The following is a 144179-nucleotide window of genomic DNA, read 5'->3' as shown; positions in this document are numbered from 1 at the left end:
TTTAGCTTTATTATTGGAGATGGGACAAAATATTTCTAACAGTCAAGGATGCCATCAACAAAAGTAACAGCTGGTGTATTTGTTGATGACTTACCACAGAAACCACAGGACCAGACATAGGCATCTCTGCTCCAGCTAAACTAGGCTAAATGGTGTAACAGATCAGTCAGAGGTTCATATGAGCAGCAACATGCTAACAACGTAGCACTATTAACAGTACTTCACACTGAGCTCCTTCCTGAAGCTGTTTTAAAATACAGATAAAACTCATAAAATTAAAGTAGATCTGGAGGTCAAAATAAAAATTATAAGGTCAAGTAGACCTGCTGTGTTTTAAATGTCGAAGGCAGAATTTCCAGATATCCTAAAAGCTTGGGAGTTTACAACAGCAGGAAAACAGTTAGATATGATTTACTTTAAGTGCAAGTAGAAGCTCTGATATTTTTTTCAGGTAAAGACTAAACATGGTTTTTTTAAAAAATAAATCAAATCCTCAGTCTTGACTATTTCTAAAACAAGATATGGACAATACAATCTATTAGTCATGGGGTATGGAAGTGTATTACCCTAGTGGCACCTGTAAAACTAAGTATGGATCCAAAATCTAGTGTTTTTTCACAACTGTAGAGGCAGAAACATTAGTATTTTGTTCTTCAAAAGAAATCAGGGCTCTATTGCTTTGAATTTCTCAGAAGATTTTGGTTCAGACCTTGTGCAACTTACAGGCAATAGACTGACTTCTCATGACTGCAAAAGGTAGGGAGAGGGGGTGACTTTGTTGTCTTACTTATCAAAGCTTTTTTTGGTTTGTCCTCAGCTGTGGGAATTGCACACAATTTGCACTTGTTGAAACTTCTGAACGAATAGGGAGCTGAAGCTACTTTGCCTGGTTCCTGGCTTAGTGCAAGCCTTCCCTTGAGTGCTCATCACTTCATGCAGCCCACTCTGTGCAATGATATCATTCCTCCTTTGAAGCACAAAGACATTTTGCACAAGTTCATGAGACTTTTACTGATAGTATGACATTGCTTTTCTGACATTGGATTTGATTTTTACCAGCACCAAGCTAGTACCTGGGCTGAAATGAGTAGCAATCTCCACCAGTTCCTAATCTCACAGTACTCAGACTGTGTCCTTACTGAGAGTTTTCCTTTTCCCTCATCTTTAGGGAGCCTTGTCATGCACTCTCTCTCTTCCAGGGGTTTGGGAAGATGTGGCAGATTCAATCCCAGTGAAGTCAGATATACTAATGTGTAAGGAGTAGGGGGCCAGGGGTAGGGTGGGGGGGAAGGAGTAGCCTGAGTGGCCTTCAGGGCTCTGATCATGCTGCAGCACAGAAAAGCGTTCCCAATATCAGCCCTCAGGATATAAAATCTGTCAGTTAAGGCCTCCTAGGAGACATGACTCTCCTAATACGCAATGCCATGGAAACAGAAAAGCTTACCAACTCTCACACTTTTATGTCATGCATGTCACTATCCTCAATAATTCTGCTCATTGTATTGTCCACCAATAAAGTAACTTCCAGGGATCTGGGAGGAATACATATATTATCATATACTGAGAGGCGAAGCATTCTCCAGAAAGTACATACAACCGTGAACATTTGGAAAAGCTAACTTTTCCTGGGAGAGTTTTTTGGAAGTATCTATCAAGGAATGCTTGGTTTGCCTTACACAACAAAATGAAGTCTCAGGAAAAGCATGTTTTGCAGTAAACATGCTGGGAAATATGCAGAGGAGAAAGTGCTGTTCAACCCAAACAACACACCACCAGTAAAATAGGTGCACGCTATCCAAGGATATAGAAAGGGTGACAGTGGAAAGGGTTCTGGTCTCGGATGAAAGAACATGGTGGCAGGTGCGAGGATCAGATGTTTCTGCACTGTTAAGATGGGACTTGATCTGTCAATAAGCAAGCATGCCACATGTTAGTCTGCAAAACAAGGTGCTGGAGTTCTATCCTAGATATCCTGCTAATCTCCTTTCCTGTGTTGACCGAGTGATTCGGTACATGGAATGTCTTTGTTGTGAACAAAAATAGTGCCTGGAGCACTGAAAGCAATGAAAACCTAAGGCTTGTTCAGTATGAGTATCTTGAAAACATTGCTGCAGTCCATACAGCTGTGCAAGTTTCCTGATGCAAATGTTATTTCATTTGCATTAAATACCTCAGAAAAGAAGGTAAAAAAAAAATACCAGGCAGTGCTCGAATGGCTTAGCAGCACAGTGTGAAATGTGGGGCATTTTTTTGTGAAAATTATTTTGCTAAAGTGAAAATTGGATGGCAGTCCCAGTGCACTGGTAAACTGTCAGATCTGTGGTGTCACTCAGCCTAGCTGGCAGAGACTGGTAAGGATCACAGAATCACACTAGGGTGCTCATCAGACTGCTGCTGAAGCTGTGACCTGCAGACATGCACACCACTCCTTCCCTCCACCTCTCCTTTTTGACTTAGGGCAGGTGATTAGATGAGGTGCAGGCCTACAACCTAATGCAGTCTATTAAATACACCACAAGTCATACCTCTGCAAGTACATGTATGTATCAGATACATCAGAAGACTCAGACACATCAAAATTCAGGTCTTTTAGGCCAAATATATCAGTTTCACACTCAAGGTTAAGGATACATATCTGGCCAACCCATAGTGATTTAAGTCCTGTCCTGTGCACTTCTGGAGTTTCCACTCTTCCTGAGGATGTTTTGGTCCATTTCTTCTTCATTTATTAAGTCAATTTATCATAGCATACTGAGATGCAAGATATGCCTGAGGAAGTCTATGGACTGATTCCATGGAAACGTCAACATTCTTCATGTTAGTGTGATTTCTTGTCTTTCTAAATAGTGATGGCTGTATGTCACAGAGCACATAGTGACAATACTTTGGAAATTAGAAGGACACCACTGAGGACAAACAAGAAGAGCAATGCCATCTGTCTTTCTTCTTTTTCCCGAGTCTTGGTAGTAGGTAGATTACAATACCACCTGTATTATACCACAGGATAAGATCTTTTGGTAGGTCACCACAGCACTGCTGCAATCAGTTCATAAAAGTCTTTTTCTGAGTATCCATCCATTCTAGGCAATTAGTCCCAAGTTGAGCAAGGCTGGCCTGAAAGTTCATAAAACTGCAGAGACTTCTTGGACTTCTGAAATCTCCTTGGACATCTGCTTCCACACATTCTGAATTCCTGCTGGGAACACTGACAGGGAATACCTGCTTGCCCTTTCATCTTGAATTTTACCTTACATTGTAAAGTGAATGTCTTCAACAGATCTACCTGCTCTAGCTGAAAATTCCACTTCATCAGAACTAAGCAATTGTAATGAAGTTCACTGGGAAGAAAGGGAAAGAAAAAGAGATAAATTAAAAATAAATAAATGAAGTTGAAAATGTGATCTAGTGAAATGTTTCAACCGAAAATCCATATCCTCTAAAATGACTTTTTGTGCATCAAGGTTCATTAGGTATGTCGGTATAAGATTGGCTCTTCCAGAAATGGGAATTAAAGAAATCAGTTTCTGAGTTTAACTGAAAAACTTAACCACTGCTACACTTCTACTTTCACCTGCAAGCAAATAAGCAGTGTAAACCCAGTTTAATGCAACACAAGGAAAAATTAGCATTATTAGGAACTTCAGTGTTATCAGGGAACTGGATAACTGAACTGAAAAGCACTCAAACTTGAACTGAAGAACAGTGGTCAGAATACCAGCTCTACATCTCTAGTCCTATTGCAGAAAAAGAGCTGCAAATGTATTTTCTCTGTGCTGAGCAGTGAAAAAATGTCACTTGATTTTGTTTGTCATACCAGGACTTAGTATTTACCTGATTTCATTCCTGCCTGCAGCTTGATATCTTTGCTTAAACAAGAGCTCACACTTTTCTGGGCCTCCCTAATGACTGTGATATCTGTTCTCCATTGAAACTGCACCACATATCTGGTTCAAATTTATCTCAATTCAGCTTGCACTGCCCAAGAGACCTCTATGTCTATACTACTGCCAGCTCAGAGACCCTGCTATGATCATATTTCCCATGGATGCATTTTGAGCCTGTTGATCAATGTCTCCCTCCCTTTATGCCCCAGGAGTCTCTTATGTTAATGCTTCTTAATTTCTAATTGTTCTGAGATTCCTTGCTAGAAGTCTCTGCAGCTAAATGCCATTCTTCTGGAAATGCTGCTTCCTGAATTTGTTCCCTTTTCACTTGTTCACTGTTTCCTTTTACACTTCTTAAGAGAGACTGTGGGTTCTTTTTGCACAAGACTGGAAAAGCAGCATGAATATTTTAAGTGTTTCCGTGAGGAAGACTGCCTCTGGAAATCAAGATTTTTTTTTTTTTTTTACTACTATACTGTGAATATTTTTTTTGGGGGGGTGGGGGTTGGGGGTGGGGAAAGGGACACCTTTGGCAAATCTTATTTTATCTCTTCCTTTGCCAGATGGGAAATAATCTTCCCCTCAGAGAAGAGATTATACTCCATGCACAACTATTTCTTTTGCAAATAATCCCCCCTATAAATGCAGAAAAAGTAATATTCCCTAAGATGTAACTTCTCCACAGTGCATCTGTCATTGAGGATGGTGAAAAGATTTGACTAGTAGTCATGTCTCCTGACCAAAAATCGTGCCTGTAGCTGTAACTTTAATGGCAGCACTTTCTCCTGGGACCGAAGCTGTAATAAATTCCAGAAATCCACAACTCCTGCTTGTTGAGTAACATTGTCTGAGTCTACATGCCTCAAACTTGTGAACACACTACTCAGCTCTTAGGAAAATACGGTTTTCACATGCCAGTCTTTTCCATGCAGCAAGTAACTTTTCTAGAGCATCCATGAATTTTCAACTTTGTTGACATGACTGATATAATAGAGAATCACAAAGAAGTTGTGGATGTCCCATACCTGTCAGAATTCCCTGCCAGAGGCCAGACTGGATGGGGCTTCGAGAAGCCTGGTCTAGTGGAGAGTGTCCCTGCTCATGGTGGGGCAGTTTGAAACAAGATGATCTTTAAGGCCCTGACCAAGCCAAGCCATTCTATGACTCTGTGAAAATTCACTTTCTGTACCAAAAGGTGGTGAGTTGTCCCAGTTATTTGGAGCTCTATTCTTTCCTGCCTCAAGGCCATGCCTCCCATACCTGGCCCTTGTGATAAGCTGCCTTCAGAGATAAACCTTTTTTCTGTCACTAGTTTCATGCATGGTTGTCTTGCAGATTAATTCCCACCTTCAGAGTCTTTGTATATCTAGTACTTCTCTGTGTGCCAGGCCCTCTCACTGCATTGCTGACACCAACAGAAACATACACACAAAAGTTGTATTCAGGCATTTTGCTGTGGTGCCCAGAGACAGGACAAGAGACAGCACTGAAACATGGGAGGTTTCTTCTGAACATCAGGAAACCCTTTTCCACTGTGAGGGTGACCAGGCTCTGTACAGACTGGTCAGACAGAGGGTGGAGTTTCCCTCCTTGCAGGTACTCAAAAGTTATCTACACATTGTCCTGGGCAAGAGGCCCTTGATGCTCATGCTAGAGCAGTGGTGTTGAACCAGATGGTCTCCAGGGGTCCCTTCCAATTTCAGCTGGACTGTGATTCTGGATGATTTAGTGTCACTGAAATCAGCATTTCTTTTCTGGAAATATTTACCTTTTGATAACTATGTTACAATTATGCTACAGAAAAGTTCTGCCTGAAAGGTTCAGACCGCTGTATTATGAGCACACCACACACGGAACATTGCTTTGAAGTACATGCTGAATGTCATACCAAGTAGGGGACAGCACAAAAATTACTCTTGGAATCTCATGCTATGAATATATTAATGAAGTAATACTACTGTCCTGAAAATAGATAGAGAAGAACACTTAGCCATTGCCAATATCTCTAAAAGTTGTCTTTAGCAAAAAGTTACCATTTTCTAGCATTAAATATTCATAGGCATATGGGAATACCAGTACTGTCCATCATCAAGATGTCTTTGAAATAAGTTATTTGAGATGGCAAATCTATATGACAGGAGTCAGGAAAATGAAATAACTAAATGAGGTGAAGCACATTTAAAAGCATAAGAAAGAATTTACTGCAGCATGTAACGGAGCTGTCAGGTAGTCTAGATTCCTCTCTTGTTGTTACTGTTGCTTCACTGCACTTTCATATGACAAAGCTCTTCTTTCTCTAAGGAGACTGACTGCTGCGTTCTGACTGTGTTGAATTGTGTAACAAACATCCTTGCCCCAGTGCAAGAAGCAGCTGGGTAGTGGCAGGAATAGTCTGCATCTCTGTTAACTTGAGGGACCTGTCAGAAATGGATGTAACAGTTTAAATGATCCTATCAATGTAGTATTCTCATCTACTGCAACAAGATGATGGAACAGGCTCCTGGTGCAATAGGAGGTTGGGCTCTTATTTAATACACGTGTGTCTTCAGGGTTTGGTAATGTGTTGAGTTTTTTTAACTGTCCAGGGCTGTTGGAATGATGCACAGAACATAAGTTGTCAGTCACCAAATACCATCCAAATCACCATTTCTACTTGTAGCCATTTGGACTAACCTACAAAGACTCCCAGACCATAGGGCATGGAAGAAACAGATTCAGGTCAGCCAGCAGCTCTTGTAAACAAAATCAGTAAACGGTTGGGCTAGTAACCAAATGACAGAGCCACAGCAGGCAGCCATTCACAGTGCATAGACTTTTCTGGTTCTGCAGGACTTGATGACGGTGCTGCTATCCCATCTGGAGATTCATCTATCAGGATTAAATATATGGAAGCAAAGTGTACTCTTGTAACAATGGCATTTTTCACTGTTGACAGATCTTGTCACAGAATGAACTTTCTCATAGTGTAAAGCAGTTGGATACAATGGGGCCAAGCATAGTGTAAATGCCAAGACAGATTACAGCAATCGAGAAAATTTATAAAGGGCTGGACCTTGGCCAGACACTGTAAAGCTGTGATAAGAAGCAGCTGGGGAGACCCATAGCTCCTGACTCTTCTCACACCCATCAGTGCCCCAGGGTAGGGTGCAGCCAACTGAGTGCACCCCTCCCCAGCGGAATTGCTGTGCTTTGCCTTTGCAGTGGTCTTCCACGTGAGTGTACTGGCCCTGCTCCCCAGGGGCAATGTTGCATGTAGCTTGGTTCAGCCTTTCCCACACAATTCAGCATGGAGCCAAGCACTCAGACCTGTCTCTGCAGAAACTGCCTGACAGTTGATGCAGGAAGCAAGGCAGCAGTCAAATTTTTCATTCCATTAAGAATTCACACTTTTTTCCCCTGTCTTGCTGTTGTTGTCTCTAAACATGACAGACAATAATCAGAAAACAAAAGCATTTACATTCTCTCCACTGCAAAGCAGTACATTCACAACCAACATCAAAGGTGGGTTTAGCGATCATTAGTGCAATAGTGCACTTCAACATGATCAAAGCAATCAGTGCCCAAACACAATAAAGAAAATAGAGCTCTGATTCAGCTCTTCCATAAAAGGCAACGTTAAAGTGATCTGGGGAGAAGGTGAAAGCACATAAGTATATGAGGGCAGGCGGCTGAGATATTCTTCGACATCAAACAATTTCTCATTTCATATCCAATTATACCTCTGAGCTGTTCAGACCAACATTTCTGTCATCTCTGGCTTTCAATTGACATTGCAAATTGAGGAGTAGAAAAAAATACAATAAAGCATGTCAGCTGAAATTCGTCCTGAACTGTGTCACTGCAAATGGATAACTGTTTGAGAGTGGGGATACTTGTGCCAGTCTTACTGATGCTGCCAGCCAGCTTCAGTCATATTTGGTCTTACCACCTAGTCAATGAAAAAAGAATTTTTGCTTTACTGTCTAAATCAAAGAATCATAGACTGTTCTAGGTTGGAAGGGACCTTAAAGACTGCCTATTTCCAACCCCCCTGCCATGGACAGTGACACCTTTCAATATACCACATTGCTCAGAGCCTCATCCAACCTGGCCTTACACAATTCCAGGGATGGGGCACCCACAGTTTCTCTGGGCAACCTGTTCCTGTGCCTCATTACACAAGAAAGAATCTTTTCCTAATATCTAATCTAAACCTACTGTCTCTCAGTTTGAAGACATTCCCCTTTGTTCCTGTCCATCTTTCTTGTAGGCTCCCTTCTCTGTATGAGAGAGGCATAATTTCAATGCCTTGCCACAGCAGTTATGTATTTTCCCTGAATCCATGGTAAAAATTACTGAGGGAGGCTGGGGGAAGGCTGTGAGAGCTTGTGGTTCGGAGCTCAGGGGTAGGAAGGGCTTTGTAGGGGGCAGGTTGGACTAACAAGACCTCAGATCCACGAGTCTGGTCCCTGAGTATATTGCCTGTGGCTGCATATGAGCCACTCTGTCTTCTCTTGAGTGATCTAAACTACAAGAGCTTCTCAAGCCTTTTTCTGGAAGATGGATTTTCCAACAGTCAGAATGCCTTGTAAGGAAGATGCTTTAAAGACATATGTCAGGGGAACATTACAAACAAAAGACCCAGGAAAAATAAAGGCATTCAGTGATACTTAGCAAGGCATGGCAGTGGTTTGGAAGTGGCAAAGCATCAAGGATTATTAGCATGTTGTGTTGACAGCAAATTAAGCCAGTAAGAAAGGGAAGCAACTAAGTCATGTGTGTTCGGAGAAGGAACCATGGCAAGTCACAGTAGATACAGGATACAACTCAGTAACACAGCAGGGATGTTTTGCAGGGGGCGGAGGCTATTTTGCTTTGAAGGATAAGATGAGTAATAAAGTTTGAGGCAAAGAGGTGCTCAGCTGTGCTGGCAGTGTGTTTAAAACTGATGCTGTTGCACTCAATCTCACAAAGCTTCATCAGTACACTCAAGTGAGCTCTTTGCATCATGAAATGGCTTCAACTGGATAGTGTTCCCATTTTTGCTTTATAAATACTCACTGTCTCTTGAGTAACAGCAGCATAAACATATCTTCTACCTAGCAGAACAATTTAAAATTAGCCTACCTCCTCTTTCAGAAGTAAAATAAGTTTTCTTTATCAAAAGCTTCAAGGTCATAAAATGTGGGGGCATAGTGACCTCTGGCTCTTCAGCACTGATTCAAACATGCATGTAATTCTTGAAAAGAGCACAATATGCAGGTATGGAAACTTTGGGGGCTGCCCTGCAGAGCAGAGGGTGTAAACCAGAAAGCAGAGAGCACAAACAGCAAACGAAGACCACTGGGGAGAAGTACAATCTGACATGAAAGATACCTGGGAACTTCTTGCTGCCCTGGATTTCTACTGTGTGTGGGATGCTGGCTGAGCACCATCTTTGTCCATTACTTACTGCTCATTCCTATTCCTGCTCTTCCCATAAGGAGCTCATGTGTTTGGTGTGCACCTGGGGGAGGGAAGTGAAGAATTTTGATCTAAGGGGCATAGAATTGATGTTTCAAGTTGTTCTAGTTTTTCATTAAAAGTCTCTTCTTTCCAGACTTTCCTTCAGAAAAGTGACTCTCCCCTGGGAATCTTGCCTGCCAGTGCTGGGGAAGCAGGCTGCAGATCAGGTAGTGTGTCCTTCCAGAAAATACTCTGCTCACATTATTCACTAGGAATTGTCTGCTTAATTCTGTTACTGTCTGCAGGAAATACTCAGTTAATTCTTAAATTACCATCTATGATAACCCCTCCACTTTTGTAGCATGGTGGGATTGTGCCTAGGACTTGATTTCTGTGGAAAACAGTAATATGCCCCCACCTTGATCAGCCCCCCCACCTTCTGTGCTCAGATCCCACATCTAGGCAAAGGTTGTATAGGGAAGATGCCTGTCTCCTTGCTGCAAGTGGGGAGGAAGAGATGAAGCACTGGCATAGAGAGTGGCTCGGCTCCTCTTTCTCTTCCTGAACTGTCAGAGTAGCAGAGGCCAAGTGCATTGGATTTTTGCTGCAGAACATTGAAGCAATACAACAGACAAGAAAGGATCAGCAATTACTGATTTTCCAAGAAGTGGCTGTTTACCAGCTGTTGTCTGTTTGTGAATATACCTAAAGCTACCTTCAAATTCAGACTTTCTGGGTGTAGTCTGTTCTGTGCCCAGAAGAAATACAGAAAGCTTCCCTTTCTGCCACACATTTTTGTGAATCTAACCACCATATGAAAAGAGCTGAAATAGCTATGGGAGAGATCACCTTTGGAAAGTCTGTATATTCAGAAGAAACATTAGGTATGGTCCTACAAATGCCATAAAGGAGAATGTAGCTCAGGGCTTAGCTCACACATGATTCCATGTTTCTTGTGTTGTGATTACAAATTGGTCCTGCCCATCAACAGCAAGGGAATTTGAACAGTACAGGCAGTTTTACACAGCAAGGGTGTGCAGAGCTTCAGGCTTATATTTTTTAATACTTGAGGCAGTGTGACTGCTGCTGTTAGAGATCTGAGACAGAGTGTGAAACCTTGAGGGAGCCCATTCCAGCCTACACACTTTCCCAAGCAGATTTGCACATCCTCTTGAGCACCAGGTAATCTAAATACACTGTTGCTTATTTACACTGACAAACAGAGGTATAATGCACCCAAAACCATCTCAACACAGGCTGAATCTCTGTCCTGAGAGCACCCTCATGAGCAGAGCTGACACTGTAACTGAGTTCCAAGTACATGGCTGTATATACTGTTGAAAAAAAGGCAGGTCCTGTGCCATCTCTGGCTTTCCCATTTGCCTTTCTGATCTCCCTCAGCTAGGGAGACTCCAATCTGACAGAGGAAGTATGTCTGCCTGTCTTCTGATGAACAGCTGGAGGAGGCAGCCTGGCCTTTGCACACAGGGCTAGAGTGTGGATGTGCTCAGCTGTCATCTCTGTGTGGATAATGGGGAGAAGGCCACTTGGAAATGTGGGTGGGTGGGGTGCCAAGCACACCCACGTGCCAAACGACCCTACTACAAGGGGAAGATATGCATAAGCAGCACTGGTTCTGCTGGAGAAGAGGAGTGCTTCCCCCACAGAAGAAACAGGCACCAGCTGGGAGTTGCTGGGAGGCAGATGCACCATGATGGAAGGGTGACACCACCAACAGCAATTGTGCATTATCTTTCAGAGCAGTGGTTTATTTGAAACCTCTTTCCAACTGACCTGACAAATTCATTTCCAAAGCAACAACAGATGGCAGTAGACAGATGGCTGAATAATTTAAAAAGCCTCTCCAGAGAAAGGAAGTGTCACTATAAGCCTGCACTATCTTAACATTAAGAAAGAATGGGATCTTAACCACTGCATTGGCTGAAAATAGTGTGAGGATATATGTTGTAGGCTGGATTTTTGAAGTTTTTCTCATGGTTTCCATTGGCATAGCTCCACAGTTCTCAAAACTTCTCCTTATCTCAAAATGGCATTTTAAGCCAACATTGAAATGATTTTTTTATGACTATAAACGTATTCCCTGCATCATCTTGGACCAACCGCATAGTTCCTTGATGCTTAGTCTCTTGTCTGCAAAATACAGATAAAAATCCCATACTGATCCTGTGCTTTTAGACAGCAAACTCCTTGACAGAGTGTTTTTCCGTATTTCCCTATGTTCCTTCTTTTTCTTCTTTGCTGGTGCTGGACTTTCCTTTGCTAGAACCTTGCCCCTGCAAGAAACAGTGGTAAGAGGGCTGTATTCCTTTGCTAACAATCAACTGATGAGTAAGGGAGCATCCATTTTGACTTTTTTTAAATTTTATTTCATTTTTGTTTTTGTTTTTTTTTTAATTTATGCTACAGGTTTGCTTTTCTTTGTTGCAATTTTGCTGCTGCCTGTCCCATCCCAAAACTTAACTCTTTTTCTTTTTTTCTTTTTTTTTTTTAATTTTCCTCTTTCCTTAAACATTTTACTTCTGCAATTTTTGGAAAGAATTAAGTTTTCCCTCTTTTCTGTATCCCCATCACATGACAGAAGGCCCATTAAATGCTAGAACCAATAATTAAAGCATTAGAAGTGACCTCTCCTTTCTGAAGCCAAGTTTCCTACACTCTCAGCTCTGACCTGTCCTCCAGAGTACACATAACTTCCTCATCTTCTGAGAAGGTAATCAAACATAATCAAAAGAAATCAGGGGGATGAGTCTGTCTTGCCATCTGGTGCATACCCATGAAGCAGAATCAGGAGACAGGAGGCTTATGGCACAGCATAATTGATCTTTGGAGAAATGAAGTCACAAGTGTGGGTAAGACTCTTATTTCTCTCACTTGAGACAATTCACAGCTCAACCCAGTGGAGTTACATCCTTATGAAGTCTGTATAACTGAAATAAGCATCAGACCTGTTTGCCTTGTTGCAGGAAGCCTAGTCCCTCTGTACTATTGTGGCTGTTCTTCAGGGGTTACAAGGTCATTGGCTGTCCTGAATTTTCCTTTCTCCTTTGCTAGTGAGAGCAGGTTTGCTCACTTAGACCTGTTGGAGTTACAGAGAAGGTAAGGTTTTGCCTGGTGATGATGGGGCTACATCAAGCTCAAGCCCAGAACTCCATGAGGGTTTAAAAAGTAGGAAGGGTAGAAGTAAGAGTGTGTGTGCACTGTTCAGTCAGAAGGAAAGGCGTAAAGTGTACAGATTAAATGGACATGGAAAGATGCTCAATGTCATCAAATAGAAGATGACAATGGACACAGATGGAAAAAGGTCTTGAAAGAAGATGTAAATGAGGAAGGAAAGAGCCAGTCCTTGGTATGAAGCCCATGAGTAGTGACATAATCTCAGCAAAGCAAGGAATAAGCTGAGGAGCAAAAAATGGCAATGCCTGTTGAAGCTAGCATGCAAATGAACTTCATTCTGCACCTACCACAGGGCTCTTTGCTGTTAGACAGCCCTTGGTTAGGTGTTGCAATACAGGCTTCCTGGACAAAAAAGGACAAATCACCCCAAAATGGGCACAGCTAATGAAGATTGGTCTGGCATAGCTGTGACACAAAGGGGCAGAGGTGCATTAGGATGGAAATTACAGGCCACTGCAGGCCTCTCATAATGTGTGAGGGGTTATACCTGCCTCTTGAGACACACAGGTCTGGGAAAACTCTGGGTCTGCTAGCTGCTGCAGAGAGGGCATACAAGCTTAGAAGACAGAAGATGCTGGGAACAATGTCATTTCATTTCCAGCTTTTACTAAAATATTCTTACCATCCTCTTGCCTCTCATTTTTTCTTATCAGCTGAGTCAGTAAGAGCTATCCTGTTTACAGAATGTACCCTAAGATCAAACAGGATCTGGGGACTGACTATGTTCCTCTAGCAGAGGGCTCAGGCCTATGATTGCTCATCCGAGTAAAAATTTTGATGCTCAGCTGGTAGCTAGATGAGATGTGTGGATTTCCACTAGAGAGCAATGATGTGTCCTGTAGAAAGGAGTCTGCCTTGCCAGTTGAAGAAAGAACATTTTAAAAAGCATATGAGTAACCATGGGGTTACAGCAGCACCAGCTGCTGTGAATAGAAAAGACACTAGTCTACTCAGACACTAGTCTATCCAAACCTAAAAGTACAAGGACTAGTTCCCTGTTTCTGGACCAGGAGAAAGCAGGGAGAAAAGTACAGCAGTCTGACTTTCTGTGAAGCCAGCCCTGCATGAATTGCAGTCTCAGCTCCAGCAAACATTCATCTGTCTCCACACAAGCTGTGAAAATAGAGAATTAGCTGCTGGGTCCATCAGAAGGATTCTGAGTAAAACAGAGACATCTGCAAATATTCAATAAACCCAAACGTGGACTGTTGATCCAAATATAGCTTCCACCATTAGAAACAAAGTCGGGGGGGGGGGGGGGGGGGGTTGGGGCAGGGGGGTGCCCAGTCACTGCTCCAAGGACTTCAGCAAAAATGATGGAAACGAAGCCAGGTTATTTTTCAAAAAGTATGTTGTTGACTTGTTTCCTGAAAATTACATTTCTGCCTCCAGAAATCTTCCTCCAGTCAGGTTTCTTTCCTCAGCAGACAGGAAGCAGATACTGGTCTCAGTAGGCATCTGGCTGTGAGGATAATTGAATAGTGCACCAGAGCAGGTTTGGGACTCATCAACTCTCAGGGGGTTTAAAGTGAGATTGCACAGTTCTTTAAATAAATCAGCTGTACTCTAGCCTCTAAGAAAAATGCTATTGTGTGATGAAACTCTTCTGGGTTTTTATAGCAATAAAATAGAGCAAAATGTTGTCTCTGCCGCCCAATGTGGTATTCACCAGTCTTGACCATGTGCTTGGAGGTCTTGTTATCACCACAGGTGAGAAAGGGAGCTAATATATGTCAAGTGACAGTCATGTTCTCCTGCTAAAGCCTCCTAAGAGAGGCTTTAAAGTTTCCAGATACGAGAAAGTCAGACAAGAGCTGGACTTGACAAGATACTTTTCCGTATTTGCAGAAGTTATCAGTTGTTCTGCTCACACCCAAATGAGACATGAATTATTTCCAGTCAGTTAAGGTGACTTTTTGGTCATAAAATGTGTGCTTTACATGTTTGTCCAGAACTTGGCGTAAGTCTTGCTGCCCTTTATTTCTGATAACCCAGGATTGCATAACTCACTGGAAAATGAATTTGCATGGTAGATGATGGGGAATTTTTAAAGTACATATTGAAGTAAATTAAACATGAATTTCTAATTAAATATCAAATAAAAGGTTAATGAACAGTACCCTGAGCAGAATCCTGGAGTAACAAGAGGTTCTACATAGGTTCTGCAAAGTTGCATCACAAGTACACTTTTTATATGCACTTGCAGCAGGACTGATCCCAAGAACGGATGCATGGGACATCTCAGCCCAGCTGTGAGTCTATTCCCCAGCCCAGTTCTGCTGCCCTGAGCTTGGGTTCCTCTCAGGTGTTCCCTTAGCTTGGGTTCCTCTTGGATCCCATTCCAGGATGGCTACAAAACAGCGCTGAGGCTGTTGATTATCTCATCACCAAGGGAAACTTCCTGCTTCCAGTCAGATTAACACCTCCTTCCAGGTGGGCCTTCTTGCCCACCAGGCCACATCATACTTGGGTCACAAATTCCCACTACAGAGCAGGTACAATTAGATTTTCCCCTTCATAGATCAAACTGGTTGATGAAGGGAGGTTTTTATTCTCTTAAAAAATAACCCTGAGGGGCATTTTAGGTAGGGGGACAGAGACTTGACCTGGATTTTGTGTCAAGAGAAGACCCAATGTGTACTTACTTTGCCCAGTACTGTTAAGGAGATGGTCTCCAGGCCTTCACAATTTTAGGCCCGCTAAGAAAAGGGAAGCTGAAGCCAGGCTCTTGGAATTGCTTGGGAGGCACTAGACACAGCGTATGGGAATCAGCTCATGCACAGACAGGCTGTGACATGCCATGCACCCCCACCTCTGACCCCTGTCGTGTAAAATGGCAAGTGTGTCTGAGCTGAAAATGGTGCCCTAGTCCTTTGGGACGCCACACCCCTACAGTACCAGCCATCCTGCCATCCTTAGCCTGGCTTTTCTCTGATTAAACAGTAATGCATGTTCCCATTCCCCTACAATTAATTAGCAAGAAATAATTTATTGTCTGAGACAAAAAAAAAGGAGCCTTCTTTCTCAGCCTGCTGTGTGTTTAGAGTACTATAAATCTCTTGAATAAGTTGATATAATAACTATGTTGAACTTCTAAATCCTTATGGAAAATAACCATTGCAGTTTTTATGTGTGCAACTACCAACACAACCCCTCCTCAGGGAAGATGGGAGGTGACAGCTCTGAATGGGCACTGGAGTTCCAGGCAGTGAGAAACAGGGCTTGCAAGTGCCTTGCTGGCATCACTCATCTCTCCACCACCTTGCAGGAGACGTGATGCCGTAATCTCATCCCCTGACAGGCAGGGGGGGATGCAGCCCACGGGGCGATGCCCCGGGCAAGGAGCAGATCCGGGAAGCAGTGGGTTTGGAGGGCACACACAGGGCAGAGCCCTGCCCGTGCAGCGGTCCCCGGGCACACGGGGCACAGCGACATCGCGCGCTGTCACCTTCTCCCCAGCCCTGCTATCCCAAAGCTGCTTCATGCTGTCAGCGCTGTGCTGTCCCTGTGTTACACGGGTGTGCTGTGCTCTCACGTTGGATTCTGGGACCACCGAACTGCGGTCTGCGGGTCCGGAGTCTGCCGCACGAACCGGGAGAAAGGCAGCAGTGAAACGCGTGATGCCATCTACTGGGAATCGACATTTTTACAGACAAGACCGAGGACTGATCTGATGCAATCAGTTAGATTCTCTCCAGGCCTTTCCCGACACTTTTGCAGCAAGATGTTTATGGAGGGCCCACTGGCACCGCTGAAACTCAGATTCCAAATCCGTCTGTTTAGAAATTTCTATGGGGCACCTCCTTCCCACAACTTAGCAGCATAAGAGCACACGAAGAACTTCTCCTGTCTTTTGAACGCGGGAGGAGAATACGTTCATGCTGCTGTGGTAAAATGGAAAATAAATGCCCTGCAGCTGTGACAGATAGATGTGGGTTGTTTTGGGGGTCTCATAGGAGAGGATAGTGTTGAACTTTCAGAAGAGTTTTGGAGAGATTCACTCTTCTGCTTTTGCCAAAGTTGTTTCCCAAAAGTTTTGATAGAACACCCTTATAAAACAGAGTATGATTTTGTTACTAACCTTTGGCTCAGTACCTAAAGTATCCAAGAACCAGAGATCTCTGGGGCCTGGGGAGACACCTTTTGCCTAGAAAAGACCTTTTCTAGACACCTGTATTGCTGGATTTGGCTATAGTTTTGGTAATGAAATAGAATGGGGTTCATACTGCTCAGCAGTTCCTGTGTCATTTGGAACAGCAATTTCTCTTTGCTGTTCAATAAAACTACTTTTTGTTCACAGTACTCATAGCCAAACACTTAGTCAGGCTTTGCTGCAGTGTGCTGTCATTTTGTCATTTTGATCTCAAAAGTAGAGAGAAGCCATCAATAAGCCATTTGCTGCTGGCCTAGGACTGTCCATATTTGATTCAGTGGGTGTTTAATCTCTGATTTCTGTGGGGAAATTATCATGAATATCTTAGAAAAATCCCATCTGAACTGCAAATTTCTCTCCTTTTAATGTTTGAAGCCTCCCTCCCTGACCCCATTTATTGCTAACATATATTGTCTAACAAGCAAAAGCCAATAAATTACTAATATTTTAAATGCTTTCTCCAGCAGTTATTTTAGATGAGCTATTTGCTGTATTAGAGCTGCAGGCCCCTGTTTAGCTTTCTAAAATAAGTCACAAATTCATCATGTTGGCCTAATAACTGAAATTCATCAGTGTTTTAATCCCCTGAGAAATAGACCTGAAACATTTTCAGAGCAACAGATCAACACGTGGTTTGGATCCTGACTTCGACCTGCAAGGCAGATACAGCATGGATGCATGAAGGTTTGCTCCAAATCCTAATATAGCAAATTCCTCTTTAAGGGAAACACATTTAATGGAGGGACTTCAGAGCAGCCCTTTCCAATGTGCTCTGCTGTGAGATAGGATGGGCAGGCTTTGCCATAACAGGACTTTGAAATGGACTTTCCTCACTGATGGGCTGCTGTTTAGAGATGGTTCATTCACCGTTCTCCTCTCTGTTTTGCAGGGTTTTGCTAGGCTTTTTTTTTTTTAATCAAACTGCTCTGTCCTCAATGGTCTAATGTGTGTCTAGAATAGGGGCTGTCTTGTATTTGAGTAGAAAATAATAAAAAAAACAAGACTAAACTCCAAGAGATCTTAATTCTATCTGAGACAAACCAAGATAAAAACCAAGCAGCCCCCTGCTCTGTAAATCTTTCAGTGTTGTGACTTTTTAATGTGTAGGTGAGGGAAAAGCCCTTTTGAAAGCTCTGACCTTAAAATCCCAGCCTGAACTACTAATGCTCCTGGGAGAAGCCAAAAGCATCTGTAGGGAAATTGCCTTGGGCTCTCTTGTGCTACTGATTGATGTAAGGGGCAATATTCTCCCAGTTCCTGTGCTGCAAGGGTGTTCTGAGACCTCCAAAGGTTTTTACACCTGAGACTGGTTTTCCTCAAATCCTGAAAGGGAAACTAGTAGCCTCCCTCTTGGAAGTACCCGAATGCATAATCCCACTTGGAGAAACACCCTTAATGTTCTCCATTTCTTAATCCTTGACTTTGAGAGGGTTTCCGTGTTTCTTTAAAAGAAAGAGACAGGAAAAATCTTTATTTGGGAAAGGAATTCTACCAGTCTTAGGAAGTGGAAATATAATGGTCTTCTGAAAATCATGTGTAATAGGGAGAAGGAACAGGGGTGAGTGAAAGCTAACAGGTTAAGAAGGCTGGGAAGGACAAGTGATGTTAATCTGTATGTCACAAATCCTCTTTAGATGGACTTTTAAGTGAAAACATGTCTGAATAATATATATGCTTTCTTTCAAGAGGAGAAGTAGTCTCAGAAAAAAAAAGAAAAAAAGGTTGGTTTTATTTATCTGCTAGAAGTGGTTTATTTTGAGGCCTGGTGCCATTCTTGCTTATGCTTCTTTCACATCCATAAAGATGGTTTCACTGGCTCTAACAGCTTTGCTCCTGATTTGCACTCATGTCCAGCATTTTAGCCAAATAATAGTAAAAGGATTTCGAGGGGAGGAGCAGGAGTAAACACAGTAGTGAACAAGAATGTCCCCACAAACTTCAGAGCCAGAGCTTAAAGCAATGTAAAGCATATGTCACATCCCTTGCCCTGTAAGCCAGTGACCTCCAAAACGCCAGTTTATACACCTTCACCCTTAATTTGCTAAAAGGAAAGGGAAAAGATTGTCATGGTACATTAACGTGAAGGTTATTTGTGTGAGAGGCTCAAGGGAGATTTATAACCTCTAAGCTTTCTTTACAAATAGTCCTTGAAATAGTTGTTTGGGAGGGGGGAAGTCAAACTTTCCTCTAGTACCAGATTGAATAAGCAGCTTAGATTTTTTTTTCTCTTCTTTTCATGATCCAAGGAGAGTAGAGCTGGTCTTGTCTGAGCTGCCTCACAGAGGCAGTGGTAATATTGACACTGATTTGTTGCTATACATCCCTGGAGTATTTGCTGGGGAGTGGGGGGGGGGGGATGTTGTCTCCTCCTTGCCTGTTGTCTGTGAGGAACAACTTCTGCTAAAAGTTGCTAGCAGAGAGTGGATCTGCTCTGAAAAAAAAACATGGTATGGGGTATTAAGAACAAAGAAGAGACTTCTACCACTTTCAAGTGCTTTTGGAACAAGATAATCCAGCCCAGTTCAGGCTGAATTGTGCATGTGTGCTGAAGTCCTGCCAGCATGGCTGGCAGCACTGCTTTTCAGCAGCAGCCTGGTTATCAGTATGTGCTAACAAAGACCTTGTGCCCTGACTGCAGTGAATGATTAACTCTGTCTCTGGTGGCCATGTGGGCCATATGCCTTTGCTGGCTAGTGCTGCCTGCTCTGGGAGCACAGTATTCATTTCCCTTACCTCTCCTGACTCTGCCTGAGATGTGACTTTTGTTCTGCTTTCAAGAAGGCTTTTGTTAAAGGTGGCCTTGTTGAAGAGTGAGGTGTGCTCCAACATGCATGGGAGTCACCAAGAGCCACAGAAGCCTTCATATTTGGTGACACAAGTGCTATCGAGTGGAGAGCTGAGTGAGTGCATGACCCTCTATTTCAACAATGAGCTTTGCCATGGCAAATGTCACAGGGTGCACACAATCCCTCCTGCTTATGACTTTGAGTGGCACCTGTACCGCCTTTGACAGACAAGGCTTTTCTGGAACAGGCTGACTGCTGGCAAAGCTTTGGGGAACACATGATTAAGAGAGAGTACAACAACAACAACAGCAACAACACGAATGCTATATTTGAGTCATGCAGGACTTGAGTGATCACAGGAGCAGTAACATAATACACACCTCGGAAGTAGTCCTTTTTCAGTGGGTGAGTAACTGCACTGGGTATGGCACAACAGAGGGGAAGAGAGGCTGCTGACATATATCTGATTTCCTTCCCCAAGTATGCTTTCCAGCACCATTCAGCAAGCCTATGTGAAGCTAGTAATATTTCCATGCTGTATCTGAAAGTTATGCTTTGACTTCTAGTACCTTTGTACAGTAAATAGTTGCATAATATAAAGGAAAGTGGGGAGATCCCAGCCTAAAACCTTCCCTGCCCCTTCTTCTGCATCTGATATGTTTTGGTGCAGCCACACATAGTCCTTCCATTCCCCAGATGGCCATGCCCAGAGTACTCTAGAGACAATGAGATGTGATTTCTGGTAGGACTCAGTGAGTTAGCCACCTTGGGAACTGGAATGCAGGTTAGCACCACTGTAAGACACATTTATGAATATTGTATTTAAGTGACAAAGCATGTTTCAAATGCAGTGGCTTATAGTCTCCTTCAGCTGTGAAGATGCTCAGTTATGAAACTCAACGTTCCTGTGAAGCCTCTCATCTTCCACTGGGTTCTTGGTCCTGGTAGCTCTCCCCATGCACCAATGTCTCTGCCACTTCCCTCATCTTCAGGCCAGCTGGTGGTCCTCCATGCCCTCCAGTGTCACTGGGGGAAAGAGACACAGCTAGAAGAATGAAATAACTGCCTTTCATAACTGCTAAATGGATTCCAAGGATCTCTCCCATCCTCTTTCTTTGGAGGTGAGAGCAGCCTGTGTCTGCACACCCAGACCTTGCCAATGTGTTGATTGCACTGTGAAGGGCCCAGGACCCTGACGTACCCCATGCTTCCTTCCTGCAGCTATTACCACCTGCCACCACCTCCATTTTCTGGGAAAGAGTTTCCCTGTGTGCAGTATCTCTTAAACATGGCAAAACAGATGCCTGGCCTTGTTCCCTTGCTCTCCCAATGGAGTTTAGGTTGGTTGTAGGAGTCCTGAGCAATCCAGTAATGTCACTGCAGTATGATAGGGCCAGGTTCCCAGCTCTGTCTCAACAGAGCACTGGCACCCATGTCTAGATTTGCAGCATGTGAAAACTCTTGTTGGCTACTCTACATATTTAAGGACTGCAGGGAATGAGGGCTGAGGCCAGGTAAAGCCAAAAGGATTATCTCTACTTTTACAGAATGATGGATAAAGAGTGTCCATTTCCCTTTCTGGGATGGCAGTGACATGCCATCAGCTTTTTGCTACCAGGTACAACTTGGAGATGGGTTTATTTTAACTCTTACTGTGGAGGTAACACTCCTCAGACACTACCACCTACCATGTGAATTCTGTAGAGGTCTGTAGAAGTGGCATAAAACGGAGGAACCTGGAGGGGATAATACTGCAGGGATGCATTGTCATGAGGTTTGTCAAGCCGAGAGCACCACACAGTACACACATGACTTTGGTGTTTTCATCTCCTGCTCTGACATCCTAGGTGTGTATGGAAACCACTGGAAGCAAGAAATCTCTCATTAAATCCCTGTCTATTTCAATCTGCTCTCAGGTGCCTTCACTTCCTCATGTACTTTCTGTGATCCTTATCCCTGTGTGTACATTGTCACAGCCAGGACTTGAGGAACATGTCCAAGGGACTTTGTAGTGAAGGTGCAGCTACACTCAAGACTGAGATGTACCATCAGCCTGGCAGCTGGGGCACCTCTAAATAGAAATCACTGAGCAGGAATTGCATGTAAGGGAGCAAGTGTTGGAGGCCTTGCTGCATGTCACCATGATTGTGTTTTCTAAGGAAGGAATTTGAGTACTTTAGCTTGTTGTCTGCAACATCTCTGTGATGAACAGGTGATTTCTGATGACCAGAAAGTGTTCAAATACTATTAAGAATTTCAGGAAAAAGACATCAGATGACTTGGTCCCCGATGAAAGTTCTCTGCAATATTTAATGGCAGCATGAATGTAGGTTGTACAGGGCATAAGTTCTATCAGTGGTGGCCTTTGGCTATGCCTGGTTTTGTCAGGAAGGACACGTTTGTCTTAGATATTTGTCTAAAATCAATATGCTGCAGGTTTGAAGGAAAAAGGGCAAGACAGACCACTTCTGTGAGTAACATACTGGCCACCACAGTGAAGACTAACGCTGTCTGCTTTTGACCGTTATTAGTCAGGAAGGGCAGGAGCTGAATTTGCATCTTCTGGTTCTGCTATGGGAGTGCTGTGGGTGTGGGGAAGGCCATAAGCCTACCACTTGGATATTGCAGGTGATGTAGGACACTTGCTCTTTGAGGCTTCTGAGGCAGTCAGCTGTATTATCACAGTTGCCTGCCACAACCAAATAGTTTTGATAAATAGGTTTTTATTTCTGTCTTAACATTTTTTTTTTGGTGCAGCATTTACCCATGAGTAAATGAGTAGCAGGTAAAAAGGCCAGAATTCTTGATGACAACCAGTTTTGATAGAGAAGGTCCTAATAAGAGCTGTGATCATGAAGAAAAATGTGAAAACTTGATTCATCAAGTACTCAAAAACATAGAAAACAAATTCCACCTGTATTAATTTTCGATTTGACATTTTCAGGTCTACTTCATGATTTTTCAGGAACCAGAATGATGGCACAGATATTTTTAATGCTAAGCTAAAGACTTCAGCACTGCCAGGCTGATGGTTTTGTCACACCCCAGCTACAGCCCTGACTGTAGCTGTAACTTGCCCACATAGCCCCGCAGACATGCTCCTCAACAGGGTGGCTGAACCTCCCCACTGAAAGAGCAAGCCAGTTAAGCAGCTGTGACTTTAATTTCAAACACAGCATTGGCTGATAGTCGAAAGTGCCTTATGAACAGCTAAAACAGTTTCACATGCTTAAGCAACGGCTTTAAGGATCCTCCTTTCATAAGTACAACACCTAAAGCAGCCAACTGCAAAATCTCACCATCCTAGATGAGAGTCCAACTTTGGTTTTCATAAGAGACTGCTGCTCTGGCTGACCAAAAGTAAAATGCATAAATTTATAAATTTATTTACTGCAGATGGAGGTATTTCATTCTTTTCTGCAACATCTGTGAATGATCAGCATCAGGATTCTGTCTGATTGCTGGATAGCTAGCAAATCCAAGTTGAAACATCTGTGCATCAGATATGCATCATTGCTGATCCATCTGCAAAACACATCAGATGTCAGTTGATTGGTTTGAAATTGATAGGGCTAGATAACCAAGCAGTAGGAAAAGAGAAACTACATGGCACAGTGAGAGTTGTTCCCCCTGCCCCTCCTTCTTTTCAGCTCTATACAGTTCCACTGTTTATGTTTTGGCATTTGTTTTTCTAATATGGTGCAGTTAATGGGTTGGATATGGATAGAAGAATGAAAGCCCACATCTCAAAAATGTGGGAACACATCCATTTTGGCAAAAAAACCCCTTTATCTGTGACTGACATCACCAAAACCATAAATGAAATATATCATGAAATCTTCCAGGACGTGCTTTGGGATCTCAGTGGGAATACGGGGAATGGCATTCAAGTTCTGTAACAGGGATTTTAAAATTTTTGAGTATCTTCTCTTTTAGATTTTAAATCATATTTATTCAAATGTAGTTATGACACTAGAGATTGTTATTTGAAGCTGAAGTCTTATTTCCTGTCTTCCTAGTCCCTGATTGCATTTACACTGTGCAGATATTGCTCTTCTGTCTGCTTCTTTATTGACTTCTGGAAGTACAGACATGCATGATGATGATTGAAAAGACTCTAATTTTTAGTTTTTTAATGTGGTGTGCAAGGGGATGTGGCCTGACTTATGACTGTGTATCTGTTGCAGCAACTACAATATCCCTCGGTGCTGCAAAATCAGCCTAGATCTGAGGCTTGTAATTCCCTTCTGCCAATTAGTGAAGGATTCAGCAATTATCACTTGAGTAGCAGGTCTCCAAATAGTGCCCAAGAGGAGAAAATTAAAATCTGCCTCACTTAGCCCTACATTGCATCATCATGGGAAGTAATATCAGCATGTTGCTGTGAGATTTTCAGGCAGATGTGACCACCCAGACATAATACAGGCATCAGATACAAAGTTAGAAAGTGACACCTTTATACATACTTTAGACAACTTTCTGATTCTAACCGCTGTTGATGTGCCACAGCTGGATAGGCAGCAACCAAATCCTCTGCTGAGATCATGTCATGCTCTATTTTTTTTATGCTGCTCTGAGAGCAGTGAGTGCAGAGTGTTTCTGTGCAGGCAGTACTGGTAAAACCCTGTTTCTGAGACAGGGAGAGATGAAGGCTTGCTTTAGCAGCCTTATGGGACTCTGTGACTATTATGGCTGACAGAGGGATTCTGCCACACAATTTAAAACCACAGCCATCAGCCAGCCTGTTAAATGATCTTCCCCCTGCAATTCAAAGGTAGCTTGTTAGCACAGTAGTTCAAACTTCCCAGTATGATTGTGATGTCTGGGCAAGTGCTTTGCAGACTGTATTTTATTCCTGGTAGGAGCAGAGCCGTCACAGAGCTGCTGGCTGGCCTATTAGATGAATCCCCTCTTCTGTAGGCATCCCCGTCTGTGAGATTACAGATGTCTACATGAGAAAGGAAATCTTCTCCTTGAAGGCTGTGTCTCAGGTATTATGCATGAGCTGTTTTATTTGTATCGTGCCATCTGAAGGAAAGGTCTTTCTGCATCAAAAGAAACCAGCAGAAAACCACAAACAGGGAGAAGAGTGTGGATCTCATAACTGTGTATAAATACATGAAGAAAATGTGAAAATATGTTTGAGCTAGTCTCTCTTCAGTGAAGCTGACTAATGGGGCCAGAGGCAATGGGCACAGATTGAGACACAGGAGGTTATCTCTGAACACCAGGAAACAATTTTTTACTGTGAGGGTGACCAAGCAATGGTGCAGATTGGCCAGAGAAGGGATAGATCTGTCCCTGGAGATATTCAAAAGTCATCTACACTCAGTCCTGGGCAACTGAATCTAAACTGGCTTTGCTGGACCTTGGGAGTGATTGTATGACATTGAATCTCTTCAGACCAGTCTAATGTGAGCATGGTCTTCACCCAGGTAATGGGAGTCCACCAGCTCAGTGGCACATGGCAGTGAAAGGGCTTAGCCAGGATCATCTGTTAGTAGCAGTGCTTCCTCTTGTGCATCTTCTCTCTGTTGCAGACACAGAAGCACATTAACAAGGACGCACATTTCACAACCATGGGAAAATGAGGCCCTGGAAAGATGATATGGGGTAATTTAGGTGTAAGACAGTTCCAGAGGCCAACGCACTAGGCAATACCACTTAGTGTGTGAGGTGGTTATGCAAGGTTGTCCTAGGGAATAAAAGAAGCAACACATTCCAGGTTTTTCTTGTACAAGAACTCTGTGACATTTGCTTTTCCTTCTGTCCCTTATGCCTGGGGGCAATTTAACTGGTAACTGACAAAAATGAGATTGCTGCAAGCATGCCCTGGTCAGATCTAATAAATCACATAAAAGTAGAAAAGGAAAAGACCTGGAAACTCTCTGAATAATCAGCAGATAAAAAACATTTTACAATCTACTAAACTTGAAACACAGGTAAAGAATTGGTCCCTTTTTTTTTTCCAGAACTAAATAATTCTGTGGTATAAATTAGATAAAAAGCCAGCAAGAATATTTCTCTTCCACTGTATGGGGGAAATATGCTCCAGATACTTAGAGTCTGTTGGTAACAAGCAGCAGTGTGATGGACTGGATAGATTTTGAAATTATGCCTCTAACTGATCTAAAGAAAAAATAATGATCAAATATTCACCAACTGGCTAGGTGGAAATAACAAATGAAATGCTGTAACCCAGACCTCAGAGATGCCTCTTAATGTGCTTCATTGGGGGCAACTTTCAGAGACAAGACCTAAAACCAGCCCTAATTTTGTGTGGTCTATTCTCTCAAGGTAGACGTAGGGAAAATTTTCCACTGACTGCCTGGTCTAAGACCTAAACCATGATTCTGAGCATGCTGTACTGAAAACGCAGAAGAGCAACATTACTGCTGAGACAGTCTGCTTTCTGTGGAAATCAACCTTGACTCTGAGAGCTTTTGGGATCTTTGCCACAGCAATAATCTGCTCCTGAGGAAGAACACAGGCACTGGGAAAAGCAGTGTTAAACGTCTAAGACATGAAATTTCTGAAGCTGATACAAAAGGGAATTTTGTCTCAGAGCACCAGCTACATGAGATATCAATGCCATTTTGCAGGGGGCTTCACCCTTCTGATGTTACAGCAGAGTTAGTCTGGAATTGTGCTGCCAGGATCAACCTAGCCTGTGCGTAAGCAGTGGCATAGTAAGACCCTGGGATCCTGTATTCTCACTGGTTTTTCCTCACATAGTACCTTTAGGATAACTGTGTCCAGAGTTAGCAGAGGTTTTATGGCTAGAAGACAAGCAAATCTGCACATGGATCAGTGTGGTGACTTTGAAGAAAAGCCCTCTTACTGCTCAGCAGACTACTCCAGCATGGCTATCCTGCTTCTCCAGCGGCTTCTGCGGCAATTGACTTCTGCCACTCATCTGTGCTATTCACACTTGCAAAGGTGCAACCACAGTTTTCTTGTGAGTTTGAAAACTTTTTTGTACTACAGTTATGATGTATAACTACATGTTAGAGTTATATAGTTATCTAATCAGCCATCTTTTCTATTAAAAAATCTAATTTCTAAACTCTTGGTTTTGCTTACACCAGCACTAGATAATGATTGTGACAGTGGTGGCTGCCACAGATATATCCAGATGCTTGACTACAGTGCTTCCCTTTGAGACACTTTTCATCCTTCCTCAGGATGGCTCCAGGACCCTGTCCACCACAACACGTGGTGGACACATCATACAACCTGGCCCCTGCATATGCTGCTGTATGGAGCTGTGCCCTACAAGCCTTTGAACTAGCTTTGTTACCTCAGCACAACACTACTTCTTTATTTGACATTAATCCCACTGTCTGTTAAGGACTTCTGACCCCAGTATACTTCCAAGCAAACTTGCACACCTGGATGTTGAACTGTATTCCTCAACTTTTTGGGAAACACAAACTGCAAAAATATGATCTATTCTTTCACAGGGTGTCTTCTACTGTTAGAGTGAGGGGACCAATCCCAAGAGCTGGTAAGACTCTTCTGACATAGCAGGGAGTTTGCAAATATGAATTCTCCCAACTTTTTACTATATGCAGCAAGATCTGCCTATTGCAGGTGTGTGAGAACAGGCAGGAAAAATTATCGTGAAAAAGTTCCTGGAGTCCAGACCCTGTTCTGGGGTGACAAGTACTGCCTTCAAATTAGACAACAAAGGGCAAACCCGCCAATCCCTCCAATCAAAATTTTCTTGAATGGAATCAGAGAGAGAAATCCCATGGAAATCTGCTGGAGTCTGTCAATAAACTGACTTCTTGGTAGGTGCTGGTGAGCAAAAAGTGTGCATTAAAGCCAGAACAATTTAAATCCCAGGCAAGGAGTGAAGAGGTTTCATTGTGTCCCCAGGAGTGACAGAGAGAATCCCAGGAAGTGGGGTGTAAATTATCTGGTCTCTTCCACTGGGGTCTAGCCAAGAATTTAACACCCTTGTTTGCTTAGGAGAGGTCCTGCAGTGCTTTTAGTGTCTGTAAGGGCCCCCATACTGCTGCTGTCTCATGCAAATGTGCTGAAAGAGTACTTCTGAGAAGTGTCATGAATCAACACTGGCCCAGGCTCCCCAGGAAAAAATAGTCCTCCAGTCTTTACTGGGGGTCCCTCTGTAATTTATGGATGCCTGGATGTATACTTCTTGAGGAGGTGCAATCTCCTCCTTTCATATAAAGTTACAGCCTGAAGGCCATTTTTAGAACTGACAGGGATGTGTCCTGTGCCAGCACAGAAAGAACATATCCTGGCACAATGCATCTCATCGTGGTCTCCACTACAGGCATATTAGCTGGTCCTGATGAGCAACTGGAGGGAGTTCTCTTGCAGGATATTTTGCACAGCCACAGAATTGCCACCACAGAGGTCTAATCTTTAAGTGATGATTTTTTGAAGTCATTATCTTAGGTGGAAAGACTTAATGTAAGCTTAATGTAAGGAAAATCCCTTTCATATATAACTGATGCTCTGGTATCCATTTTCATTTAGTCAGCCTGCAGCTAAGCCCTATCAGCCCATAGTCACTTCAGGGAGCCCCATTCCTGGGACTAGTGAATCTGTGGTGTGTTCAAGGCACTGAGCCCAAAATCACAAGCCCTGCCAAGTCTGAGGCGTCATTCTGGCAGCAGTGCCAAGCAGAATGGAGGAGCAAGAGGTTGGGAAAAAGAAATCCCTACTAGCAGAACATCTTGAGGATGTACTAAGTGCAAACAGGCAGAAAACTTCTCCTTTTCTAGACAGGGCCAGGAAAGTAATCTTGTGGGTGATGCAAAAGATAAAAAGGCAATACAAAGACTGAAGGAACAGCAGATGCAGCAAGGCTGCTGAGCTGTTGTGCAGTGTTTAGGGGGTAGAACAGTTGGTGAACAACGACAGGCAGGCTCTGGCACCACAGGTTTTGTGACACGTAGAAAAATTCTTGCATCCTAGTTCCAAAATACAGAATGAGTATGCTGGGCTCTTTCCCCACCAGAGGAAACAGAGATGCTGCCAGAATGGATTTGGCTGAATTCTCATCCAGGCAAAAGCCATATACAGGCTGGAGGAGGGAGCCATCAAAGCTGGTTTCCTACTCCAGCCTTGTATATAGCTCTTAGAGGCCCAGCCTAGCAATAATGAAAATTTTGTTCAGTTTTAACAATTAATTCACTGTCAAACATTTGGAGAAACAACACAACCTCTTCCTGCCTTAACTTCTTTGCCTACCCGTTCTGACTTGACAATGACCAGGATATATCCTACAAGATATGGTATTCATCCAACACAGCTTTAATAAACTTCTAGACAAGAAATGCTGTTGTCCTTGATACCACTTCTCCCCCAGATTTTCATATCTTTAGGACACAGTCTCTGTATTGTTGATGTTAAAACATTTTCTGTCCACTTCAGTTGTATGACTGTCACTTCGTCTCCTTGCTGCACCTGCACAGAGAGAGACTGACACATTTAGATACTGATTATTCTTGTTTTGTTGTCCTATTGCTTGATAATAGAAGGAGGCACAATCAAGAAAACAGCATAAGCATGAAACATTCTTTAACTGGATTTAAAATTATCAAATAGGACCAGGAAGTTAGAGTCCAGAAAAAAATAGTGCCTCCCTTATTTTTTGTAGTAGAACCAAGTCAGGATAGTTTCCTGTGCTGAATCTAGCTGATTTTACTTGAGCATATGGTCCTCTTGGCTTCTGTGCAGAGCTGTGAGATATGGTTTGTAATGACACTGGATGCTTGGTACTAGTCTGCACTCTTTGTGTGGAGTCTAGAGATTGCCCTACTGTTGGGCTGTGATGCTGTCAACAATTGAGCAGACGGAGCCAGAGGCAGATGGTTCATAATGCCTAAGAGACATTGAAGCCTTCAACAGTGGGAATAATCTCATGAAGATGGATAAGGGAAGATGGGAAGGAGACCATCCTGGGAAAAGTACAGGGCTATGCTTTAGGATGTGCTTTAGAAATCATAAGGCCATCTTCTAGTCAGAGTGTCTTTATGGATCAGAAGAGGAGAAGGAAACAACAGTACATCCCAAATACCTTTATCTGCAGAGAAAGAAGACTGGAGTCGCTGTTGAGTGCTGTTCAGAACCTCGTCTGCACAGCATCTTGTGCAGATCCCATCTGTGCATGGATGTGCACTTGAGCTGCAGTCTGGGCTGGGAAAGTAGCCCAGGCCCTTTGAGTGAAGATTCAAGAAAGCAGATGAGATGAGTGTATAAGCTTCTGTTACTGATAAAAGCTGACCCCATGGCCTGGGGAGAGCAAAGGTGTAGCAGCTAGTTTGGCAGCTTCTCAGGTGTGGAGATGAAGTGACATGAGAGACTCATAAAAGTCCTACTTTGGATCTTGCATTTTATAGCAATGGTTTAAATGTCCCTGTCTGTATGAAAAAAGGCTACAGGTCTCATGAAATGTCAAAGTTGATTCTAGCAAATGCATCTGAAGCTTAAAAAATGAGGCCTTGGTTTAAAATAGTTGCAGACAGTCATGGTAATTAAGTAGGAGTGTTGTCCACCACTGGAAGGCAAATAAACAGGGTGAAGTACCTTCAGTGCATGTGCTTCAGATCAGGGAAAGAATGGGTTGTCTTGCTAATGGCTTGGCACATATGGCTCAGTACCAGGTCTTTAATCTTCACATGGTGAGCAGATATCATTAAGAAAGAACTGTCTCCCCAGGAACTTTCTTCCTAAATGTTTTTATGTGTATTCAGTATGGAGGCTTACACACAGACTGATGGAGGGTTCTGTTTCCTTTGATTGTTCTGGTTTGGGTTTGTTTTTTGCACAACAGAGCGTTAGACCAGATTTCAGCCTCAAGTGGAGAACTGTGGTACTGTCCATCTGCTTCAAGTTAAGTTAAGCATGCTTCCAAGAACCCTCCTGGTTTGGAGGAACATGGTCCTGCTGCTTTCATGTCCCTGGCAAATCACTCACTTGAAAGACACCACAATGATGAAAAAAATTTGTTTTATGTCATCTCAGTGGGTGCAGAGGAGGTAATTTGGCCTGTTTTTGTAGTTCATCTTTAACACGGGATTTAGGGAGTAATCCTGTGGTCACTGAAGTCCTGGACAGAGCTGTCAGTGGAGACAGTGCAAATCAGATCCAGACTGGTTAAGAAAGTTACACAGTATTTCCAGGAGAAATGCTCATGGTGCCTAATAAAGGTTTGGACAGTGTTTCCGCTCTTTAAGATCACCTGCTTGGCAAAGTGAGGTGCAGCAGCTGTGACTAAAGGCAGTAGTTAATCCCCTCCCCATCCAAAAATGCTGTATCAGCAAATAAATTCAGCCTTTAGAATTGTCAGCTAGAGTAGTGCCATTTCTTGGAATAAGTAGAAAGCACATTTATTGGCTCTTTTAAATTTATCTTCTTTAATCCTGATGAAGAAGTGTAGGCATTTTCTTCAGTGTTTAGTGGGGAGAAAAAAATCCTAGTTGACAGAAAGAAAAGCTAGTGCTGACTAAAAGAAAATTACCCATGAAAATAGAGCTAGAATAAAAACTTAATTTCAGCTCTGCTACACTTGATGGGCTGACAAGAAACAAGAATCTTTACAGTCAAATAAAGAATAATCACTGACAGGCTCATATCCAGCTATGTGGTCTCTTGAGAGAGCTCAAGGCTAATCCAGAACTGCATGAAACTTTCTCAGCATGCTGTTTCTTTAATTTTCCTGGGACATATTGCAGTTAGTGAAGAGAACTGTCTGTGTAACTCTTCACAAGCTTTAAATGCCTTGAGGCAGGGAGGCAGGGATGGCCATTAGCTGTGCAAATCTGTATAGCAAATATCCCAGCAGGATAAACAGTGGCTCTCTGCTGAGCAAGGACACATTCAACTGCTTCTCAGAAAGCAGGTCTGAAAGGGCTGGAAAATGCATGGCAGTTCTGTGATGCCACAAATGACTGATCTGACCTTCACCATGCCAAAGGAAAATTCCACCCTACTGAAGTCAGTATCCTGAAAAACACCAAAAATGGTTTCCCTTGTGCTGAAACTTTATTCCCATGATGCACTGTGTCACTGCTTCAGCAAATGCAAGCAGCAGTTCATAATGTATTTATCTGGTTTAAAAAAAAAAGGCACCTTACATACTATTCAGATAACATTTTGTAACTAGTTGCCCTTGCCTCCTTGCTTACATATTGTCTACCAATCTGACATGCTTGCTCATACGTTTTTAGACCAACTTACAAAACCAGGAGAAAATAAGTGTTATCTCTCAGAAAACTCCTCTCCACTTTGTGGGAAACCCTTAATTATAGCTGCTAAAAAATGAGGATAGCTTTTCTCCCCCAAAAGAGAGCCTGAAAAAAAACCAAACCTAATTTAATGGATAAGCTGAATTCAATGCATATCTAAGTAGTCTAAATTTCCTTCAGTTGTTCCAAAGCAAAGCTTTCATGATATTTATTAGAAGACATCAGAAATACACCTATGTAAACTAAAGATTTTACAAATTTTGGAGCTTTCCTGATGGGCCCAGTCTTTCCAGCTGCTTCCCAGATGAATGTTTATGTGCACAGGACTAGGGTTCACCCAAGTTTTCAGGACTGATTTCTCCTGCATCTTTCCTCCAGCCCAGTGAAGGGCTTGAGAAGAGAGTACAAAGAGAAGCGGGACTGTTGCATCCCTCCTTTCCAAGGCTTAGGCAGAAGTTTTTTTGCAAGTAGGGCTGAGGGCCATGTATAGGCTAGCTGTGGGGCTCCAGTTCCCACACAGAAAGAAAGAGAGACTAAATTCCTTGTTTACTGAATTTAATAAAATTACGCATTAATCACATTCATTTTTTCCAATCCTTTGCTTTTTTCTCTTCCAACATTGTGAACTACTAACTGCCTAACACACACTACTTTTTTACTATTTTGTTAACACTTTATTCTCACATTTTAAATGGTTTGAGTTTTGATTACAGTCTTATAAAAATCTAGACTGGGGAAAGCAGTTTGTAAACTGTAGTTTAAGTCCTTCCAGCCTGGCTTCAAATGATCCTCTCCTTCATTTCAAAAGTCCTGGGGCCTAGCACAATTCAGAGCTCCCTGTTATGGTCATGTACTTTCTCCTCACCACCTTTCAATGTTGAAGAGATTTATTTTTGTTTAGCTTTCTCTCTCCATTCAAATTGAGATTACCATTATTAAGATGCATTTGGAGAACAGAATTCCACTGTTTTCTGTTTATTTTTAGTTTTTTGCTAACTATGCTTGATAATTACATGTAACCACTTTACTTTGTAATATATTCTCCATATTTCCCTTCCAGCTGACCTAACACTTTATACAGTAACATACTATAAAGTTCACTGACCCTTTTTATCTGGAGGCATAACTGCGGCTCTGTATTCATGAATCTCTGAAGTCCACATCAATCCTTCTAGGCAAACTTCCTTTCAAATGCAGACAGAGTACTTCTTCTCAACTTGATGAGAAAAGCTCTCCTTTGCTCCTTTATTATGATATGTGTTTCATAATTTTAAATGGTGAGAAATACTCATGCTTAAATTTCATGGTCTTTAAAATCAGTTTTGAATTCATGTTCAACAGTGGGTGAATCAGAGCTAACCTACCTGTTAAAGGACTGTGAATATATTCCTGTCCTGAACTCTGTGCAAACCTCTTTTGTGGCAGCTTTTTTCACTGAAGGTTTACTGTGTTTGGCTTTCTTTCCCACTGCAGGTTAATGTTAGGCACATGCATAATCTGGAGGTCTCTCAGACATGGGTGTGCTGTGTCACATGTAGACATGGAAGCATGCCATCCCAGTTAGCATGTGCAAGAGTTTTGGACTGTGATGCTCTGCAGATCTGTCACCAGTAAGACCCACTTGTGGAGACTTGTGTGCCTCTGACAGCCTCTCAGCCATTTCCACATAAATGCTCTTATGACCTAGGAAAATAACAGAAGTTAAGCATCAGCAGATATACAAAGAAAATAAAGAAAAAAATAAAAAAGAAAATAAAGAAAAAAAGCCGAACAAAAAACACAACCAACCAAACAAAAAAAAGAACAGAATCAAAACCAAAACCAAAAGCCTGTTCTTGCACACAGTCCAGGTTACCTCTTGGCCCTACCTGTAGGCATACCTAAAGCTTGGGATGTGAGTGTGAGCAACTTCTTGTGCATGACATCTGCTTCAGCTAGCTGCTCAAACTGTGCTGCTGTGAGAGACATAGCTGCTTCAATCACCTTGAATTAAGCACCAATTACTAGTGGCAACTCAGGCCACAGACTCTCCGTGGTCTAAGGCCCTGATCCAGGAAAGCATTTAAGTGTGTGCTTGTTTACCCTTTCTGTACAGTGCTCATAAGCACATGCTTGGATGTGAGGACATTTTGAAGTCCTATTGAAATAATTTTGCAAGGGACTGCAATAAACAAATCCTGGCCATGCTACAGAGAGAAATTATTAAATAAAAATGTTGGGTTTATCTCCTAGGTTTCTTCTAAGAGAGCTAGGGTGTGGCTTTCTACTGAAATGTCGCAGTGCAAGTAAAAATTATTTTGGAAGTCTCTTTAAGACACTGCCTTTGTCTTTTCTTGTTCCCTATTTTTCATTAGCAATTCACCACAAAGAATGCATTTCCCACCAATTTAAAAATAAGGCAAAGCAGCATGTTAATCTGCATTGCCTGTAGGCCTATGAATTGTATTTCAGAAAGCACTGTTACGTATTTTGCTACTTTAAAACAAAAAGCAAATGGTCACACAGAAGAATCAGTCTGCCAGCAGATCTCTCAGCCATGAAAAATGTATTCTTATTCTCTTTAGATTGATCAGGGTATTGTATGAATACTATCCAGCTTTCATGCCCAGACATACATATGACCAAATGTGTGTCTGGTTTTCAGCATTCCAGGGCAAAGAAAATGTTGTTGTTATGTTTTGTACTGGGCTGCTAAGATTGTAATGTTCAGAAAAGCTGCTTGACTACCTGTGACTGATGGGAAAACTCACTATTTGAAGTACCAGTGTTGAATCAGGGTTCTTTTTAGGGGGTAGATGAAGAAAGATGTACCATCTACCATTCTTGCTCTGATTATTACAGGAGTACCTGAATGTTTGGCAAAATGCTAGTAGTATTTTCCCTGCTGTAAAAAAAATAAAAAAAATCTTTGGTCATATAATGCTCTGGTCTAAATAGTTGGCATGACCTAACAAAACAATATGCACTTCATGTATTACTCCAGAATAATTATCCTCATAAAAATCCACAAGATTTGGATATATAGCGATGAACATAAAAGAAGGCAAAACAATGAAGGGTTTTGGCTCTGCCTACTTTCTTCTAGAGGCAGTTAATTTGCACCAAAACAACCAGACAAAAGTAAAGAATGGCACCATCTCTTTCTTTGAGCTGATGGGGAGTTTGCCATGGATTCTGAACCAGAATTTAACCTTGGGACAGATATCTGGATCTCTGGGGTAGAAAAAAGATGTATTTAGAAGTAAGAATATGGGAAAGCTGAAGAGACAATGACTATCTGAGTCTGCAAACAGCCAGAAATGCTTGTTTGTGTTGCTTTGTGCTTTGTATTTTCACATACACAGCTTTGGAAGGAATGGTCTAAATTAATAAAAAATTACAGCAGTCTTTTAAGACCAGCTTTGTTCATTCTGTGTACTTAGCCCATGGGTAGGTCAGGACCACCAGCAATTTAAAAAATAACAACAAACAAACTCAAATCAGCAGAAAAGTCATTCAGCCCCTCAGGACAGTGAGCATAATGGTCACTACTAAGGTAGAAATTGTAAAAATACTGCTACTGAATAGTAGTATATTAATACAATATATATTGCTAATATAATAGTATATATTACTAATATATACTATGTTAATAGACAACATGTATTATTATATATAATCATACTGAGAAAAGATGGAAAAATTAATCTCAGAGAATGAGCTGCATAAAAGAAACACCTTATTCTTCTACTTAAACAAAAAGATACTGCTTTGTAGAGTCACACACCTTTTACCTTTCCTTTGACTTCTGTTTTTTTATTTAAGGCTCCAATAGATTTTGGCTTTGTTGTTGGGAAGCACTTAATCAAAACAAGCAAGAATGATGCAGGAAGGATTGTTCCATACAATGAAGCCATACACCTTAGTGAGCCACAGATAGCTAGCATTTCAACTTTAAAGGTTTACCCAGCTTAAACCTTAAAAGTACGAACAGTTTTACTATATATGAATTATTTACACATGCCATAATAAAATTATCAGGAGGAGACTATTGAATATTTTGACAGCTATGAAAGCTCATTCTTTTAATTTGCACCGTGTTAAAACGTGGTGCATTTTTGGCTTTTCTGAACACTTTAAAGACTGTGCTTAACAGCAAGGTGTACTTCTGTGCAGATTTGAACCCTAGCTTCCTCGGCAGGAACGGCTGAATTTCACTATTTGAGATCGATACATTCTTCAGCGATATTTTTGATCATGTAAGGCTCACCCTTGGAGCATAGAGCATAATAACGCCAAGTTCACAGGTTCGATCCCTGCACAGGACATTCATTCACTGTGGAGTTGGACTCGGCGACCCTTGCGGATTTTTCCAATTCAGAATATTCGATGATGCTGTGAACACCGCTTGTGCAAAGCGCACCGGACGCGCACCTTTGGAATGGCCACCCATGAAACACGAAGGAGTCAAAATAATTCAAGCAGACGGCCGATTAAAAAAAAAAAAAAAAAAAACGCTTGTGAAGAATCACAATATTCCATTTTATATTCGCGTAGGGAGAGCAGTACGAGGGGCAGAGACACAGGCGGACAGAGCAGGGGCTCTGCGCTCCCTGCAGGCCCGGGCGCGGCGGGCTCGCCGGGGGCTGCAGGACGGGGCCGCGGCCGCCCCAGCCCTCGGGGCCAGGAGAGGTCCCGGCATGGCTCGGCTCGGCTCGGCTCGGCTCGGCTCGGCTCGGCTCGGCCCGGCCCGGCCCGGCCCGGCCGCCGGCCGTGAGACCCCCCCCCCCGATGCCGCCCCACCGCCCGCCCCCGCTGCGACGGACCCCGTGCCCTCCCCTTCCTCCCCCCGCCCCGCACGGGACCTTTAAAGAGGAGGGGGCAGCGACTGGAGGGCTTGGCCGGGGGACGGGGCCGCTCCTGCGAGAGCTCTGGGACTGGGTCGGACGGCCAAAACAAAAAACTAACAAGGAGGAGGAAGGGGAAGAAAAAAAAAAAGACGTAGAAGAAGTTAAAAAAAAAAAAAAAAAAGGAACAAGTAAAACGGGAAGTGCGGAAGCAGGGAAAGGTGGGGGGACAGAACAGAAAGCGCAGGGGGACGCGGTCCGCAGGCTTCGCGCAGCGCGGGGATGGTGCGCCCCGGCGGGCTGTGCCGCCTGCTGCTGCTGCTGCTGCTGCAGGGCTCCCTCCTCCTGCTGGCCACTGACCGGCACGGCCGCGCCGCCGCCTGCCCGCTCCGCAGAAAGGTAAGCGCCGCCCGTGGTGCCGTCCTGCCTTGGGGTGCCCTCCTGCCCTGGGTGCACTGTCGTCCGTTCTACTCGGGTCTGGTTCCCTCTGAGTGCGGTGATCGGAGGGGGCGGCGTGTGGGGCCGCCCCGGCCGCGGTTTCCTCCCCTCTGTCAGGCGGGCGCGGTGCGCAGGGCTCGGGCGGAAAGCGGTCGTCAGCGGCAGCGCGGCTTCCCGGGGCTATGCGGCGGGATGCTGGGACCGTGCTGACATCCCTGAGTGCTGACGGAAGAGCGTGACGGAGGAGGAGGACCCCGAGGTGAACCCCAGCAGGATCTTTTGCCTGCGCTGAGTAGGACGAGCTGCGTTGCTCGCCCTAAGACGGACTGGTCGGGAGCGACTTGGTGCCACCATCCCACGCAGGGGTACCGCCTAGTCCCACTTCAAAAAGCCGGGCATGCTGGAACAGGTTCGGACCAGCAAATTGTCATTTGGCGTGAAAATGCGGCTACATGTTATGTTAGGTTCTGCTTGTCTTCTAAACTTAGCAGCTTGACTGCAATAGCCAGGAGCAGCATGTGCTGACTTAGCTCTGGTGGGTGGTTAGTATAGAACAGGATCTGTGCTGCAAGCTAGGGATGATGCTATGGCCAGTGTAAAGCTTGTGTAGACAGTGTCTGTCATTTATGTGAAAAATCAGAAAAAGTCATTCTTGTTGAAGCTTCTGAGATAAAAGTACCAAAAATTGCATAGGAAAGGCCTTCTTGAACTTTATGTTAATGTGCTGGCTGTTGGCATCTACTTGGACCAGACGTGCTTCTGGGATATGTGGACTGCCACTTCACCTTCCCTCCCAGGCAGGGTTAACTCCACCAGCACAGCTCTTAAGGAAACTGGAAACCCTTAGAAGTAAGTGCAGACGTGCTGCACTGGGGAGGTGCCAAAGCCATGGCAGGCTCACTGCAGGGTAGTTGTGACAAAGTTTTGCAACTGAAGGTCTACTCTGTCACTTTCCTCTGCTCTCTCACCTGCTCATGTACCTATATGTAGCCCTTGTTCTTGGGGCTCTCCTGCCTCTGTGAGCATGCTGGTTCCCTGGAATATCTTCTCCTAGGATTTAGGACATTATGGAATCAGCCATATGCCAAGCTACATGTGCTTCACTGGAGTTGTCTGCCTGAGCTTGAGTTAAACAGAGACTAGCCTTGCCTTGTGGAATGGTGTCTTTGCAATTTGCTTGGAACCAGTTTGTCAACTGGATGTAGGTGGCCAGCTGTGACACTGCCATAAAGTCAGGTCAAGCCTTTGGAGTGGGTCCCCTCTTCTCCTTGGGGGCATGAGGTGCAAAAGCCTCTGGGCTGGTACAAAACTACTGCATGGAGCTAGTGAGAGCAAGGATAAATAGGACAGCTCCTGAGCAGAAGTCATACTTGTGGAAACGGATAACTTCACAGATTGTGTGGGACGTGAAGGAAGTTTTTTTCAGGAACAATTGACTGGACTTCTGCCAGTTGCTAGCAAGACTGGAGGTGAAATGTGTTAATGGCAGGTAATTATCTGCTGATTACTCTGTCATTAAAATGTGAGACCACCTGTAGTTCTGGAATAGGCAGGCCGTTTCCGAGGGTCATTAGGATAGTGGTAATAACCACACTGTCTAGGAAGGGCAGTATCTGCCTTATTTACAAAACTGTTGAGTCTATCCTTATGAATATTTACATGAACAGGAAAAATATACTGTCTTGTTCTTGAATCACCATGGATGCCTTTTTAATTTACTTTAGTTCTTTACAGGATTCCTTTTCTTACCTCTTAGACAGGTCTAACTTTCTTCTTTTTGTCAGGTTGCCTCAGTCTCTGCCATGAAGAAGGTATGTGTGTTGTTGCCTGAAAAACTGCTATTTTAAGGAATGAACCTACAGTATTTTAGAAGGCTGTGTCATCATGACTCCAAATTATAGTTAAAGCTATAACCAATAATGTGCCTTATCATTCTCAAAAAAAAAAAAAGAGAAAAAAGAAAGACATTGAAAACAGTTAATTTAAATTTTGCTGGAATCTTTATGGTTGTATTCCATATACTAAGTAATGTGGTCTGGTACTGTTTTCTTTTTGCGTAACATTGGAGTGTACTGAAAACTCAAAGCCAGAAATCAGGGATTAATTGTGGAATGCTTGTAGTTGGTTAGTATTTTATGATGTGTTGTTCCTGATAGAGGGCCAATTAATCTATATGGCTACTTCTCCCCATATATGCCCTTCAGCAGAGCAAGTCATCTCTCTGTTCTTAACCTGTGGCTTTTTAGTTAAAAACTTTATTTTTTCATTTCTGGCACTTTGGATGTGTTCTTTTAGTAGCTTTAGCCAGTGCAGTGTTTCAAGTGAGTTCTGCTTTAAATCTTAAGTGGAGTTTGAGAGTGTCAGTAATGCCAGCGTGTAAAAGCTCAAGATAAGTACTATTAAAAATATGGCTAGAATTTTTGTGCATACTACCATATGGGCACATAACATGGTGAGTAAAATCTTTGCCTCAGTTAGGTGTAAAGGAACATGACAAGATAGGATGCCAGGATAGATAGATAAGAGAGAGGAAGAAAGCCATTTAGGGAGGGAGGGCTATAGGGCTGCCTGCCTGTGTGAATATTGCATGCCATGTGCTTTGGCTTCTGTAGCAAGCAAGAAAAATAAGGCATGAGAATATTGTGGATTGAGAAACAGTGCAGTTCTGGGTTGAGGTTTGGAAGGTGTGGCTGTGAGATCAAGTGGTGAATATTAGGGATCCTGAGAGACAATGAAGCTACAGAGGGCACCTACCCGCACAGTGAGGTATATACACTTTGTGCTCTGAAACGCACAGCCTGGATAGATGAGATAGAAGATGGAAAGAAGCATAACTCCTGTAGAAGGAAGAAGACAAAGTGTAGATTGACCATGTCTGGAATTCCCATCCAGTTCTTCAGTCTCTAGACAGCAGTTTTCCTTTCCCTCTGATCCTTCATTCCCCGCATCACCACAGCCTTCTGTCTTTACTTTTCTCTTTAGTTTTTTATACTCCCATGCTCTTCTAGATATTTGGAGTGCTGTCACTAGATTAATTCTTTGTTCCTCCTGGTGTTTTTCTGAATTGTTTTCTGGATGTTTGCCAATTATATTCTTTTTAGTACGTCATTCAGCCCAATTGGAGGTAGTTTCCCTGACAAAATCCAACACTTTCTCTGATTTTCTTTGGCCTTATCTTTCAGAAGAATCAACTGCTGCCTCACTTGAAGTGATGTACGATATGACAAACGCAGTAGTATTTGTGTATTTGAAGACTACAGGTTGTATCCTATAATGGGTCTATAAATACTGCTGAAAAAGCAAGCTGTTGGTGCTAGTCAAAATGAACAAAATCTGAGGCTTGGCGTTTTTAATCAAAGAAGAAGGAATCTCATCTCCCAAGGAAATACCGTTGAGGTGCACCATGCTTTTCCAGAATTTTTGCAGTGGCTGACACTGTTGTCCTGTCATGTTGGGGAAGTGTTGTCTATACCTATGTGTCCCCACTGCACCTCAGTGGACAGTGAAGTTTGTCCCCTGCGCATCCTTGGCTGAGAAGGAGGCTTTCTAAGTCTTGTGGCAGGGAGCATATCCCACAAGTCTCAGTGCATTCTCTGTGACAGTGTCAGCTTTTTCACCTGGGGAGGTAAGGCAGAGGAGAAGGCACCACACCATAGTGCTGAGCATACAGAAATACCTTGATCTGATGACTCCTTGAACCTTTGTGCAGCAGCAAGTTGGGAGACCTGTGTTCCCTTGTGTGACTGCTGTGTTTTCCCCTTGCTCAGGGTTTTTCCTATGATGAGCAATACATTGAGTGCCACCTGTAAATTGTAGAGTGGAGACAGAAATATGTATCCATGATCATCTTTATCTGTTCATGAACCTTTTTGTTGTTATGCTGCTGGAACTGAAATTCCTCAAGTTGTACAGCCCAGCTGCCATAAGCCTCTAGCACAACACTTTGACTATAATTTGTTTGTTTTAAAGCACCTTTTTTTTTTTTTTGTTGCAACAGCTGTTGTAAAGGATCTTACTGCAAAGGAAAATTGAGCTGTGGCACTTTTATCTACTGCATGCTCTCAGGGAAGTGAGGTGCTGCAGTGATGGTGTATGGTGTGATGCTGAACAAGCCTTGGCACTGCTGCTGTCCTATTTCACAGCTGCCTAGAGCCCTCTTCAACAGCTTGCCTTTTATGGTGTTGGGGTGAGATTATATCCTTGCTTTTCCCTCTCTGAAGCTGCACCGAGACATGTGAGAGCTCCAGGAGGTGGGCAGGGAGTGCCTGGAAATACAGCAGGATAAGACAGACCTGCTCAGAAACAGCAGGGGCTTTGTCCCTTCCCCACTTGCACAGAAGGCTGTTTGCAGGGGTCTGGCACGGAGGCAGAGCAGTGCTGGGATTCCAGACTCCACTTTGGAAGGAAAAGGAGATGCCAAAGGAGTGTGAGGCACTAGCATGTCTGGAGCAGCTGTAGTGCTACCTTTTAAAGGTTTGTGAGTTCTCCATGTACCATCACTTGGTGATAACAAATGCTTGTGCCTGAAATCCCAGACAGGGATTCTGCAGGGTCTATGAAGTTTCACATCAGTGGTGGGAAACTGAAGTTGCTGTGTCCTCTCATGCTGGCTCCAAGCTTTCTGTGAAGGAAGGTCTGAGTGGTTCTTGGGGTGATTTCTCAAGTTCATGACTACTCCTTTTGACATGCAAGTGCCAGCAGGAGTGCTCAGCTGCTTTGCTTTGTAATGTCAGGGTCTTGAGAACTGTGGGACAGCTTTTGCTTTGTTGCAGCCTGCTTTCCTTCTGCCTGTGCTACAGGGTCTTTAAAGGAAGACTTTGTGTACTCTGTGCCTGATGGCCTGTTTTATTTCTTCAGAGGTACCACTGGTAGCTGGCAGTATCCAATTATGAAAGTTGTGGGGATGAGCAGAGAAAAAAAAATAGTATAATGCCAAAAACTTTTCTAGCTGGGCTGTGTGCAGTAGTCCAGAGCAGTGCTAATGATCATTTTAGAGTCTGTTACCAGTCTTCTGGGCTTGAGACTTCTTGCTGGATTTTTTGAGGAGCTGAAAAGCTGGCTGGTGACCACTTGTTCTGTACAATTCCTTGCAGTCATAGCTTGTTTTGTGCACTCCCACATACATGATCAGACTTGTGTGAAGAGAATGAGTATTGACCTCCTAACCTCATGCCTGTCACAGGTACCTCCTCTGTCTTTATACCTGCAGTGAATAGAAAGCAGCACTTCCGGTCATTCCTCCTTGCTTCCTGACCACTACTTCCATTTCATTTCTCACCACAGTGGCATGCCCTTTTATTTTCCCCTTCTGACTAGTGTCAAGGGAGATTCCTGTCTCATTTTCCCTCTTGTTTTACTTTGCATATTAATTCTCCTGTATTCTTCCCATGTCTCTGTTAGATTTTTATTTACCCGTTTCCCTGTATCTTTTATACCCCCTGGTGCTCTTCACATTTGTTCTCCCTTCTTTCTATGGTCTCAAGGAGAGTTTCTGTGCTCTGTAATTCAGGTGTGCATTCCAGGACTGTCCTATAGGATTTGGAGTTGTAGAATGGTGTTGCCAGCCTCTGAAGTATCCTTCAAACTCTTGATATGCTGCAGAACAGTCTGAAGAGCCCTTTGGAATATATTTGATTTGTAGAATGCTCTTGGGCATACGGTGCATTTCTTGGGGTTCTCCTATGCACCTCCAGGAATTGGACTTCAATGATCCCTCAGTGTCCTTTTCAGCTCAGGATATTCTATATTTTATAGCCCATGCAGGTGAAGTGGACTGGTGGTAGCATTTTGCTGAAGTTCCGCCTGATCTGTGGTCTGGTTTTGATGTACAGAACTGCTGGAGAAGGTTGTCTGGGATGAACCCTTGCAGAGCAGTCTTTAAGATTAACCTTTCTGACCCTGAGTCTTTAGTGTCAGAAATTTATAGGCAATGCGCTTCCAGTAAATTCCTCTAAGCAGCCTGTTCTGCTTTTGGCAGTCAGGAAGGCTTCTTAGATCAGCACACATGCACAGTTAGCCCCAGTGCTGAGGTTAGAGTTATCTGCTGGCTCAAGACTGACCAGATGTTTGAGTACATCTGGAAGCCTGTTCTCTTATTAGGCATGCAAAGGCTACCTCTTCCTGTCTGTGCAGACAGACACTGCTTGTGTCCATTGTTTCTGTAAGCACTGCTGCACAGTTGGGTACTGTGGGTGATGAAGATTGTGCCTGCTGCTGCTGTAAAGTGAGTTGGAAAGATTCAAGCAGTATCCATATTGTCCTGTCTGTCCTTCTGTCCGGTGGGAACACCAAAACCCTGTACTATCACAGGTGATGCTGTGAGGTGTATTTTCCAGCAGAACCTATATAAATCTGATTCTAACTTCTGGTGGCTGTGGGTTTTGAGAGATTTTAAAAGCTGACTTTAAATATTTTTTTTATTATTCCTCTGTGTTTACAAGTGTATACCCTGAAACAACAAGCTAAGTTTGGCCTGCAGAAAAATTTTTTCACTTGTTTTCCACGGTATTGTATGCCCTTCTCTGCTACTCAAGAAAGAGTACTGGGCTGTGAGGAGTCTTTACTGGGTGTCTGGCTGCCATGTGCAAAACTTTTTTGCCTGCTCCAGCAAGTCTGCCTGCCAGCTGTGTTTTGTGTTACTCATTTTCTTAGTGTCTTGCTGTTGTGGCATAACCCCAGGTATCAACCAAGAACTGCAGTCATTAAATTCCCATTCCATGCAAGAGAGGTTGCAAGAGAGCATTGCAAGGGTAAAAGTGTTGGGTTCAGATAATGACAACTTAATAGCTAAAGCAAAAGTCATGCACATGAGCAAAGAAAAACAAGGAGTTCATTCACCAGTTACTGGGGCAGGCAGGTCTTCAGCCATCCCCAGGAAAGCAGGCTTCATCACGCATAGCAGTGACTTGAGAAGACAAACCCCATCATTCTGAATGTCCCCTCTCCTCTTCCCTCGCCCTCCCTGGCTTTTTGTGCAGAGCATGATGCCATATGGCATGGAATATTGCTTTGGTCGGTTAAGGTCAGCTCTCCTGGCTATATCCCCTCCCAGTATCTTGTGCACCCTCAGCATACATGCTCCCAGTCTTATGACAGAGAGAAAAGGCCTTGTCTCTGTGCAAGCACTGCTCAGCAATAACAAAAACAACTCTGTTAACAGCACCATTTTCAGCACAAATCCAAAACTCAGCCCCATACCAACCACTGTGAAGAAAATGAACTCCACCCCAACCAAAACCAGCATACTCAAAGTGGGAAGTTCACCTGTGATGCTGCACCACCTTCTGATAAGAGTCACAGCAGTTTCTTTGATGAAAGGTGCATTGTTGTGCTGAAGTGAGAGGTGAAAGTGATAGAAAACCTGCTGTCCTGCTTTGCTTTAGCACAGTGATGCCAATTTTTGACTTGATGAAAGGCAGAAGTTGGGTAAGTGTTATACTTGAATCATGGTGTGCTAGGGCTGTGCTCTGCGGCTGCTTTTGGTAGATACCCAGATGATGTATCAGGTGATGTTACTGTTCAGAAGAAAGACACATTGTTACTTTTTAGGAGGAGAAAGCCCAAGCCAATATTCTTACATTTTTATTTAATGAAAATGGAATTTTTACCTCAGGACTTCAGAAAAACAATTGTCAAAGAGGACTTTCTGTGAGCAACTTTAGGAAAAGTCCATGCTGGCAAGCTGCTGAGCCAGGTGACCTGCTGGCTTGGCACAGTGTTTTCCTTAAGCCCTCTGCTGCAGTGGCCTGCCATAAATGCGTGTACTTACTCAGCTGTGTCTCCCTCTCTCCCAGCAAAATGAGCTGAACTCCTTCCTGTGGACAATCAAGAGAGATCCCCCATCCTATTTCTTTGGCACCATCCATGTCCCATACACACGTGTCTGGGATTTCATCCCAGAGAACTCCAAGAAAGCCTTCCAGCAGAGCCACATCGTATACTTTGAGCTGGATCTCACTGATCCATACACCATCTCAGCTCTCACCAGCTGCCAGCTCCTGCCACAGGGGAAGAACCTCCAAGACGTGCTGCCCCGTGACATCTACCGCCGGCTGAAGCGGCACCTGGAGTATGTCAAGCTCATGATGCCGTCCTGGATGACCCCAGACCAGCGGGGCAAAGGGCTGTATGCAGACTACCTCTTCAATGCCATTGCTGGCAACTGGGAGCAGAAGAGGCCAGTCTGGGTGATGCTGATGGTGAACTCCCTGACAGAGGTAGACATCAAATCACGAGGCGTGCCCGTCCTGGATCTTTTCCTAGCCCAGGAAGCGGAGCGGCTGAGGAAGCGAACGGGTGCTGTAGAGAAAGTGGAAGAGCAGTGCCATCCGCTCAATGGGCTGAACTTCTCCCAGGTGAGGTGCAGTGGTGTGCAGGGTGCCAGGCTAGCTGCTGAGCTGGCTATCGCAGCAGCAGCATGGGCTGGGGTGTGGGGTGCTTTCTACCCAGAGACTTGTGCCTGCTCCCTGCAGCTTGTGCCTTTGCCTTCATCCTCAGAGGAATTTGCTAGCACAGGAGATCAGGCCAGAGATTAATTTATCCAGGCCTGGCCTGGGAAACCCCTGTTCTCTTCCTTGGGCAGGTTCTACCTTCAGAGACACTGGACCTTTTGGATGTGTGCTCTGACTCTGACTTGGGTGCACTGAAGGAGCTCAGGACAGGCTGGGGCTCAGCATCCAAACTTGTTTTTGCAATACCAAGTTAAAAAGAAAGAAGTGATTACTTGGGGAAAGCAGGGATGCTGTGAGTAGTGCTGAGAAGTAATTGCTACTTGGAAAGCATCACAGTGAATATTTTGATGTCCTCAGATACAGGGTCCCATCATCCACACTGGAAAAAAAACCTTTTTGTTTGTTGGGGTTTTTTTTCCCCTTCCTTTGTTACCAGGTGAGAGTCAGTACAGCTCAGCTTTCTTCAGGGAGCTTTACAAACTAGTACAGGCCCTTGTGCAAATGCCTTTGTGTTTGCAAACCTGTTGGAGTACAGCACTGTTGTTCATGCAGCAAGATGACTTCTGTGTTGTCCGTGTGTTGGATGAGGTGCTCCTCTCTGAATAAAATACACCAGGCAGCAGTGTCTGTTGTTGTCTCTGCCTAGTGGGATCACAGGCATAGTGTTGCTCTCTGATGTGGGGTACCTTCTCTGCAGGGCAGTGCTTGGGGTGTGGAAATGGCATTTGCTTAGGAATAATCAAAACCTGCATTTTGTAGTATGCCTTAGTAACACAAGATGGGAGGATCTTTAATCATAGGGCTGAGGAGTTTTGGCTGATGCCTGACCCTCTCCCCTGCATCCTGAAGCCTGTCCTATCACTGATGCACAGTTTGGAAGGGAAAGAGCAGAAGGTGAGTGCAGGACAGCAGCTCAGGGCAAGTGTCTGAAGTGCTGCTACCTCAGTGTTGGTGGGGAGCCATGATGCAGGGAATAGCACAACAGCCCAGGCTGCATCACTTGGGCAGTCCCTAACTGCAGGCAGGGCTTCTACACTTCTCTTTTCCATTGTTTAAAGCTGGGCAGCCTCATTTGCATCTCCAGTCTTTTGCTTAACATGGTGCTCTGAATCCATATGCTGTTGCTGTTTGGTTACAGCTAACCTGGGAATAGGTTCTTAGGCCTTCACAGCTTTCTTTAAAGAGCAGCTGGTTTTGTGCTGTTCTGCAGATGGGATAAATGCCAAGTGATCCAAGAAGCTGCATGAGCAAGGGACACAGAGCTGCAACATCCAGAATTGCCCAGCTTTCTGAGAAGGCTGGAGAGACAAAAACTGCAGGAGAAACATGCCTCTATTTGGGAAATTGATACCCCATGGTTGCCCCAGGGTGAGTGGAGGTGTACATTTGCATCAGGAACGCTGCAGCTCCTCCCATGCCTGCTCACTTCCTGGGGAAGGAGTGTGCTATCCTTTGAGGGAGCAGGTCTGGAGCAGCTAATGCACTGCAAAGTCACACTTCCACTGCTTCCCACTGCTAGATTTCCAATACAGGCAGCTCAAGGAAAAGGAAAAGCAGAGGCAGATGATTTTTGTGCTTCTAAGCCAATTTCATGGCTGTTTCAGGAACTGGCTTGTGAGCTCTCGTGGTTGGCAGTTGTGTAAGTCTTTGATTTCAGAGCTTTCTAGTCAATTTGTTCAGGCAGTAGAGTTAATTACATGTTTAATATAAACCAAACAAAGAGTTTGAAATAGGCTCTTAGAAAGTTATTTTCTTTAATGCATTGCTGTTTGGAAACCCACAGTGTTGGGCCACTTCTGTGACTGCTTTTCAAACAAGCAAACACACAGGTGTCACTTAGAAGCTTCTGTTGGGGAAAGTGGGAAAAACCCATAAGGAATAGTCAAACACTGTACAAGAAATATCATAGAATCATGGAATGGCCTGGCTTGGAAGGAACCTCAAATATTACTTAGTTGCATGCCCCCTACCTTTCACTGGGATCAGGTTGCTCAGAGCCACATCCAAACTGGCCTTGAACACTTCCAGGGATGGGTCACCTACAGCTTTTCTGCGAAACCTATGCCAGTGCCTTGCACTCTCACAGTAAAGAATTTCTTCCTAATATCTTAGCTAAACCCACACTTGTTCACTCTGAAGCTGTTCCCCCTTGTCAAGAGTCTTTCTTTTATGCTTCCTTCCAAGACTGGAAGTCACCCTGAAGTCTTCTCTTTTCCAGGCTGAGCAATCCCAGTTGTCTCAGCCTTTTCCTATAGGAGAGGGGCTCCTTTCTTCTAATCCATCTTGGTGGCCTCCTCTGGACCTACTCCAACACATCCATAGTGCTGGAACTCCAGAGCTGGATGCAGGGTTCCAGCTGTGGTCTCAGCAGAGTAAAGGGACAGAATCCTCTCCCCTCCTGCTACCCACACTACTCTGGATGCAGCCCAGGACACGTTTGGCTTTCTGGGCTGGGAGTGCTCATGGCTGGGTCATGTCCAGCCTCACCCACCAGCACCCCCAAATCCTTCTCACAGGGCTGCTCTCCATCTGTTCATCCCCAGCCTGTGCTGGGGGTTGCTCCTCACACAGGTACAGTACCTGGCACTTATTGTAAAACTGAATGAGATTCTCACAAGCCCACTTGTCAAGCTTGTCCAGGTCCCTCTGGATATTATCTAAGGAGATGCTTTCTTTCTCATAACAAAATTACAGAGAAATTATTTATTTAGCAGAGAAGCAAGTTCAGTGTTTTCATGGAATGTTTTCATGTATGGGATTTGCTCTTTCTTTCATATCCAAAATTATTCTGGCTGGTAAGGCAGACTCCCAACCCACTTCCACACCACACATTGTTACCAGCTAGATCCCTGTTTTGATCCATTCTATTGAACAGGGCCTTGTTGGTGTATGTTATTGCAGGTGAAGGTCAACAGTTTATTGTTGTCTCCCTGGGCACAGTGCTTAGTAACTGCAAAGTATAGGCAAACTCAAATGAGCAACTTCCTTCTCCTTGTGCAGAGATCAGTACAAAAAAAATACCAAAAAACAAAAAACACAACGCATACAAGAGCCAACATTGCCTGTCAAGGGGCTCTATTTCTTTGGCCTGTTGTACCGAAGACTTTTGGTTTATGACTCTTATTTTACCTGCCAAATCTCTCTGTTCTTGCTCAGCTTGGGCTGGCTGCCCACACTGCCAAATCATAAAAGTGTCATTTCTGCTCTGTACACAATGATGTGTACACGATCTGTGAAATACTTTAATGCTTTCTCTATCCCTCTCTCTTGTTCTGAATTCTGTGAAACTTCAGGAGTATGGAAGGATCAGTTTGTCTCCATGCCAGGGCGATGGAATTTATTTTTCCTTTCATGCATCTTTCATCCTAGTTTGTCTTACTGACTTGCTCTCTCACTCCACCTTCTTGCTGGTAGTGCCTCTCTTATTGCAATACCTTGCATAGGTCTCATTCCTGTCTGTGCCTGGGTTTGTAGCTATGTACAATCTGCCACTGCTGACTTCCAGCACGGAGTTGGTCCCTCCCAACTGGTCCTTTCCAGTTATGCCTGTGCTAACATATTTGCTGTATTGGGGGCATTAGCCCAAAACAGCTTTGCTGTTGGCTTCAATAGTGTCATGAACATCAGTTTAGTACTGGCTCAGAAGACGAGCAAGTGTCAGCCCTTGTACTGTGCCAGGTACTTGCTTTGGTACACTAAGGTGGTGTCCAGGCTGTATTCCTCACAAAGTGGTCTAAGCCTGAACATAAGAAGTTTACACTTACACCAACCCTTTCTGTGGAGCTATGGTTAAGTGTGTAAACACTGTCCAGCCATCATTACTTCCTAGCCACAACCCTGGCAGTTTGGTTTCTCCAGTACTGGGACACTTGGTAGAAGATTCTATTGCCTGTCCTTGATTTGAGAATTGTTTCCCCACATGACTTTCTTGTGGCCATACCTTGTCACAGCATTCTTCCTACCTGAGCATCTGAATACATGGCTTTATATTCAGACATAGTCTTCAGAGCTGCTAGGGATGCAGTAGCAAGCCGGGAGCCACTAAGGGCTGACTTCTCATGAAATCCTGGCTCCAAATCCCAGACTGAGCACTTGAAAGTCTTGTCATTTCCATCTTTCAGTCAGTCCCTCATATAGTTTATTGCAGATAGGAACTGAAGCAAAATTTTCTACATTGATAATTCTGTATTAGGACATTTTTTAGTAGAAACAAAAAAAAAATGAAAGAGAGAGAAAAGCCTTTGAAAGCAACAAAGTGCTGAGAGATTCTTGCTTTTACCAGTACTTCCAGGTTCTGGTTCACTAACACGACCATGTGAGCTGTAGACTGCTGCTTAGCAGATACAGCCCTTCTGACATAATAGCAACATCATTTTTGCTGCTTAATCTGTGTACCCACTTGAGTGAAAGAGCCATCCTTGATAACCCCTTGTATAAAGTTATTATTTAGGAAAAGCCTATATTTGTGGGGAAAATAGGAAGCAAAGACACCATTGCTTTGTAACAAGTGTTACATGATTTGTTGGTTGGCTTGGTTTTTTTCCTGTTTTCAGGGAGTTAGAAGTGATGCCTTGAATTTAGGAGCAATAGATACAATATGAAATTGGTGAGATTTGTGCTAGTATTCTCATTTCAAGTGAGGGGGGATTTGCTGTACTTGGTTTGTCAGTTATAATTGTTGTCTTTAATTTCTCATGTGATGAGGCCAGACTGGCAGTGTTTCCATTCACAAGATCTTGGTTCAGGCTCATCTTTGATAATGACAGTAATGGAGAATCTCAAAGAAAGAAAAAGCAAGGAAGAGCACATAGTACAAAATCTGCAAAGAGGAGATTAGATTCTTTAGTTCAGGTCTAAATATGGAGCAGAGCAAGGCAAAGAGCAGTTGCTTGATGAAGCAGCTGACAGAGGAACAGAGGATTTTGTTGCTAAACAAGTTGGATAAAACACTTGCAGTAACCTGATTGCATCTGCTGCCTCATGGGTGTAACTTCGAGATTTATTTGTTAGGACCAGCCTTCTTTCCTCAAGTGATGGGAACATCAGGGTTTTGCAGTGCACATGAACTGGAGCTGGGACAACTGAATTGATCTTATTTGCATCTTTGGCTGATGGAGTCTGTGACCTAGAATTGTTTTTGTTTCCAGTTTGTGTAAACAAATCTGCAGACTCCATGTCTAGACATCAGGGATGGGGAATGGGCTGGCTGGTGGGAACCAATATAACTAAGGCTTTGCTTGTGTATTGAAATAATTACAGTTTAATTAAGATCTTTTTAACTCTCTGGGGATTTCAGGGTTCTTCCCTAACTGAAAGTGGCATTCAGTGGTGATATGCTGCTTCTGCACTCAGAAGGGTGGGGAGTTTGTTTCAAACAGCCTGGACTGTCTGGTAGGGCTTTGAAATCCCTTGTGCACTCTATATGCCTATCAGCTAACTGGATTTTCCCATTAAAAATACCCTTAGCTCATCATACTACATAGCAAAACCAGAAGATGTCAGGTGGCAAAGGTGGCTTCTTCTCTCCGTGATGCTCCTAAGGAGGTTCCTTGCGAGTGTTTGGCTGCCAGTGTGAGCATGCCCCAGTGCACTTTGCTTTTCGCTCAGTGAGCAAGGGCTTGGCAGTGAAATGTGTGAACTGTTCTGGAAGCTCTTGTAACTGGCTTATCCTGCTGACTTCTGGCAAGTGCACTAGACTGGCTTATCCTGCTCTCCTCTGACAAGTAGTGCTAAACTGGTGGGCTGGTTGGCAGGTGCACTGAGCATCACTTGACATCCTTGAGCTTTGGGTGAGGGCACTGTTGCTGCAGAGGAGCATAGCCCTGTCAGCAGGCTGAGGGGTGCCAGGCATCAGTGGCCACTCAAAGTAGCACACAGAAGCTCTGAGCCAAGCACTTTTTGGAACAGCTCAGCCAAAAGTGGGAAGTGTGGAACAGGGCAGAGATATGGCCTTGGTTTAATCAGCTGTTCAGGAGTTGGGTGCCTCTGTGCAAAGCTTTGTTGTGCACATTCTCAAATTCTGACAGAATTAGAGTGATGGATCATGATGGTCTGATGCTGTGTCAGATACCTGATCCCAAGAGCTCACAACCCAAAGCATGGGACTAGCTCCTAGTAGCTGCCAGCTTTTCCCTTGTTTGCAACCAGTTTGGACACCTAAAAGGCATATGCCTGCAGAAGTTGCAGAAGACAGCTTCCTTCCACCTAAAAACTGAACTGCACTCCTGTCACCCTCCTGTCCCTTACTGGTGAAAGGGTACTTCTGGCCCAGACTGGATTGCAAGATCCATGGGGATCCATGTTGGCTCCTGCATCCCAAATGACAGTGTTTCTGACTCATGGCTGTGGTTGTGAAAACTCATTTTTAGTTTTCATCAACAAATCCAGATGAAAAATAAGGCCCAGCTTTAGTTTTCATCTGTTTGAATTTGTGACGGTTTGTATTCCACTGATGAGCCTCTGCTGTACTTGTGTGAGCATTACAGCTGTAACCAGTTTGTCCTTTAATGTTCTATTTGTTGAGCCTGTCCCAGAAGTGCACATTTTCTATGTGTTAACTGTTGACTCAGCTCTTCCCAGGCCTAGCAGCATCTCTCTTGTGGCATGGCAGCTGTGTGTGTGCTTGCTGCAGTGATATTGTCACTGTCCTCATCTTTCCTTATTTGTGCATCTGTGTTTGGCTGTGGTTCTTTCAGACACAGTGGTTTTCTAAGCACTCATACTTGGAGCTGTCAAAGTCCTTTTTATTCACACTGCTTCCCAGGGAAGAAAAAGTGTTACTGTTGTTGGTCCAGTCCCCATCTGCTCTCTGGTCAAGATGAACTCGCAAACCAACTTACATGTTCTTTCTGATCTGTATTTACTTTTTGAGGTCTTCTAAGTACTGTTTCTGTTCCCCATATCTTCAGCATGTGAAGTGTTGTTTTGTATTTCTCTAAATTCCTACTGCTATACACTCTCTTGATAAAACTATTAATTGATGCTGTTGTTTTACCATAGAAAAGTTGCAAAGCACCATAAAGGTTTTTGGAAAGGGTATGGTTTCCATTATACTTGTTGACTTAAAATGTCTATATCCTATAATTATTTGCAATAATCTTAATGAAGGCTTTCATTAGATAATTTGAAAGATTGATTGCAAGTAGGATGAGGCTGAAAATAGTTTTAAGATAACTGTTTATTTTTCTGACCTAAGGCAAAAAGAAAAGAGTAGGAACACTTCTTCATTTTTTGTTGATGATACTAAAAAGATTGTCTTCCTTAATAAAATTCCTATAATCCAGCAGGTTTAGCAGCTATATGCATGTCCATACCAGAAATCATCCATTTCCAGCATGCCTGGATGAAAGATGCTCAGACACCAAGGTGTGTGAACAGTTTCAAAGGGATTAAATGGATGAAGGATCCTCACACCAGGGATTGTCATACATATGTCAAATGCCATCTATGGCTCAAGGTATTTTTCAGTCCCTGACAGCTTGAATTGAGGGCAGGTGTGAGTGGATGAGCTCTTCTGTAGGTTGTGGGCTTCTGCTCCACCGGGCGTGTGTGGACAGCTTGTTCCCAAAATGTAGCTGAGATGGGCTTGGAAGTTGATATGGAATGGGTCAGCTGATGTAACCTTGACCTCCAGGGTCCCTGCTGGAGAGTATTCAGGCACCCGCATGTTCTCCCTTTTCACAAAACTTAGCTCTGTTGAGCATGCAGAGGTCACATGTGAACAGATGGATACATGGGGAACAGTTAGCGATGGAGTCTGAAGCCAGGGAGAGGTTTAGGAAGGTTTACCCCTGGATCTTGAGAACAGTCCTGTCAATTAAGACCAAATATGCAACAGTGTTTAGTCTGCAATTAACTGTCCTATTACTGTTTGAGGGAAGATTTACGTAGCTGGCATCATGCATTTCTCAATCTCTTTGTTCTTAACAAGATTAGCAGGATTGCTAGCTTCAGCCAGAAATCAGACTAATCTTTGACAAAAATAGGTATACTCAATTGACTTCTGTGAAGTCAAATCTGGTAAATGCATTACAAGACTATTCTAGCAAATGATTTTTTTTTAATGGCAGATTTTATATACTTTTGTGTCACCTGTTTTGCTTTTTGAGTGCATTCATTAGCAACACAGTGTTAGCAGTTGATTTGCATTTTACTGACTGTCCTGGCCTAGTTTGTTCGTTTCCTGGCCTAGTTTGTTTGTTTCCTGGCCAATGCACCAAAAATGTTATAGTTTGGGTTTGCCAGTTTTAAATATATTTACCTTTTGTTGTGAAATAGAATTAGGAGTAAAAGCAAAGCAGGTTCAAAAATTTAACATGGGACAAAGAAAAAAAAATTTATTAACACAAAGAAAAATAATAATAAATTCAGAATAGATTCTCAGACCACTTCCTCTTTCCCCTTTGTCACAGCTTAACAACATACAGAGGCCCTTCAGTCAATTCCTTACTTGAATATTTTTTTCAGTTCCCTTCAGGGAGAGGAGTTTCTTTTTCTTTAGCTATAAGGATCGTTTACTAAGAGAGGAAATTGCCAGTTCTCTTTTGACTCCACTTGCTCAGGATTCACAGCTGCCCGGGATCTGCTGTCATGAAATTCCTCCCACTTCACAGTCTGTTCACAACTGAGTTGCGGGCCATGTTAAAAAGTCATGGGGTATTACTTGTAAGGATGAGCTACTCCAAGGCAAAAGTTCTCTTTAGCTCACTTCTCTCTCTGTTTATATATTATTCCCAGGAACAGAGATCCCCCTCTTTTCCTCAGGGCATTTTCTAAAAGGATTTTCCAAACACTTTACACTTCACCCCCCAATGTATTTTTATTTTTCATGGTTTAAAGGAATTTTTTCGTGAAGTACAGTCCACCCCTATAACTTACAAAAAAGATATTTCAGCCCACCTTCATGGAGTCTCTTCATTCTCCTTCCATTTAGAAACTTAGCTTTGACTTCATTGACTTTGGTGTTTCTTTTCTGTTCTTCTTCCTCTCACCCACGGGAAGATGAAAGGCGGTAAGTCTTATCTGAGCATTGGAAAAAAACTTAAAATCTCCCACAGAAGTTGCAGGAGATGGGCCCGGCCATGCGGCAGCTGTGTCAGGAGCTCAGGCCACCCAGGCCACGCTGGAGGGGCAGGACGAAAACTGCAAAGTCCAGCCAGAGGAGAAATGGGTGCCAAGGCTCTGGCTCCATGGCTTTCTTCCGGCTCTCACTGCACCCGGCTCCAGCTGCAGGCCGGGGGTTCTCCCTCTGCCCTGCCCAGCACACAAAGCCGTGGGGGGCTCTCCCAAACGGGGCCCAGCTGCCGCCCCCCAGGCCGTGAGGGCGGCCGGGCGGGCTCGGCCACCCCAGGGCTGCTCCGAGCCGGGGCAGGGCAGGGCCCCGCCGAGCCACGGCCGCACCGGGAAAAGGCGAGGATCCCAGCAATGGGCTTCGCTTCTTTTTGGCTGTCGGGGCTCCTGGTTGGAAAGGGGCCCAGCAGCCTCCTGAGCCCAGCCCTGCCTGGCCCGGGCCACATGAGAGGGACACGAGCCAGGTCAGTGTTACCTTGTGAGAGGATGGAAATGCAAGAGGAGCTTTCCCGGGCTTTATTTGCTTCAAATGTGATTCACGGAGCGAACCGACTTTTCCAATTGTTTTTTCAGGCTGTCAACAACTAAACCAGCCTCCAGTTGGTCCCATCAATCCACAGAGGAAGTTCTCATGGGGAAAAACTTGCTAGTGCGCCCTCCCCCCCAGGGTAAAGCCAGCACACTCACTCATACACTTCATTTCTGTATGGAATATCAGAGCATCCCACTCCCTCCATATTCCCCATCACCTCACATCATCACCATGTGAGAAAAATATGTATACGTATTTTAGGACCATCAGACTGTCAAACCTCAACTTAACTGGGTTTGCAACTGAACATCAAGTCTGGTTGAATTTGCTGCAAATAAATCAGTGCTTCCAGGTGCTAGTTGCTGCAGACAATAAGCATTATCCCATTCTCTCCAAGGTAAAAGCTGAGATTCTGGCTGCCTTTGCTGAGTATGTCTGGTGGAGAGGCATGGTCACACTGGCCACTTGTAATAGCTATAGAGAGAGACCCCACTGAGACATGGTTTGTGAGAAGAATATTGCACCTTGTTGCTCTCTTGAGAGCACCCCAAATAGAGTTAGCCCCTCTGCCTTTCAGATGGCTCATTGGGGATGTCACAGAGGATGAGCCATCCTACTGTCGCCACATACAGGAGTTTCCTGGTGTGCTTCACCTGGCTGAGTGGGCAGCCTGTGCAAGCCTTTCTTCTGCTTGAAAGAAGTTAGCACAGGATGGCTTCATACAGTTCCTTGGCTTTGGTCTTCCATCATCTTTTGGCATTTTGAAGAGCTTCCTCCAAGATCAGGGGAGGTGTTTGTGTTTCTCATGAGAGGATATTGTATAAATAACCCCAGATGCTCTACACTAGCAGGAGAACTCACAGTCCTGCTCTGGTGCACTGCTGGAGATATCCTAGCACAAAGTTGTTGAGGACTCTAGTACTGACACTACAGTTCCCCTGATTCAGTATAGGCCAAATTTTCAGTTGCGTTAGGTAAAAGCTTTATCTTTGTTTGGGATACTGGATTAACTGCCTAAAGATTTTAACCATTGAGAAAATTTCATCTAGACATTATCCTAAACATTTTCCTGCTTCTCCAGCTGCAGACCTTTGGGTCCTGGCTCCTGCACACACCTAAAGAACCAGAGTGAAAAGCAGGTTTTGGTATTGGTTTGGACTTGTTTTGCAGAAGGAAGCCAGCTAAATCACTTGGATGCTCAAAATACACTGGTTTCTTCCCATATTTTTACCCCTCTCCCTTCTGAAAAGCAGGTAAGTTATGTCAGAATCCACTGGTAAAGAAAACTAAAGCAGTTTAGCTTTCTATGGTTACACACGATCAACACAAAGCTAAGTCTTTCATTAGACATCTTACTCAAGGCTATACAGCTTTGGGAACTCTATGGTTGCTAGCCTAGACCAGAGCTGTCTCAGGAGGAAAGACATGCCCTTAGCCCCTGCTAGGCAGACAGATTTCCTGCTGTTCTGAGTTCAGTTCTCAATCTCCTGCCTTATCGTGGCCAAAACAGTTCGTTCTGCTGGGATTGTGGAGCAATTTGATCACAGAAACACAGCTTCCAGATTACAGAATAATCAGAGGTGGAAGCAACCCGCAAGGATTAGCAAATCCAGCTCTTAAGTGAATGGTCCATGCAGGGTAGAGCCACAACCTTGGTGTTATTAGCACTGTGCTCTAACTAGGTGAGCTAACTGTAGGGTCACCTGGGATAGCCAATGCCTATAATCTTACAAGAACTACCCTGTGTGCCTAAGGAAATTCCTGCCTCTGGCCTTTCAGAGTATCTCCCAAAGTGCAAATATACCAAACTCCTCAATAGCTTTTTGAGAGGGGAGCCAATATCCTGTCACTATTGGTGTATTTGACAAAATGGTCTCTGGAAGTTTTTGGGGCTGAAATTTCTGTACTCAAGTAGCTGCAGATATCTTGAGGTGAGGTATGTCTATGCTCTCCTTGAGACCAGAGTGGGTAATACAGACAAGTAGTAATGTACCTTTCAGTTTTGTGTTTGCCACTGCATTTCCAGTTTCACAGCAGCATGTATGTATGGCTTGACTGTAAAATGCAGGCATGTCAGGAGTGGTTGGAAGCTGCTAACAGAGGTATTTCTGATGAAACAAATGACACTGTACAGCCTAAGTCTGAGCTCCTGTACAGTCTCTGCTGCTCAGCCAGTGTACAGTAACTTATTATGGTAGGCTAATTTGATCACAGGTTTCAACCCTGTGTAAATTGATAAGGCCTGTTTATAAAGATAAATGGGCTGTTGTCACAGCTGGAGTCCTCTGAGATAAGCTACATTTTTGTAATGTTCAAAACCAAAATAGCTACAGCCATATTTTCTTGGAAGGATAAAATGGCGAAGGAAGAGAAGATGACACCACGTATATTTTTGTTTGCTTTGAAGCTGTTGGTAAGTCAGGAAGACATGGAAAGCTCAAGGTTGTAGCTGATCAGCAGTAATGCAGGGGATGGAAGTACCTGTTATCAGTATTGCACAATGTCTGGGTTAGCATCTCCGTGAAACACTACCAGAGGAGAACAATAGAATAATTATTCTCCAATTTAGGTACTTCAACCACTTCAGCACTCTGAGAAAGATATTCACCTAAAACACATACGTGAATAATGTGTGTCTAGAAAGTATTGATGCTGTCTTGGAGTAATGCAGTTTCAGACCCCATCCAGAGTAATAAAAAATTAATCACTGAACTGGAAAGAACGCTTACTTAGGTACAAATAATAATGACTGAACTTTATTTTTATGTGAAAAGAGAATATGTAGTGCCAACCAATCATGCATATGATTGGTGCGCTAAGGTGGGGGGGGTCGTTTTTTTTAAATGGAAAAGAACTATAAAAATGGGAATAATCATTGGGAGTAGTTCAAGAATCTTAATTAGGTCCCTGAGAAAGCACAATTCTGCATTTGCAAAGACTAATTTTTTAGTTTTGAAGAAAGCTGGTTTAGTTAAAGGAGATTAAAGCAGCAAGAATCCTCAATACAAGCAAGCAACATAAGTAATCGGCAAGCAAAGGCAGACTATGATGGGGGAACTTAAGGGTACCACTGAAGAGCTTTTGGGCAGCAGATTTGAATAATAAGAAGGGATTCTTTAAATGTATCTCGGTTTCCTGAAATCCTACCTGTGGCGTAGGCTCCATAGTGACGGGGAGTGAGAAAGCATACTGAAAAGCAGTGTCAGCAATAATCATTATTTATTTTGTGATGTTTGGAAAGGAGAAGACATTGTATTTGTAGGTTGGTCCTAAGAGAATGTTTTCTGCTCTGCTGACAAATTGCTTCTTGTAATTAGGAAAAATGTTTAATGTTATTGTTTTTAAATGTTCAAAACAATGGCTAACTTACAGTCCAAAATTTTTAGAGACTAAACCAAGGAACTCTTTGAGTCATTAGTTGCACTTGAAAAAATTCAGGAAAGTGGGAAAAAAAATACAGTAAGAGCATTATGCTGGGTCAGTTGGGGGAGTAGCCTGCCAGACTACCTGAAATTCAGTTTGGTCAGAGCATAGAAAGTCTGATAAGCTCTGCAGCTGATGAAGAACTGAGAGAAGACAGTATGGTACTATCCAGTTTTCCCAGAATGGGAAACTGGCTTTGTCAAATAACTTCTTCATATGAGTATCATTTTTGGTAATAATTTGTGACATAATTGCACATAGCTTTGGAAGCTTTTGATATTGTTCCTGGTGATACTCTGATATAGGAGTATACACCAGACAAAATTAAAGTGGCTTATTGTAAATAGCTCAGAATATTTCTGCATTCTTAAGAAACAGCTGAAGATGGGGAGTCATCCTCCACTGGTGAGTAGGGAAACTAAAAAAATCTCATACAGAGGAGCTAAAGGTGTTTGTTTCTGGCCCTGCTTTGTTCCTGGCCCAGTGGCTTTGTCAGTGATACAAATACCACGTAACTGTTGTTACAAGCATGGAGGTGCTGTGGTTGGAGGGGATGTAAACAACAGGTGAGCTGTGGGAGCAGAGCTGAGTCACCTGAAAGGCAAGGCTTGTCTGGTGCTGTTCTGTGCAAGACTGTACATCTAGAACTTTAAAGCATGGGTGTCAAGCTAGCAAGACTGGAGGCCTTGTCTGGAATATCCTGGTGGTGCAACAGGCTTGGAAGATATCAGTTAACATGACTGCCAAGCTCAGGAGTTCAGCTGAGACTGAACTTGCAGTCCTCAGGTGAATGATCGGAGTAGGGGAGAATTGTTCAGAGGACCCTAGTGCAGGAAAGCTGCCTAGTCCTGGTGTCAGCACTTCAGAGAGCATTGAAGAGCTGGATAGAGGCCAAAAACGAGCTACACTATTATTCTGGGGCTTGAAGACCGTGCTTTTATAGCAGGAAAATAAACAAACTTGATCTGAAAAGTTGTGTCCAGAGAAACAGGCAAATCATTCCATGAGTTTGCTTGGATATTTGAGGCAGCAGGACATAACAAATGCTGTATGTTTAGTGGCATAGATGTTGACAAAACATGCTATCAGATTCAATATCATTGGTCTCTAGTGAAGGCAAGTAGCCAGTTTAACAAAGTTTTCTAGGACCTAGTAGAACTGCCATTATTAAGACTTCAAGTTGCAACCAGATATCTCTGAAACAGAAACTGTTTCTAGGTTGCTGATTTGTACATGGTATCAAGGTACATTTTGATCTATCTGGCCAGTGACTGTCTTTAGGCTTATGTGAAACCAGATTATTTTCTTACAGTGTGGCATGGGACAGTAAGGTTTTCTAAAACAGAGGTACTGTGACCAGCAGGCAAGAATGGGGTGGCAGCTTGGGTCAAAGCTTTGTGCTCTTTGCTGCAAATACTCTGCAAATGAGCTGAGCTTCTAGGAACATTTGAATGAACCCAGAGAAGAGGGAGCCTCGAGGTACTGGAGGCTCTTGCTAGCTTGTTTTAAATGCCCTCAGCATCAGCTCTGGGTGTGTGTGTATGTGTGTGTGTGTGACAGGAACCAAAAACTTTGTAGGATTGTATGCAGTGCTGCAATGCCCAGAGAAAGATCCCTAAGGAGCAGACATCACCTCTTCACCTCTTCTGGACTCTGTTTACCTGCTTAGCAAGGAATGAAGTGGGAACTTAAAGCCATAATGCTGCCTGGAAGCCACATTCCTACTCAGGTTAGTCACAAATGAGCCCCTGGAGTTTAACAGCACCTTCATCTCAATAAGGCTCTGCCTTACTTTTAATGGTTTACATCTGTTTCAGGACACCGTAAACAGCCTGTTTCTGCCTGGCACAGAGTAGGGGATGGCCCCCAGAGCGTGGCAGGTGCAGGGATGCGTGGCAGGTGGACAGAGTGCCCTATGAGTATGCGGTGTGACACTGGTGCCCCCATATCCACAAAAGCCCTTGCCGTACCCTGTGCTGTCAAGTGTGTGTGGGTGAGGGGGGGGTGGGGGGGTCGGGGGTGGGCTGAGATTCTGGTAAATAACAGCCCCAGCTTGTCACTGATGTGTGGCACTGAGCACAGGAAACACCAGACAGACAGAGGATGATTTAAAAAGCACCAGTGTTTCCAGGTCCCCTTAATTCAAGGCTGTCCTGGAATACTAGACACTTTCCTGTGTGCTCTTGTTAAGATGGCTTGATCTGGTCCCCAGAGTAGTGCTTTGTGAATGTTACTGGGACAGCAGGCGTATCAGGGACCCTGGGAAACTGTGGCAGTAGTGCTGATGGTAGGTAGCTGAATTCACTCTCTCCTCTTGTTCATACTCTCAGTATTTCCTCCCCAGCTGAGGTTCATACTGTTGGAGGAAGCTGCACAGTGGCACTGTAATTAATTCTCTGAGAGTAATCTAGTTGCTTTTGCCCAAAGTTTGGTTGTTATTTTAGGCTTGTCCAGTTTGATGGTAAAACTTAAAATTTCCAGTTGGCAAAAGGAATAGTTGGAGCTCATTGCCACTATTGCAAATCTGCTTCTAAAATATCATTGTGTTGTCACTGTTAGAGATAGCATTGTAGTTAGGTGTAATATTTCTTCCTGTCCTCCCCATGCTCAATGAGGATTAGAAACCTGGCCAAAGACATTGGCTTGCTCAGGCAATTTTCTAACAGGTAGTATTTCAAGACTACTGTGGTGTTTTGAAGACCTGTCTTGAGCATATATGCTCCCTGTTGTGGTGGATTACGGAAGATGGGTTGCCCATGTTGCTGGATCATAATGTTTTTGAACTTCCAGAGATCGTGAGTTTGAAGGAGGAAGTTCATGGCACTGCTTTTGTGTTCTCTTTACACCATGTATGATTGTGCACATGCAGCTAAGCAGACATCTAAAATTTAGAGGAAGCATGTCCTTAGCTCAGGAACTTAAATGAATTAGTCTGATAAGGTGGTGTCAGATCATAGGTTGGACTTGATTACCTCAAAGGTCTTTTCCAAACTAGTTAATTCTGTGATTCTGTGTGGCTATGTGACAGGACAAGCAAGTATTCCCACATATCACTGTCTTTAGGAGATGTATGTTCATCCATAATTGTTGCTTCTGTGTGTCCTGCTACCAGCAATACCTCTCTGGAAGGAACCACCATGCAGGCTCTTTGCTGAGCTCAGAGCTGGTGGCTGTGGTTTGTCAGGGAGTGCAGGACTGGATGATGGCATATAAAGCAAGTTCTCAGGCAATGCAGTGGACCATGGGCTCACTGCTGGCATTAATCCTGCTGCTGTCACTTTCTCCACTGCCTCTGCCCTCCACAGGCATCAGAAATTCAGTCCTGTTCCTCTTCAGGATGAGCAGAATTATTTTTATTCCCCTCTGCCAAATTCTGGGCACATGCTATTTTCTGGAGTAAGCACAAAGGGGTAGAGCTAGATCAGAGCTTTAACTGCATTCCTGCCTGGTTCCTTTTTACAGTTTAATGTCAACACTTGGCCAGAAGTTTGTTGATTTGGTTTGGTTTTTTCCTTTCCTGCATTTTTCCTGGAATACACACTGTTATTCACAGTTGGATAGGTCTAATGCAAACCAGCGGAGTGCCTGAGCTCTGACTGTAATCAAGCAAGCACTTTTGCTTCATGTTTAAAAACAAAGGCAGCCATTAAGCAAATTTTCTTAACTGTTGGGTGACAGGCATCAGCGCTGCAAAAGCATTGCTGCTTCATCTCCTTGCTGTAGTGGCAGCAAGCCTCCTGGAAGCTGGTGTCTGCTGAAGGTTTCTTTTTCCAGCATCACATGCAGCATGTGTGATGTCCTGGCAGATGGGTGCAGGGCTTGGGGCAGCTGGTCTCCCCACTGTGCTCCTGGCCTCACTGTGCATGCACCAGGTGGTGGTCCAGCCTGCCAGGATATGACCAAGAAGGAAGCCCAGATTCCTGACAGTCTGACTGCCACGACTTTGCTATACGCTGTGTTGAAAATACCCTTCAGGCAGGACTGCATTCCTGGCTGGATTTGTACATCTGCATGCTCTGCAGGTTGTGCAGCCAGAGGTGCAGGGAGGGGTGGGATAAGACTTAGGTTTCCACTCACTGACAGCCCCTTGTGAAGTAAAAAAGAATGGTCTTCCCTCCAGCTGGGAAACAGAGGCCAGAGCATGGGCTGGTGATGTGGGTTTGCCAGGGCATGTGCTGTACATAGGCACTGCCATTCTACTGAAGATTAGAGAGCTTCCTGAGATCTGGTAGTGAGAGCTGTGCAGATTTATCGTCTTCTACCTGGTAGAGGAAACAAAAAATGTGATATGTTTCAAGGCTGGGAAGAAAGCAGTTGCTCTAGTGCTGCTGCATTTTCTCAGTTATTTTCTCCTTATCTGAGGTTCCTGGTTTTATATGCTCACCTGCCTTTCTCAAGGACTTTCAGTGAGCCAGAGGTTCTCCATGTAGCCACAATGTCCCAGGGCACAATGTAGTGCTTCTGTTCAGAGCCTTTTTCTTCTCCTTCCTTCTCGCCTCTTTTTTTTTTTTTTTTCCAGTCACCTATGCCAGGCAGAGGTGCAATACTGATAAATTAGGAGGAACATCTGCTTTGAAGCTGGGATCTCATACCAAATTGACTATGATCTTCTTCAGTCCCAGCATCTCTGCTTGCAAATGCCTGCCTCTACACAGTCAGAGCTCAAGTGTTTGCATTGGCACCGCTTGTTTGCTTGAGCTCCTGTTTGCTCTCTGTTCACACTATGTTTTAATCTAGTCTGGGTCTCCTAGAAACTAGTCAATTTATCATCCACGGTCTAGCTGTATGTTATAGAATGGAAACCTGGAGATTCACCAATGTATGAGTACTCACATTAGGTATTGTAAGTATTACATGAGGTTTTCAAAGATCTTGCAGCTAGATTACTCTGGTTCTAATAATATTTGCCCTGGCCAAGATGCTTTCTTCCATCCCTTTCAATCCCTAGAGGTGAGTTATTGCAGATCAGTTAGCTGATAACAAGAACTTTATCCTGGCCACAGACAGTTCCAGCAAAGGATTTTATTGATGTGCCTTCATAGCTGAGAGTAAATACGGTTGGGAAAGCACTCCCCTAAAAGCTGTACTGCATTTAGTTTTAATGAAGGCAGAAACTGTACTTGCATCAGACAGATTTGAGTAGAAGCAGTCATCCCTTATCTCTGCTATGACTTCTAATAAGAGTGGCATGAGAAAATCAAGGTACTGTCTTGTTGCTAAGACTCACAGAACTGAAAATCTGGTGATGTGTCCAGGTCTCAGAGAGTGGTGACTGAAGCCAACCCATTTCCCAGCTTCAGGTCCTACCAGGAAGATCTTATCATCAATCACATGCTGTCTTATTTAGTAGTGGCAGAACTGTGGTAGGAAACAACTGTGTCCCAGGATGAGTCAAACAGCAAAGGGATTGGTAGTTTAGGCTTCAAAACTGCACAGCATGAGCAGGCATGGGAAAATGGGTTGTGAAATGGCTGGTGCAGGAGTGGAGACGGCTGAAGTCCAGTTTCTCAAGGACAGAGACTGAGAGATACTACAGTCATTGAGTAAGTGGCAGAGAGCACAAAGGACCAGCTCCTAGTGTTGGCATCACTGCTGATCCCTCTGCTTCTCCAAGGTATGTCGGTGGCAGGCACTTAGAATATCCTGTAGAGGTCTGGTTGCTCTTAAGTGTTTACATTTCATGCATATTTGCTCCTACTCTTTTAATCTGATGTTCAAGCAATGTGTAACTTTGCAGAATTCTGCTCTAAGGTTTTTCAAGATGGTTATTCTTACACCAGGCTCTGTCACTGAGTGTAGGGGCGAGTCACTTGTTGTGCATCGCTTCATGGGACAAATAGTGACAGCTACATGAAGAAATGCTTAACTACAGAATTAAAGGCACAGGGTGCAGCTTATGAGAGAGATGCATGATGTTCTCCACAACTTTTCATATATCACTTCAGGTTTTAGATGTCCAAGTCATTTGAAGTTCCCTGTGGGAGTCTCACAACTTGTGCTGGTGAAACAGTGAGGACACCACGTGGCTTTGCAAGTCATGAATCCCTCTGCTGATATGTGGCAAAATAGGGCTTTGTAAACTCAAAACGAAGGCTTGTGTTGGGAAAAAGCAGACAGGTTGGGGTGTTGAAAAACAGGTATGGAGCCCATTGGATGGGCTCCATCCCATGGGCTCCACCCAGCCCATTATAGTTTCTATTCGACTGCAATCTTAATAATGCTGTACAGCAAGTTGTCTGGAGAAAAGTACCAAAGGATGCCTAGTACTGCATCAGTAATTATTAGTGGTGTAACCTGTGAGATCAGAGAGCCCTCTTCCTGCATGGTTGAAAAAAGTATTTCTTATCTTTTCATTTTTCTAATTTGTGCTGAAACAACTAGTAAATCTGTCCCTGATGTGCAGTCTGCTACATTGTAGACTGTACTGTATTTAATTTGTAGTTCTGTGCTCTATCTAATCAAACATTATGAGGCATGCTCCAGTTATGCTTTGTAGATCAGTTACGCTCTCCTGAGCTAGCAGTTTACAACTGAAAATTGCACAAGACAATTTTTATTCACTTACATTCTTTCCAGTGGGCAGTGAAACATGAAATTCCAGGACAGAGATTGAACCTAGCAGTTCCCACTGTTGCAGCGCAGCCTGACTCATTAATGTCAATTTTGCATTCAAAATTGCTTAACTGTAAAACCTAGGAGTTATGATTCTAGATTATCATTCCAAAATCTAGGGATTTGATTACTCAGAAAACATAGAAGACATACACTTCTATGGCTTACAAACCAGAGAAGGGTCCAGTTGTGACAGGCATAGCATAGTAGAAAATACGAGCAGAAAATTACAGTTAGGAGCAAGGAAATCAGAAAGGATGAGAGGAGGAGTCAGATAAACTCTTTGCAGTGGTATACTGTGAAAAAAAGATCATTGTATCTTCTAGAGGAGAATGAGGCATGTTAACAGTCTTATTCATCTGTTATCTCCATTAATCTTTCAAAGTGGTAGTAGATAACTTCCCTAGAAATGGGAAGAGAGCATGGGAAAAGGGACTGGTTTGGGACTCGATCTGAAAAGAAGTTTCCATTCAACCATCTTCCTTGTAATGTGATTTTTTTGTCTGCTGGTCTGGATCTTCTGATAAACAGGTGACTTGCTCCAACAGGTCAAAGTATGTTAATCAGGTCAGCTGAATTAGTAAATGTTGGCCTTAAATGTTTTCCGGGTGTTTTGAGGTCACTATTTCCTTGCTTTTTCTTTGTCTGCTAGAGGCAAGCAGTATAGTATTTCACTAGGTAGCTGGGATGCAGTGCAGCTGGTGCATCCCTCCGAGGCCTGCCTGGCTAGCTTCTTGTCTAGCTGTAGCCAGGAGGGAGAGTTGAACAAGATGTAGTCTCATAAAGGAGTGGATCAGAATGCAACAAATGCTATTGGATAATTATTTCACTGTAATAGGTTCAGAGGAACAGTATGCTGACATATCCATGTTAACTGTACCCATGATGTAAGGTAGGCTGGCCTGCACCCATGTTTTGCAAGTGCCCTACCTATGCACTATGAACCCCCCTCTTGAAAAGAGATGAGCATAGACCACTGATGTTGTTGTAGGTCTGGGTTATGTGAAGTGGGAGAGCAGGAATCAGGAGCTCTAAACACATGTTCTTTCTTGGTGTCAGAACACCTGGCTGCATAATCTCTTCTCCCTTACCTCTGCTCCATGTTTGTCTCAAGTGATTAGTTCTGACATGTACCAGAGACTTGACATCCAGTGAAAATGAAAGAAGGCTGAGCCCAAAGGATGTGTTCAAGGACACCAGACAAAGCTTGCAAGACGTGGAGTAGGAACATGTGTTCAGGAGAAGGAGATAGTCTTACGTGCAAGTGAAAGCTAGAGGCAAGCTTCTGCAAAGAGGTCCTGTGTGCTACAGGGGAAGAGGGTGCTCTTGCTATTTTGCTCCTGCAGACTTCTATATATCTTGTTCAGGGTGATGGGTGATGTAGTGCCCTCCATGTCTCACCTATGCCCTGTGTCCTGGGCCAGCTCTGTGGTAGCACTGCAAATCCTGATTGCCAGTTCTGTTCTGGGCGTTGACAAGAGTTCCTCTGAGGATCTGAGGTGAACACTTTTCTGCCAAAAGTTTTGTGAAAAGGCCAGAGAGGCATAGGTTTGAAAGAAAACCATGAACATGTTAATGTAATCTTGATGATGGTTTGAAAAAGATGGTACTGTGACTGTTATGTGGGTTTACGGGGGTTTTGGGATTGTTTCTGGCAAAAAAACCATTATTTTCTATTGAAGGATGCTTGGGATAATAAATGATGGCAAAAGAACCTGGTGTCTTCAGGCTGAGAAATTATAATAGGAAGACCTGGCTTTAATTTCAAGACTTGCCATTGCCTTTCTGCCTGTACTATGCCTTCTGTTCCTTGTTTAACATCAGGATCAACAGTGCTGTGTGGAGCTGTCATGGAGATGTTGCTATGAATATGCTGTGCCAGTACTTGGAAATAGCAGGAGCAGAAGTGTTCACAGGAGCAGAGGATGCTGCTTCTGCTGTTGGCTTTCCTGTACAAATACAGCCAGCCACATGCTGTAGTCACACTATAGCTTAATATTTTTTTTTTGGTCCTTTCCTAGCCTGAGAATCTAGTTCCCTTATTAGTAACAAGCCATTTCACTAGCCTTTTAGGGAGGTAGAACTGGGTTATTACTGCAAAGCAAGCTGAGGTGACATGTGAGATAGTCTGTCTACTTTGAATGAAGGTGGATTTAGTACCCCAGGAAGTCTAGGTTTTTCACATGCAGTGAAGCTATGTTAATAAATTTGATTAAAATATTTTCTTTCAAGAGCTAAGAATGTCTATTTGGTAAAAATGTAGAAGGTATGCATCAAGATTACAACATATACATTTTCCTGGATGGCTACAAAATCTGTCCTGTAAACAACAGCCAAATAGCTACCTAGGAGAAAAGCAAATACCATAATAGGGTTATTTTGCTTACTCTCTCCACTGATCTGTTAATATATCTTTTAAACTCAGGTGATGCTGCTTTTGTTTATGATGTATCCTGTTAAAGGATTTACTGAATGTGGATTTTGTTAATTTATATTGTTTTAATTTTAGCACAAATTTCATTAAGATTGACAGTGGCCCAGCAGTAACTGGGTGTTTCGTGTATTGCCTCTTAATAGACTTCTGTTTCTCCAGAAGGAATTAGGTTGTCATGTTTGAGATTATATTCTAAAACACAAGTGCTTCAGAGGATAGTGTTGCACCAGTGATTTTATATACTTTTGTGGAGGAAAGGATAGGTGTTATTTCCAGATTTCCTAATTTTCAGGGCTCTAGTGAGTGTAAATTGAATTATTTTGGAGACCAGAACAGTATTTCACACTTCTGTCACCAATGGGCCTGTTGAAAAAGCAGCAGGAGTGTAAGTGCCTTAAGACAGGGGGAGAGGGTGTGTTGGCAGATGCTGCTATGTGGCCTGAAGATAATGTTCATAAGAGTTTTGTCTTGTGAATGCTTTGTCTCATGGTCAAATGAGTTATGCTGGGTCATGGCAAATTTTAGTTCAAGCTTATGTGTCATGCTGATGTTTAGTGCAAGGGGTGATGTACAGTTTCCTGTAGGCTTCTTGCAATATGAAGAGCATCCCTTTGCTCCTGGATGTGATGTTTGCCAGATAAGTATGTGTTGGCTGAAACAAATTTTGAAAAGTGTCAAGTGGGTAAAAAGAACAAGTCTTCTTAGTCTCAATATTATTTGGACTCTTATATTCCAGTCTGCATCTAAAAAGCTTTGCTGGGATAACCCAAAATCTGCATCATTCTGGATTTTTGAAAGAGCTATTTAAAGGGTTCTATTTCCTTTCAGTGTGACTCTTTATTAGAAGATGTTAGGTCTGAATCTCCTCATTGTTACTTTGCCTGTGTTGTGACAGTCCCATCACCAATGCCACTGCAGGAGTGTGAACAATTGATTTTCCAGCTGTTAGCACAATGTAACACCTCAGATTGTTGGAGGTGAGAAGATTGCTTCTTGCTGGTTTGGCTGCACTCTCAGCTGTGTTGCTATGTAACAGAGATGCCAAGGAAGAACATCAGCATGCTTTCTGGGCTAGAGCAGAGTGGAGTTTGTGGCTTACTTTCCAAGTGCTTTGCTGAGTATCTTTTCCATGGATTATGCTTACAGCAAAGATGGTGGGATAGACAAAGGTGCAAGCAATCATCTTTCAGTGATCTCTGGTGGTGACTATTTTGGCTTTTTGAAAACATGTGAATATTGTAACTCAGGTCAAAAGAGGTTTGAACCTTTTGCACATACCGCTCTCACTTTTTGTTATGATACTGCCTTGTTAATACAGGAAATGAAACAGGAGGAAGACTGACTTGGGGAAGACAAGCCATGTCCTTGAGTTCAGTACCTTAAAAGGTCTTTCAGCACAGCCCTGGCAGCTGATGCATATTCTCTTTCCTCACTGGATTGTTTCATAGCCACAGGCCAAGGAATCATTTTCTCTTTGGCTTTCGAAGTTACAACTAAAAGTGTGTGGGAAAGGATTTCTTTTTGCATTAGTATTTCTAGGTTTCAATAGGATCTCTGTTGTGAATTGCCATGTGACTTTAATTATGTGACAACAGGAAACCTAGAAGGACTTTAACCTTCTAGATTAATATGTATCTCCAAATTTTTAAATTTTAAATCTCATTATATTTATATGTAAAAGTTAAATTTTGTTTTAGAGGTACTGATTCCCAGTGGTTTTGAATTGGGCTGGAAGAGGAACAGGACTTTTGAAATGCAGTATCTTATATACAGGAACTCAATCATAGGTTGATTCTCTTTGGACAACCAGTTTTGAAAAACATCACTCTGATTTCCATTCAGAGACCTGGAATGATAGCATTGTGCTGACTTCCTGGGCTTGTTCTGAAATTCTGATAGCTTTGATTTCCTTCTGCCCAGTACTTCCGAGAGTACTTGTTTGCTTGCTGTCTTGGCACTCATTAAAAGATCCAACTGTTCTGTGCAGATATCTCATGGGCTTTCAAGTTTTTGGCAGTGTAAGACAGTAGGGGAGGACTAAAAATCTCTACCTGTGAATTCCATTAGGTTGGAATTAAGAGAAATTTTCTTCACGGAAGGGCTGAACAGACACTGAAATAGGCTACCCAGGGATGTGGTGGAGTCACCATCCCTGGAAGTATTTAAGAGAAGACTGGCCATGGCATTTGGTGCTGTGGCTGGTTGAAAAGGTGGTATTTGGTCCTAGGCTGGATTTATGATCACAAAGGTGTTTTCCAACCAAGTTGATTCTGTGTTTCTCTGATACACATTCCTGTTCAAGGGGGGGTGTGTGCATATGAGTGTTAAGCTGAAACAGCTGTGTGATGGGAGGTGACATATGAAGGGGATCTGAGAGAGACATGATGTTGAGAGATAGATGAGATGAGAGATAGAGAGATGATGTTGGCAGAGGCATGTTTTGTTATGAAGGATTGGACTACTGGGAAAACAGGACTCTCTTTGTGAGACTTACTATTTCAGTGGGATTTTTGGATTTTTTTCCCTCTGGCATAAAGACTTCTAGATGGGACTCATCTGTGGCAGAGATTAGTGCAGTGCCTTGGCTGCAGTCTCACTTTCAGCAATGTTTTCTGGTTACTAGAAATATCTTGAGAGTATGTCTGTGCTATAGGAACAAGTTGAACGGCCTCTGAGTTCTATGGATATCCATGAATGATATCTGTTCAGTAACTAAATTAACAGCTAATTCAACAATGCCACTTGGTATATTAAGTAGGTTTATAAGATAAACTGACTGATTTAATTTAATGAAATTGAAATGGAAAGACCAATTAAGTGGCTGCAGTTGGCAGCTATTAAAGTTCCTGACTGAGCTATTTTGCAGGCAGCTACTGCGTTCATATGATGCAGATGATTTTATTATCACCAAGTCTCATGATTCCAAGAAAATTATAACCACCACTATGTAAATAATCTCCAAGATTAATTACTGTGTCTTGTAACAAACAGAAACATTTCAGATCTTGTGGGTTTACAGAGTTTAACAAAATTACCTGGGAGTACATACTTTTCTATAGTCTGTCTTCACAGAAATTAATCTTTGGGAAGATTACCATGTTATTTTGATCACTGACTTTCTCTCTGCATACATTTATTTTCAATGCTCTAGATGGCTCTTAATTATTGCATACAATATTTGGTTTTTACCCAGTTTCAGGTTTGTATTTGTTGTGGTTTAATCCCAGTTAGCAACCCAGCAACCAAGCCTCAGGCAGCAACTTGCTTATTCCCACATGGATGGGACTGGGGAGAGAATTGGAAGGGTAAGAGATAGAAAACTCTTGGACTGAGATAAAGACAGCTTAAAAGGAAAAGCAAAAGCCACACACATATTCACTATTTCCCAAGGGGAGGCAGGTATTTCACATCTCCAGGACATCAGGGACCCCTCAAGCCTCACAGTGACTTGCGAAAACAAATGCCATCACTCCAAACATCCTTCCTCCTGCTGGTACCCAGCTTGAAATACTGAGCAGCATGTCAGATGGTCTGGAATACCCCTTTGTGAGTTTGGGTCACCTTCACTGGCTGTGTTCCCTCCCACCCTTCCAGCCACCCCCAACTTCCTCACCAGTACAAAAAAGCAGAAAAGGCCTTGGCTTTGTGTAACCCCTGCTCAGCAATAACAAAAAGATCTCTATGTTATCAACCCTGTGTGCATCACAAACCCAAAACACAGCCCCATACTTGACACTGTGAAGAAAGTTAACTCTACTGCAGCCAAAACCAGCACAGTGTTACAAGCAGCAGCTGAAACCTTCTTAATAGAGAGATACAAATGTGCAAGAAAGACTAAAGGCTGGAGCCAACCTATCAGTCAATAGAGCTCTTGGTTTCATTTCAGCAATCACTTTTTCAGGGCTGGTAAAATCTGGTGTCACTTGAAACAGCAAAGTATCCTGACCTGGAAGATGTGGAGTGTTTCAGAGATGACTGAGAAAATAAGGCAACCTTTTAGAAAGAGAAATCTGCAAGTATTATGTCAGTTCAAAATGGAGATAGACCTGGGCAATTCATTTGATACTGCTATTGTAGAAAATGACAGTTTGAGGCGCCTTGCATTCTCCTATGGCTTATAAAAACAGAACTTGTTTCCTTTTTGCCTTTTTAAAATCTGAATATAGGTCATATGTAGCATTCTATTTACCTTACTTCCTGAAATGAGCCTTTTTTTTTTTTTTTTTTTTGAGCATACTTTCCTTAAGAATCTAGCTTGACAAGAGTGGTAAACTCATGATGAGTTAGGCATCAAAGGCTGAAAAGCTATCATATCTGTGTTGCAATTCAGCCTTTCCTAACAGTTTATCTGTCTAGAGTTGCTGTCTCCATGCCTGAAGAAACAGATACTTTATAGTATGAGAACATTTGGTTATGACAGCTAAAAAGACTTGCTGAGTCTGTGGAAATTAAATTTGTTTTCTTGTCCCAAGGTGGAAGTAAGCCGAAATGATGCAGGAAAGTGAAACTAATCATGTCTTAAATACAGTGCTGGAGGCTGTACAGTGACCCAGGGAAATCCATTCCTCTTCTTTTCTTCCCATCTTAGCTTCACCTTGTACCCAACACACCTGCTGTTGCAAGCTGACGTCTTCTTGTGGACCATAACTTGCTGATCTTTTTGTTTGTTAACTATCTTTTGTAGGCAGGATGAGCTGTAGTGATGCCTGTCTCTTTCCTCAGGCTTGTCTTGTCCTGAATTGATTAAGTGAGTTCATCCTTTCCTGTAGCTTGTGTTTCCAAACCTCTGAGCAGTCTTCCTTTTCTCCTCTGGACTCTGCATCTGTTTCTGTTTCAGCAGTGTCTGAAACAGGATGCAACAGACTGGTAGAGGCCTTGACATGACTGGATAGGACAGCTTAATTACTTCCCATTGGAAATTACACCACTGGAAACTGCTTTGGGAAAAACATTACTTTGTTGATTGACAAATTTTCTAATGCCCTGTCATCCACAGATCCTATGATGGTATGGCTACCTTCCCAATAATTCCTCATGTTATTTTTGTATTGATCCTGATTTTTGCTTCCCACATTTTGATTTGATCCACCTGAGATTATCCTTTCATTTTACCATAACTGTTGTGAAATATTGTGCTATCTCCAAAGAGGAAGTTCTGGTGACCTTTTTGACCTTGGAATTAGAAACACCACTGAGCAAAAAAGAAAAAAAAAAAAGAAAAACAAAAACCCTACTAAAATTTGTCATGATAAATCTTCATGTATTGAGATAGAGACCCAGGAGTTCACAATAAATTTTGTTATTTTTAGCTCCTTTAGCCTATTACAGAAAGGCACATTCAGTTTGCAGTGAGAGCTCCCATCCTGGGAAAACCTCATAAATTAACTTGCCTAAACATACCACCTTTTTCTAAGTCTAAAAAGTCCTTTGATTTCAGTGCCCTTTTGGTTTAGAAGCTCAAGAGATATGAAAGGCTTGAAACCCAAATTTGTCAGAAATGTTACAAATGCATAGTAATTGTGCATTTATTCCATTAATGTAGTAAATCCCATAAGCATTTGCTGGATATGAAATACTTACTAAATAATGTCAGAATGTATGAAGAATAAAATGAAATGTGGAAGGATTATGGTGTTTTAGTTCAATCAGACGTGCCAGTTTGTGCAGTGATCCTGAATGCAGTGTGTTTTGCAGCACAATTCTGAAGGCATGTGTGTCTGCAGATTCCTAAGATGTGGTACAGCTGTGCCCAGTAGCACAGGGCAGTATGTGAGCTCTAGCTAAAAATCCATGTTTATGGTGTCATTGTTTGGAAAGAGAAGCAGCAGATATTCTGGGAGCTCTAGCAGCGTGTCAGAGATGGTGATCTTTCACATTTGCAGAGGAGGACTTCTGCAGTTAGAAGCTTTAGTGCCAGCAGTGAGCCCATGGTTCAAGTTTCTGGTAGTTCCTGGTGATCTGTTTCAATAGGCTTGGTGCATCCATCTGGTCACTCTGTGAAAGGGAAACCTGGTGGTAGCACTTGGGCTGTTTGTTAGCTGTGGAGTTTTTTTTCCCCTCTCCAGAGTGTGTGCTTTCTGCAAGGTTTCTTTTGTGTTTTAGCTGTAGTGCTTGCCAATACCTTTGAAAGACACTCCATGCTGGCTTTTAAAGAGAACGGGGCTAAGGATTAAGGCACTCACAACAAAAGCAGAGATATTTTCTTGTGTCAGCAGTTTAAAAGAACTTAAAATAATTTAAAAGACTGTAAAAAAAGCTTTTTACAGAAGACAACCACAGGATTCTGTTTCTACTGCCTCTACTGCCACCTTGAGTAGCCTCTAAATGTCTTGCTGCCATTCATTTTATCCACTAGGATAAAAGTTTCAGTGGATTTTCTGGGTTTAGCCAAAACAGTTACTGATGCAGCTGATGCTTTGTTACTTATGTTGCCTTCCAATGGGGGAAATTACAGTCATGACTGTACAGATTGGTGCTCATTTAACACTTTATTTTTTCTTTGACTTGTTATATTAGGAATTTGCTTCTAGGATAGATAAAGCCGTGAAGTCTAATGAGTGAGATAAGAAAATGGAAGCAACATAAGCAAGAAATTTATTAAATATTTTTTCAGTTGGCCAGGTTTTTGGGGACTATCCACCATGAGGTCTGCCCTGGTGCAGAGTCCCTCGTTATGCATAAATATTCATTGCACCATTTTGCAGCAGGGGAGCAGAGGCTGTGGAGGTAGGAGAGGAAGATGAGGGGAGAGAAGGACATGAAAGAACAGCCTTAGATTATCTGAGCATGGCAGAAAGGCTGAAGTAAACAAATATTTTTGTTAAAAACCTGTGCTGTTAAGGACCATCAGGAAAAGAATATAACTGATAGTGGTTTGGTCTGAAACTTACTGATGAGGGGCGGGCAAGAGGATACCTGGTAAAACTAACCATTTAAAAAACAGCAGAAGCAGGCACACTCAGCCAAGGCTTCTAAAAGAACTAGCACAGGATACTACAAACTGCTAGGCAGCCTGTTTGAACTTTCATGGAAAACAAATGAGATCCAAGGAAACTGTAGTACAAGTCTTTAACAAGATAAAAGCAATGTCCCTGGAAACTGTTCAGCAGAAGGTTAAATTAAAATGATTTTCAAATATTGCGAAGGTCGAATGTGTCAGCACTCATATCACTGTTTATCAGCTATTTTGAATTAAAACTGAATTAGGCCTCTCTGCTGGTAGAGAATTGAAGACCATTCTGTGCAGTGCTGTTGCAACAATTCCATCAGCACAGAAAAAATATAATAGGCTTAAAGGATGAATTATTTTTATTTCATTATTTCTTGGGTTTGATGTTAGATGATGGTTTTCAAAGTGTGCAGTCATTTAATGTGTGGTTGCCTGGTGTCTCTGGATGACTCCTCTGTCTGACCAAAATTTAAATCAACACTGTGCTGCACCAAGTGCATGTTTGACACAATGTACTGAGGGTGGCTTTTGAGTTTCATGAAGCCATTCAAGATAAAAGGTTGTGCTGACAAAATTTTGAGGGCCTCTGGAGCAGAGCTGTGTGATTGCTGAGTAAGCTGAAAACGTGGGCCTGGATTAATTGAAGCATAAGTAAAATTGTCTTTATGTTCCATCCTGAATGAAAAATAAATGTGCTAAAATATTTTCCAAGGGCCTCTGCCAAGGGGTGATATAGTCCCAGAAGAAGCTGTGTATCTCTAGCAGACAGGCTGGGAACACATTTATGATTTGGATTGACATTTATCTGACTGTCTTTCTTGCAAGAAGAGGGCTTCAGAGAAATGCCACATTCCATTGATGGAATGGCTTGTTTCCCTAGCCAAGGATAGAGAATGAAATAATTACTTGCCAGGACGTACAGCCTTAAAGTTTTGTTTTACTTGATTTGAGCTGCTCAGTAACGTGTATGCAGTTGGACATCCTAACTGAGAGCCTGCTGTATGACTCAGGTTTGTACCTTTTGAGCAGTGATGCTGCTATTTTTGTGTTTGTGAGCTTGCATTGTTCTGGTGTGAAAAAGACAAGCAGGACTGTTCTCAGGTAGCAGTTCTGTCCATTTGATCTGAAAGATCTCCTGTAAGGAATTGTACAGGGGATTGCAGGAGAGGCTGCAGAGGATTGGGATTCTGGGTTTGATATTAAGCTTTGATGCTGTCCAGAGGACATACCAAGGGAGTGAATTATTTCCTAGTGATCTCATTCTCACCATTTATGGATGGTTGTGCAAGTACTTCCTTCCACAGTGCTTCTTGTCATCAGGCAGAGAATCAATACTGCCATGTCAGGAGAATCTGATACATCACCCTGCAACTTGAATTTGATATTGGAATATTGACACCTTTTGCTGTTGCATCCAGGAAATATGGGGAGTTTCATTATAAAAACTAAATGTGACAGCACTTAGCATGTGACCATCAGGAATGGACCCTATCCTTCTTCCCACCTTTGGAGCAGTGGAAAACTGGAGACATTGAGTTGAGTGAGTGCCAACTGGACTTGTCAGGTCTCCAGCCCACCAGTGGCACTTTCATTGACTCAGTGGCTTATTTGGATAGTTACACAGTCAAAGTGCATGCCAGCAAGTCACAAGCAAGCAAGTCACAAGCGCAAGAAGGGGAAGACTAAGCCTGGAAGAGGAGGCTTGGAATGGAAGAGAACTTATATAGAACTCTGTTTAGTGTAGCAAGAAGAAAGGCTTCAGCCAATGTATCACGACCAGCTAAATGTGCTCATATAGTGCATAATCTTATTTTTGAGTGGAAGAAGGTGAGTAGAAGCAATGAAGTGAGACACTAGCAAGTGTTACACCTAATCTTCAGCACTGTTCAGCTGGAAGTATGTAGTTGGTTAGGGCTGAATTTTTGGAAAGTGGTGTGCATGAACATGGCAAGAGGCTTTAATGTCCTCCATGCTCAAAATTCGCATGTACACTCACTGTAGTTTGGGCTCACAAGGATCATAGTGGGGCTGATGTGCAAAGTATCCAGTGGCTTGTGAAATCTCTTCAAAACCTTAAATTTTCTTTTTACATTAATTCCAAACCTCTCAGCAGGTTCTGGAAGTGTGACCACGTTTCAGAGTTTTTTGGGATTTATATAAGTGTCTGAAATGCAGTTCTGAGAGGTAGGGATTTCTTTCCAATTTTGGTCAGTCAAAACAGATGCTATTCTATATAGGGCTTCCTAACAATAATTTAGTTTTCAGCGCCAAGTGTATTGAACAACAGAATACATATGGCATGTTCTGAAGAGGAAATCTCTGTTGTCCTGTTAGATTTATGCTTAGTTTTATTAAATGTTGAATGTTGCAGATCCTGAAAAACTGGCATGGTTGGGAGAAACATAAGTCTGGTTTTGGATGAGGAGTGGTTTTGGATGCTTGTTTTTAGGGCAATGCCTAGGAAGATTCCTACACTAGCAGGGCACTTGTGGGCTTTTCTTCCCTGATGAAATACTGCCATGTCTGAAAAAATTAGGCAAGAAGTAATACTGATATTTCTCTGTTATGAGTGAGTCCCTGTCCTGCTCATGTGTAACGAGACAGAAAAACTCCAAAGTGTGGAGTTGAGTGAAGGGAAAAGAATAGCTGCTAGAAAGGAAGTGAAAGTTTGGAGTTAGGGCTGCTTTGGAGGGCAAACAAATACAACTTTGGAAGCAGTTTTGTAGTGGAATGCAGTGTAAGAGGCATTAGGGTGCACTGTGTGTTGTGGCACACTGGTGTGGGCAGTGCTGGGGAAGGGCTGGGTTGGGATCCCTGTGAGCCGTGACACAACCTAGTCCAAAGGGGCCCTCACCATTAATGACTCCAGTAAAAGATTCCCTACCTGGGAATGACACCTCCTTGGCTCTCAGACAGTACATGCCCTATTCTTAGGTGGCAACTTTGTATCAGAAATTGTTGTTAGTTAGAAAGTTCACAGATGAGTCAAAAATACCAACAGGGCAGCATTTTTCCTAAATTGATCAAATGAAGAATTTGTAGGAGTTCATGTTTATGAGCGTTTCTTTCTTCTGTGTGAAGGATTTTGACACAAGTTTTTCAATTTCAGCTTTATTTTCCTTGCATATGAGTTTGGGAGGAGTATTTTAATCCTAACATGTATATGGATATTTAAAAAAGCCCTGCAGAAACTATATGGTGTGCAATATGTAGAATATTGCAAGGCCTAAATATCTGCTTTATGTTACTTGTTCTGTGTCAAAATCCAAAGTGAGGTAATCTCTGAACTCTTTTATCCTTAATCCAGTGTCACAACACTGCATAGACACAAGCTTGTGGACCTGCATCTCAGATTTTAACTGAAGAGACAGAAGCATAAGGAGCTCCAGTAGGTGTTGCTTGACACTGAGAAGGTTCACACTACTGTCATGTGATGTTGCAGGAGGGAGGCATACTTCAGCACAGCTTTGGGGTGGATAACAATAGTGAAATTTAACCCAGGACTTTGCGTATGTTGTGTTCTCATTCAAATGTAAATTTTAAGAGGAGACTTTGCAGTGCAAGTCTCATCATGCCTATACTGAACAGACCTTCTTGAGGGTTTGTTGTTCAAAAATTGGAATTGTGTCACTTGGTAATGCCTGGGAAGGATCTCTTTAATCTGTAAGTACAGTTTGTCAGAATTTACCTTCCTTGGACAGGGTAAATATTTCAGCCACTTTAATTATTTTTCCCTGATTACCTGCTTCTTGTTTTGTTTTTCATCACAGTTTTAGCAACTACTCACTAAGCAACTGCTGTTGTACAATATTGCTTGTTATTTTCAAAATTGGATTTGAAGGAAGATGATTCACATCTCATTGTACCGTTGCAATCTTTTGCACCAGAGCTTTTTGCTGTGGTGCTGAAAGTTACAGACCATAAGTCTCTATATTCTTGCATTTTTTCCATACAGATTGTTTCTGGTTGAGTTGATACCAGTTACACTGTGGCTTTTTCACATAATTTCTGGAAAGCATTGCCCTGCCTAGCCCAGGAAAGCTACCCAGTAATTGCTTAAGTGGCCAAAGTGTAGCATGCCCGTAAGATAAGTCCTGACATTCCTTGTTCTTGTTTCTGTTCATTTCATCACACTCCAGACAAAGCCTGCCTGCTTATCTTGGCCCATTTTAATCCTCACAGTCAGAGTTATGTAATCATGGTGACTTTGCAAAAATTCTGAGCTCTTGGCAGATAGCTCTGCTTTTCTCAGGGATCTTTAAGCAAATGTTTATCCAGAACACTTACCCTGACAGCAAGTGTGTGTGACCATGTGCAAGAACTGCTGTGGAGAAGGTGACCTGCCCTGGCCTTTAAAAAAATGATTTGACTATCTAGGGCTCAAAAGTGCTAAAGAAGACAGGGTTAGCTGTTGGAACAGTTCACTGAGTTGCCTTCTTCACTGAGATGATTAAGAAATTTTTGTTCAGTTAGTCTAACAGGTTTGAGTTCAGAGAAATTCTCCTGGCTTTTTTACCTTTTTTGCCTGACAAAATCTTGCAATACTTTTTTTTGTCCAGTCCAACAGCAGTGATGGAGGATACATTTAATAAATCTTCTGCTGTCCAATCTGAGCTAGCATCCTTCTGCCTTCATATCTTGAGGACTGCAGTTACATTTTGATGATATAATGCTTTTATTTCTAAAGGTAAGCACCGGGGGAATTTGAATAATAAAGACACATACTACAGTGGACAAGTCTCAGAATTAGCAGAGGAAAATAAGAATATTTTCTTTTGGCTTTGGATACATTGAAACTAGCTCAGAAGTCCACAGATTAAAATCTTCCATATTTTACCAGCAACCGTTTACCTGATAAAAGATGTCCTGCAAATCAGTTGAATTTAGACAGCCACTTAAAATTCCTGAGAGGTCTTTTTTGGCATACAACAATCCTTTTCAAGAGCAAAACAAAGAGAAAAAACATAACAAAACTGCCCAGATACTTTCTAGCCTTTTTCTCAGAAGTACCAAGCACTCAGCAGTTTCCTGATTATGTTTGCAGCAGATGGATTTTCCTGGGTCTGAAAATCAAAATATTTTAGATTTTTTTTTCACAAAGGCAGCTTGGTGTATTGCCTGAATTGGGACAACTGGTCATGTCCTAATGTGAACAGCCAGGGAAGTGAGTGGAGGTGCCATCTGGCAGTGGATCCAAGTGACTCATTCCAAGAATATCATCTGCAGGTTCTTATTGCACAGCTGGTGGCTTGTAAATTCCCATCCAACCTTGGGACATGCTGTTTTTCCTGTGTGGCTGAGATCACAGGTACTACAAAGAACACAGATTTAGGCCTGTGTCTCACTTTTTGAAAATGTTGTCTGCTATTCCTCTTGGAAAACTTTTGCATTGAGAACTTCTAGCCTTTGATCTTCTTGAAATTAGCTAGGGACCATTCCAGCAGTTCTTGTTTGAAGGTTTTGTTGCAAAGTTGAACAATATATAACAACAATAAAACACAATGTAAATTCTCCTTTTCACACCCGTATCCATGGAAAGGTCCTCTGGTGCTCTGTTGTGCTCATTTGGGAAGCCAGAACCTTCTCTTGAAGATGTTTCTGTTGCCCACAACATAAACACTGGTTCAAAATAGTTGTTCTGTTTGGAACAGCACCCGAAGTCCTGGCCTAATTGTTCCATTGAGTAGAAAAATGTTTTATCAGTGCTGAACGTTTTATATGGACTATGCTTTCTTAGATGGCTGAACTTCAAGAAAATCCTAAGATCCTGTTGCATGGTTACCAGTAAGACATATGTTACTGTCTGGGCCTGTTCATGGCATTGCAAGATTAGGTTGTTTACTCTAGCAACCTCATGGTCTTGATTTGTTCACACTTACAGGAATTGCGCATGTAATGACATCAGTTTTTCAGAAAGAGGGGGAGGCATTCCAGCCAATTAAAAATATGTGTTCTGAATGATTCAATTCCACAAAAAGAGAAAAAAAAAAAAAGTATACAAGCACTGTTGAGAGTATGTTTGGTATTCTAAATTTCTAAGGCAAGTTACTTCTGGAAGCAATCTGTAAATCTGTTGTTGAGTTTAGTCCTGAGTTATACATGGCCTGTAGTAGAGAGGACAAATAAAATAAATACTGAAGGGTAATAGGAACCTATAAGAATTTTTCTTTCATCTAAACAGCACTCCGAAGACCATCTTTGAGCACTGAGTGAAAAAAACATGGCAGCTAAATCCCAGGTCATTAATACCAAGTTTGTTTAGTTTCTGTAATTGTGGGTCAGGAGAATAGAAAGTGCTTCTAAGTGTTGTCCTTGAAGCTGTGAAAGATAGGTAGTCTTCAGCAGTTTTACTAGCTTACTCCTTACAGTCACAAACACAGTGAACTTTCATAATTTCTACATTTTTTACATGCTTTCTATAGTTAGAAAGCCAAATTGTTTCCTTTCTAAGAGAATTTTCCTGTACAGATGTTAAGAAGTGTAAAAAAATAAGTGTGTTTTATTAACCTCAGTATTTTAGTTTTGCTTCAACTACATTTGAGATTATCAGGTGGAAAGGAAGGAGGAGGAAGTGGATCAAACTATTTTAGCAGAAGATTATTTAAAACAAACAAACAAAATGACAACTAAATCATTAGTTGCAGATATTGAATTTTAAAAGTATAGCTAGTCTCAGCCCAGGAAATCCTAGTTTCAAGTTTTTTTGCTTTGCAACTTGGTTATTCTTGTAATACAATCTTCAGATGGTTCTGTTAATTGTCTTGTCAAGTAAGTATTCAGCAAAAGAAGGAAACTGTTGCTACCAGTGTACTGGTTAGTCAGTTCTGTAAATTGGAAGGTGAGTATACTCTAAGAGAAATCAGGATTGTTAGTATTTCCTTTTCATTTGGATCATTTTTCCCAATGATTTTGAAGCTGGGAATTGCCAACTGAAGAAATGCTGAGGAAGAGACAGGTAGGAATGCTAAGTGTAGCAGGTTGAAAATGGGGGTGGGGGGGTGTTTTTTTGGATTCAACTTTGCTTCAGGACCGTAGAAACCTGAAATTAGACAAAGGGCTAGTCCCTCATTCTGTTTCTTGAAGTAAAAAAGTATCTGGTGAAGATTTGATACATGAAGGTTTTAGGAACAAACTTTGTTAACATTGACAAAATCTTTAACAAAGATGGAATTAAAAAAAAAAAAGTGTAATGCTTCTCTAGTAATGTGCAAATATGGATCACCAGTTCAAAGATTTTCTATACAAGAATGCATTTGGTGAAAACTTGGGAGATTCCTGCACGACAGGGAGGAATCCCAGTAGGCTTAGATGGGGAGTTCTCAGGACGAGTGCAGCTGCAGGTTCATAGCCACATAATTAACCCTATAGAAAGATGGGAGCAAGTTCCAGCAACATCTTGGAAGTGTCCAGATGTGCATTAAAAGCTATCCTGAGTAATGGGAACAATCTATACCACTGCTGGTCTTACTGCATTCAGCACATACTGGGATGTTTATTTCTGCTGCAGTCAGTGGAAACATAAAAGTTGCATTTTACACTGTAAATCAGTGTAAATTACTCAGACAAAGGCTATGTGTTAGTGCAGTCTACTACAAGTAAATGGGTTCCACTTCTTCCAGCAGTGCTGTAAGTAGTGTTCCTTTGATTCAACCATCATCCTTCTGCAATAAGAACAGAATGAAAATTTAATTAATTGCTTCTAAAGCCTTGTTTTTATAGCTCCTATTTGAAAAAGGGTAGGTTTGTGTATTCCCACTTAAATTCTGCATCACAATTGAAAACTTTCAGTGTCTTCTGTTTGGCCCTTGTTTGGTAAGACACACTGCAAGAATTTGGCATAAAATGTTAGTGTGAGTTTGTTGTCAGCAGAGACAGAGATCAAATTCTTCACTGCCTTTACCTGTGTCAGCATCTTTTTGTCTGACTTGAGGCAAACTGCATGTCTTCTAAGTGACTTGGGTGATCCTGCTACAGAAAAGATGCTCCCTCTACTTGAAATGCTGGTTTTGAGGAAAAAATACCCAAATAGAAATAATACAAAGACCATGGGAAATATGTAACTCGTAAGTTACCTAAAGTAGTTTCCATTTCCTTCTGTTTCATTGACTTCTATTGTTCTTGTCTACTGGGCGGATCCCTCATATAACCTGCCTCTGCTTATGGCTTCAATCCAGTCTTTCTTACAGAAGTGGTCCAAGTTTGAGAATTTGCCTCATTTTTGTCTCTTCAATTTTAAAGCAACAGTTCTGAAAGGGATTTAGTCTGCTCTGAAGGCTGCAGATGGTGGGTTAAACCTGCTTTTGCTATTTTCAGTCCATGCCAAAATCAGACTTCTCCTTCCTGTGTGTGCAGGAGCTCCTCATAGTAGGCGGGTTCAGGCTTCCAGGCTCTGGTGTTGCCAATCCCAGCTTTCTGTTGAAGGCTCACCAGACTTCTAAGGAGCTGCATCACACTGGAGCAAGAAATCCTGCTTTCTTCTCAACACTTGGCCTCCTGGATCATTACCATGACAAAGGAGGATTATTGACTTTGATAGTCATGATGCTTTTGATTTAAGGCCCGTTTTGATTTGGAGCAATGGTCTCCTCCAGGTGAAGAGCAAGAAGAGAAGCATGCTTTTGAAAAGGAGGAGAGAAAGGGAAAGAATTGGCTGAAGAGGCTGAATGGAAGCTGTAATGGATGCAGTTAGTCTCTGGGAAGGACCCCAAAGCAGCCCATGATTCCTTAAGACAATTAAAAGCAAATTGTCTGGCTGAACGATCCCAGAGCAAGGAAGATGCTCCCCAGACTATAATTCAAGGGTCTGAATGGCCCTCAAAAACTGAGAGCAGAAAGAAAATAAACCCTGAAGATGAGGCAAATGATGGAACAGATGTGAGTGCTTTTGTTGGAAAGTCTTGGAGGCTAGCGGGATGGCGATAGGCTAATTTGAGGCAAATAATGCCAGGTTCCTTTCATATGCAGAACAGCACTTTGATCCAATGTGGATGAAAGTACTGAAAAGTGGAGAGGATGGCAGGGGGGGTCTTTTGTCTTTGACAAAAAAGGCATCTGCCAGGCTCTCTCTTTTCCCCACCCCCTTAGCCTAGCAGGCCACTCCAACAATGCTAGCAAAGGGGACAAGTGTCTCCTGAAAGCTGAAGAAATCTCCAGGAGGAGAATGAGTTTTGCAGCAATATGTATACTAGAGAGCTTAATCGATTTTTTCCACAGTACAAAAAGGGAGAGTGTTGGGGGAAAACAGAGATCACAGTGAAAATGGGAGGTGGGAGATAAAAAATCCCTTTCTAATAAACTTGTTACTTTTGTTCTCTGAATACATCTTTTCAGAAGATGCTTTGATGCTAGTATGAATACACTTAATGGAGCAGAGTAAGATAGAGTTGCTGGAGGGGGTGTGTGAAATAAAGAAGAATGGTTTTGCAAGGAGGATGAATGTAGAGTGATTTCTGAGGATTCCAACACAGGAAAGATCTTGGAAATAGTAAAATAATGTAATGCAAGAGATACTTGCAAGACAGATGTGTACTTTCTGTGCCACTTGCTGGAGGAGCTCAGATCTACCCACGTTCTTGTGTTTGATTTCTAAGCAAAATTGAAAACTTCTTTTCAACCTTTCCATATTCACTGTTTTCTTAACTGGTTAGAATTACCAGCAATGAAAGCACTGCAGGATCGAATGGGGATTTCGGAAGGCAAGCAATATTTGTGGCTAGCAAATATAGCAATTTCAGACCAGCTGCTGATCTGGTTCCTGCTTCTCATGTTCTGTTGACTTTCTTCAGCTTTTTGCATCTGGTAAACAAGACTGAGGCCCAATTTGCAGAGTTTGATGGCTGTGGTCTTCTTTAAGCATCACTTTGCACCTAGTCTGATATTTTCTTTGAGAAGCAATGACAGATAATGGGTTATCAACTTCTGAGCAAAAAAATCTTTAAGAACAGGATCTCCTTTTTCTTGAGATCCTGACAGTGTTTATCCATTACTATTTAATGAAGATAACCTTCTCACCAGGGCAGAGCTTTAAGCAACATCTGATATTGCAAACAGTTCCTGCCCCTTTACCCCCACATCCCCTGCTCTTTCTGCTGAGGAGTTTAAATTCCCTCAAGAAGGTAGGAGTGATAGAGGAGTTGAGAAGTATCAGATTGCTTTGAGAGGCTGTATGGCAAATTGCAGTCCTGTGTAGTTCTCAATATGTGTGCCATCCCTCCAGTAGATACCACCGTTCTGTTCAGTCCAGCTGATGTAGAGAGTATTTTTGACAGTAGAATTTCCTGAACTCCAGCTGTGCAAAGCCTGAGGCATGAATTACTGTAACTCATTAGGGAGGGCTAATTGTCAAGGACATTGATGCTCTCTTGATTTCTACCTCTTTGTTGTATCTTGATTTTCTTCCTTCTGGTGTAGAAGGACTTGAGCTGGTGCTGCTGTCGTCAAAGGAGTGGAGACCACCTCTATCCCTCACAGCACCAAGGTGGAGGCCCACTCTCTTCAGGTTGTTCTTGTATTACTTCTCCCTCGTGTACTATATACAGTGATAGGATGCAGGTCTAGGTCTGAGTGAGGAAAGATGCAGCTTGGGGGGAAGTCTGAGCTGCCAGGGAACAGTCTGTAGTCCTCTGTGGCAAGGGAAAACAGCTGATGCACTGCTACACAAACCACCAATATGGCCATGGAGTCCAAGGTAGGTTGCTGGGTGCTGTGTCCCCAGGCAGTTGTGGTTAGGATAGGATGTAGGAGTCTTGAGCAGTGAGCTGGGACGTTTGCTGAGATGAAACATGAACAACCTCATTGTAAAGGGTCTTTTGTGTTTTCCCATTTGGGAAGCAAGCCCTTCAGCTGCTGCCATCCTGAAATTTCTTCATGTGTCCAATATTAACTCTCACACCTCCAACCAGAAAGGTATACTCTTAGCAAAGGCCCTAGAGCCACCAAAGCTGCCTCACTGGGACAGTTTTTTTTGTCATTCCAGCAGTAAGATTAGAGATGTGGAACAAGAGGGAGTGAGTTGCTTCTATTCCTATGAAATGCATGCCGTGATCCTCCATAACTGTAGGTCATCATGGAAATTTATGCTGTGCTTTTGGGGTAGATTTATGTAGCTCTCTGCATCTTACTGCATGCTCACAGGAAGGAAGATGCCTGTATGGCTTGGACTGGCTGCTACAGTCCAGGCCCAGTCTGTTTGGAGGCAAGACTGAATCTATTTCATTTGGAGAACATCACAAGGGAGGAGGAAAGAGGTCTGTATGGACCTGAAGGTAGCATGCACAGCAAGTGACAGCATGAGTACAGGCTGCAGGAATACAGCAGAGAGGGGAATATCGGCTTTTTTCTCACGTCTCACCCAGCAAGCTGGTGCTTTCTCCCTGGAAGCCAGTTACCCTCTGCTGGTTTGTGTTTGGATGAAAATCAAACAGTAAAGATTGCAAAGCCTCTTTGATGTGCTTAGACTTTACTGAGGCAGAGCCACCTGACCAGCTCAGGAGGCTGTTACATTTCCTGACTGCTATCTGGACAGGGACAGTCTGGTCATTGTTTCAAATCTGGAAAAGGACATACTGCTTTAATGGTAAATAATCAAGCAGATGGTGCCCAATAGCTTAAAAATAGGCCATTCCCACAGAAGGGCTTTCAGCTGGACTGATTGTACATATTGACATTTTCCTGGCATGATCTAGCAGTCCCATATAGAAATCCCATATTTTCAGCATGGATTTGGCTTGTCTCTAAGTGAATGTTGTCTGGTCATTAGCATTCACTGGGAGTTCTCTGAAGCCAAACAAATGGAAAATGATGACTTTGGAGTATGATAAACCCCAGCCCACATGCAAACCTTTGTTCAGACATAAAGGGATTTCAATTTGGTTTTGTTCAATTTACTTTAGCATCTCACAGAGGTCCTTTGCAAGATGGCCACTGCTTAGTGTGATGTAAGTTGCCTTAGTGTCTGGTTGGAGTTAATATTTTAGTTGAGTGCAGTTTGTACCAGCAAAGTGAATTCTCTCCTTTTTTGCAAACATGAGGTACGAGTGTGTGCTGCTATTCACCCTCCCAGAATTAATGCTACATTATGTGCTTTCATATTGGGTTACATACACAGTGATTTGAATCCAAAGAGATAAGCCTAGCTGTATTGGGGAAAGCATGATTTCAAGTCCAGTGGAATTTGCACCCCTCTGCAGAAGACAGATAGTTGTGCTGTGGAGAGAAGTTGCACCTATTTGTTTCCACATCTGCTCTGTAATCCACATCTGTAATCCCAAAATTTGGTTTACATAGTCTCAGTACATTGAGTATGCTGACTCATGTGTGAGTTTCATAGTGTTGGCTAATACTTTCAGTTCTGGGGTGCCTTTGAGGGTATTTGAGGAAAACGTCCAGGAGGAGTTAATTACACGGAGAGTAACCAGAGCTTAGAAAATAACACTCTCATGAGTAAGTTTTAAAAAACTTAAAGCAGTATCTGAGCTTACTTCCTTTAAAAATAAAAATAATAAATGAGTAGATTGTTAGAAAGAAAGCTTGTTACAGTTGTCCAGTTTTGTTATGAAAACCAGTAGTAGCATAAGTATGAAGAGATGGTAGTGTTTTATTTGCCAGGTGCTGACAAAGGACTGCTCCCTGCACAGGGACTATACAGCTCTATGTCTCAGCAAAGGTTCCCACAGGCATCCTATATTCAACCTGGGGAATTTCTACTCAAGTCTTTCCTTGGCTTTCCACCTTTCTGGGGCTTGGTGGCTGCTGCCTAACTAGAGGTACAGAGATTCTGCATCTGCTTGGCTTCAGAGACACCTGTTGGTCTAAAGTGCTCTCTTGTCCCTTTTAAGTGGCTGCCATCCTCAGGGCTGTGCATTGCCCAAGGCAGGGGGCAGTTGGATCGGTGACCAGTGTCTGGGCCCTGAGGCCACCACCATGGGAGAGCCCTGCTGTGCTGGAGGTGTTGAAGCAGCCATATCTGGAGGGTGATCTTCTCTCTTTAAGGACAACAGGAAGGTCCCTGGTGGTAGGAGCTGTGGCAGCCAGATAGTTTTCCGTGAGGCAAAGGGGATGGGAATGTTTGTGTTCCCAGGGGAAAACTGAGGAGGAAGGAATGCTGGCTGCACCCTGCCTGTGGAGGCAGCCAGCTGGGAGAGGCTAGTGCTGAGCAGCTGCAAGGAGAGCAGCTTCCCGTGTCCCCCAGTAGCCACCACTCTTCCCTGGCCCGCTCCAGAGAGCCATTCCTGCCTAAAAAAGATGCAGTGTCTAAGAGGAGACACAAAGCAGGAAGCAACAGCCTGTGGCTGTTCTTGCAGATGAGGACAGAAGAGCAAACAAGGAGAAGCCATGCTTAATTTAGGTTGGTGGCTGAGGAGCTGTGGGGGTAGGAGCCTGTCAGGCCCTGGGGCTCTGTGGTGGTCAGGTAGACTGTCATTTAAGGGAGCAAGATTGTCCCTGCCTCAGCCTGCCCTTTTGTGTCACCTGTCTTAATCAAGTCACAGGAAAACCCTATGGAGTTAAATGTGGTGAGTCCATTCCCTCTGAGCAGCCAGGATCCAAGGTGTGAGTACCTGTGGAGCCATAGGAGGCATGGGATGGTGATGTGTAGACTGGCAGGCTCAGAGCAGGAGCAGCTTCCGAGAGCCTTCAGCAGGTGGCTGTCTGTCTGTGACCTTCTCATGGGATGAAAAGAGAACTTACCAGGAACTCTGTCTTTTCCTCCCTTCTCCCCCTCCCTCAGGTGGTCTTTGCTTTGAATCAGACTCTCTTGCAGCAGGAGAGCCTCCGAGCAGGCAGTTTCCAGATCCCTTATACGACAGAAGACCTTATCAAGCATTACAACTGTGGGGACCTCAGCTCCATCATCTTCAGCCATGACACCTCTCAAGTGAGTCTTGCCACTGCAGCCCTTGTCCTACACACATCTCCCTGTAGTGCTAACCCCTGTAACATGTGTGCTTGTCTCTCCTTAGGCAGGTCTTTCTGGGTGAGGGCCAGGGGCATGTTGCTGACTCCCTGGAACATCTGCTTTCCCAAGTCTTGTGTTCCAGGAGTCTGCGCCACCTTGGCCCCTCTCTTACACACAAGCAGTGAAGGTGCACCTGCTTTCCCTTTTGGATGAGTGCCATGTTTACTTAAGCATCAAAGCTCTATGAGCGAATAATTTGCTTTCTTAAGGATCCTGTGGAATTGCAGTAGCTTAGGTATGAGTAAACTTAATGCCAACAGAGAGCAACAGCAGGCTCTCTTGTGCTGTTAGGAATAGGAACAGAGAAATGGACTTGTGACTTGGACACTTGTGTAAGGCTGGCCAAGTTACAGGCTTTTTAAGATTTCCTATCAGTGTGACTGTGTGCTATGGACAAGGCCCAAAGAAGAGAAATGGAGTGAAACAAAGGAAAGATAGGTTTAGATTGAATGTGAAGGAAAAGAGACCTTCTGAGACCTCACAGACTTGGGTTTATGGAGATGGTTTCCTAAGCAGCACAATGGAATGCAACACTGATCTTTAAACCATGATAAAATGCCCAGCAGGGACCAATTTGGCCTGTTTGGGCTGTTAGATTAACTAACCTCAGGCTGAGACATCAGGAGGCCTCTCTGTTCTTGTCTGTGAGATGTTGCCTGGCAATTTGTGCACATCAGTGAAAACACAGGCTCTATCCTTAGAGTGCTGAAAAGGCAGGTGTTGATACCTGAGCTTTCTGTGCTGAATAACCCTTTTGCTATGATATTTTGTTGCATGCGGTGCAGTGCTGAGGAGCTGCAGAGTCAACCCTTGCTTCCCTGGTGCCATGCTTTGTGCGTGTGCTGCTGCCTTCCTGTTCTGCACACCCACCCTCCTGCAGGCGCAGGCATCCTGGTCATTAATGCTGCCTAGCTTCTACACCCAGCATTCCATGCATAGGTTTCAAAGGATTTCTCAGAGGAGACCAGCATTTTAAGAGGGTGCAGATGCTCCATCACAATCCTGTGGAGATGATACAGACTGCAGACATTGCCCTTAGGTCCTTGGAGAGAGCAGCTCTTTCTCACACATGCATGTTGCCAAGGGAACAACTGTCCCTTACTTAATGTGAGAGGCTCCACCTCAGGGCACTCTCCTTGGCAGCAGAGCTGAATTCTGATAGATTACAACACTGTCAGTTTATGCTTTAAGCAGAACTTCTCAGTTAGTTTTATTTGTCTCCATGCTTGCCCAGTAGATGTTTACCTGTGGGCCAACTACCCTTTGGAAAGATTCTGTCATAGTCTCTGAGTGGGTCCTAAGTCTCTTTGTCTGCTGCAGCCTTGCAGGGGAAAGCACCTGGCTCATTAGTGGCTATTCTCTTCAGAAATCACCACTTGCGCCCCCTTTAGTTAGCGTCCCCATAAGTGAATGCCTAAAGCTACTTGTCAAGAAGCCAGGATTGCTGCAACAATTGCAGACCCAAATTTTCTCTACACTGGCAAGAGGTCAGGGTAGTGTACAGCCACAGCTGTCCTTGGGAGCCCTGGGGGAGGAAGCCAGCATTTAAAAAAATACCATCAGGACAGGGCAACTGGAGGTGGTAATGCATTCTTTCCTGACAAAATCCGGCCCTTTTAAAGTTTCGGGATTTTTTTAACTACTTCAAATTGAACAGTTACTCTTTGGCAGCCTGAAGGCTCTGATACCAGTCAAATTCTCTTAGAAGAGCGTAATTGTCATTATAGTTACGGCAATTTAAGAAAGAGGTATGTAGCTAAAGGCAGTTAGGGGCAAACACTTCAACTAAGCAATCAAGATTCAGGATCTTCAGTGTGGCAAAATGATAGTATTTGTTGGCTTTGAATAAAAGAAAATCCATCTGGCTAGTTTACAAAATGATGCATTGAGAGAAATTAAGCACCATCTATCGGTAGAAGTTTGCTAAGTATTTTTTTATCTTGCTTTGGGTTTTTTTCTACTGGCTTTGCCTTGAGGGAAAAGGCAGTTTCTACACTCTACGTGGAGCAAGAATGCCTGTGCATGATGGCTGCCTGTGAAATAAATTCCCGTTTCATGAAGACTTTTTTTTCTACCTTAGGTCCCAAATTTCATTAATGCTTCACTTCCAGCCCATGAACGCATTACTGCCCAAGAAATAGACAGCTACTTCCGGCAGGAGCTCATCTACAAACGAAATGAGCGAATGGGCAGGAGGGTGAAGGCCCTGCTGGAAGAGCACCCAGACAAGAGTTTCTTCTTTGCATTTGGAGCTGGTATGTGACTGTGGTTCCATTCAACCTCAATTCCTCCTTTCTGTGCCCTTTAGAAGCATTTTGCAAATGCTTGCCTCAGTTTAAAGAGGGGTCAGTACTTTTATTGTGGTGGACATGGAACTCAGCTTTTCCCCAGTAGTTGTACCCTAGTAGGAAAACCTTTTCAGTGTAGGAGTGTTTTTCCTCAGCGTGAAAAGACCTCACAGTGCATGTGCATACTGCAATAGGTGTGAATTACAGACTTATTTGTTGGATGCAAAGGTGAAGATGAGTCAACTACAATGCATGCACAGGAGCAACTGGTCATAGACCTACACACATATTTATTGTCTGGGCCACCAATGCAAGAGGACGGGAGGAAGAGGGAGCTGAGATGAAAGGCAGCACGTCTGAGGCTGCATCAGTGCTTGAATTAACCTTTCAAGGACATGTCTAAAAGAAAAATATGCCAATTGTGTACTAAGGGACTCAATAAATGCAAGAGAAGGATCAAGACACAATTTCACTTTTCTCTTCCTCCTGGAGCCCCTTACCTCTTTCACTGTGCTTCCACAAGAAAGTTATTTCTACTTCTGTCTTGGAGCAGTGCAGTAGGCCTAGTAGGGAAAAGCCTTCTCCATTTTCTGCCTCTTAGCAGTCAGCAGGACTCTACAGGCACATCCAGCAGCATATCCAACTCAAAGTTAGCATCTGCACTTCAGACTAGGGCCGGATGGAGGGTATGGATGCAATTGTTTTGCCGTGACTCCCATCCTTTGTTTTGTCTCCAGGAAAAGGAAGAAGTTAGGATCAGTGTTAGAAAAGGCAAGTGCTAATTCCCAGAAAAGTATTACATCCCTTCTGCCATGAGCCATATGGCCTTTGGGAAAGGGGGAAAACTGAGACTGGTGTCAGTATCCATGTGTGGTTTTCCAGTCTCAGTGCATACTGTTTTAGTGAGGATGAAAGATCAAGACAAGGCAAGGAAAATATTTACTTAAACACTAAAAGCATTTGCATTCAGAGTCAGTGAGAATTTCTGTACTTACAGCAGGGAGTTTGGGTTACAAACTTAGCATAACAAGGGCCCAGTATGTGAGAGCCGGGATGTCAGGAAAGGTAGCTGAACATGTTTGTTCAGATGTGTATTAAGATTATTACCTGTAGTCTTCCTGCAGTATCTCTGCTCTGTGCAACTGGCTGTCACAAAGAACAGTGAAGCAGGCCTTGGTTGTGTAGATTCTGATCATGTCTTTCTGTAGGCTAAGACCAGGGCATTGCTGCACTCCACTGCTGAAGTTCTGACCATTTGAACCTGCTGCACAGATGTTTCTGATGAAAGCATGCACCAGCCCCAAGTCCAGGTTGTTCTATTGCAAGTAGTTACTCTTCTGTCAGGAGGCTGGTTGCAGATATTTGGGCTTTGGTTACTGCATCACGGCTTGAGTGATGAGTAGCCCTTGTAAGCAGACACATGTGTTGCTCTGACATGTCCCAAGAGCAAGATCCTTTGAGAAGAGAGACCTTCTTCCCCTCTTTGCACACACTCTGAATCCCAGCTGCTGGGATTCAGCTGGGATTCAGCTGCAAATCACGTCTTTAGATGGTTTCATTTGTTTCTCCTCCCATCAATTTCTTTCTGTTCCTGCCCTTCTGCCCCAGACTGTCTTCACTGTCATTGGTGTGCTTAGCACTGTCCCAGAGTCCAGAAGCACTGCAGGACCAGGACAGATCCCTGTCCTTCTTCATTTCTCAGCTTTCTTGTTCTCAGCTTTCATGATGGTACTAAAATCCTTTCCCAGGCTTCCTGGAATCTTGCTTTTCTTTTTCCTTTTATTTTCCCAGTTCCCCCTTTTCTGTCCCCTGATTGCCAGCATTTCTATACTGCAGCATTCCCAGGAGCCTTGTGCCTAGATGAGTACCCTTGATCTTTGGCTTATGTGTAGATGGCTTGATCTCCAAGCACCTTGTATGCTCTTCTCATGCTTTTCCATCATGCTTTTGAACCTAGACAGTTTCCCTGTCTTCTCTGGGGACTTTGGACTGATTTTTAAATTGTCTCTAATTACTCTCTGGCTTTAATATCAGTCTGTCTTCTGTTCTCATCTGCTCTTCCAAACAGTTCTGTTCAAAGGATAGTGCCAGCCTCCCACATTTAGCAGCACAATTCTTGATTATGCCCTTGTTTGACTGCATGAGGTTTTTTGGTGGGTTTTTGTTTGTTTGTTTGTTTCATTTGATTCTTATTAAGTGTCTAAATGAGAAGTAGCATCACAGGATCTATTGCAGAAAACAGATAAACTTCTACAGATTTCTGAGGTTTCCTGAGTGCATATTGCAATTATGAATGCAGTCTTTCATTGTTTTCCAGCAAGCTAATTCAGTCTTTTGCTTATGCAGATTGCTGTATGTGATAGATAATTATGTGGAAGAGTTATTTTTATGCCAGCAAAAAATGAAGATGAATAAATATCTGATCAGTTTTAAGCATTGCTTGGAATTGTACTGCTGTTAATTACTGTGAAAAGGTTCCAGGAAAGTGCTCATACACAGCAGATTAGAATGAGTAGTAGGAAAAGAGAAGAAAAAAAAAAGGCTACAGGAATGGAAATAAATAATGACTGTGTGGTGGTTTGCCCTCTTCTGAACAAAACTGGAGAAAGCATTTTCTAGCATTTCCTAGCTTATAAATGGCAGGACAAAGTTGTATTAAAATGGTAGTAGGACATTTAAGGGTTGCCCAATTAGAAGGGGAGAGAAGACTTTGAACTGTTTTCAGTTTTCATTGTTTTCACCCTCTTTTTTATGTATTTATTTTTAAATTTATTTATTTTTGAATCAGCTAGGCTTTTTGTAAGGAAAGTTCAATTTTTCCATTAACAAAATACCATTGAAAGAACAACTTTAATCATCAATTATATGCAAACAAGATGATGGGTGACTGTGGGATTACATATACCTCCTCTTGTTGTTTAAACTACTCTTGGTATTTTTATTTTAAATTGAGGAAAATCAGAAAGTACTGATTTATTTTATATTCTAACTGGACTGATAGGATTTAGAGATGTGTAATACATTGTGCAAAAGAAGACTCCTCTCTTTTGAGGTTGTGATATAGCCACATGGCTATAGATGTTGACTTCTTACATGGAATTACATGTGGTAATTTGGGCCATAATCAATTTGATCATTAGATTCAGCACATTTTATGCCTTTTTAAAAATCAGTCAGGCAAACTCTCTTTTTTTTTTGCAGTCAAAAATGCTGCACAGTCAGAACTCATTTCTGGAACTATTTTTGTTTGGAAGTAATTTGCACCCAAGTGGAGAACTAAAAAATAACAGATTTTGCTGAAAAGATACAAAACACTTTGCTTCTGGCCAGAGTGCAAACAAGGAAAATTTGAAGCCAAAATAAGTCTCTTTGAGGGAATTTGAGGAAAGCATGGGAATAGAGAGTTGGCAATGCCAGCAGCATTCCACTATGTTCAGTAAAGATTTATCTTAATTGTGGACAGGCCTTTATGTATGGCAGCACCAGTGTTACAAGCCAGGCCTACTCCCTGTTGCCAGTGGTGGAACTTCTGAAGCAAAGCCAGCTGTAGTCTTTCACCAGCAGCCTTCCTTCCATATGCATTTTTAATTTCTCTGAATCCTTGAGTAGCACATTAAGGATCTGGATACTGAACCAATGGAAGTGATGGCACATTTGATTCCACAGCCAGCCAGCCAGGCAGTGCTGTAGGTTTCTGGTTTGTTTAGGAAGGGAACACTGACATAGTGAGAACTGCATTGTCCTGTGGAGGGTTTTACCACTTGTCCAGGTTTTACAAGAGTGCTGCATACTGGCTAAACCTTCCTGGAGTCAAGGGATAGTTGATACTGACAGAGAGCTCTGACTCATCCCTCTAGATGATATAGATCATATAGAGAAAGCAGTTTTCTTAGGACTGGAGTATGAGCAAGGATGAAGATTCCAGAATCTCTCTGGGTAATTTCTGCTAGTATTTAATCATGAAAGATGCTTTTTCATGTTCAAGTGGGGCTTCCTATATACCAATTTTTGTCTGTTGCCTCTTGTCCTTTCATGGGGCATCACAGCTGGGAAAAGTTCTGTTCTATTTTGCAACCTCCTATCAGGTATTTATGCATATGTTTTGGCCCCCAAGCCTTCTCTTGTCCCAGGAGAATAGTCTCAGCCTCTCCTGGTAGGACACATGTTTCTAATTGTTTCATCATCTTTGTGGGCCTTTGCAGCACTGCCTCCAGTATGTCCTCATCTCTTTCAAACTGGGAAGCTCAGAGCTAGACACTGGATGGACTCACATATGTGTTACCAGGGCTGAGGAGCAGGGAAGGATCACCCCCCTCAATCTGCTGGCAGCAATTCTCCTCATGCAGCTCAGGACACTGGCTGCCACTGGCTGCCTTTGCCACAAGGACACATTGCTGGCTTAATGCCTACCTGATGACCACCAAGACACCACATCTTTTTCTGCCTAACTAGTCTTTGGCCAGTTGGTGCTCAGCCTGTTGTGGTGCCTGGAGCTATTCCAGCCCATGTGCAGAACTTGATTTGCTGAACTTTATGAACCAGGTTTCCCCTTATCATAAATCCATACTGACCACTCCCAACCATTTGTTTATCCCTGACACATTTTGAAATTTTTTGCAGACTAATTTGCCCCACTGAGGAGTTTTTAATTTCCCAGATCCTTCTTCCTGCTCTTCTTGAAGACAAGAGTTACACTTGCTTTCTTTCAGTCCTCAGGGACCTTCCCCACTTGCCATGACCTTTTGAAGGTAATTGAGAGTGGCCCCCAGTGACATTAAGCAAGGTCACAAAGTTCCTTTGGATGTATCTATCCTACAGGGACTTGAACATGGCTGGTCTGTTTGAATGTTCCTTAACCTGATCCTTTTCCCCCCACTGTGATCCTTCTTTGCCTTGCATCTTCCTCCTAGTCGGAGGAACCTGAGATTCCTGAAGGTTAGTTTCACCACTAAATAAAGTAACAAAGACATTTAGTACTTAGCCTTTTCCGCATTCTTTGTCATCAGATCTTCTGCCCCCTTCAGTGCTTAGATTATATTTATCTAGTCTACATTTTGCTGCTGATGTGTCGGTAGAGGTATTCCATGTTGCCCTTGATGTTTCTAACAAGATTCAGGTCTAGATGGGTTTTTCTTCAGCATGATCATTTTATTCGATTTAGTTCCTTTAGCTTACTTACAGTTTCTGTTGAAGGGGCTGAAGAATAAGAGAGAAAAAAAGTATTGAGGTTTTTATTATGTAGGAGGAAGCATACTTAGTGGCTTGAGATATTGACTTTATTTTGACAGACAAGACCTCTGATGAAGCCAGGTTTCTAGGAGCCAAGTTTAAATTCCCTCTAGTCTCTCCTGCCTCTTTGAACAGTTGAGAAACTCCAAAGTGTCAGTTCATGAATAAAACGTACAGAGGGATCTAAGATTCCTTATATCCCTGTGGAAGAAATTACTGACTTCAGTGAGAGAGGCTGGCTGATTTGACAACCTCAGAGGCTGGTTGTCTTAATCTTGAGAACATTGGAAAATTCCTTTTTCTCTTAGAGGTATTTTGCCTTGTTGCTTCTGAAAAAAACATCATTCTGAGGTTTTAAAGTATAATGGATGTTGGTAAACCACCATTAACACAAAGAAAAAGAGGATGTTGGTGAGAACTTCTTCAGCTATCATTTCTTCTAACTGCAAAAGGAAATAACAAATGTGTTTATTTGGCATTAGTCAGACTGTATGGAGTCAAACCTCCAGGGACCGACTGGTTTTTTTTCACAGACAGAATGTGTTACCACCAATGGTTACCCCAGTCTGCTGTAGTCCACCAAATGGTTTCCTTCAGCTTCTCTAGGTTTTGAGGCATTCCTTGTGATGTGAGAGGTCAGTTTTGTGTCAGCCTTAGGTGTCACAGCCACATGCATTGGGTTCATAGGCATGTCTATATCCTTTTCCATCAATCCAAATGTCATAAAAAGAAAAAAAAATCCAGTGGAAAATGGAATTGTGCTGAATCTGAGTGGTGTGTTAGGTAATACTATTTTCATGTAGAGCTGTTCAGTCTCCCTGACATTTTCTGTTCCATCTGGAGTCTTTAGATTTGAAATTATGCAAGAGAAGCAAGATTTATTGGTTTTGGGTAAGAAAAGATGGGAGAAAGGACCTGTCAGCAATGGGTCTAAAAAGCAGTAAGCTAAGCCCAGGATGTCTCTGCCCATCTTGTATCAGTGTTCATACCCATGAAACAAAACCAAACATAAACCTGCCATGGGAATATGGAAGTTGCTCAGGGAAATGAGATATAATTTTGAAATTTGGTGGGAATTCAGAATCCACCATGGAAAATTTGAAGCTGCCATCAGTATATTTGGAATTGGAGATATGGGCTGCTCAGGGAACGTAGATTTACCTGTGCCTTGTGTAAAAGATTTTAAATGTTTAATGAATGAGTTTGTGAAAAGTCTGTAAGAAGGTGAGTATTTGTGGATCCTGGAGGAGGTAAAAAAAAACAAGTTGGGGGGATGGGCAGGAAAACAACATAATGATAAAACAGATTTAAAAAACAGATTAAATTAGTCTTGTGGGGCCACCTCACTTCTCCCTGGGCTCAAAGGGCTTGCTGATTGCCTGCATGCTTCTGTCTCTGGAATGCAGCAGCATTTTAACTTCCTTAGGTGGGAGGAAAGGCTGAGTGCCTGAAGGTGTGCCTGTACCTCTGTAATCTGAGAATACCAGATACAACCCAGCAGCTTTGAGACTGTTTTCCTTAGTAACCTCTCAGAGTCTTCAGAATGCTAATGACAGGGTTTATTAGAACAACAATCCCTGAAGGGGAAAGATAATGTTGTGTGGAGGCAGGACCTACATCCAGCGCCCCAAGGTTCACATGAAGGGCACTGCTCCTGACATCTCTGACACTGAAATGCAGAAAGCTTTGCATTTCTCCATTAGAGGCAGTAACCTGTGTTCTAATATATTAGCATAGCTGTCAAAATCAGCCAGGCCAAAAAACTGTGCTGTTTCTGTTCAGGTACTGACAGTCTTCTTATCAGTGCAGGGTTTACCCATTACTGCCTTTACTGGGCAGCTAAAGTAGGAAAACTTTCATCATGTAATGTGTGTCTTGAGCTAGGGGAATTTCAAGTCCGTCATAACTTTTTTGCTGGAAAGGAAGGAGTGATGCGTGATGGGAGCAGGTCCAGTGGCAGAGGTGTCTGTGAGTACTGTAGCTCAGATATGACACTGGTAATTCCTCCTCTTACTGGTAACACAGTGCTGGATGCTAGCATAGTCACCTCCATAAGGGTCTTCTTGTCTCGTAACCTCAGGCTTTATCAGTGGAAGACTTTCAGTAAATGGATACCCAGGCTGCCTGAATGTAAGCTGTTTCTCTTAACTAATTTTCTATCAAAACAAGCAATATGGATGTGCAAAATCTGTGTCAATTTAGTCATAAATTTGGTCTCATAATCAGTGAAAAAGCTTTTTCTAGCTTCAATTTTTTTGGAGATCATCAGGATGTTTGACTTTTCCCAAACGTAAAAATGGGAATCCCTGGGATAAAATATACTCACGTCTTGCATTTAAGAGGCCTAATTTTCAGCAGAAACAGGTAGATTAGTATCTTCTTATCTTCCACAAGAAAAATGCCTTCATTTTGGCTCATGCAAATTGTAACTCCACATGTTTCTTTTCTGTGGTATTAGATCCTTTTTTCTTATGTTGTGCAAGGCTACTTGCACAACATCTACTGCTTCAAGAAGTTCCATAGGTGAGTTGATTAGTAAACCACATCACTTTTGAAGACATGGGAGAATGTATTTTTCCTTCTGACTGAATTCAAGTATGAGGCACTTCCTTTAAGTCTTCTCATGTCTAGAGAAAGTCTGGGGCACAAAGAACATTACTGTTCCACCAGATTTTCCTGTTTGGTTCAAGAGTAGTGAAGTATTATCCACTAAGGTTTTGTACAAATAAAAGATCTCCAGGAAATCATGTTTTTGTGGACAAACACTTATCATGGTCTCAGTAGGATAAAACCTTGGGTTTGAAATTTATGGAGTATTATTTCATTAATATTTCATCTTGTAGGTAATCACAGGAAGGATTTTGTTCAGAGGCCCGCCGTCTGAAAAATGCAGGATAGCATTGGAGGGCTGTTTGTATGGGAAGCCTGCAGAAGTATTTTAATGTGAATTCAGGGAATCTCTAAGTTGATTTACAACATCACTAATGCCACCTCATCCCCTTCAACCTTTGTCATTTCCTTCTCCCTGCAGTATTAAATTTGTGAGAGTACCATGCTCTAGTTTGGTTTCTGTTCTGGTACCTGCACTTTTTCTGGACTTGGAAATACTGTGAAAAGCAAGAATTTACTGGACTTAGTAGGACATGTTTTGCATTTGATACACTTAAATGGCAGACTTGGAATTCCAGCCACTTATGACTGATCCCTGTTTTCCATATGTTGCTTGGATTATCCAATGTAACTTCAAAATTTCCTCTTCCCGATTCTGGGAGAAGTGAAGTGCGAGCTCTCTACACCTGGGTGCATCCTACTTGTGCTTGAAGACTGTCTTCCTCTTGAAAAGTTTTTACAGAAAACATATATATGAAGGAAATTATTTGTAATTTAATTGATCACATCACCTGCTTTCCTTCCTTTGTTTTGGATCATAATAAATATTTTGTCTAGCTTTTTTCCTCCACAGTTGCACTAGCTGGGTTAAAATTACTCCAAGTTCTGCATCCCAGTGTTTAGTTAAAAAATATAACTGTGTTTATGTTAAAGGTAAAGTTATGAAGAATGAAAGCAGATGATAATTGCCATAGGCATTTCCAGGAAGTTTTTAAATAATTGTAAGATCTATATTTCTAAAACTTTCTTGAAAGTATTTGTTTCAGTGATCCATAGAGTCTCTGGCACCAAAAGTCCATTTGAGTGCTTGCAGTCCAAATAAACATTGAGCTTTATGATGTTCCCAGTGACTGGACTAATTTGTGCTGTTTTGTTATTGCAGTGCTACAGTTCTGTGCTTTAGCTGTTCCCACAACATCTTGGAAGTCAGCAGTCAAGATCAGGTTTCCTAACAAACATTTTGGTGTCTTTACATGTATGTCCAGTGATTCATTGTCTTGGGATGCTTGTAAATGGTGAGGTCTTGACATGCTTTTGGGGTGGATGGGAAGTGCCATCTTTCTACTAAAGAAAACACAATTATGTATACTTGGAGGTTTCCTTTTACTTGATTCTAAGAGGCCAAAGAACTTTATTTATCTGCTTGGAATAGTCGATTTTATTGAAATTCAGATAGGAGTATAATTTTCATGAGTCTTACAGACTTGTTTTTTGTGAAAAATTAAAATTTAGTAACAGAAACAGAACCTTTGTTTTGCAACATTTTGTAGTTCCTTTCACTAGATGCAGAAACACCTAAACTGGCATGGTTACAGAAGCAGCTCTGCATGTGCTGGCAGTAAAGACTGCAAGCAGGAGACACAGGTTTCAGGGCAGTAGTAGTATCCCATGTTCTGCAGAATTGGGTATGGCTACTGAGGCAGGTCAGAAGCACAGTGTGTGGTCAAGTCTGCAAGTGCACATTGGTCAAATTGCATTGTTCTTTGAGCCCACTGCCTGTTGTGGTCCCTGCCTGCCATCTCCTTTCAGTGCAGATTAAGGGCCTGGGTCTTATTTACTCTCCAGTAGAGTGCATGGCTGAGCTGGTCCACACAACAGCTTCTTAGTTTCTCTTTGAGTTTGAACACAGAAGAATAAAGATTCATGACTCCCCACCCCCTGCCAGAGTCAATTGACCTCTTGGAGGCATCTCTTCACCTAGTGGTGTGAGGATAATGCAGGGCTATGTACACAAAGAAAAGAGCAGGCTTTCTGATGGGACAGGGCCCAGAGCTTTCTTTTGGGGAGCATTCAAGTGTGTTAGGCTAAAATAGAAAACAGGTGGAAGAGGTCTGCAGCCTGTCATGTGACTTATCATCTAAGTCTCCCTTGCAGCAATAGCTGCTTGATCTTAAACCTTGGAGAGTGAATCTTTCTCGTGTTTCTGACAGTTGTTTTTGGCAATCTGATCTCTCATACACCACTGACTGTTTTTAGTGGTGATCCCCAGGAATGAGTCAAAAGTTCTGATGCTAGAGAGGCTCCTGGTGGGTTCCTGTACCTCAAACCTTGTCCTTCAGCCTTTTCAAATTTTGCATCTCACTCAGTTGGCCCTGAAGATCCTCTGCACCACAAACAAGCTCTGTCTCATGCAGCAGGAATGGCCCTCATTTTGGATAGTGAATGCTGCATCACCTAACCATTTATGTACTTAGCCTCAGTGGCTCCTGACTGATCATGTCTTGTGAACAGTCTAATATCATGTGCCTGTTTGTATTTGTATGCATCTGTTTTACACATATTTATTCATTTGTTCTGTCCTCTTTTGCACAATATTAGCACATCATTTTTCTCTCACATGCAGACATGCATTGCCTTGGCAACAATGAGCAAAGGCACTCTGTATGTATGTACTGGTAACTGATATAAAAGATATTCTTATCACTGCATTAAATTAAATTTAAAATAAAGGGCCAGCTACAGAAAATCACTCAGGCAGGTTGACTGATTGAAATGGGATTCATCCATGTGCTACAGTGATTTCCTGCATTCCATGCTAAATCACTGCTCTGAGCAAGGATGACTGAAGATTGATGGAGTTTATGTTTAATGGTGTGGTGCGAGCAGCTATTCACTAGCTCACTCTTGAAATGCATGCTAACTGTGAGCTCTTAAACTGGCTTTAGGAAAATGATTTTAAGACCATACATTGCCTTATAGATTGCTTATCTTTGTGCCTTGTCCCTTTCCTCCTGAAAGATTTGGATTAGGAAAATACAAGTTCAGACTTGGCACTGCTTTTCACTTCTGAAGATGAGATTTGCCTCATGTATCATTGTCTGCATAACATGAATTCCTCATCTGAGCTTGGAATACACCCTGCCCCTATCCTTGTCAGTGAGAGGCGCTTCTCTACAAGCCCAAGCTGTCCTATCTCCCTGTCCTTTGCAAGGAATGGATCACCTTTTGGAAGCACCTCTTCCTTTGCTCTGTGGAGGTAGGGAAGGAGGAATGAATCCCTCTCTCCTTCTCTTTGTGCATACCTCTCCTCTGTGTTAAAGGTGAGAGATAGAAAGTAGGTCTGGCATCTTATATACCTAGTGTTTGTTTTACAGTAGCTAATTTTACTCAATTACAATATTTCATTACAGTCATTCCTGTTCCCTGCTACAACTGGTCTTTTTGCTGACATGAGGGAATTCTTGATTAACGGTGCCTGGAGCTGAGCCATCAAGAGGCAACAGACACCAACAGTATTAGGTTAGGTCAACGTAACGGTACATAAGCTCTACTCCTTCTGAAGGCAAAATTTAATCTGAGGAGGTGGGGTAAAATCCAATTACTGTGTGAGAAAATATGGTACCCAGTGGGTGTGCATTGCAGTGTTCAGCTAAAAGATTTCATTTGAGCTAGACTGGTTTATGCTCTTAGGTTCCAGGGGAAAGTTCATCTTGCACTCTGATGGTACCATCCAGCTCATGCCTTAAGCTGGTACATCATAAGCACTTGGCTGTTGTGGCATAAGAAACTACAGTTTTTGTGCTCTTGTTCATTCAACCCCTTTTGGAATGAAAAGTCATTAATCCCTTATGTTTAGTCTCTTGATATTCTCAGCATTGTTAGAATTATCTTTATAACTTCCTGCTTTCCCTGGCTACTAGAGTAATTCTGTTGGTTCTATTGTCATGTATTTATGAACACTATTATCAGAAAACAGTTTTTCTGGACTTATTTATCAATTTCAACACTGTGTACATTTACAGAGGAAAGGGATCACTCTAATGAGTAATTTGCCAAAGGCCAGTTTTAATTAATGTAGGCTATTAAATTAAGAAATATTCTATGAAAGTTGGATCTGTGAGTGTGCAAGGCCTTTGCTCCTCTCTTTGTTCTTTCTTTCTTCTGCTTCTCAGCAGCCTGGTCTGATGACATGTTGAAGTGATGGTGGAAGACATTCTGTGAGCAGAACATACAGCCAGGAAAGCTCCTGCAGCCTTTGAGTTATTTAGTCACTATGATGCCAAAATTCAGTCTTACCAGCCACAAAATCTGTCTGAGAATGGAGTGGATATGTAAATCACAGAATTAGGGCAGAACTATCTAAGTCCTTCTAAAACTAAGTCCTTTTATCAAGATAAAGGCTGAGGTCAGGTCTCTGGCCCCTGTGGCACAGTAATGAAGAAATGAAAGAGGTTGATCTAAGTCATTGGCTTGCAGAGTGATTTTCTGTTCTTTGCAGTTGGATTATTCTTAATAATTTTAAAATTGTTAGTGATACTGAGAAACACCTCTGTATCTTTGTGATGCTTGAGAGTGTTAAAATGTGTCTGGATTATGACCTTCTTTGCATCACCACCAGTTGTAGACTCACTGCTGCTCTTGAACAGGAGTGTCCAAACTTCATCCCTTACTCCTTCAAGTAATCTACAGTGGCCTGATAATCAGAGTCAGTTAGGTTGAAAAAGACCTCTGAGATTATTAACTCCAACTTTTGACCAATCATCACCATGCCAACTAGACCATGGCACTAAGTGAAACATTCAGTTTTTCCTTAAATGCTTCCAGGCATGGTGACTCCATCAGCTTCCTGGGCAGCCCATTATGCAACAACCTGTGGGACCAGAGTAATTGCAATCACATCTGCATTTTAGAAAGGCAGAATGTAGTAATTGAAGTGACCTTGGGGAAGTTCAGCAATCACTCATTAGAGATCCTGTGTTTCCAGTGCATGTTGACGGAGAATGGTAAACCCCTGCCTGCCTTGAGTGTGGCACACCTCCTGTGATGAGGAGGACTTTGTTGTTCTTCTCCCCTTCTCCATGTGGTTAGTGAGTTCTGATGTAATTTTTCTTTTAACTGCAGGTCACTTCATGGGCAACAACACAGTGATTGATGTTTTGAGAAGAGAAGGCTATGAAGTAGAACACACTCCAGCTGGACAAGCCATCAACAAGTAATTCATGCTTTTACCTAGCTGAGCAGCCACTGGGCAGGGGTGGGTTTGTAAACAATTATGAAGTAGGAATGGTAGCTGGAATTATAACTAAGAGTGAGCTAGGCTTTTTCTCTCCTTCCCAGCAGTTGGCTTTTTCTTCCATGAACTAGTTTATAAAGAGGATTTTATTTGGTTTTGTTTCGTGGTTTTGTTGTTGGGGTTGGGGCTGTTTGGTTTGTTGTTGTTGCTGCTGGTTTTGTAGTGGGGTTTTTTGTTTGGGTTTGAGATGGGGTTTTTTGTTGTTCTTGTTGTTAATAAATTTTTACCCTTATAAGTTCTTAACTGTTCAATGAACAGCTGCAGAGTATGCATGCTTGATTCATCAGATCTAGATGCTGTCTTGTACCACACAGGGTTCCAGGTTTTTCTTTCCTCTTGTTATGTATTTGACTGCCCAGCCTTGTAATAATCCCCTTCTTTTATACTGTTATATTTTATTCTTCCTGTTTACTCTTTCCCAGCCTAGCATCTGATTGCCTGGAGTCTTTGCAAGCTGTCTCCATGACTGATTGCTCTCATGTCCCCTTTCTTCTACATTTTTAAGCTAAGGTACTTGTTGTTCTGGTTCATCCTGCAGCTGTCCTTTGGGATATACTCTTCCTGCTTCTTTTTATCTCTCACTGGATGTTTTTATCCACCTCCATGGTTTCAGTAACTACAGAATGCCAGATAATCTTCTCCTCCACTCTCAACTGAGAATTACTTGTGCTTTGACTCACCTGTTCCTGGAATTCCTGCCACCAGCTTAGGGTTTGCAATCTTTGCTTTCCTCTTCTCCAGACTTATCAAACATGTAGCTGTCAGATATACTCACTTTTCATTGCTAAAAAACCACAATGGAGACAATTGGAAATTGGTCCCAGTTATGGTGCTATTTCCCTTTTATCTTCTGTGCCAGGTAGTGTCCCTGTTTACATCTATCCCCCATGTTCCTGATCTGGGACTCCCAGACTGGACTTCCACCTTTTGATAGGATTTCTGCAGAGGGAGCAGTGTTGAGTCTTGGTCTGTCCCAAGGGCTCTACCAGAGTGGTGCAAATTAGTAACAATTGTTTTTCTCATATGCTGATTGCTTCATCTTTCTCTTCATACCACCTTTGCTGTTGTCTGAAGACATGAGATTGAAATTCTGGCAATGATTTTTTTTTCCTGAAATTTTTGCAATGATTCTTGACATGGACAGAGTCATTAACTCTACATGCACTGAAAAAAAAAAACCTGATCCAAGAATTAGCCCACGATTATATGAATGCCAGCCCCTAACCCAGTTTCTACCAGTGAGCAGGTGGTCTGACAATGAGAAGCACCTGTGATTAAGAACAAGACTTAATGATTCTATAATGCTTGAGTTGTGCTAGAAAATCCAATGTATTAGTGTTCTCAGGGATGATTTAAAAAAAACTGAAAAGAAAAAAACAAAACCAAAAAAGCTTGCACTGATATTTTCATGTTGTTTTTAATTTTTAGTTTAGGTATTCCTAAATACAGCTGCAGCAGCTTCTTAAAGCCTAAAAAAAGATAGCTTAATAGGTACTTGAAAATAATGAGATCTGGTACTACTCTGTAAAGATGTAACTGTAAGGGCAGACAACTGAAGAAAGGAGAGATAGATTTTTCACTTATCAGGATGGTTGGTATCAAGGTTACTTGGAGTAGCTTACTTGAGTAGCCCTCAGTTTGTCATCAGTTGCCTTTTAAACCTCTTATTAGGACTATTGGACAGAACATCCTTCCTGGAGTCTTGATATTAAACCTGAGTAAGAATACGGCATGTCACTGTTAACATTTCTGGATGACTTGGAAACAGATTTAAAAACACAAAATACATTTTAAGAAAAATGTGGATTCAAAGGAAAAGAGCATTTAAGGTCAGGGAAAGGACCTGTGGCAAGAGTGTGTCAGAGTCCTAGGGCTTGGAAGAAAGATTCCACTAATTACTATCCTGGGTTTGTTCTAGGAGCAAACAGCAGAGCATCCTGTGACAGTAAACCCAGTGCTGATCACATAAATGTAGAACTGTATCCAGCTATTGTCCTATATAGTGCTGCACACAGTCCAGTCAGTACCTGTGGACTATTTCACAACTGAGACAGGATAAAAATGCAAGTGGTTGGACTGAGACAGAGAATTTAAATGACTCTGGAGATATTAGATAGTGGAGATATTAGTTGAGAGGTCCTACAATACAAAAAGGAGGAAGTCTGCAATCATCTCCTTTCCCTGCAACATGCCTTTTTACTGTAGCTGCACAGTCTGCTGCTTCCTGTGCCCTGGCTAGACAAAAAGTCCCTTGTGAGGTATGTTGTAGGTATCTGTGTGTAGGACCTAATAAGGATGCAGGATAGTCATGCTCATTTTCCTGTAGCAGGCGGGGCTGCCTGAGGTGTACCTTCCATCTGCAGAGCAAATGGGGTGGATGCTCCAAGTCTAGGAGACAGAAAGGTTCTTCTCCCTGGTGTCTCCCAGGCAGGCAAGGCAAAATAGGTGCTCCAAGCAGGCAGTATTGCATAGAGCAGCTTATAAATAGTACCACAAGTTCAGTCAAGCTTTTTCTGACTCACTTTGGTCTTTAACTGTTGTTCCTGATTTTTAGAATGTAGTTATATATTGTAAATTATTCAACACAATCACGGCCATAATTAAGGTGCTTGTGGACTCTCCTTTAGCTGCTGTGACAGGAGAGGGGATTGGCCTGGAGGAAAGAAGGATGGGCTTTTGAATCTGTCTTTTCCAGTGGTCTCTAAAAGAATGTCCTGCAGGAAGCGTTACAAAGAAGGTTTGGTATATGGATGTGACTGAGGCAGCATCTATTAGAATAAATGTCTGGCCATATATGATGCAGGTCACCTTCTACCTGTAGCAGTGCTGAAGTCCAGCATGGTGTGGCCATGGGTTCAGGAGGGAAGGCTGCAAGCAGCATGGCACTCTAATCTACAGGGGTGGAGTGCTGCCCACTCTATGACTTAGTTAAGGAACAAATAAATGAAGAGAAATGGTGGAAAAGGGAATCATAGGCAGAAGACCTTGGAACAGGTTAAATCAGATTGTTGGAGAGAGCTAATGAGAGATCATCTCTGTAAGGTAAAGAGTGGGTGATGTGAAGCAGCTGAGGGTGAGAGCTGCAGGATCATGACAGTTCAGAGGTGATAAAGTGTGACTGATTGTGGCACCACAATGATTTTAAATGAGATTGATAACCCTAGGTCTATTCTGCAGCAGACTCTCTACTATAAACTTCAATATGTGATCACTGATTGTCCTTGCAGCAAGTAAGACAGATTATCTTTGTTTTCTGTCTACTCTCTCAATGTTCTAGTCCATAACTTCATTTCCCCTTCTCCTGGAACTACTCTCTATTTGCTATCAAATAAGTGGGTGTACAGTGATGGGCTAGCTTGAAAACTGCACCCATGCTGGAATACATCTCCTTGCAGACCACCTCCTTTTCATGCCATTGGAAGCTAAAAAAGGAGTACAGTTCTCGGAAAGTTTCATTGATTAAACACAGTTTCTGCTTGGTGGTCTGTGGTTTTCTGTTACTTTTCTGAATTTCAGCCCAAGCCAGTCTGCACTTTTTTTACAGAAGACTGTTGCATCTCTTCTCTTTATGAAGTAGCCATAAAAATCAGTTACATATTCCTGCTACGTTCTGTGTATACACAGGGTGGTTTGATTTTGTGGTTTTGTCCAAGATGCTCATAAACAAGTAAAGAGGGAAAATTGTTCCAAACAATGAGAAATGTGGGCCAGCAAAGCTATGACTGAATAGGACACTGCAGACTGCCTGCCTTAGAGTACAGATGAGATGTTGCTTGCTCTAAGAATATAGAAACAGAGCTTCAGTAATCAAGGTGGAGCTGATTGTTGTTTATTTCTACTTAATCACCTTCTCAGGAAGCTGAGTAGTCACAGCCCTGAGAGCTTTTTCTGGGAGCTCAACTTTGTGTTTCTAAGATTTGTATTCTAAGACAATTTGTACATGTACATAGTCTCTGTGACATATATCATTCACTGGAGCTCATTTGAAATTCCCAGTAATGCTGCCAGCCTAACACAGGATCTGGGCAGCTGGAAGGATAAGGTCTGACTCCCACTCCCTTGTTGCTTGCTATAAATGTGTGCAAATCTTGGCTCTGCTTCTGAGAGAGATGCAATTTCTCAGTTTCCTCCCCTTCATGTAGACCTCCATACTTGTCCATAATACCCACTAAGACCACCATTTCATGCTCCTTGGTGTGCTTTATCTGAGTGGCAGGACAGCATTACACCCTTTTGCAGATCAACACTAGAAGCCAGTGCCACAATGGTGTGTTGAGCTCTGGTCTCTTACATGCCAGACATGTCCTCTGACACAATGTTTTGTAAAGGCTGTGCATTCACTGCTTTGTACCATCTTCCTTCATCAAAAAGAAAATGAGAAGACAGTGAATGTGGTGGTGCCAAAATTAATCTGCTTTTCATTGATGTGTGCTAGACGGCCCAAAGGATTCCACACAGAATCATGGAACATTCAGGGATTAAGAAGGACTTCAAAATCATCTAGTCCTAATCCCCCTGCCATGGGCAGGTACACCTCCCACTAAACCAGCTTGCTCAAGGTCTTATGCAACCTGGCTTTGAAAAGTGACAAGGTTAGGGTACTACAGCCTCTCTGGGAAACCTCTTCCAGTATTTCACCACCTTCATGGTAAAGATTTTTTTCCCCAATACCTGGCCTAAATTCATCCCTTCTTCAGTTTGTATCTATTACTCCTGTCACTGCAATTCCTGACAAAGAGTCCCTCTCCAGATTACCTGTAGGACCCTTCAGATACTGGGAAGTTGCTATGAGGTCTCTACACAGCCATCTCTTTTCCTGAGTGAACTGACCTAGCTTTCTCAGTCTGTCTTCACAGGGGAGGTGCTCCAGTCCTCTTAGTAATGCTGTGGCCTCCTCCAGTCTTGCTCCAACACTTCTGTGTCCTTCTTATGCTGAGGACCCCACAACTGGATGCAGGGCTCCAGCTGGGGTCTCACCGGAGCAGAGGGGCAGAATCCCCTCCCTCCCCTGCTGCCCACACTGCTTTGGATGCATCCCAGGACCCCATTGCCTTTCAGGGCTGTGAGTGCTCATGGCTGGGTCATGTTGTATTTTCAACCATCAATCATCACCCCCAAGTCCTTCTCAGGGCTGCTGTCAATCAGTTCTCCACTCAACTGGTAGATCTGTCTGGGATTGCCACAACTCAGGTACAGGACCTTGCACTTGGCCTTGACCTTCATGGGTTTGCACAGCCCCACCTCTCCAGCCTGTCCAGGTCCCTCTGGATGGCATTGCTTCCTGCCAGCATGTTGACTGCTCCACACTGCTTGGTGCTGGTGACAAGCTTGCTGAGGGTGCCCTTGATCCCACTGTCCATGTAACTGACAAAGATCTTGAACATTGACCGTGCCAGTGCTGACCACTGAGGGAGACCATTCATCACTGGTTTTCATGTGGACAAAGAGCTGTTGACCACAATTTTTTGCATGTGGCCATCCAGCCAGTTCTTTATCCACCAAGCAATCCATCCATCAAATCTATGTCTATCTAGTTTGGACACAAGGCTATAGTCTGGGACAGTGTCAAATGCTTTGCCTAAGTCCAGGCAGACAATGGAAGTTGCTCTACCACATCCATCAGTGCTGCAGCTGCATCAGAGAAGATAATCACATTTAACAGGCATTGTTTGTCCTTGATAAAGCCATGTTGGCTGTTACCAATCACTTCTTCATTTTCCTTGTTTGTGTTAGCATAGTTTTCAGGAGAATCTGCTCCATGATCTTGCCTGACACAGAGGTAAGACTTTCACTTTCTCCATTTTAAAAATGAGGGATATAGTTCCCTTTTTCCAGGTGTTGGGAATTTTACTTGAGTGCCGCAAGTTTTCAAAAATTAGTGATAGTGGCTTAGCAACTTATCTGCCAGCTGCCTTAGAACCTTTAGATGAATCTCATCATCCCCATGCACTTGTGCACATTCAGGTTCCTTAGATGGTCTCAAACCTGATTGTCTCCTGTATTGTCCTTAGGATCTTCATATTCCCATTTGCCTTCCCTGGCTTGGGCAGCTTGGCTGGAACACTTGCCATTGAACACTGAGATACAGAGGTCAATGAGAACCACATACTTCTCTGGGTCCAGCATGCAAACAGGTGATTGTTAATGGTTATGCTGAGCTTTCCATAGTCTGTGGGCTAGCTCATTTCTTACCTTCTCCACCAGTGAGAGTTGCTGGTCCAGACCTGGTTTCATCAGCTGGTGCTTTAGTTGTTTTGCTTGCCCCTTCCACTTGTTCCCCAAGGTAGTTTGCTCTGGGCAGGAATGTCGAAAGGAATAATCTTGTCTGCATTCTGCAGCACATCAGACTAGAGGAGTGTCGTTTGACTCTGACTTAGAAATTATTCCATTTTTGTCTTCTTTTAGAGATGCAAGCTTAATTCCAAGTTACTCCACCCTTATCCAGACAGCATACTTTTCTCTGATACAGACTGCCTCTTTTCCAAATTTTTTTTTTATTTTGCTAAAGAGCACTATTTTGATCACAAAATCAATATTGGCTTAATGAAGAGGGAGCAGGAATACAAGGTAGAAAAATGAAAATCCAGGAAGAAATACATGTATGTTTTTAAATGTATGTGCCTTGATAGGATCTGTTACAGGATTTTGCCTCAAAGCCTTATTTTTAAATGTTATCTGTATTCTCTCTTTATTCCAGCCGAAAATCCCCCAAAACCTTGTTAGCCTTTTCATCATCACACAGTCCCTATGTCATGTCCCATGAGCTCCCATTGCACCCCCAGAAGGAGGCAGAAGAGGAGGAAGAGTTCCTTCCTCACCTGCTAATCCCTGACAGCACTGATGTGCTCATTAAAGCAGACGGGAAGTACAAAAAGAAAAAGAAAAAGCAGCAGAAGAAGCAAAGACTGCGACAATTTAATGACCTCTGGGTTCGCCTTGAAGAAAGGTAACTGACAGCTGGGGAGAGGAAGGATGGCTTGTCATGCAAACTGGACTTCAACTTAGACAGTTTAATACATACCCTCAAACTTCTGCTGGGGTAGATATATCCTGTGGAGAGGATCTGACCTTCTCCACTGAAGCATTTGCACAAAGTTTCTTGCTTTTAGTGGCAAAAAAAGCTTTCTATTTTTTCACTTTGCATAGTTAGATTTGTGGAAAACTAGGCATAAAGCAAGTGGAAGTCTTGTCTAGATCATTCTGCATTTGGGTTTGAGAGACTGTGAGCATATGGCAGTCCTCTCTTTCATGGAAGGCTGGGTCCAGTGGTAGATGGTACAGATCAAAGCCTTGGACTGTTATCCAAAACTGCTGCATATGATGAAACTATCATTCCTGGCATATGTTCTCTGTGCACCTGGGTGATATTCATGCAGTATTTTTAGTCTCTGTATTCTTTCAGTCTGATAAAGCATGACAGCCTAATGGATAGCAGAGTTTATATTAAAAAAAGTAGTGTGTTGTGGGGCAGAGGTTCACACATAACCCATACTTTCCATCCAGAAAAGCTTGCTTACCTACAAGAACTACAGCAACCAAAAATAAAAAAAAAAAAATTCTCTCATTACCTATACTTGGGCCTGCAGCTGAATGTATACCTTAATATTTCCCTCCTGTCAGATAACACACATGCCCAAATCAGCTTGCTTTTGTACTCTGTGTGTCTGTATCTCTGCCATGCTCAGGTTGAAGGCATTAAATTTTTGTGATACCAAAAACAACCAAACAGGTTAGGGTGATGGAGAAAAGTCTGGCAGTTCTTGAAATGAAGCCTGTACATTATTTTTTTTTTTCCCCCTCTCAAGAACACTTCTTCCTACTCCCCAGTTACTGAATACATCAGAGTTCTCCTATGCCTTTCCTATCAGTTCCCTGGGTTCTAATTGTACTAGAGCTATGAGAGATACATGGCTCAGGCTTGTCACAAGTGACTGCAGCTGCAGTTCTGCTTGAGGCATTCAGCTATTGTCAGATTTTTTAGGCCATATTCCCTTCTCTGCTCCTTCCTACAACCTTAGTATAATTATTTGGGAGACAAAGGGAGACAGATGCTCATGTAACATGTCCCCTGACAGACCTACACACGGTTCAAGATTCACCAATACAACAAATCCTGTACTGATTACATTTGATTTTGTCTCTTAGTATACCATTTAATTTCTTAATGTAGTTGATACTAGCTGATTGTGAATGGGTGTTTGTAGTTTCTGTTGTTAGTCTGTCTAGGTGAAATGCTAAGGAATGTCTGTCTTAATCTCCCACCCTGCCTCCCTAGTGCCATTTTCAGTGTTTCACATGCAGTTGCTCCCACAAAGGTCAAGGAAGTCATTGGGCAGTGAATCTAAGATACCTGTGCACTTGCAGTATCAGGCCTTCAGAAGAAGAGGGAAGATGGCAAACTGGGCTACTATGACCAAACTGAAGGCACATTGGGTCTGCATGGTATATTTCAAGTACTGCCAGGCAGTAGTGAGGCAAAAACAAAGCAAATGATGGCAACCTAGGAAACTAGTGTGTAAGTATGGGAGCAGTAAATCTGCTTTTCTTTTTTTCTTTTTATGTTTCCTTTCTTCCCCTACTATTTAAGTCTTCCTTTGTGCTAAAAAATTACCGCCGTGCTAAGTGAGGGATGCCTTGTAGGGGCAACTCCTTAGCAGCAGAGAAGAGCTTAAACGTCTGGAGATGGAGATGCTGCATGGCAGCGCTGGCAAAGACAAACGATGCCTGGGAGATTGCTGTGCCCTTAATGCCTTCCCGTAGAGGGAAGGCAGCTGTCCCTCCGGCAGGAGCCCAGCCTGTGCACTGCTGTTCTGTAAAGCCCGGGTTGTCTGCTGGGCTCTGCCACAGCGCCCACAGTGCCGCGGCTGGGCTGGGCTGGGCTGGGCTGGGCTGACAGCCCCACCTCGCGGCGCGTCCCTTCCCAAGGAAATCCAGCATCTCTGGGTGTGCAGACACAGGTAAAGCAGACACTGGTAAAGGCTTCTTACGAATGGGCCATTCACAGCTTTCAGGTTTATAGATGAGCTTGATATCCTTAAAGATCCTTTCCAGCCTACGTGATTCTGTGATATCTCCTGTGAGTCTGAAAGTGTGAAAGGTGCAACTCAGGTGATTTAGTAGAGTTGTAATGGGCTTGTTGGAATGGCCTTGGTTGTGCCCCTGTATGCATCAGTTAGCAGCTGTGTTTCCTTGATGTGCTGCCAGCTGGCTTCTCTCTGGCTGTTGTTCAGATCTTCGGGGAGTCCTTTGGGTAAGGAAGAGTAAAATGTTTTTTAAAAGGATACAAACTGCCTTCCATTTCCCAAAGTATTTTTGCTTACTGGACTGAAATAAGACAAGAATGGTTCACAGCAGCTGGGGATTGGATGCAGAAGAAATTACTCTTTTTTTTTTATTTGTCAGGTGGACTTGCTTTTAGTTTTGTCCAGATTTGTCTTCAGGCTCTACACAGCACCATTCAGTCCTGGGGGTTATGTCAGTTACATAGCTGTGGTGTGAAGCCTTGTTTTCAGTCCATTACTAAAGAGAGCAACTACCTCTGCAGTATCTAACCCTTCTGACTCTTGGCCAGCTGTGGTGTGTGATCTCCCCTAGTTCAGGTCAATTGGCATTAGCAGCCTGGAGCATACAAATTTCTCTCCACTATCATGTACTGTCATCATGGGAGCTCACCTCATGTATGCTCCAATTCAGTTCTTGTTCACCACGATGTCAAGAGTACTCTCTACCACTGGGAGATACTCTGGAATATAGTGATCTAGGATGTGTTTCTGGAAGCCATTCTTCCTCTGCTTAAAATATGTCATGTAAATCTTTTAAATTCCTGGCCTGTGGAAGAGATCATACAGTATAGAAATAAGGCGAGTCCCCACTAAAGTTCAGGAAGCATGGGTGAGGAAGATGAACTCATAAAACAGGTGCCTCACTCCAGATGCACTCAGCAAGTGCCCCTGCAGTGCTACTCCTCTGCAACAACACTTGCTTTGTTCTTATCTATTTTCTTCTTAGCTGGTAGGGGCTAGGAATGTAGTCATCTTACCCACCTGCCTGTGTGGGAGCAATGGGCAGTCTGGGTAGTTATTTTGGTGCTGTCATCACCCTTCTCAGTCTCTTCACTGTTCCTCTTCAAGTCTCCTTCACAGTTTGGCTGGGTCCTTGTGGGCTGGTGTGGGAGCTGTCCACTTGTGTGAGGAAGGGACAAGACAGCACTCTGCCATTTAGGAGGCACAGACTCTTGGTCAGTGTGTAACTTGCACAAGATACCATTCGCATGAACCTAGAGAAATGAGAATAGAGAAAAAAAAACCCTAGGATCACAGAGGCTGAGCACCTCCTGCTCTGTGGCTGTTGGGCACTTGGGGCTGGGTCAGGACTGATGTTCTTCTCTTGCCTTGCAGTGCTACTGATCCTCCTCCTCGGATCCGCATCATTAATGGCTACATCACGGTCGAGCCCCAGCCCCGGGGCCACGGGCGGTCCAGTCGCACTCGCACAGACACCAGCAATGCTCACCAGATTTCCTATTCTCTCTTCCTTCCACTACTGACTTTGACTTTGCTTAAGATAATGCATCACTGAAACACAGGAGGACCCAAGCTGCAAGACCCTTGCCTTAAAAAGAAAAAAAAAGAAACTTACTCAAAAAAAAAAAATAAAAATAGAAGACTGTGAGTGGGACACCTATTCTTTGGGATGTTCTTAAACTGCCTCCTTTTCCTGAGCCTGGATCATTAACTCTGTTAACTGGCTTGACCTACCCAATACAGGAGAAGATATTTTAATGAAAGTGTTATTTATCCTTCTCTTGCAGAAGAATGATTTCATGTTCTCCCATAACGCTTTGGGGAGATTAAAATGCCGCTATAACATAGCTGTTGTTTAGCTGTTTGAGCCCAACTAAAGTATGTATTTTTCACCTTCAGTGCCTTATTAGCAGATTTACACACCACTGACTTGTTTATTAGAGCAGAATATTTTGATCATAAGAGCACAGCTGGGAAAAAGAGTTGGTATTTTATGTCTCTACTGGTAATGCTTTTAATTCTTGCTTGTTAGGGCTCCAGATTACACATAAAGGTTTATGACAACACCTACAGTAGAATAAAACATTGAAAGCTTGTGAACAGAATGTTTCTGCTGTTCTGTTTGGTGGTATTTTAGGTGAGTCTCCCTGAACCTCTAGTGGCCAGGCAAGTCTCATAAGTGCAAACTAATGTACATTTAAGGAAAAAGCAATTCAGTGGGAACTTCACAAATCATAATGTTGGAGTCTTTCAAAATGAGTTCTCAAGAGGTGATTTGCACAATTAAGACTTAATTCTAGAAAGTCCTTTCAAGTTTTCTGCTGAGTTCATTGCTCAGAATTCCCAAATTATTTTAAGACCTTTGCAGCCTGTATGTAGTGGATGTATTGTCAAATGTTGAATGTAAAGAAATTTGGAAGCAGTGATGAATTTTCTGCATTTTTATGGGACATCTCTTGTGATCACACTTAACTCCATTTGTGAGCAATATTTCAGCACCATCTCTTAGCAAGGTTTCATTGCCTGAGAAGACCTCTTAAGTTTCACCCATGGGTGAACTTAGAGCCAATGTGCTGAGTTTAGTAACTTGGAAACATGGTAGTCACCTGCCCCAGTGAGGCAACAAACCTTCAGGTTTCCCTTTCTATGCCGTTACACATACTTCACTGCTTTTTCCATTGCCTGTTAAAAGTAGTGCTTTTTCATAGCTTTCTACAGCACATTGGAGGAGGAACAACAAAGGTTCCAGCTTTCCTAACAGGCTTTTCATCTCTTAATCTCAAATTTCAATCCACCTTCCAGAAGGGCTGAACCTTAACACAGCCTCTGTTCACTGAGGAAAACAGAGGAAGGAAAGTAAGTGTCACAGTTAGCAACAGCATTGTGGGCAATGAAATGTATCTGGGCTAGAGTAGAAGAGAGCACCATTTAATTGTATATTCCTTCTCGCACAAGATCCAGAAGACTGAGTACCTGAATGCACTCTGGCTTCATTGGCTTTCACAGCAGCCAGGCTGATGATGTGTTCTCCCCTGTCTCTCTCTGTCTGGTTGATCTTTCACTGGTCATAGACCTGTTGGGGCTGGAGCTTGTTTTTCTTGACCTGAATGTGACCTGAAGGGAAAAGATTGTATGAAGTGCAGGTTGCTTACAAAAACACACTGCAGGCCTGAAAAACCAGGTACACAGGATCATAGAATGGTTTGGTTTGATTTGGTTTGGACTTTAAAAGTTCATCTCATTTCAGCCTCATTGCTGTGAGTCGGGGCACCTTCCACTAGACCAGGGTCCTCAAAGCCTCTCCTTCAACACTTCCTGGGATAAGCCATCTACAGCTTCTCTGAACAGCCTGTTCTGGTGTCTCATCATCTTCACATACATGCCTATTTACCAGCACATCAAGTGACCACAAATGGCACACCAGAGTGTGTACTGCACTTGCTAATATGTGCCTTGGTATTGCTTCTCCTCCCTCTGTCTTTAAGAACTGGATGATGGAAGTGTAGCACATGTCAAAAGAGCACTGCAAAAGCTGGGAGAAAGTGGCTGAAGCAGAGTTTTCTCAGTTAAAAGGCTGCTGTGTAAAATCGCCCAGGGCTGCCTTTTCTCTTTGTTTTCTCCTCCATGGTGGGTCCTGAGCTTCATCTCTGTGGAGGTAACTGGGTCGATGTTAAGCAACTGTTAATGTTTTTCTTAGGTTAGCATGAGGGAAGGGTGGTTATAAAATGCTCTGAAATAACAGAGATCTGAAATAACGCTGTGGATAATTCATTTCTGGTGGTGTAATTCATTTTGTAGCCTGTTTCCAAGTGCCTGACTGTCAAAGAAATAGAAATGTATTTAAACTGTGATGGATTGTGTGCCTACAGAGGCTGCATCCTGGGAGTCTTTCTGCAAAGTAATCGAATAAAGATATTTTGAACGTCTCATGGACTTGGGTGGATACCTGTGAACTAAACCAGTGGTTCCAATCTTTCACTTTTCTTTCCAGACCAGTCATTACTGATTGTCTTCTGCTTCCCCCCACCCAGTGGCTGGGTAGTACCAGCAGGCAGTCAGAGGACCAGCTTTCTACATGTGGACACCCAGTGGAGGAACTGCTTCTGGAGTCCCAAGAAAAAATGGAGCAAGGCTACTGCCTTTTCCTCAAAGGTAGCTCTGAGATTAAAATGTTGATGGAGACATGTTTCCAGCTCTCTGCTAGAGAAAAATTTAGAACCAAAGCTCCACCTGGTGGCCTCTTAACCCCCTCTGAAAAGTTGGATCTCCATAGAGATCCTCTCTGTGGAGGTGGCCTTTTCTAAAGAAATTGTAGTAATCAGATACTTTCATTATGTTCAGATTAGCAGTAGAATAAAAAAAGATGATGTCTTTTCAAGTTGCATTGCAGCAGATATGCAGCTGCATGCATTCACACATTATATTATTGTGATTTTTTCCACCTGGCTTTTTAGGTCATCCCAGGAACTGCATTTCATATGTCTGATTTTAACATAGTGGAATAAGTTTAAACTCACCTGGCCCATCCCAGAGTTTGGTAGCAGGAAAGGCTGTTCTCTGATACCTTCAAATGGTGGGTTTGAGTCTCAGTTGCATGTGGAAAGCACATGAAGTTTTGTCCTGGTCTTCTGCAGAGGACTGGACAATTATTTGCCAATATAGCTTCAAGGATATAAACTCACACCTAAGTGGATAAAAAGGACAAAGGCCATTAAAAGTACTGGAGCAGAAATGCTGCAAACCACAAGAATCTTGAATATCAGTCTCCTGCCGTGGAATGGAAGGCAAAAATATGTGTAACACACGTGCAGCAGCCCTCTCACTGTCTTGGGGACTTAATGTTTACAAGCACTTTGCTGCTGTGCAAACACCCCAGCCGTGCTGGGGAACTTCACTGCCACACGGACATCCCGTACCCAGGCTCCTGTGGGATGTGCACATACACAGTCTGCTGTCCCCACAACACAAGTGCCAGCTTCTTCAATGCCACACAGTGCTGCTTGGGTTTTTTTCAGTGTTATTAGCTTGCACTGCTACCTGTGGAACTAGAATATACTAATCAAAATTGGAAAAGGAATTTATTCTCTAGAAGGTGACTTGGGACCCCTGTCACTCTGGTGAAGTTTGTTCACATTAACTGCAATACAAGAAAATATGGAGTCTTTGAAATAGAAGTCACCAAACATTGCCTATGATGCATTCATGTTTTACCAAAGGGTCATGGACTGGCAGAAGAGCCTCTTCAAGTTTGCTTAAACTTTTTCAAGCTTGGTGCCTAAATTGTCTGGAGGTGTGGAAGCTTACACACACCAGAAGTACTACTCTCAGCAGAATTCACTGCATTATTTATTTATTTAGTTAGTTAGTTATTATTATGAATATATTTGTCCATTATCTGTTTGGGAGGTAAAGCTGTAATGTTGGGGTTGTTTTCTGTGGAAAGACTCAAATTTGAGGAAAATCAGTTGCATTTCTGAATTCTGAAAATAACTTTTCTGTTTTGAGCCCAAGAACTGAATAGCTATAAAGGAAATAAGACAAGCAGAGCGTTTGCAGAAGAGCTGGCAAATACTGTCTCAACAATTCATCACCTAATCAGCAAGAATGGAAACTGATAATTCATGAAGTGTTTAGGTGTGCCACTGTGAATGAATACACAATAAATTGCCCGGGAATTATGATGTCAATGATGAAGTACAGTACAGAGATTGGTTTACAGCCTGAAAACTAACCAAAAAAATCCTTTCCAAAATTTCAATGGCAGCTGCTAAAAAGAATTTAAATATTCTTCAAATACCCATTGCTTTACTGAATTTATCTGTTTACTCTAGTTTGTTTTTTCTAGTAATGTGTTCAAGCTTTACATGGAATTCCTTGCACCTGAATCTCATTAAAAACTCTAATTAGTTTTAAATGTTCTTCATGTTGCAGTTTGGCAACTGTGTTTCTTAGCGCATTGGTTCTGATTTTTTTTTTTTTTTTTGTGCAGAGTAGGAGTGCTGTACAACTGGAGGTGCTTATGTCTACATTATGTTCTACAAGTGGAAAAACATAATGCATTAAAGGTCTCTGTACCACCTCTGCCTTGCTGTACACAATCAGTTTGTACTGGCATGGCCCATCCTTCTGTCTGTCCACCACTCCCACCTGGATCCTCTTGCATGCTTCACAAGTCTCCTACTCACAATTTCATCCAGTTAATAGATCCAGAGCTCACACACTGATTTCAGAGGTCCCCTGTTACCAGCACTGCTCTTCTGCCTACTTGGTACATCTGGTCAGACCCAACACCTTCTACTTGCTGAAGGGTACAACCTGAGGTTTGCCAATGAAGTACACCCCACACCTGCTCACAATGGCTTGGCAGAAGATACACACTCTCTTCTGCCCCATGGCAAATGGTGCCATGTACATGTGCCTGTGACTTGGAGTCTCACTCCAGCAGCTGGAGCCAAGCCCCTCACCTGCTTTGTTCTCCCTCAGTTACCCTTTTTCAGGATGCTCACTGTTCTTCTCGCGGTGGCTGGTGGCAAAGACCACCACCCACTGTATTTAAGGAAACATTTAAAAAAGAGGATAGGAACAACTTCCTTGATCAGGCACAGAGTGTGTTCAGACAAGTGTAGTCACCAGCAAACCAGTCCCTTTTATACCAGTTCCTTTCTACTCCCTGTTTCGCCCCAAACCCTTTTCACTAAACTTGTGTAAATTTTATAAATTTTTCTTAGTCACTACACCTCTGAACATCTGAAATCCTCACAATCCTTTTTTTTCCCACCTTTCTTATCAGTTATGAAGGTGGCCATCTCCAAAGCTGGAGATGTTTCTTTTAATAATTCGGAGTTTCTTTTAATCATCCATCAATTAGTAACTAGAAACATTTAATCCTTGGTATCATCTGTTTTACCTGTTGTCTGTCAGGTTTGTCTTTAATGTGTTCTTGCTTATCACTTTCCCTTTCATTTATTTTCCCTTTTGCACTGAATAGGTCCTTGATTAAGCTTAATGGGACAGATGTTCTTACCTTCACATACCTATAGCACAGGATATCTTCCCAGTAGAATGACAAAAATACAAGTGATTTTATTGTTGGCAACTTGGATTTGAATCATAGGAAGAGTACAGGCCTGGGCAAAAAGAGTTTCAAACTCACCTTAAAGCTTTCTTTGCTGAAACCAGCTCTATGTTGCTAAACCCAGGAAACATAACTGTATTCATGCCTTTGAAAGCCCAGCATGGAAGGACAACAACTACAGGTGATGCAGTTAAAAAGGCTAGCGTGACACCTGGATATCATAGCTTGTCTGACCTCACGATGCAGCAGTAGCCAGCAGCATCTTGCACTGAGCCCAGTGGAAGCAAGTGACTGCATCTTTTTTTTTTCTCTTACTCCTAGCTTGTGAATGTTCTATAGCTTGCTGGATCTATGGCTGCTGGGTGACTCCCAGAGCAGGTACCCAGGGATAATGCTCAGGGATATACATGTGCATTAGGAACTTGTCTAAAACAGATCACTTCTGAATTTAACGTGCTTTCTCAATGTTCAAAAATGTTTATAATTAAGTTTAAAATGGACACCAATGGAAATGACTACTTACGGTTGTCAGGCATTGAGAAAAGGGAAGCAAATATATGATGTATGCTTTTTGTGGTAATATCTATCTGATCTCTGGGATACATCCTCTTGATCTGACCAAGAGTTCTTAAGGAAACTCTTGCATGGTCATTGATTGTCCATAATCCAGATGTTCAACTGGTCACTGAGATGCCAGAATATGCAGTATCCCTCAGCTAACACTAGATGTTGCCCATGTACTTCAGAAGCTGATACTCATCATGCAAAAGGAAACAGGCTTCACGACAGCAAGGCCCAAATAGAGTAAAACTACTAATCTAAAACAGGTAAATGATGCCTGGATGAGCAGGGATCTGAACAAAGTACTCCAATTTCCTACCTCAGTGTTTTAACCACAACAGTGCATATGCTGTTTTGTTCAAGAGAGAACAAGATGACAAACAGAACAAGACACAGAGCACAAAGGTAGAAGGCAGTGAGGATGAGCTTAGTAACACCTCTGCCACATCCACTTACAGTGTGCATATTTCCACTCTAGCTAGCACTGCTTCATACAGAGGTAATAAAAAAACCCCTGAAATTTTAAAAAGGCATGTAAGAATTTCCTTTCAAATCACCATTCAGACAGGACTAGCCACATATGAACAATTCTGAGAAGAATAAGACATAAATGCCACTTAAAGTGAGGCAGAAATACATTTGTACTGCTGACTGAAATAACTCTGAAATAGGAAACCCATAGCTATGTATTTTCTTAAGAGGCCTAGGGGTGCTTCCTCCCCATGCAGGGGTGGTACATTCTTAAATATATATCTAAGTGCTTGAACGGGACTGATAAAATTATGTGGGAGAAAAGTACACTTAGAGACAAAAACATTAGAGTCATTACCTGTATTAAAGATGAGAAGTCTATCCCACAATATTAAACTCTCTAGAGTGTCATGTATTTGGAGGAATTAATGGCCAGTGTAGTACAGTTCTGGCAGCCAGTTCCTCTGAACTCTGGCCAGACCACTGCTTTTGTTCTTTTCAGTCATACCTTGAAGTCTTAGCTGTATGCAAATCTGTCAATGTGCTTTAATCATGACTCTTTCACAAAAAATAAAACCGCGGAGGCCTGAATTCCATCCAGTGACCGTAAGTAAACATCAGGCTGGCTGTATACCTATCATCCTGCTGTAGGAGACCCTGTGCTATTTCTGCCTCTTTACCTGTGAGAGAAAGCCACTTCCACTCCCAGTCCTACTGCCTTTCTTGAAGAAAACCCCTTCCTTCCCGGTGTGCTGAGAAAAAGTATCATCTGTGTTTCTTTAGTTTTACTGCTCTTCTTGGGATTTATGTCACTCTTGGTTTTTATATCAGTTATTCTCCCAATGAAATCAAGGTGCTGCATCTTGATTCTTAATGTTATACAGCATTTCAAACACAGACTGTCTGGATGTAAAAACCATGTACTCAGTAAGACATGCTCAAGCCTGAATGTCTGGCAATTAACTAGTAAAACTTGCCTACCTAGTGCATGTCTGCCTACTTACTATTTTGATCCATCTTGCCCACAGGAAGAGGTCCTCAGAAAGATAAATTCAATGACCCATTTGTCACGGATCTCCGACTTTATGGAGAAATCTCACCAGGTCATTTTCTTTCTCTAGACTGATCTGTGAGTGGCTTCTCTGTAGTCAGGGTGAATTAGAAAAACCTAGAGCACAGACTTCATATATTTAAAGAAAGAAAATAGAAGATTTGATAATTAATTACCACAAAGTTAGACAGCAAGAGTGTTTGAACTATTGTTGTGGGTTTGTCCTAGGGGGCAGCTGAGCCAGCCAGCCACTTGCTCATCCCCCACAGTGGCGTGGGGAGAGAGCTGGAAGGGTAAAAGTGACAAAACTTGTGGGTTGAGACAAAGACAGTTTGGTAGATAAAGTGAAAACTGTGTGTGCAAACAAAGCTTCAGCAGGCAGATGTTCAATTGTCTCTGGGAAAGCAGGGTTTCATCACATGTAATGGTTGCTTGGGAAGACAAATACTGTAACTCCAAATGCCCATGCTGCTTTTCCTTTTTCTTTCCCCTCAGCTTTATAGGCTAAGCATGATGCCATACAACATGGAATATTGTTTTGGTCAGTTGGGGTCACAGTCCAGCTGTGTCCCTTCCCAACTTTTTGTGCACTCCCTTCCTGCTCAGTGGCCAAGCACCATGAGAAACAGAAGAGGATTTACATTGTTCAACCACTGTTCAGCAGTATCTAAAACACATAGATGTCACCAACTCTATTTTCAGCACCAATCTAAAACATAGAACCATACAAGCTACTATGTAGAAAATTAGCATTATTGAGCAAAACCTAGCACAACTATGGAGGAAGATACTATACAAGCATTTAAAGTTTTGTATTTGAAGTTGCCAAAACTTTGTTCTTTCATAGATAATATGTGTTTCATTTCTAAGAAGCTCTCTGTGACATCCTTCTGTTAGAGGGAACAGCACATTTGACAGATATTCAAATGAGGGGCTATTTAGTGCTGTCAATAATGCCAGCAGTCCAGGAGAAAGTCTGGTTTGTATGTTCTCCAAACACAGAGAACTACAAGACAGAGAAAGGAAGGGACAGCAAGTTTTAAGCATGGAACCCTTAAATGTTGAAAGATTTAATAGTGCTTTAAAGATCCACAGTTGAATCTGCTTCATTTGTAGACTTAAAAATGTAGGGCAAATGTTGTCTGAAAGGTTCTTTCACAGCTGTGGTAGTGACTCACTTGAGGAATATTCTCTACCCTGGTCTGAGTGAGGATGACCTGGTGCCACCTACTGAGAACTTTTCTTGCTAACATAGGTTAGATGATTAAGGGTTTGGAGCTTCCCTCTAGTGAGGAAAGGCTGAGAGATCTGGGATTGTTCAGCCTCAAGAGGAAATGACTGAGAGGGGACCTCACCAATGTCACAAATATCCCAAGGGAGGATGCCAGCAACATGTGTTGAGTCCACCTTCACCATGGTGCCCAGCAGTAGGACGAGGGGCAATGGGCAGAAATGGATGCACAGGAAGTTCCACCTGAACTGAGGAAGAATTTTGCTATTATGCAGGAGACTGTGCATGGACCAGATTGCCCACAGAAGGTGCAGAGTCTCCATCACTGCAGATACTCAAGAACCACTTGGCTACAATCCTTTGGCAGGTACTCTGCGATGACCATGCTTGAGCAAGGAAGTTGGACCAGGTGATCCACAGTGGTCCCTTCCAAGCTGAACCATTCTGTGATTCTGTTTATACTTACAGCGTTCAGAACTGGAAATCTCAGTTCCTGGAACAGTACTCTCTGGAGCAGAGGTCTGTACAATAATTGAGGATGTTATTTTTCTTGCAAAAGTTATTATGACTGGTTAAATGTATCTAAAGTCTGTAATACTATACATCCCTTCAGAGTCTGTTTCTTCCTATTGACAAACAAGTATAGCAAAGAGTATCTATTTATATATACTGTGGAGTCTTTCAAAATTATCAGCAATTGATTCTTAAACATTAATTAGCAATCTTATAAGCTGAAGAGAGTTGTCTGTATTTCTGGATAGTAAAAATAGGAGAACAGACAAAAGAAAACTGTGACAGGGTTTTAATCAGGAGTTTTTATCTGTTTACAACTCTTAGGAAAATGTAACTTCATAGCATAAGAAATTCAGTGTGGGCATATGCAAAGCAGTGCTCTCATGGACAGTGATTATCTGTTTGTGAATTTTACTTGCTCTAACTTTTTTTACATATATTACTTACTTACATTTGTCTGACTGTTTAAGATAGAGGCCTGGTCATCATGTGCTCAAAGATGATTTTAGGATACATCAAAAGTAAAAAAAGGGTAAAGCAGAAATAGCAACCAAACTCAATTTAACTTTAAGATGAAAATATACCTGGACCGAGTTATTCTTGGACATACAGTAACTCTAGCTGGAAATGTGGTATAGTTGTTATCAAAAGTTTCTTTCTGTTATCTGTAGCTAAAACTAATATAAGATAAACAGGCTATGTGCCAATTTATCTAAATTTCTCTACTCAGACAGCGTCAAGTACAAAAGAGATTATTGAATCCAAATTGGAAAAAATGAAGAAATATATTTGAGATAATTATTTTCCTAATTATTTTTTTATTTGAATATCAACATTTTGAAATACTTTCTGACACAGATTTTGATATGCTCCAGTTAGCTCCAGTGGAAAGCCACCGAGGTAGTCAGGGGGTTATAACACCTGACACATTAACAAAGGCTGAGAGAACAGCATTTGTTGATTTGCCTAGAGAAGACTCTAAAGATAGAAAGTTATTTGGGTTGGGGGTCTTTTCTGCTTTGTCCTTTTTTTACCATATGGGTGAGAAAGTACTGGAAGAGTTTGCTCACAGAGATTTTTAAATCTCCATCCTTGGAGATACTCAACAATCTGCTGGACAAAGAGAGAAAAGTGCTGTACTGAGTAACTTGATTTGTCCTGCTTTGAGCAGGAGGTTGATATACAAGAACCTGGAGATTTCTTTTGGCCTAAAATATTTTATGGTTCTATTGTTTGTTGTTCTAATGATATATTAAGGAACAAAAGTGACTTTGTTTTTAACAAATGTGGTTTTTTAAGTTTCACAGCTGAGCAAAAAATTGAGGTATCTCATAGTTCAAATTTTTTTACCTTGTAGCCTGGTATACGGCAAAGTTCTGAAAGTTATTTCCAGTATCTTTCCTAATGTGATGTTCAATCACACCCATATAGTCTGGGATTAAAATTTATTTTAGATTATATTTATAGTATAATACCACTCAGGCAACTTACTAGCAGTGATAGAAAGAAAATCTAATTTTTTAATCACATTAAATTCACATCTAGGCTTAGCCTTGACAGTTCAGTTGAACAACTCCAGGCTCTTCTGCAGAGCTGTAAACTGGCTTTTCTTATCAATATTTTTGTCTGCAATGCAGCTATCCTTTCCCTCACAAAGTATATTTACCCCATAATCCAAACTGTAAATACCTACCCATAAAAACACATTGGTATAAAATAAACAAGAAGAGACATTTTGAGAAACCAAAAGAACACAGCTAAAAAGAAATGGCAGCACACAACAACTGCTTTTATGGAACTAATAAAAATTATTAATTGGGGAGCTTCTGAAAATTTGGCAAGTCCTACTGCCCCAGGTAATTTTTCTCTTTTGCAACCCCGACGGCAAAATATTAAACTGTAGAAATGAATAAACACTATTTATTAATTGGAATGTTTTGTGGTTTTCCTTTCAAAATTTAACTACTTTGGACTTTCCTGAAAGTCGAGTGTTTTTATGAAGTGTGTTTTGTTTGTCATTGCTAGATTATAGCAAACAGTTAAGATGTCTGGTCTGGTCAAGGTGTTTGGTCATCTTGAGCCTGTCTATGATTCAGAGTGATGGTTAAAAATTACTTGCCTGATTTAAGTACTTACCTGCTCTTTGAGATTCTATATGAAATGACATGAAAAAATTTCTTTTTTCTTCCTATCTGTCCTTGATTTACTCTTTCTTTAATATCCACTGTTTTCATGCTTACTATATTTTGTGGGGTAGGGGTTTTTGGTGTTCTGGGGGATTTTTTTTGTTGTCTGATCGGGAGTTTTATGTTTGTTTGGTTTTGGTTTTATCATTGGGGGCTGTTTGTTGGTTTGTTTGAGGGTTTTTTTTGGGAGGGATTGATTAGTTGGGTTTTATTGACTCAGGTTTTTCTCTTAAGTTTCATAGCATAAGGATGTGAATAAAACTGTTATGTAGATATCTGCAGCATGACTAGATCTGCAGGATGGTGTTCCTTTCATCTAACACTATATCCTATTGCATAATGAAAACTTTGGAGGTTCCACAAAATTTAACAAGAAAACAACAATGAAACTTCTGTTCCAAGTGAACAGTTTTGAGACAAAAAAAATTGAGAATTTTCCAGGTAAAGAGAAGTGGGCCAGTGGAAATCTCTTGAGGGTTTACTAAGGCTAGATTCAGGGTGCTGCATCTGTGTTGGGGCATCAGCACAGGATAGGGATGAACAGATGGAGAGCAGCCCTGTGAAAAGGACTTGTGTGTGCTGGTGGGTGAGAGGCTGGACATGACCCAGCCATGGGCACTCCCAGCCCAGAAAGCCAAACGTGTCCTGGGCTGCATCCAGAGCAGCGTGGGCAGCAGGGGAGGGAGCTCTGCCCCTCTGCTCTGCTCTGGTGAAGGATGGAGCATCTCTTCAGTAAGAAAGGCTAAGCAAATTGGGATTGTTCAGCCTGGAGAAGAGAATGCAGCAGGGTGATCTAGTTGCTGCATCCTCCAGGAGTGTCAGCTGCACCCCTAAGCTTCGTATCATCTGCAAACTCATTGAGGGTGCACTCAATCCCTTCATCTGGGTCACTAATAAATATATTAAGTAACACCGGCTCCAGTATGGATCCCTGAGGGACACCACTTTATTACTAATGTCCACTGAGACACTAAGTCATTTACCAACTACCCTCTGGATGCAGCTGTCCAACCAATTTCTCAGTCTGCTCAGCAAATCCATCTCTCAGTTCAGAGAGAGAAATCTTGTGGGGGACTGTGTTAAAGGCTTTGCAGAAGTTCAGATAAATGACATCTATAACCCCAACCTTGTCCACTGATGGAGTCACTCCATCATAGAAGGCCACTCCAGGGTGATCAGGAAGGACTTGTCTTTGGTGAAGCCATGCTGGCTGTCACAAATCACATCCTGGTCCTTCATGTGCCTTTACATTTAACAGGAAAATTAGTTTTCAGCACATATTATGAAATTACTGTAAATGACTATATTAATAAAATAGTGTTTTGTCCAGCTGTGGTCTCAGGCTGTAAAAAAGCAACTCTTCCCTTGTGAATAGCCTGAACTACATATAAGACTGTAATCCCTGCAGCTCATGAGATCTGAACACTTGGGGACCTGCTAAAACTTCTGAAAATAAGATGGTAAGTGGAAGTTTGATCTGTTTGTCACAGCAGTAGCTGATCTATTTTTCAGCAGAGGAAGCTGCTAATGCTTTGGAGCTGTTAATAGCAATGTGTTTGTAGCAGCAATGGCAAGGATTTGACAGTGCAACTTCTCCAGCAGCAATGTTGTCTGAAAACATCCCAGCTTCTTGTCAGCTCTTACTTATTCTAATATATGCCATTTCTTCCTTGGTACCTGTTTTTGGAGCTGCACAGTAAGCTCATTCAGCCCTTTCTAACAAAAGCAGTAACAAAACAACATTAAAATATACAATTTTTTTTTTTAAAAAGTCTGATTTCAAAGGCAGAGTTTACATCTTAATTGTATTGGCTGGGATTAATTTATTTCCGCTTCCGTGAGATTTCTTGGATAGACAAGTGAGGTCCCATGGTAGTTCAAGAGTTAGCAGATATACATGTATGATACCAGTAACAGGGAATGCTAATTATTCTCTCTACTTCTTTGCAGGTCCCAGGGGAGTGTAAATTACACCCAATATTTTGATAATTCAGCTCCAAGGGAACAAAGGGGAAAAGAATCTGTCACTGACACAATTTGTTTTACACTAAACTCCAGCCCTGAATAATTTATTTTTTTTTAACAATGAACTTCAGCAAAACAATTATGTTGATCAGGAATTTAAGGAATTAAAACAAATTTAAGCTACATAATTTTCATTAAAAAGATCAGATCACTTAACTGTTTTTCAGAAGAGATTTCAGAGTCAACCACCTTTTGCAAAGATGTTTCTACTCTTTTCTGATAAGCATTATTGCATTTTGTATAACCTCTGTAAGTGGAAACTTAGGACTTTTTAGGAATTCCTTTCTACCTAGTCCCAGAAGATAGCTCATTGCAGAGGCAGTCAGTTAAGAAGAATTAATTTGGCATGCAAGTAAGCAAGGATATATATGTATGAGGTAAGAGGTGACAATAACTGAAATATTCCAGCTGCATTGTTAGAGTGATTTCACAGAAAATGAGGCATGAAATACAATTTAATTGCAATTAGAGTAAGTTGATTGCTTATTGTAGCATATATTGAAAGACGTTAGGGTGGAGCTTTTAATGAGCTGAGAAGCTGAACTGAAAATTGATATAAGGGTGTAAGCACACTGAAAAATTTAAGCATGGATTTTAAGAATGAGGTTTTGGTACATAAAAATAAATATATTTGCAAATGTGTTGCTACATTTCTAATTTTGAAAATATGAACCAATAGACTTTAGGATGTTTCAGAACTGTGCTGCTTTATATAGTTTTTCCAGAGTTTTATTTTCTTCCAATAATTTGCATTCCATTTGGAACAGAAAAAAACTGAGGGACTGCATGAAGATCTGCCTGACATGTCAACAAACAAATGGTGTTAGTCCTGACACTGAAGGTAGTCTGTGGTAACCTAGAACTGAAGGAGACAGTTGTAATTTACTGGAAATGTCTCCCACACCAGGTGCTGGGACCAAGAGCTCAAGCAGTTGTACAGACAGTCACGGGATGTCTTGACTTGGGGCTGCAGTCTAACAAGGGATGCTGCACAGCTTTGTATCCATGGCTTGGATATACAATACGGAGCACACATCCTTCTCAGGAGCTCTGCTTTGTCTAAAAAAAAAAAAATCAGCTTAGGAGACCACCTAACCATATTACTATTTTTATGAGAGGTGGTTATCTCTGGTGATTATTTGTATGAAAAGCAGGATATATTTTCAGCTTCTCAAAATTTTTGTACAATCAGAAGGGTTTTAGTGATCATCCTTCTATTCTAGTATTTCAGAATCTCTTCTCATTTGCAGTCTAAGTTCCCTTTTGTGTACATTGAAAGCTCTCATACCTTTGTATCTTTGGCTTCTATCAGGACCTTTTGATGCTGAAGGTGATCCATGAACCACATGTCATATGAAAGATACTATGGGTCTTCCTGACTCTGTGACTTACAGACATAAAATGGAAACTGTGAATAATGTGTTTGTGACTTCTGTGGATTTGAAGGAGTGGTCATGGATTTTTTGCTTTTTTTTAATAGTTTGCTGAGCTTTTCAAATTCCTTTTTAATCTATCTTCCATAGGTTTTATAATGTGAGTATTTATGCCATTAATACCAATTTTTGTGGCCAATTTGTTGGTTTTTCATTGTTGCAAGTGGTAATTGAATGTATTTACAATCTTACCTGTAGATTGTAATACAGATGCTCTTGAAAGATACAAATATTCTTCATTCTGTGTAATCCTATTATATATTTGAAAAGGAGGGATTAGATAGGCAACTATCAGGCCTAAAGTAAGAGAAGTAGAAATACCATATTGGATTATAGCAGACATTATTTTGCATGGAAATCAAGATACTTATTTTGAAAGAAAGAAAAGCAGAATTTTAGTAAGTATCTATTTCTGTTTTCTATTTTTAGTAAGTATCTATCTCATTTGATTAGACAAGGATATTACATTTTCTGTATAAGTGAAAAGACCACCGAGTACGATTTTTCATTAATACATTGGTTTGTAAGGTCTGGACAGAATATTGCTTTTAGTGAGAGCTCAGTAGGTAAATAAGTATTTCAGAAAGGTTACCTAAGTTCAAAGTCAAAATTGAAGTATTCTGGCATCATCAGAGGAATGATTACTGATCAGTTGGAAAGGCTGAATCTTATTGCTGCAGCCAATTTAACTTACTTTACCTTGTCAGAAATAGTGTTCTTAGTTGAAGGAGAAAAAGGAACAGGGAGGTCCAAATATCCATCTTTTCGCAATACAAAAGGAGAAAAGTTAAAGAGGAAAAACAAGACAAAAAGTGGAAGGAGTGTCCTTAAAATCAGATGCATTTTTATATATCTCTGAGGGCATATGTATATAAATGTAGACAAATACTTTGTAAGGAGGTGCAGGCTAAACAAGCTTCTATTTAAGTGAGCAGTAAGATCATGATCTTTGTCCTCAATGTTATACTATAGTCAATGTTTTACTTTTCTAATGATTATTTTCCAGAGCCTAATCTTTCAAAAGTACCATGCAGGTCTCATACCTAAAACAGTAAAAAAGTCTTCAAAAATATTGACTACTGTCAACAGCTTAACCGAAAGAAAAGTTCAGGGACTTTTGAGCTGTGATTCTGGAAACTGTTTTGGTAGAGGGACATTAATTTTAAGACAACATACCAGTACTGTTTGATTTCAATTACTGATGGTAACCCCACACAGAGAAGACTACAATGAGAGATAAAGGTGACAAAGATTCTTGATACCTTCTGAGAAGGACAAAAAGGCAGAGGAAGAGAAACTACGGAAGCCAGATCTATGAAAGCCAAAGAAAGAAAAGCTTTGGAAGAAGCAGTAAGTGTACTGACATATCTGGAAAGAAGCAGTACACAGTGGCACCCTTCTCCTTATGTTGTCTATTGGACAGGCTACAGAGAATTCACACTCCTTCCCTGCCTACCCAGCAGGTGGCATCCAGAAGACACAAATCAAACAAATTTCTAGTTTCTTCCTGTCAACCCTAAGAAACTTCTTCTTTGATGTTTTGTCTTCATCTATTTCCCTGGGGAGAGATCAAAACCCAGTTTTTTGAACAGAACTTCTGATTGCTTAATGTGTGACCTTTCCCACAGCAGTGAGCAAAAAGAAAAAATAATCCTTTCTGAACGAAGACTGACATTGTATAAATGAGCATTCTAATCCAATAACTTGAACAGGTAATAGTATAGCAGAAAATAGTATAGCACTTTCCTCCCAAAATGTTGTTGGGATCAAAAATATAGAGTGCCCAGAGGCTTTAAAACCATAAATGGTGTAGGATACAAGAAGACATTGTGATGGATACGAGGATAGTTTGCCTTTGATATCCTAGTACTCTTCAGAAGAATAATTTCTGCTCTTTTGGAATCATGAAGAAGAGTTATAAGTCGGCCATACTAAAATGTTTGATTGGGTAATTTCAATACATGTGTGCCGTAATCCCCTATTTATTCCATTAAATCTATTTTCCTCAGAAAATTAAAGTCTACTGAAAACAGTTTCTATTGTGAGGCTTAAACTTTCTGAAATCCATTCTATGTGAAGATTTTACAGCCTATTTATGCCAAACTCTAGTTCATAAACCACTTCTTAATTTTTAAATCTGAGAAATGTTGCTGGCTAGTTATTTTTATGCCATTGCTATGATTGATTCTCAATGCTGTATATTCCTAATTTTTTTTTAAACAGAATTGTGACTGCTTTTTAATTTTATTGTTAATGCTGTGTCATTTTTAGCACAATGGACATAAATTTTGCATGCATATGAAGGATGTAATTCAGGGAGTTGCTGGTTGCCAGGCTGCTCTTTAGTTGAGGTTCTTTGGTAAGAGAGGAAGAGCTCAGAGGCAGCCAACAAACACAGCAGAGCAGGCTGCACAGACTGGGACTCAGCAGCTTGGCTTAGAAAGGCACATCCTCACCAGCAGTGTCACTGCACCACAGAACACCCCTCAACACCTGCTGGGGTACCTGTCCCTTTGGCACCTGAGCTGCTACCCAGTCAGAGCTCTTGGGGGTGGATGCTGCCTTCCAGGAGAGCCCAAGGCCTCTTGTTAGGCATGGAGCAGTGGGGAAGGCTTCCTATACTGCAGGAAGGGTGCCTGTGCTGAGAAATGGTGTTGCCAAATGAAGAAGGTGTGGGATAAGGTCCACAGACTGTGCAGCAGTAGAGATGATGGAGAAAAGGTTAGGCATGTCTTTTCCAAGATTCTGTCTTGAAGAACTTGAACTTACAGGTGTACTGAAGGCAGCACAGGTGGAGTCTGGTTTGGGAGATAGACACTCACCTTATGGCAAGTGTTGAAGTTCTAAGTTCAGGCACTGGGAGAAGGGCTTCTGCTCTATATTTAGAATTGCTAATAAGGAGTAAGTGCAGTGCTTTTGTAGCTGTCGAGGGTTGATAGCTCTGTCAAATGAAGCTTCTAATTGGGCTGACCTTGAGCCCTGCAACAGCACCAGGATGAAGAAGCAAGTTACAGAAGTGTGAGACTCTCAATGGTGATCCCTTTAAGACACTTAACAGGTGCATAAGCAGAAAAGGATCTGTTTTAGTTTTGTAGGGGTAAAGTGAGACTTGCTGAAGCTCTGAATTGAAAAAAAGAAAGCAAGGATCAGAATTATCAGGGCAACCAAGAGAAATACAAATCTTCCCTAGTGTTGATGTCCATCTGTGGAAATCAGAGCTTGAAGGTCAAAGGACTCAAATCACTGTGGGCACCAATGCTGACATAAAAAGGATAAAAATCAGACCCATTCAAGATAAAATTCTCAGAAATATTCTCAGGCAAACACTCTGGACAATGACACTGATCTGCTGCAGCAATCAAATGCAGGAGACATGCTAGCAGTTCCTGGGCAGAAATCAGAATAAATGATTGCTGTGCTAATTTTTGGTTTTGTGTTTCTCCTGGATGGGATTATTTCTACAGAGGAAGTGTTGCTCTCTGTTCCATGTCAAGGACTTGTTGGAGTGGATGGAGGTCCGTGCTGGAATGGATGAAGAGCCAGCTGAGAGCTCATGGGTCTGGGTTGAAGGCAGGACAGGGACAGATGAGTTATAGCAGGGGCCCACTACAGGCTGCCTGACCAGGAACACTGAGCAGATGAGTCCCTCTGCAGACAGGTAGGAGCAACCTCAACAAACCTGGTCCACAGAGGGGACCTGAATCACCCTGACAGCAGTTCAAGTGAAAATACAGCAGGACAAAAGCAATCTGTGTGGTTTCTGCAACATAATGATAATTTTCTTCCCCAAGTGATAGAGAATGAGACATGCTATGCAGGACTTTGTTCTCACCAAGAAGGAGAGGCTGGAGGGGAATGGGAAGCCCAAGGGCAGACTTGGCTGCAGTGACCATGAAATCATGGAGTTTGAGATCTTCGGGGAAATGAGGAGGATGCAGAGCAAGCTCAGTACCCTGAACTTCAGAGAAGCACACTTCGGGGTCCTCAGAAATTTGCTTAGTTAAGTACCATGGGATAACTCCCTGAAAGGATGAGAGACCAAAGAAAACTGTTTAGTATTCAAGGATCAGCTTCTCCAAGCTCAGGAGTGATACATCCCAGCAAAGAGGAACTCAGGCAAAAATATCAGGAGGCCTATTTGGATGAATGAAGAGCTTCTGGACAAACTCAGACACAAAAAGGAAGCACACAGAGGGTGGAAGCAAGGACAGAAGCCTGGGAAAATTACAAAGATACTGCCTGAGCAGCCAGAGATAAGGTTAGAAAACCTAAAGCCCTGATATAATTAAAACTCGCCAAGGACATCAAGAGCCACAGGAAAATTTACTATAGGTACACTGGTGATTAAAGGAAGACTAGGCACAATATGGGCCCTCTCTGGAAGGAAACAGAAGACCTGGTTGCCAGACACATGGAGAAAACTGAGGTACTCCATGACATTTTTTACTCAGTCTACCCTGGTGAGTGCTTCAGCCATGCTGCCCAAATTGCAGAAGTCGCAGAAAGTAAAGGAAGTGGAGAGCCAACTGTTGTAGAAGATTATTTTTGAGACCATCTAAGAAGACTGAAGGTGCACAAGTCCATGGGACTTGATGAGATTCATCCATGGATCCTGAAGGAACTGGCAGAGGAAGAGACTAAGACACTGTCTACCGTATTTGAGAAGTTGTGGCAGCATGGTGATGCCCCAATTTCCTGGAAAAGGGAAAACATAACCCACATTTTCAAAAGGGTGTGTAAGGATGGAATGGGGAACTAGAGGCCAGTAAGTCCCACCTATGTTCCTGGACCCATCATAGGTCAGATGCTCCTGGAAAATACGGAAGTCCACAAGAAAAACAATTAGGTTAATTGTTGATGACCAGTGTGCCTTCAGTAAGTAGATAATGCCTGACAAAATTGGTGACCTTCTACAGCCAGGTTATAGCAGTGACAAGATGAGGGGAAATGGCTTTAAGCTGAGAGAGAGTAGGTTTAGGTTAGGTATCAGGGAGAAATTCTTTAATGTGAGAGTAGTGAGTCACTGGTGCAGGTTGCCCAAAGAAGCTGTGGATACCTGGAAGTTCCCGCTCAAGGCCAGGTTGGATGGAGCTGTGCTGGGCCTGATGTAGCAGAAGGTATTCCTGGCTGTGGCAGGGGAGTTGGATCTAGGTGATCTGAAAGGTCCCTTCCAACCAAGGCCATTCTATGATTCTTCAAATAAGGGAGCCTTAAGGAACTGGATTCCTTTCCCTTTCTCACAAAACAGCTTATATTTGCACATATTCCACGTAGATTTCTGAATAAAAGACAACTATTTTTTTTCCCATCAACTTCTATGGTGTGGCATAATTTAATTGGCATTTTGGGTAGATTGTCCCTCTATAGCTGAAAATAACTTTGACATCTCCACCCTGCCCAGAAAGCAGAGCTGAGAAGTTACGTTGCTTAAGTAAATGTCTTCCACTGATTACTTTTAAAACCTACAGAACATCTTAACAAAATTTTTTCTTCAGAAAATAATTCTTAAGAATTTTTGATCAGGAAGTCATTTTACATGATCTGCTGGCACAGTGCCTGGAGAATAAATATTAGCTACTACCTTTTCTTGGTATTAACTTCTGCAGCTCTAAGACACAAAATGCTGCAGTTGTCTGGGTTTTAAGTTTATTTCATTATTTTAGAAGAGCAGGGTACCCAAGATAAGAAATAATCCTTCATTCTGAGTTCCTGCCTTTGGTGAACAGAAGAGAGAGAGAGAGAAATTTAAGTAGAGTCAGGTCTCCTTCAGCATGACTTAACATTTACATACCAAATGTGCTCTGACGACCTGTCCCTGTAACCACTTCAGCCTTGGGAGAACAAAGTTTCCTCCGGTGTTCAGTTCCTAGTAAAAGAAAACATACAAAAATATTGTGGGAAAATGTACTTCTTTTACATTACTACAAGGCTGAAAGAGGCAGAATAAATGTTACAGAAAATGAACGCTACTAATGAGAAATACTCAGCTGTCACCACTCAAGGATCTGGCATGCATTTTGCAATGGCAAATCTGCCAGAGACAGATCCCATGTATCAGTTTTTATCAGGTTTGTTTAGTGTATCTTCTAAGAAAACTGCATTTTGCATCACCCATGTTTTAAATGCCCCAAGATAGCCTCTTATTAAATTGCACTAAAATTGCCACATTTACAAATTAGAATATTTGTAGAACAAAAATAGTTAAAAATATTTCCTAGAAGATGGGACTAGTATGGATTTTATTAATTTATCCTGCAGTGTAGGCCAGACGTCTTCATTCTATACCTCATGCAGGCATCCATTCTATTTGTATGTACATTTTTGAGAAACTGATGAGGTCACTGAAGTTGTAAAAATATTCATGCTTTACTTCCAGTGCATATTCTGTATTAAGTCTTAGTTTAGGTGACAAATAAAATTGTTTCTCTTTCAAGGCATATATAAACATATGAATGTATACATATATATACATTTCTTTTTAAGGTCAAGATGCTTAAATAAATCTTACAAAATTCTCTTGGACCTAGACTGCCCATTCCCTTCTGTTCCAAAACTGGATTTGAGATGCCTAGATCTCTTTCTACAAGCATTTGCTTAAGCTGTTATTAGCAAACTTCACTAACAGAAATTCTGCAAGTTCCTCTTGACATCTTTTGCCACGATTGATCACTATTCATCATATTTTTGAATAAGGTCATTTTTACTGTGAGGTGGATTAATTTAAGCTAAGTATCAAGCAACATTTGACTAAATCAACTTTCTTCAAGGTCACATAAGAACTCTCTATAAAAACCTGGGACCAGGTTTTTCTACTTTTGTTTTCCCTTATATTTCACTTTTTTCCTCTCTGGTTTATCACTATCAAAACAAAAATAAGAATATGCAGCTTTGTAGGTGTTCTCATTTTAAAACTAACTAATTTTCTTGTCATCTTGCCTTCCTAGTGCTCTTGTATGTGTTTGACATCTAATACACTGCTACACTGCTACTGATAGAGAAGAAATAAGGGAGTCACTAGTGAGAACTGAAGGTCTATGGCATTTTTTGTTTAAACTGTGATCTAGCACATGAAATCAAGGGTAGTAGTTTCAGATAGTCTAGTGAATTACACCGGGATTTGGCTATAATTAAGTTACTAAGCTCATCTAAAACAAATCTGCTCTTTCAACTATTTAGCAAAACTACTAAGACTTTTGAAGGGACTGTAATCTGGAGAATCTCTTCCTAATACAGCTTAGTCAGAATCTCCACACAGTATGCACCAGTGTTTGTTGAGGTCTTTCTGAGCTTCTGACAAAGTCCTGTCTAGTTTTATCTGTGCCTTGAAACCCTACAGCAAAGAGAAGGATTTAGAGATATGGAATGGAATTCTGCCTCCAGTGGCCTTCTGACTTGGGTTTAGGTGCCTTGCAACAGGCTTGGGTTAAAGACACCCATCAAAGGTTAGACATCTGAGGGCTGCAGTGGTATTTATAGACAAGGCAGGAAGATATATTTCTAGAGTTTAGACTTAAAAAAATTGATATGTAGGACCAACATTAATATTTTTCCAAGATAAAGTATCCTCTAAACCATGCATGATTTTAAGTTACTTGCCATTTACTGGCCCGAGTCCATGAAATTATACTCAGTACTTCAATATACGAGTGGAATTTAAGAGCATATTCTTAGGCATCCTTAAATGCAACTTCTCCTTCAGTTGAAAAACTGACTTAAGGAATGTGTTCAAACCACTTTTGGAAATAGAATGTTACTCATAATGCTGTTTTTCATAATTAGTTTTATAGGCTTGTATTTTGCCTACTAAAAGTAATACACTTCCTGAACTTTTATTTGCAGATCTCTTTATTTGATTTTCACTATTCTCTCTACTCAAGAGCAATGCCTTGCTAAACTGGATGTACCATGGTTTGAAGACACTGTGTGATTTATGTGGCATGACTGGGATGAAGTGCACGGAAAGAAATTCAAAAGGATGGGATTGGTAGTCCTATTTTCATTAAATTAGGTGACAAAAGAAACTGGATATAGTTGAAAGATACTTCTGTGATTTTCAACCCATTGTTTGAAAAGTAGATTTTTCGTAGTGACAGTGTCTCATTTCATTCAATTTTTGAACAATTTCAAGGACACCAGCTCAGCTCTGTTTGTAAATAGTTTCCTAAAGCCCATTTCTTGGTTTCCTTTGCCTGCATAAAAGGATCTTGTCACACACCTTGATGGGACTGTTCAAAACTCCTCTTCCACCTCCACAGAAGCAATGTAAAAGAGTATGTGGAGTACTCCTCCCTTCTTCCCATGCTCACCTGTTCCTTTCCCAAACCCAGACTATGTCAGTGTTTGTGCCCTTTTTTGATAAGATGTGCTATAACCTCTACACACACACACACAAAAGTTTCTCTAGGAGTTAGATGGGCACAGCTGTCAGTCTGAAAATTATCTATTTGTTACCACAGATTCACTGAAGTTAGGAGGAGATGCAAGAGATTATGTAGATCAATTGTCCTGCTCAGAGAAGGCTCTAAGACTTACTGATTTTTATGCAGGATGTGTCTTCTGATAACTGTTTTAATCCTTGTAGTGTGTTGCCAGTGGTTGTCAAAAAATGTGTGTTCACTTTGAAGTTCCAAGGGCTTTTATCTTTGAAGCATAAAAAATCTGTTTCTTTTATCTGTGTCCTATTTATGACCTAGATGTGGTCTTATTGATATGATATAGACTAGACAATCATGGCATAGAAAATGGTAGTATCATATGTAAAGTTCTTTGGAATTCATGTTCACCCAGAATGGGGACACAATGGCTAGGAACACTTTCCTATGGAGCAACATAAGGAAGAAAAAAAATAAAATGTGACAAAAGCTTCTTGGGACTCAAGACTGATCAAGTTTCAGAAAGTAATTGTGGTAAAGTTCTTTATTGCAGAAAAGTTATGGTTCCTTTTGAACTCTACATGTTCCAAAACCTCCAATATTTCTGTGTGAAAGGAATAATGAAATATGAGTCCTGAAAGAGTGAGAGCATGGGTCTCTATGAGTCAGTTCAAGCTGGGTTTAAGGTGCACCCAGACTAGCTTGTAGATTCATAGCTGTTATGGAGGAACATAGATCTGAAAGGTAGTTTCTGTCTGCTCTTCCTGCTTTTTAGAGGCTTTTTAGAGCTCTATAGTGACATTTACAGTCTATATTTGTGAGCCCAGTAGGAACAGTTGCTTCAGTGAGACTACTTGAAAGGACTGCACTTTTGCAGTTCTTCCCTGTGATACCGAGCACGTCCAGCTTCTAGAAGCTGACCTCAATTTCTTGAAGCATTGATAGTTACATATAATATTATTTGAATTAGTAGATTGAAGAGAGCTCTTTCTTTTGCTTGTGGATACACTTGAGGCAGTTGTTTCTAGACATGGTAATTTTTAAAATTCATATCCTAAATTATTGATTTTTTAAAATTCTTTATTATTTTTCTCTTTGTATAACAATGAAAAAATAGGGTTCATCTCATTTTGTCAGGTATTGTTCAAGAAGCAAATGGATTTGCTTCTAAGGTACAGTCTGTTTTGCCCATCTTGTCTGCATTTATATTCAGCTGTATCATTATCTCCCCTGATCACCTTTGCACTTGCTGAGTTTGGAATAGCAAATCTTCGACAACAATTCCTGGGGAAATCTCTAGGCTGGATTTGGACCTCTGGATAAAGACAAATCTTCCTCAGCTGCATTGGTGCTTATCTTGAGCAAAGGTTCTGACCAATTGAAGCTTGTGAGCAATTTCACAAAAAGCAGGGATCTTCAGAAAGGTGTTGATTACACTGTTTGATTGCACATGCATTCGGGAAGATTTTTACAGATGTCAGTATCAAATACCAAAATATTTTAGTGATATTTAGGAAATGAATTCTTTAGGCTTATTTGGAAAAGAACTCTACTTGGTCCCTTTAAAATGACAGTGTCTTTTAAACCTATCCTTATTGTGTCAAAATACTTGATGCTACATTGCCATGCATGAAATTTTAGCTGTGTAACAATTGACAAGATTTTACTGCTGTCTTAGCAGAAGCTTTCATCTACATAGTGTTATAGATAAATATTTCTACACATTTTATGTATATTATATAATTCTTCACCTTTATAAGAACAGTAACGGGTTGGTTTTTTTTTATTTTTTTGTGTCTATAGTAATATGCAACAACCAAATGCCTAATGATGGCTTGATTTCTGGTTTTTAAGCAACTACTGCCAAAATTTGGTGGTGTTTAGTTCTTCAGAAAATTAAGCCATTTTTGTATTAGGTCTAAATATTTGACTGAAAATGCTGATTTCAACACTTAGCCCCAGAGTTTTCAAAATGGCAAATCCCAAAGCTTCAGCTATTTCAAAAGTGACCAGATACATAATTTTACTTATTACTAACACCCATAAAATTTTTGCTGTATTTTGGACTGGAGTCAATTTCACAGGGATAAAATCAAGGCTCTATTGCAGAAAAAGAAGATGATATAGGGTGCAGTAAAACATGGAAATTAATACTTGTGGTAAACTGCCAAGTCAACTTTACATGGGAGTTGGCTCTATAAAAGCTTGTAAAATGTTTAATGCAGCCAAATATGTAATTTTCATGCTACATTAGAGCATGTTTTCACAAAGTTAGTGCCAGATCAGAATTGTGCTCTTGTAATTCTCACTTATAGTTTAGGCTAAATGGAAAGATGCTTTAAGATTTAGAAGTTGCTATTTGCTGTATTGTTACGCAAAATGTAACCTACACTATAGTGGTCTTCAGGCCATTCCCATTTTTATGACTTTTTAAGGTGTAACACATTACTTACATGTGGTTCTTTTTTTGAAAGAAATAATGACAATCCACTGGAAAACTGTTCACTTACCCAGTTTTAAAGCATGAGAGCTGAATCATGGAAGGGTCTACATGACATATGGCAAGCCATCATTTTTGCTAAATCCACTCCACTACCAGTATTCACTTTCACTAATGCATCAGGTGTTCATTTTTACAGCTCTCGCAACTTTGCTTGCACATCCATAATCTCTGATGTCTTTGTTATTCATTTCATTGGTTTTGTACCATTTTTAACAGGTAACAGTGATTCTAAGAGGGACGTCAGTATTCAAGCCATAGTGATAAAATTATATACAAAAAAAATTGATTTTTGTGATTGTATGGTTGCACAAACAACCCATAATTACTGCTTTTGCAGTTTTCAGTATTTACCTTCTGCCTTTAGTTTTAATTCTTAATGGTTATCTCCCGTAAGTTTTCTGTGGTTTTTTTGTGCTTTTGTTCATTCTTCTGGACCTTCATTCCATTCTCCCCAGTTCAAAGTAGGTATCCTAAGTGCAATTAGAAAATTGTTTGTTCTGTCTCCCAAATCACACATATAGGAACTAGCAAATATTACTAAAGTACTCATTTTCATTCATTTTGTGACATCATGTTGGTTAAATTGGGTTAGTGCATTAAGCCAAAGTTAACAAGAGAACAAGCTGTCCACATGTGCTGGTTTTGGTTGGGATACAGTTAATTTTCATCACAGTAGCTCGTATGGGGCTGCGTTTTGGGTTTGTGTTGGAAACAGTGCTGATAACAGGGATGTTTTCAGTGTTGCTGAGCAGTCTTTACACAGAGCCCAGGCCTTTTTTGTCTCTCACACCATCCCACTGTAGGTGATCTGGGGGTGTATTGTGAATTCTGAGGGGACACAGGACAGGTGATCCCAGTTAACCAAAGGGATGTTCCAAAACACATGGCCTCGTGCTCGTGCCTCATGGCATGATGGTGTTTATCTATTCAAGTCACCACTACATGTGATGGGGCCCTGCTCTCCTAGAGGTGGTTGAACACCTGCCTGCCTATGGGAATTGTTTTTCTTTTTTCTGTGTGTTTCTTTTGTTTTCCCTATTAAACTCTCTTTATCTCAACCCACAAGTTTTCCAGCTTTTACCTTTCTGATTCTCTCTCCCAAACCCACCAAAGGGACAGTGACTGAGTGGCTGCGGGGTGCATAGTTAACAGCTGGGGTTAAACTAAAACAGCTATTTGTTTCTCAGGTATTTCAGTTAATGGGAACCTCCTTCTCCATTTAAGCTCTCTGCTTTGTAAAACCTGTCCTGTCCCTGTGCTGCCAAATGCTGCCAATGAAACATGTTCAGAAAAACAAATCAAAAAATCATTTCCTTTTAGTCTCTCGGATAAAATATTTGTTTTCTAAAAAATATATTTGTGGATGTTGGTTTTACACACTGATGTATTTGTCTTTAGTAATGTTCCTTTATGTTTTAAGACACACCCTATTTATGACTAAATGAAATGGGATAAACTGTCATCGCTGGAGATACCGAAGAATATCATGCTAACAAATCATGACATTTTGTAATTCTAGTCTTAGTGCGAAGTCTGGTATATGTAAATATAACTATTTAGCAAGTACCTTTATCAAGTCTCAGGCATGGAAATGTAGGTTCTGAGGAAACAGTATATTAAAGTATTAGAATAAACTCCTCCCTTACTTTCAAAAACAAGTGATGTGTTTGATTTAAAATTCTAGAGAGGTAGTTGCAAAAAAAAATCACAAACAGAACTTTTCCAATGATAGCAGAAGCCAGAAGTGAAAATGTCTGGTTAAATAAATGATCAAAGAACAGAATGATTATGACAGAAAGCATAAATTGCAGTTTGCATTTTTAATTCTGGTGGACGAACTTCAAGTAATTCCCAACCATAACCTCTCTGTTCTGTCTTAAGTTTTAGTATTGGCAGAAATGATGTGGATACAACACCTGATTTATTTGAGAGTTGCAAGTAACAACAGCAGAGTAGTATTGACCCCAAAAATTAAGACCGTAGTAAGAATGAAAGAAGTGTACTACTCACTCAACTGTAAATAGAAAAGTTCAAATTGCCTTGGTATCTGCAGTTAGCAAATGTGGCACATGTGCCCATTGTGGCAAATGTGACTGCAATTTTAAAAAAGGATTCAAGAGATATTTTTGGAAGCTATTCAACAATCTTTGTTGAGACTGAGAGAATTTGAAAAAATCTATGAATAATAGAATCATAGAATTTACGCTCATTCTATGGTTCATTGTATGAGACAATTTATTCTAAGGAATATTATTACCCATTTTTCTTAAAAGTGGATAAACAAGTAGTCTTGGGAAGCATCACAGAGTAAAGGAATTCCATTTTGTAAAGTGAAGTCAGGCCTCAAAGATCAGTTGCAGGTCTTTGAAAGAGTTAAAGGTGCAAACCAGTTGTAATACTGCTAATACTCTTGGCATTCAAAGAACTCAGCAAAGTAAACCACTGAATAAGAAGGAGCCTCTGTACTTGCTTAAACACTAAAGCCAAAACCAGAATAGGTAGGTTGCATAGTAGTGCAAGTACTTAGTAAAACCCATGAGTCTCCTTGCTAAATCACTTGTGTACATTTAATGACTGTAACTGCCCTGTGAAAGGGGATGATCAATGACGTGGCAGTATTGAAGATATTCAGAGAAGTAAAAACAAAAGCAAACTGAAGAGCTGCTGAAGAATCTAATGCAGTAAAATGAATAATAATGTTGCAGATATATAGATACACTTTAAATAATGCATGTGGGAAAAAATCCTAATTCTTCCTACAGGGCAATCTGAGAAGCTGTGACACAGAGTTCTATGAAAACCTAAGAGCAACAGTCAGGAAAGGGCAAAAAAGCAGAAGGAAAGTAATGGAGAGGAGCACAACTCTACACCACGCATCTGTACAAAGCATGTTGGTCCCACTGAGTCCTGTGCGCCATTCTGATCATCCCCTGTCAAAAGCTGCATCATTAGAAAAGTTAAGAAAAGACCAAGAAGTGTCAATGCAGGTGTGTAAAAATGTTTTTTCTTTTTCTTTTTTTTTTTATCATGAACAAATAAATAGACTAGAAACCTTCATCCTGGGAAAGAAGTGAATGAGAAAGAAATAACAGAGCTTTATACTGAGAAGATCAAAAGAATGTAGAAGAGAAATAACAGTGTATTTTAAAAGAGGAGGATGAGCATCAAATCAAGCCAGTAGTTAGCAAACTGAAATAAAACACCCTATTATATAAAATCTAAAAAGTAAGAAAACACCCCTAGATTAGGAAAGAATAAGCCACAAATCAACACTACCTTGAAGAGGTTCTGAGGAATAAACATTGTATGATCTCTCTGATTTCATACTCTTTCTTCGTATGTACTGAACTTGCCTACCTTTGCAACCCATATCTTTTTAATCAAAATACTTAAAATGCTGGCTCTCCTGCCTGGCTGTTCTTTCTGCCCATTAGGAAAGGTAACTGTTGCTCGAAAATGTGATATTATAACAGCTAAACAAGACCATTAAATTATAATAAGACTCACTCAGTCAACTCTCAGCTGATTTATAGCATGGTTATGCCTATCTCTGCAAGACCATTTATTTTAGATATTTTTCTGCTCTAAATCTCTTCTTTCCCCCACTCAAATGTTGCAAAATTTTAATGCCACTTGTTATATAATCAGCATGCTCATCTGACTAAAACCTATTGTAGATAAATCTATTCAATTCAAAAAATGGAAATCCAGTTTCCATGTTGCTAGAGCCCATCTGTTAACTTCATAGCACCATAAAAAATGGGAAGAAAATTTAAATATGTAGTATTTTTTCTTTTAATTCATACAGCTAAGGAACCTTTGAAAGGACATGCAGACATATAGCCAGCATTCACAGAAATGACAGCTACATTTTTTTAAAGAATGTATCTTTGGCAAAACACAAAGAAGAGTATTTTTTGTGTTTGTGGGGCTTTTTGTTTCTTTTTTAGTGCTGTTAGCCA

The 144179-nt window shown here is 42.0% G+C and overlaps 1 protein-coding gene across 1 annotated transcript; it reads left to right on the top strand.

The window, feature by feature from the left end:
• The first annotated feature begins 35935 nt into the window (after nucleotides 1-35935).
• TRABD2A (TraB domain containing 2A) lies at nucleotides 35936-114703 on the top strand. Its single transcript, XM_062513341.1, has 7 exons — nucleotides 35936-36891; nucleotides 44724-45284; nucleotides 88126-88272; nucleotides 90434-90608; nucleotides 103602-103692; nucleotides 110471-110719; nucleotides 114171-114703. The coding sequence occupies exons 1-7, from the start codon at nucleotides 36775-36777 to the stop codon at nucleotides 114349-114351; spliced, it is 1521 nt and encodes a 506-aa protein (XP_062369325.1). The 5' UTR covers nucleotides 35936-36774; the 3' UTR covers nucleotides 114352-114703.
• Nucleotides 114704-144179: the final 29476 nt, after the last annotated feature.

This window comes from Cinclus cinclus, chromosome Z (genome assembly GCF_963662255.1).
Source record: "Cinclus cinclus chromosome Z, bCinCin1.1, whole genome shotgun sequence".
Lineage (NCBI taxonomy): Eukaryota > Metazoa > Chordata > Aves > Passeriformes > Cinclidae > Cinclus > Cinclus cinclus.
This window is presented reverse-complemented; position numbering and strand designations above follow the sequence as displayed.

Excerpts from the sequence above, each read along its gene's own strand:
- TRABD2A (XM_062513341.1), top strand. The coding sequence starts at position 36,775 with ATGGTGCGCCCCGGCGGGCTGTGCCGCCTGCTGCTGCTGCTGCTGCTG. Across the intron at positions 103,693-110,470 it reads GCTGGACAAGCCATCAACAA|CCGAAAATCCCCCAAAACCT; the intron begins GTAATTCATGCT and ends TCTTTATTCCAG. Across the intron at positions 110,720-114,170 it reads TGGGTTCGCCTTGAAGAAAG|TGCTACTGATCCTCCTCCTC; the intron begins GTAACTGACAGC and ends CTTGCCTTGCAG.